Source organism: Paramormyrops kingsleyae, chromosome 14 (genome assembly GCF_048594095.1).
Source record: "Paramormyrops kingsleyae isolate MSU_618 chromosome 14, PKINGS_0.4, whole genome shotgun sequence".
Lineage (NCBI taxonomy): Eukaryota > Metazoa > Chordata > Actinopteri > Osteoglossiformes > Mormyridae > Paramormyrops > Paramormyrops kingsleyae.
Window position 1 is genome coordinate 25761551 of NC_132810.1, and position 107793 is coordinate 25869343.

The window sequence follows — 107793 nt, forward strand, 5'->3', positions numbered from 1 at the left end:
TCCAAGCGGCTTGTTATTACGGCAAATACTTTTTTATTTCGAGTGGTGCCATCCAAATCTCGCTGGATCTGTTCATCCGACCATATGGCGATTAAAGCCTGTGTTTCCTCGTTTGTCCGTCCTTCCATTTTACGTTTTTTTATATTTTTGTTTCTACTGCTTTTCATTTAGTTTCTCGCTGTTTGCTGTGTTTCAAAAGATGGCAGTTGTATTTCGTGTTTCAGCGGCAGGCTATTTGCATAACCAATCGACAGCAAATATGTTTGCAAGTCCCACCCCAAAGTACCGAAGTACCAAAGAAGTACCCTAGCTAGTTTGGGACTTTCAGTACTGGAACTTTCGGTACTGGTACTCGACCAGAAGTCAATGGAAAAGCAAATGTACCGAAAGTACCATACTTTGTGCGGTGGAAAACTGCCAGTAGTTTCACAGGCACACTGGCCCTGGGCTGCTCAGCTTCATTAGGGGCTCTGAGATGCGGTTTCACAAACATACTGGGCTGCGCAGCTTCATTAGCGATTCTGAGATACAACTTCCTTGTGTTTTTTATACACCATGCTTCCAAGAATTACTATTGAGGGATGGGAAATACAGTGATATAGGAAGAAAAATCCTTAGGCACGATTCATGAGGGTTTAAAAATCAACAAACACCAGCACTCCCCCCACCCTCAGCCTGCCTTCTCCATCACTGCAGGAACCATTCAGTTAGTGCCTTTACCTTTCTGTAAAAGCACTTTTTAAAAGGTCTGAGTAGCTCAAACAGCTTCATAGAGGAATGTAGATGCCTGATTTGTAGAAATAGATTCCATTTTCTCAGCTTCTGTTGGAAAGCATCAATGAACCATTGCTGTAATATGAAAGAAAGAGTGGAGTGCTGAATAGGGACAGGGGTGTAGAAACTGGGGACCCCCCCCCCCCCCAATATTTAATTTGGCTTCATTTATCCTCCAACAAACAGACATTTATATTTAAAATATTAAGTTGTGTCTCCCCAATATCAAACTCTCTCCTACGCCATTGGACAGGGGCTCCTCAGGCTACCATAACAATGGTGACAGAACAGGTGTCCCTGGGTCAGGTTCAGCCCCACCCTGTCCTACTGCAGTTACATATACAGGTAGGACCGTGAATTGCGTCATTCAGTAAACAAGAAAATTATGTAACTGCAATTACACCATAAAGGATACTATATATGTAATTAAACATTATGTAAAACCGTAAATGACTGGAAATGTTTAACTTATTAGTATTTATTTATCGATACATGATTTGGACTCTATCCTATTACTGTACTATGCATCAGTAAAAATCGCAAATTTAACTGAACCGCACACTTCGGTCACAGGCCGAGCACAGGGGTCCCTCTCCCCAATCGCCAGTTATCGAATTTTCCGTTGCATGACTGGCTAAGCAGAGCGGTAAGCCCCGCCCTCTGGCCGGACTGCGCACGACGATTGGCTGAATCGGAGTTCAAAGCGCAGTCCCCGTTACGGCATCCAGACGCCTGTGCCGACGCTCCGTGCCTCAGTCCGGAGGTAAAATGGCGCTGACTCAAGGAACAAAGAAGAAAGTTTGTTATTATTATGATGGTAAGCTCCGGCACGCTATGCACCACCGCTCGGTTTGAGGTTATTGGGATGTGGATTGCGCTATGATCTGGAGGGAGAGGGAAGTCGTTTGTGTGTTTTTGGCGGCCGAGGCGCCACGGGCTGCAGGGGCGGGCCGCCGTCAATTCGCGGGGGCCGCTCGCCGGGCTGCATGTCACCAAGGACGTAGCCGCTGGGTGCCTGGTGCCCGCTGCTCCGCGTCTTTCTCTGAAGAGCCGCTGTTTATGCAGTTAGACATGTAAAGCTGACACGGAACTACTTGCAGCGGGGTGAGCGCGCTCTCCGGACCGTCACGGCGGCATCTCCCCGGTGGCCGGTATATGTCCGTCCGGAGCTATTCGCGAACGGGTTCTTCAGCAGTCACCCTCAGGGCCATATTTATGTACTATCAATATTTTGGCTTTGAGGGGGCTGCATGCTTGTGCGCTGTGGTTAATGCTGCTCCTCGTTTTGATAGTGTGAGCTCAGGTCTTCTCCCTGCCCCCCCTCTAGGTGACGTCGGTAACTATTACTACGGCCAGGGGCACCCCATGAAGCCGCACCGCATCCGCATGACCCACAACCTGCTGCTCAACTACGGTCTATACCGCAAGATGGAGATCTACGTATGTACGCAGTGCCCTAATGCAAGGGCTCTGGCCATAAGCACTTCTGTGTGGTCATGTATGTGATCTGCCTATCCCCTCCACAGCGCCCCCATAAGGCCAATGCAGAGGAGATGACCAAATACCACAGTGACGACTACATCAAGTTCCTGCGCTCCATCCGCCCAGACAATATGTCTGAGTACAGCAAGCAGATGCAGAGATGTGAGTGGATGATGGGGGCAGGCGGGAAGGCCCACACCTCTAGCTTCACCTCCTCCTGCAGCTCCTCTGTTTAAACATCGTTTTTCTCTCTGCATAGTTAATGTGGGTGAGGACTGTCCAGTGTTCGATGGCCTGTTTGAGTTCTGCCAGCTCTCCACTGGGGGCTCTGTTGGTGAGTAGGGGTGCTGTTACTAAGGGGCGGGGGCGGGGGTGTCTGCGAGTCTTATCGTCTCCTGCAAACACCCTCCACAGCTGGAGCAGTCAAGCTGAACAAGCAGCAGACGGACATCGCCATCAACTGGGCGGGAGGGCTGCATCACGCCAAGAAGTCCGAGGCCTCCGGCTTCTGCTACGTCAACGACATCGTCCTGGCCATTCTGGAGCTGCTGAAGTAAGCGGGACTGAGCGGCATGTGGAGGGATGTCCGGGGTGCTGCCAACACGGGGTAACCTCCAGCTGTGTCGCTGGATACCTGGCAGGTACCACCAGAGGGTGCTGTACATCGACATTGACATTCACCACGGTGATGGCGTGGAGGAGGCCTTCTACACCACTGACCGCGTCATGACTGTATCTTTCCACAAGTACGGAGAGTACTTTCCGGGCACCGGGGACCTCAGGGTGCGTGTCCCGCCCACCGGAGTGCTGAGCTCTGCACAGGCCCCTCCCTCATTGTGGTCACTTAACAATACTGGCTTTTTTTTTGTGTGTTGGTTTTTTTGTTTTACTCCTTCCTCCTCTTGTCCCGTATGAAGCTATGCTCCTCAGTCTGTTCAGGTTCGGATAGCTCCCCCTATGGTTTGTGGGTGTCTTTCTGTGTTTGTCGTATTGTGTAGCTCTTGGATTACTGCTCTTTTAGTGTAAGCTCAGCCTAGCTGCGTTTATGCCCAATAGGCTCCTTAACGGCTGTATGCTTGTAATGTCTCTTCTATGTCACTTTGTACAAAACTGCCTACTAAATGGCTGTAATGTCTGATGCAGTCAGCAGGGGGCGCACGGCCTTGCTCATCTGTTCCTGTTTTGGTTATGCTTCCTTGTCGCTACTTTAGTTTGTGAGGCTGAAAAGAATGAACTTTTCTATTGATGTGCTTTTTTTTTTTTTTTTTTTTTTTTTTTTTTCTTACTGTAAGGAACTAGCTGTGTCTGAGAGCCTGACTGTTTCTCCCCCCACCAGGACATTGGTGCGGGGAAGGGCAAGTACTATGCTGTGAACTACCCCCTCCGAGACGGAATTGATGACGAGTCGTATGAAGCCATCTTCAAACCTGTAGGTTGCTTCTCCCTGGCTTTGGCTTTAGTGTTACGATACCAAAATTGCTTTGCTATCGAATTTCAGCTTCAGTCACTTTTCTTCTCCCCTAGAAAAGGGAAATGCTCTCAAATGTTGTCCTGGGCTCTGTAGTGGAGTTGAAATTGGCACTTACTAGTCAACAAAAATGTTTGTGCCCAGGGAGCTGGGGGTTAAGGGCCTTGCCCAAGGACCCACGGACATGCTGAGGCTGGGTTTGAACTGGCAACCTTGTGATTACAGGCAACACAGGCTTAGCCCACTGAGCCACACGCTGTTATATCCATAATTGAGTAATTCTATTACTAATCTGATGTTTCTTTAAGTAATATTGATACATTGCATTTGGTACAAGGCAGGAACCAACTAACCCTTTCAGGGTCATACGTATGGTTAATTTTAAGTTGTGTCTGGACAGCGGAAGGAAATGGAGACCCTGCAGCAAAGCCCTGCCCACATGGGGTGAAGGTGTGAGCAGTGATGGGCTTGCACCACACAGTGGCAGTGTTAATATCGATGTTGCAATTGCAACATCACAAGGACCACGATAGTATGCTGGGTTCAGGCCATCAATATGTTGTGCTAAAATGTTTTTGGTCAGTCAGGGAATAAAATTAACAATTTTTAACAAAGGTTACTTTTCAAAATCGTGTGTGTGTGAGATCATTCTCGACATTGCTGTTTGACTTTCTTTGCCCCGAGCCTGCCAGTTGGTGACCGCGGCTGTACATTATGTATATTACTGTTGTGGATGGCCATCAGTCCCCCCCCCCCCCCCAAAATAATGTACTAGTACAGTGGTACCACAGCACTGGAACTTAATCCGTTCAGAACTCCAGATCGCATCCTAATAAGTTCGTGTTCTGATTGAATTTTCCCCATAAGTAATGGAAAACCAATAAATTGGTTCCGGACCCCAAAAAAAACAGTAATTTGTAAAGTAAGAAAATGTATCCAAACAATGTGTCCTGCTCAGATCATCCACTCCTTCCGTCTGCCACGCCCCCTCGTTGACCCTGTGTGGAATTCCCTTGTGATCAGCTGTTTCTGGTTGTTGTCACGAGTCCTCTGTAACTTCGTCCGTGTTTGTTTCCCCAGTTCGGTTATTGTATTGTCCGTCTGCGTTTTGCCTGCCTTACCTGTAATTAAACCCCGTATTCCCCGATACCCTGACGTCTGTGCCTTTGTCTCCGTTCTGTCCCCGCTCGGCACAACAATATTATTATAATTATTAAAATAAGATCTATTTAAAAATGTTTTATTGTATAATTGCTGTTACATTTAGACAATGAGACAGTATTTTTACTGTCTCTATTCAGCTAGTGTAAACATGCATGATACTCACTCACATCGAATGCGAGGCTGAAACTGAAGCGTTACCCTTTGTTTCCGCTGAGAGACGTGCCGCGTGACTCATTTCCCTGCGCGTAAATTGTCTTAGGTCAGCGTTCACAGTTTCTCTTCTGAGATTCTGATCGATCTCTAGGTCATTTTTTTCGAACTGGTTGGTTCGACTTTTAAGAAATTCGAGTTCTAATGAGTTCAAGAACTGAGGTACCACTGTATTTCGAAAACTCTACTGCCTTTTTTTTCTGGCGGCGGTTCACTTTGTAGCCCTATTCGGCTCAGTCTCTGACCTGCTCCCCCTCCAGATCATGGCCAAGGTGATGGAGACCTACCAACCAAGCGCAGTGGTGCTCCAGTGTGGGGCCGATTCCCTATCAGGGGACAGACTGGGCTGCTTCAACCTCACAATCAAAGGTGAGCCCCCCCCCCCATGCCCCATCCTGCATATCTGTGTCACCACCCTTCATCCTGCATCTGTGCACCATTCTGTCCACCTAAGATGTCTCTACATCTAGGGCACGCCAAATGCGTGGAGTATATCAAGAGCTTCAACCTGCCGCTGCTGATGCTGGGGGGGGGGGGCTACACCATCCGCAATGTGGCTCGCTGCTGGACCTATGAGACCGCTGTGGCTCTGGACACCGCCATCCCCAACGGTATTGGCCCCCGCCTGGCCTGCCTTTGTGCTCCAGGTCTGCCCCCTACAGGGCTTCCCTGTCATGACTGCGTCCTCCATGTCTGCCCCCTACAGAGCTTCCCTATAACGACTACTTTGAGTACTTTGGACCTGACTTTAAGCTACACATCAGTCCCTCCAACATGACCAACCAGAACACCAACGACTACCTGGAGAAGATCAAGTGAGCAGAGCCTCTCTGTGCATTTGCCCTGATTTGTGGTCAGATGTGGTTTATATACTTGGGGAATTGTCAGCCAAGGGTCAAAGGTCAGACTCCCCTTTCACTAAAGAGATGCTCAATTAGGCATATGACGCAGCCTAATCCAAGAATGACCTCTGTGCTCCGGTGCGCCCCCTGCAGGCAGCGTCTGTTTGAGAACCTCCGCATGCTGCCTCATGCTCCCGGTGTGCAGGCTCAGGCCATCCCAGAGGACACCGTGCAGGAGGACAGCGGGGATGAGGACGAGGATGACCCCGACAAGCGAATCTCCAGTGAGTGGAGACTATAGTGCCCCCCCCTGCCTGGGTTAGAGTAGGTGCTGCCGGGCTTGCAGGGGGGTCACAGGAAAGGCACTGGTAAGGCCTCCAGTATCTGGTCTGTATTACCGGAGCTTTTCCTTTGACCCTGTTCCCTCACACTGCAGAGAGTGTGTGTGTGTGTGTGTGTGTGTGTGTGTGTGTGTGTGTGTGTGTGTGTGACTGTGGAAGGTGACCCCTGTAACTCAGTCCCCTCTTCGTAACACAGATTCGATTACCCCCCCCCCCCCCCCGTATCATGTTCACAGTCCTCGCCCACGACAAACGGATTGCTTGTGATGAGGAGTTCTCAGACTCTGAGGATGAGGGGCAGGGCGGCCGCCGGAACACCACCAGTTACAAGAAGGCTAAGCGGGCGAAGACCGACGAGGAGAAGGATGGGGAGGAGAAGGGTGAGTGGGGGCCTTGAGGGGGGCATGGGGTCCCTGTAACAAGGCATGACTGTCTCTTCATGTCCTGCAGAGGTGAAAGAGGAGGACAAGGGGGCAGTTGAGGAAAAAATGGACACAAAGAGGTGAGTGTAACTCCTGGTGGCTGAAGAGGGAGCTACGTTGACAGTCGCTCTGCACAGCCTCCTGCACCCTGACTCTGGATGTTTACTTCTCTTTCTGTAACACCAGTACAAAAGAGGAGCTGAAAACGGTGTGAGCCCTGCCCCCCCCACCACCCTCCCTCCCCCAAAGGCACTGGCCCACCCGCATGCAGAAGACAAGCCATTTCACCTTAATGACCTTTCAAAGCGAACTGAGATTTGTTGGTTTTTACATCGCAGACAGGATGTGGACGTCTCCCATGTGACACTCCTTTGTTCTGTCCAGCAGTGCTTGTGTCCAGGAGCGTGGCTTTTCCTTAACATCAGTATGAGTAGGTCGGTGGTCGGTACCGCGTCTCATCTAAACCCCCCGACACCCTCCTCCCTGTTACTTTGTATTTTTATTTTTTATTTTTTTTTTTTATTGAAATTTTCTTGTAAAGACCCTCCGCCCCCCATGGGTATGAATTGGAATGGCTGATTTTCACTGTGACTTTTCTTTGAGTCATGATCAGACTTCTTTCAGGTTACCATGCGGTTCCTTGCTTTTACTCTGGTTTTACCATACTTCCTCAAGTAGTAGTGGGGCCTTTATTTAACAAAGTTGCAGAAGTAGTGAGCCTTTTAATTCAGGCCTGCCCAAAATAGAGGCAGGCCTGTATTTACCAACGCTGCAGAAGTAACAGGACTTCCTGCCATCTGCAGACCTTAATTTCTAATTCCTTCTGTTACTGCATTCTGCTGTTTAGTATAGATTCTGTATATGGATGAATGAAACGCCACCATTGTGTCAGTTCAAACCCTGTAAAACAAAGTGGATATATTTACTCGAAATATGCTCTTAAGAGTGTATAATGGTAGATTAGTGTAGCAGGGCCACCTAAGTTTTAAGAGCTGGCTAACGGTACCAGTGATTGCCTTCTAAATGTGTTTTATGGTCGAAATTAACTTCAATGCCATTTAAATCATACAGGCGATTAACTTATGTGCAGTATGCCTAGACATGTATGAGAATTTATTGTAAGTATGCCTAGGTGTCACAAAATATGACCAAAACCTTACTTGAACTGTGAGTGTTAGGTATTCCTTATCTACGACACAATCAAATGTCTTATAACGATCATATTTAACTGCAAGCAAAATCTGAACTGGGAAAAACTAGGATCTTACCTAAGTACAAATATTGCAGCTTACCTTTTGAGAAATGAAACCTGGAAAGATTTTAATTTAAAACAGAACAAGTGCTGAATGTGCATTGTGGGATATAAGGATGTCTCAATATTTATTAACGCATATTTCATGAAGCGCTAAAACTGACTAAATGCAGTTTAGATGCACATTTCTCTCTGAACTCCAGACTGCTTTGAATGTTTGTAAATGTGCAAACTTTTTCATCTTTTATTTTGTAAGTCCCGTAGTCTTCGTAGAGATGCATATTCAATTTTTATATAGCGCCTTTCACAACAGTCTTCCGAAGGTGCTTTACATGGATGTGGTGTGATACATTTAATAACATCAGAGAGCGAGACAGAACGGGAAAAAGGAAGGGAAAATTAAATAAAGCCAGATGACAAGCCGGGGATATGAACCAAAAGACCCCAAGTAAGGAGAAAAAAAACCTCTGGTGGTCCAAGTCAACTAGCTACCCCCCCCCCCCAGGCAGACTAACGACTGAAAACAGGGAAGAGTGGACATGCTTGCTGAAGGCCAGGTGTGAACTGTGATTAAGGATCAAGACAAAGTCCATCAATAAATCTGTTCTCCACGCTGGCCTGTGTAGGTGGCACTGAAGGCTGCACCCACGATCATACAATTTCTAGGTCCCTTTCATGATGTCACACCTCCATGGGACTAAAGCAGGCCCACCCAGGGCTCCACCCGGCCATGTGGAAGGCATACGGATGTTTTTCATTTTTTTTCTGCGAAGCCTTTAGAGATGAGTTTCCATGAGTTGATCCAGTCCTGCCTTTGCCCCTGGCCTGTACTTCCTCATGTTGACCACACACCCCTAGTCATTATTTAACACCTGGCTTTTAATTGAATCCTGTTTTTTTTATTTGAGTAAATATGGTATTTGGACTCTGTTTCTCATTTTGGTCCTGGCATTCCAAGTAACCTTGTAGGGGTGGAACTGGATCAGAGTGTGGGTGCGCATGCAGGCGAGTGTGTTTGTGTGAGAGTCCATGGGTTCATGTGTTTCTACAAGTGTGCCTGACTGTGTTTGCGTGCACATGTGCATGTTAGTGCTCTTTGTGGGTATGTCTGTACTTTTACACTTGTATGAGTGTACACTATTTGTGTTCATGGGCCTGTTAATGTCCACAAGTGTTAGTATGCAAGTATGAGGATGCGTGTCTGTGGGTTTGTGTGCGAAGGAGAGTGGATGAGCAAGTGGGTGTCTGCATTTGTTAGTGTGCAAGTATGAACAGGAGTGTGTTTGTGTTAATGATCCTCTGCGCGGAACAACTTGACATCAGAGACCTGCTTATTTTGTGATGCTACTGTGGGGCCTCGGCCTGGTTTTTGTTTTCAGTTTTTTATTCTGATATGAAGTGCAAATTGCATTCAATCGCCAGCAGGTCATTTTCTCTTATTTTCCGCGAATGTAATGTAGCTTGGGTTCAGACGTGACGCGAGAGCCCCAGCCGTTGGTGTAGGTCCCCTGTGCTGTGATGTGCAGCACCATCGCTGTTAATCACATGGTTTTTGAGGTGTTTGTATCAAAGAGAAATCTTGTCCACCCAGCTGTACTTGGGTCTGTATTTTAAATAAAGTCTTTTAGTCTGATTTAACACCGTTCTGAGTTCTATTTCTGAGGATTTGTGGATTTTGATGCATTTGTAACAGCCCTAATTTTTTACCAGGCAACTTTAAGGATGCATGACTCAGCGGTAAATCCTGTGGAGGCGATATACGCATTTATATTAACAACAGATGGTGCAACGATGCAGCAGTGATCTCAAGTCAGTGCTCTCCTGCTTACTGTAAAATGCGGACCGTTTCATCTGCCCAGGGAATTTACCATTATTATCCTCATGGCTGTGTACATCCCCCCCCCCAGTGTGGACACAAAGGAGGCCCTGAATATTCTTTATCAGACCATGACTGAGTTGCATGCCACGCATCCAGAGGGCGTTTTCACTGTAGCAGGAGATTTCAATCAGGCTAGCATGAAAACAGTTCTCCCCCATTTCCACCAATATGGGGACTTTGCAACAAGGGGAATCAACACACTGGATTTAGCCTATACAAACCTAAAGAATGCTTTCAGAGCTGTCCCACCCCCACCTTGGCTCCTTAGACCATCTCTCCGTTATGCTAATACCTGCATACAGGCCCCTGCTGACCAGAGGACAACCCGTTGTAAGGTAGGTGAGGGTTTGTCCTGAGGGAGTAATGGAAGCCTTACAGGACTGTTTTGAGCGCACGGACTGGGACATGTTCAGAGCTGCTGCCACTGATAATCAGCACATTAATGTGGAGGAGTATGCTGAATCTGTGTCTGCCTACATCCAAAGGCACAGAGGACATCTATGTCATGAAGAACACCACCACCAGGGCCAATGAGAAGCCATGGATGACGCAAGAGGTACGTGAGAAGCTAAAAGTACGGAATATCGCTTTCAAGTAGGGTGATGAGACTGCACTCAGAATAGTGAGAGCTAACCTCAACCATGCTATAAGAACAGCAAAGCGTACCCATGCCGGAAAGATCCAAAGTCTCTTTCGTGACCCCAGTAACACCAGGCGGATGTGGCAGGGGATTCAGGCGATAATAGATTACAAGGCTGTTCCTCCACTGTGTGACAACAACCCACATCTGCTGAATAAACTCAACAGTCTTTTCAGTAGATTTGCAAGAAATGACAACAGCCCTGCAATAAAAGCTAATCCTCACCCGGATGAAAAAGCACAGCCTCAACGTGACTGATGTCCAGAAAACCCTGAGGAAGGTGAACACACGGAAGGCAGCAGGCCCTCCGTGAGCGTGCTGACCAGCTGGCACGCGTCCTTACAGGCATCTTCAATACCTCACTGGTGCAGGCTGTCGTGCCATCATGTTTCAAGTCTGCTACTATCATTCCAGTGCCCAAAAAATCCACCATCACCTGTCTTAACGACGTCCGCCCTGTTGCACTTACTCCCATAAAGATGAAGTGCTTCGAGAGGCTGGTAAATGACGACACCATTTCAGTTTGCTTACCGGCCAAACCGCTCCACAGAAGATGCCCTTTCCTCTGCTCTTCACCTGAGGACAAGAACACTCATGTACGAATGCTGATTGTTGATTTTAGTTCAGTGTGTGCAGATAACTGGAAACCTGGACTGGTCACGAAACACTGGTGAAATGGGCTCAGCAGCGGTTGCATTTCCTGCACAGGATGCAGAGAGCATACCTTCCCTCTCCCATCCTCACCACTTTCTACCGAGGCACCATAGAGAGCGTGCTGACCAGCGGTATCTCCATCTGGTTTGGCAGCTCAAAAGCCTCAGACAGGAAATCGCTGCAGAGAGTGGTGAGGACTGCAGAGAGGATCATCGGGACTTCTCTTCCATCCATCCAGGACATTGCACTCAAATGCTGTCTGAGGAGAGCCTGTGACATCATCAGGGACTCCACCCACCCCCACCGCGGTCTGTTCTTCCTATACACACACACACACACACACAAAAAGCAGTACTACACTCGCATAATAAAAAATAAAAAATATCTAGGGACCGGTGCCCTTTCAGGTAAACTAGGATACCAAGTTGTAGCGTATCTGTACTGGCTTAGTGGGCTAAGTGTCTGTGCTTGTGATCAGAAGATCATGGGTTCAAGGCCAGCCTTGGCCTGCCTTTGTGTTTACTGGAAAAGATGGGGATAAGGGTTTCATATTATTATTATAAGACTTTATTATAGTTATTTATTATTATAAGTAATTTCCTCACCATTAGTTATGCACTGGTGCTGTTTCAGCTAAAGTAGGAGACTGAGTTGTTGAGTGTCTCTACTGGCTTATGTGGGCTAAGTGTCTGTGCTTGTGATCAGAAGGTCATGGGTTTAAGCCCAGCCTTGGCCTGCCTGTTAGTTTAGGTGGGGGCCCTAAATGTGGCAATCTGCTTTTTTCTAGTTGTATATTTGGGGGGGGGGCTGAGGGTGGTGGTTATCTGTCTTGGCCTCCACATGTTGTTGTGGTGGTGGTTGTGCATGGGGGGGAGGCTTGCACCCTGGTCCTGGGAGTGTGAGGCAACATTGCTAACCACTACCCTACCAAGCCACCCCCCACTTTTTTTTTTTTGTTTTTAAAGATAAGCCTGGATGTCCTTTCCTCACCATTAGTTATGCACCGGTGCCGTTTCAGCTAAAGTAGGAGACAGAGTTGTTGAGTGTCTGTACTGGCTTGTGTGGCTTAGTGAGCTAATGGTGCGGTTCGATTATTTCTCTCCAAGTCGGAACTCGGATGAAAACGTCACTTCCCGTCGGAAACACGCCAGATTTTGTTGCCCGAGTTGCCCCTGTGACGTAATTTCAACATGGCGACTTGGTTTGTTTGTAGTTTGTTTACCGATCGAAAAAAGAATATCGCTATGAATGTACTAAAATATTTTATAAAGCTTTTAATGTGGTTTGACTGGTTCGTGTTTCTTGTTTGTCTCTCGGAAAAATCTCCATTTCTCCATTTTCTCCATTTGGAAAACTCCAAATCTGCTAAAATATAAAGCAACAACACACAGCAACGTGTTCATGGAGGCAGCCATGTTTGTTCCGAGATGTGGGTAGCTCGAACGGGAGATTGTCGGACGTGATGTCACTCAACTCGGAATTTCCGAGTTCCGAGAGAAAAACGAACGCACTATTAGTGTCTGTCACACAGGGGTGGGGTGTGAGAGAGAGAGGGAGGGGTGGGGTGTGTGTCTCTCTGTCTGCCCCCCCCCCCAAAAGAAAACCTTTTAGCTCACAACACGGGGGGGGGGGGGGGCAGGCAGGCTTTACCCCTCTCTCACACACAGGCATGTTTTTCAGACTGTGGGGGGACCCCACACTGCCTTGGGAAGAACATGTAAACTCCCCACAGCACCCTGGCCAAGGCTCGAACGCTGGTCCCAGAGGTGTGAGGCCAGAGTGCTACCACTGCACCACCAAGACACTCATGCTTTCCTACTTTAGGCTTAAAAAATCCAGGTAGACATCATGCGATAAGAACTTTCATTGTCATAAAATTCAGTTTCACAACAGGCAGACCAAGGCTGGGCTTGAACCCATGACCTTCTGATCACAAGCACAGATACTTAGCCCACTAAGCCACACAAGCCAATACCAATACTCAACAACTTGGTCTCCTAGTTTACCTGAAACGGCACCGGTGCATAACTAATGAGGAAGGAACATCCAGGCAAAATCAAAACAAAGGAGGCGGTGGCTAATAATAATACACAACCCTTAAACCCATCTTTTCCTATAAACCAACAGGCAGGCCAATGCTGGGCTTGAACCCATGACCTTCTGATCACAAACACAAACACTTAGCCCACTAAGCGACACAAGCCAGTACAGAAACATCACAACTCGGTCTCCTACTTTAGCTGAAACAGCACCGGTGCATAACTAATGGTGAGTAAAGGACTTATAGTAAGTCCTAATTAGGAAAGGGCCTCAATCTTATTATTAAACAAGTGTGACAGCAGCATTATAATAATAATAACTTAAATTATAATAATAACACACAACCCTTAAGCCCATCTTTTCCTCTAAACCCACAGGCAGGCCAAGGTTGGGCTTGAACCCATGACCTTTAGATCACAAGCACAGACACTTAGCCCACCAAGCCATACAAGCCAGTACAGACACTCAACAACTTGGTCTCCTACTTTAGCTGAAACGGCACCGGTGCATAACTAATGGTGAAGAAAGGACATCCAGGCTTTAAAAAAAGGGTGAAGGGTGGAGGGTGGCTTGGTAGGGTAGTGGTTAACAATGTTGCCTCACACTCCCAGGACCAGGGTTCAAGTCTCCCTCCCATGCCAATTAGGGAAGGGCCTTAATATTAAACAAGTGTGACAGCAGCATAATAATAATAATAATAACTTAAATTGTAATAATAACACACAACCCCTAAGCCCATCTTTTCCTCTAAACCCACAGGCAAGCTAAGGCTGGGCTTGAACACATGACCTTCTGATCACAAGCACAGACAACTAGCCCACTAAGCCACACAAGCCAGTACAGATACTCAACAACTTGGTCTCCTAGTTTACCTGAAATGGTGCATAACTGATGGCAAAAAAAACAGGTTGGTAGGATAGTGGTTAGCAGCATTGCCTCACACTCCCAGGACCAGGGTTCGAGTCCCTCTCATGGCACCATGTGTGGAGTTTGCAGGCTCTGCCTTTATCATCATGGGGTTTCCTCTTTCTCTGGGTAAAAAAATCAAGAATTTTGACCAAATGAAACATCATGTAAAGATCTGAAAATGTGTGAACCTTAAATTTTGTGACAAAAGTTAAGAACAAAGGGCTCTATATATATTAAAAAAAAATTATTGCATGCTTGCTACCTGTTTCTTTTAACGATGGTATTTATCATGATATATTTTTAGTTCAAATGAGCCCAGTGTGGGTGGCATGGTGGGGTAGTGGTTAGTGCTAAGTGCTATTGCCTCCCACCCCTGAGACCAGCGTTCAAGTTTCCACCAGTAATCTGTGTGTGGAGTTTGTGTGTTCTCCCTGTGTTTGAGGGGGGGGGGGTGCTGGTGTAGCAGAGCCTATAAGACAGGAAACAACCTAGGCTGGCAGGGAGGGGACTGAGTCCCTCCCTGCTGTGTGTATGTCTGCCTCTAAGCCCCTCCCTGCTGTGTGTGTCTGCCTCTAAGCCCCTCCCTGCTGTGTGTGTGTGTGTCTGTCTCTAATCTCTGCCCTGCTGTGTGTGTGTGTGCCTCTAAGCCCCTCCCTGCTGTGTGTGTGTGTGTGTCTGCCTATAAGCCCCTCCCTGCTGTGTGTGTGTGTGTCTGCCTCTAAGCCCCTCCCTGCTGTGTGTGTGTGTGTGTCTGCCTCTAAGCCCCTCCCTGGGATGTGTGAGTCTGCCTCTAAGCCCCTCCCTGCTGTGTGTGTGTCTTCCTCTAAGCCCCTCCCTGCTGTGTGTGTCTGCCTCTAAACCCCTCCCTGGCATTTGTGAGTCCATCTCTGAGTCACTCCCAGTGTGTGTGAAGATCACACTCATTCCCATGTGCTTCTGCTAATTCAGAGGAACTGCCCAATAGGCCCTGCTTCCTGATAGGCTGACTTGGAAGTTTTTCATCTGTATAATCCACAGCTCTGGTGCAATCAGCAAACTTCAGACTGTGCTGTGCTGTGACACAGGGAGGAAGCAGCCCACAAGTGTGACACATGATGACTCTTTCCCCCTTGCAGCAACAGCCTTCAAGCTGGGAAAAGAAAGTCCTTTCTGAAAATCATACATCCATATCATTCAGAAAAACATCTTACATTGAGCCATGAACACTTCCCATTTCTCAAATAAGGACTTCCTTTATTCTGAGCCTTGACAAACATGGCAACCCTTGCTCCTTAAAGTCCTCTAGAAAATTATACTGACCCTGAGAGGACAGGAGTATAATTACAAACATCTCGTAACAAACCAGTGTTTGTTACTACCTGACATCTGCAGAACTTTGAGTGTGCCTTTCCATTAGATTCTTTTGGACCAAGAAGGAGCTATAAGATAAAAGGGTGAACAGCTGCCTCATTAAACCAGAACCAAAAGGCAACTTCAACCCATATCATAAGGGTCAAAAGGAACTTCTTGTTATAAATTTTCTACGCCGTACCACTAATAGAGGTGAGGAGGCACTGCCATGGACCTGAGCTAAGGAGCCATTAGGGATGATGGGAAATTAAATGCAGGTGTGTCATCATACCGGGTCACAGGGCACCGCCAGAGGAGCCAGGATAGTGGGGTTGGTCAGCGAGACCACAGCTTGCCTCACCGGTTCAGTGTGAAACACAGTGATGCCTCAGATAGACCCCAAGCTGACCTCTGGGCCCCCCATGTGAAGTAAAATCAGAGTGTGTTTGTCACCTGCTAGCGTGGAGCACGGGCAGTTTCAACACAACATGACCCACAACCTGCGTCCCCCCCCCCTCAAAACACATCTACCTACGCCCCAAATCAAGGCCTCTCTGCACCGACGAGACTGACGCCGACAGACAGGAATCTCCGCGGCTGCTTTACCAGGCTTACTGGCTACGTGATTAAGCTCAACCTTCAAAAGGAGCGCCTTCAAGCCAGCCCACAGGAGACCCCAGCGTCCCTCCCGAAACACGCGGAGCATGCCTCAGCACCTACACACACCAGTCCGGAGAGCCTCGGGCCCCTCTCAGCCTTGTTTGGTCACTGGGGGTGGGGGTATCAGGTATGGCTGGTTTATGTCACCATCACAGCAGACGGGGGACACGATAAAGCCCCCCGCAACACACGTTCACTTAGTGGAGAGCGTTTCTCATGAGGCCTTTCATCTTCTCGAAATCCACGTCACGGTGACATAAACAAGCAGACAGCTGTTTGCAGAGAGCAGCACAGTGGCGAGGGGCAGCTTTTAATGCTGTGAAGGCTTGGAGGCACGCTTCCAAACACGGCCCCCAGTCACCCAGTTGCGGTCCACAGGTCACCTCAGCAGACGCACCTTAACACATGGCCAATGTGCACACCCCACCACGTGAGACTGAGAACAATCTTCCAATGGGAAATGGCTGAGTGCACAGCAGCAGGGGTTCAGAGGATGGATTATGTTTTTTTAAATTTATTTTTATTTTTTTTATGTGTCCTGTCCGGCAGCTTTCGCAAGCAGAATAATGGTCTGAATGCACTGCTGTGTCAGACATATTTGCTTTACCATGAGGGGCTCTATAAACTCTGTATAGGCCCTTCATGTTGGTCAATTTCTTTTTATTCGTATATTTATTGTATTTTATTTAATACATGTAAAATATTCCAGTTGCCGTGCTGCCCGGAAGGGAGTGATAGATTAGGAAAATGAGTGAAGAAAAGGGGTAGGGAGAGAGATTAAAGAGAAGGAAGGAAAGAGAGAGAGAGCGAGAGAGAGAGAGAAAAAAAAAAAACGAACAAAGGCGGAGACAACAGTGGGACAGAGAGGCTAAGAAAGAAAGGAGTAACGTAAAAAGCACATAAGGCAAGAAAAGAAAAAAAAAAAACGCATTTGAAATACAACCAAAAAAGGATAAATACAAAGACACAACCAGAAATAAAGAAAATGGTTTATAACCGGGCCGGCAGACAGGAGCTCATGATGCGCTGGTGCTCGCCGGGCATCCATAGAGGCAGACATCCTCCCGCGATGCACTGGTGCTCGCCGGGCCTCCGTAGAGGCAGACAGCCTCCCGCGATGCGCTGGTGCTCGCCGGGCCTCCGTAGAGGCAGACAGCCTCCCGCGATGCGCTCGTGCTCGCCGGGCCTCCATAGACCCCTCTTTTGTGCCGCCAGCAAGACGGGATCCCAGCATCACACTTTCCGCAATCGCCGCCATCTCTGGATCCTGCGGATTTATCCACAGGTGTTTTTAGTTCATGTCTACCCCCCCCCCCCCTGCTGTCTGAGTGTCCAGCCTGAAAGGATTAACAGGAAACACCCCCACCAGCATCAGCTAGTAACTGACAGTAATTCTGCGAAGGTCATTCAACTTCCATTGTGATCATTAGAGATTCCACTTTGGAGAAAGAGACAGGAAAAAATAAAAATATATATCAGCTTGGGCTCCATACTGGACTCCACTGCCACATCCTCATTCAGCTCCATCCTGCGATACTGGGGATGGTGGGGGGGGGCGCACAGACCCATGAGGATTCGGCTCACAGAACACACTCTCGCAAAACCTTACAAACACTCTCAGTGTGGAATGGCGGCACCGTTCCGGGTCATTTCCTGGCTTGTTCGCGCCGATCTGGGTGGGGTCCTGTTATCCGTGGTGCATCTGAGGCTGCGCGACATCGGGGGCTTTGCCACGGAGACACCTGGAAAGTGAAGGCGTAGCGTTCACCGGCCCGCGGCAGCCTATTAAACACAGCTGGGGTCCCGGCAGCTGCCGTGTGACCTAATGAACAACAGAGCCAAGGGCAAGAGGCTTTTATTGGCTCATCACGAGTCACCTGCTGAAAGCCGCAGATTGACGGGGGGGGGGGGGGGCGGCATTGGGCAGATGTGAGCCTGGCTATCACAAGGACACCCTGTGCTTAAACTGCAAGGCTTTAAAATTACAAATTAACATGGGGAGAGCTCCATTACTGGGGGATAGGATTTGCACATTCCTACCAAAGGTAAGAAGGGATGAATTATCAGCCAACATTTAGATGATGGATGTGCCAAAGGCCCGTAAAGCGGCCCGCTGGATGCAGGGAACGTGCCGGAGGAGCCAGCAGGACCACGGCCAAGTAAAAGGTCGCTGGGACTCGGAAGGTGAACCGGCACCTAATGGTATCGAACCCAGTGGCCATGGAGGAATGACAGCCATAACGCCCTGGCCATTTCTTACTGGGATTGCAGCTCAAACAGGAATTCTCAGACTGACAGAGGCAATGGCACATGCTAGGAGTCCACAGTGTCTCCTGGGGTGGGACTGACAGAACCACAACGCCGTGATACGTTTATTTATGGTGCTTCGCTCACAGCATCCTCTCCCCCATCCTGGTTTCTACTCAGATCACATGTAGAGAAAAACTTTGATTTATCACTAAGATAGAACAATTCGCACAGAAAACATGCAGCACCTCTGGGACTCAGACAGATCCACTGATTTAACAAAGTAATTCCCAGTAGGAACACAAACACGCAAAAATAAACCAGAAGACCTAAATTAGCTCTTAAAAATGACACATCCTTCTCATAAACAAAGCTTTATAGTCTGTCATAACCGACACAAACGGGATGAGCGATGCTGAACTACAGGCTGTGATTGGGATGGTGATTCTTCAGTTATGAAAGCAGGCATCAAGCTGGGCATTTGATAAAAGCAGGAATATGGCTGGATCTGAGGACAGAAATAGCCCCATACTGAGGGAATAATTAATAAAATAAAGGGAATGATTCTATAAGGCTGTAACTAATCAAAACGAGAACTGACTGGCGCGCCGGCAAGGCAAGGCTACCTAATCGGAACAGATAGGGGGGGCGACAGAGAATATCAGCGGCCCATACTTATCTTTTAGCCTTCCAGAAGGACAACTACGAGCCGGCTAACGAGGGCAAGTGTCAAACATGTGGTTGTCACGTACACGGAAGGTACCGAGAAAGGGGGGGGGATGCCCAAAGGGCTTTAAAAAGGATACAGCTGATACATATGGCAGAGCCTCCTCCTGTACATGCTGAATGTATGTCAGACGGCCGCTCCCGGATTGCAATCTGTCAGACAATAAACCGGTGATTTGCAACTTCTCCCCTTGTCAGCTGTGAATCTCTTCTCATCCACGGACCCGGTGGAAACGGCGTGCTCCAACAGTACACAGTGAACATCTGGGCACTAATTGGAGGAGACATGGTCACCTGACAAGTTGCTGCCCAAAGGGATGGATCACTGTCACACAGGACCTCTGGACAGAAAGGCTGCCTGGTCTGAACCGCCGGTTCACGAAAGCCTTGTCCCATCTGTCATTGAGCTGTGCAGGGGGGGGGCGGCGCTCCTAACCATGTGCTGGGGGACGCGGAGATATCCACTCACCTCCAGGGGTAGAAATGCTTAGGGGTCACCGCTATGCTCGACAGACACAGGTGCACCACAGAGGGAAAGCCAACCGCGGAAATCAACCAGGTCGCGGTCGACTCCGAGTCCAGCAGGGAGGCTAAGGTGCCCTCTGGAGTAACCCTGAGAGGCTAAAACACTTAAATCTATCAAACTCTCTGCCCCCAATTCTGCCCAACATGCAAAATCTGAGCACCGCGTTTGCTAAAAATAATGGCACTCCCCGCAATCCTGAGATTAGTCACTAGAGGGCGAATATCATGCATGACGTCTGGCTCTTTCCAGTACAGAAAAAGCAGCACCAAGGCGACCTGCTGTAAACCACAACACAGATTAATACAACTGCTTAACACAACAACATAGGGGTGTAAGGAATCCACTTGCAGAGTCTCCACAGTTTCAGCAAAATGGTGGTTTATTGAACAGTAAAAATTATATAATGTAATAAAGTGTAGACATACACCGGGTACTGAAAGGCAGCTCAGATACAAATTAAGGGCAGTTCTTCACCCCCCTTTATACCCCAAAAGACCGTCCCCGCCAAGGTGCTGTGTGTAGGTGTTGTGAGTGAATTTACATATAAAGAGTGACCCCCCTGGACTTTGAGGAACCTGGGGCAGGACAGGGTGAAGACTTTCTGATCATTGTAATTCAATCATCTTCCTTATCACCCTAGAGGTGCCCACTGGAACCCCCATTCTCTCCCTGGCTTCCCCTTTGATCATTCCCCCTTGATCATTAATAGCTAACACTGTCTGTATTCACATGATCAACCAAGAACATTGGGACATCATTACTACTTTTCCTTACATAATCTCCCCTTAAACCTTGAGCCTCAGTGCAAGAGCAGTGAAAGGTTTACCCAGAGCACAGTACCAGCATCACACTGATCAGTGGTCGACACACAAGGGGCGGATCGGGGAGGTCGTAGCGGTGTGGTTGTTCGTCTCCATAACCTACACCCTACTCTGTGTCATGCACACTTTCCTCTCCACATATCCAAGGTCCCTTCTCCGCTGTTCCCTTAGGAATCTGAGATAGACCATCAATGCCACACCCAGCAGCAGTACCACGACACATGCAGTGATAACTGCTTTGAACTGTACATGTCCTGGTAGTTCTCCTTCAGCATCGACATTCCACTGATATAGTTACTGAGCTGCTCTGTCAGTTCCTCTGTCAGTTCCTCCTCACGCTCATGCATTTTAAGGAGCTGAACCTTCAGTTGCTGCTCAACCTCTTGCAGGTCTTGAAAAGGCAAAGGTTCAGGCTGGAGGAATTAGGCATGGTTGTTGGTGCCAGACGGGCCGGTCTGAGTATTTCACAATCTGCTCAGTTACTGGGATTCTCACGCACAACCATTTCTAGGGTTTACAAAGAATGGTGTGCAAAGGGAAAAACATCCAGTATACGGCAGTCCTGTGGGCGAAAATGCCTTGTTGATGCTAGAGGTCAGAGGAGAATGGGCCGACTGATTCAAGCTGATAGAAGAGCAACTTTGACTGAAATAACCACTCGTTACAACCGAGGTATGCAGCAAAGCATTTGTGAAGCCACAACATGCACATGGATCCATCATGCCTTGTTACCACTGTGCAGGCTGGTGGTGGTGGTGTAATGGTGTGGGGGATGTTTTCTTGGCATAGTTTAGGCCCCTTAGTGCCAATTGGGCATAGTTTAAATGCCACGGCCTACCTGAGCATTGTTTCTGACCATGTCCATCCCTTTATGACCACCATGTACCCATCCTCTGATGGCTACTTCCAGCAGGATAATGCACCATGTCACCAAGCTCGAATCATTTCAAATTGGTTTCTTGAACATGACAATGAGTTCACTGTACTAAAATGGCCCCCACAGTCACCAGATCTCAACCCAATAGAGCATCTTTGGGATGTGGTGGAACGGGAGCTTCGTGCCCTGGATGTGCATCCCACAAATCTCCATCAACTGCAAGATGCTATCCTATCAATATGGGCCAACATTTCTAAAGAATGCTTTCAGCACCTTGTTGAATCAATGCCACGTAGAATTAAGGCAGTTCTGATGTCAAATTATTATTTTTTTACACAAAGATCTCTACAAACTATGTATACCTCCCAAATCCCCAAGAATACTCTCCCTCTGAATCACAATTCCCAACAAAATCAGCTTATAGCATCAATCAATTATGTGTGTAAGTTCTTCAGATCCTATTGCACAATAATATGGCTGTATGTGGTGGTATATACAAATATCTAGAATATAGCACATTCTAAGACACAAACATTTACTTCTGATCCATTCTCAAGCTTTACAGTCACACTTGTAGTTCCCCATATGTGTTAATGCAAATTTGGTTGACGTGCGAGGTGGTTTTCTTCCTCCCATGAGGTCTGCAGAGTCCTTGTGTAGTATAAAAAAAAAGAAAACAGTATTTGTATTTCATTTCCCCAAAATTTGGAGTTTATGTATTTTTGTTGTGTATTTTTATTATGTTTTTGTTTCGGGTAAACCCATCGGGGACTTTTATTTTGAAAAAGGTCGTCACTTCCTGCAGCATTTGCGCTCCTCTCAGTCGGCAGTAAGCCTTGGTTGAGAGAGGTAGGAGAGTGTTAGCGCTCCCATTAAAATACAGTGTTAGTCAAACAAAATTACACCATAAGTATGAATAGTTGAGCTACAATGTATTTTATCATGGTCATATTAATGTACAGAAGAATACACAGGTTTTTCAGCACACCACAGTATCACACTAATTAATGGGGTTTGTAATAGTTCTTTTTTCTGGTTTTTGTCCGTTAAGGGAGTGTGATCGTGTTCCTGTTGTGTTGTGTTGGTTTCCTTTGTGTATTCAGGTACGTGAATGTTTGATTATTGTACTGTGTAATTTCTTTAGTTATAACTACCAGTTTCTTGTTTTATGTATGTATATGTACTGTTTTATCATTTCATGTTTTATAATTTATGGCTGACGGTCGAGATGCGCATAAGATAAATTAGAGAATGTTTAAATATATTTAATTTTATCTGATATGTCAGTATATGTTTGTAAGCGCTCGCCTCAGTCGGCGGGAAGCCTTGGTGGAGAGAGGGAGTGTGATCGCGTCCTGTTGTGTTGTGTTGGTTTCCTTTGTGTATTCAGTCGGCGGGAAGCCTTGGTGGAGAGAGTCGGCGGGAAGCCCTGGTGATTAGGAGAATAAACAACGTCCGTCAGTCAACCGGCAGCACGAGTCTTCGTTCTTTATGTAAAAATAAAAACAATTACACAACGCAGAGAAGTAAAAGGGGATAACCGGCTGCAAGGCAGTCCGGTTACATTGGTGCCGTGACTCGGATTCTGTGCTCCAGATCAGACTCACCCGGATCTCTGCACAGAGGATCAACGCCAGTTTGGTCGCCGACAGTTGCTGCGCTGCATTCCCGGTCTCCACCAAAATTGTTACAGCTAAGTGTCTAGTTCATATGAAGAGAGGACACTGTATAACTCCGGTCTTTTTTTTTAATTTTTCGCAGAAACGTTTTTCTGTGTGATCATTAGTTAGTAGACGTTTGTTAAGATTTGTATTTTCCAATTTTGTTCTTTGGGTAGGTTTGGTGAAGTCGGAAATATGGCATATGAAAAGGGAAGGGAACAAGGTAACATGGTGAATGAGTACAGTATATGTTTGCTCCAGGGACGGGGAGGGGCAGGTATTCTAGTGAAGTGCCTTTCACCCCAGTATCCACGGAGAGAAATGTTATAGTAAATTCTCCCATGATCTGTTCTACTCGTGCACTTGACCAAGTAGTGGAGCAAGTCCCATTGAACCCTGATCTAACCTTATCCGATTCAAATGACCCAGCATTGCGCATTGCGTAAGCGACACTAGGTGTTGTAGGGATGGCGGTTTAAGTGTCCCACAGTCTCCCAAAGAGACAAGTCAGTCAGCTATGGGTATACCCCCATCCAATCTGTCGGGGACCAGGCTAGTTCTCCAGTGCGATGTGAAAGAGCCTCCCATTTTCTGTGGAGAGGATTATGACAAATTTGCCATACATGATTGGGAGGAATTGATGGATACATTCCTACAAAAGCGGTGTATTCCTCTGGCTGATCAGGGACATGAGACTCTCAAGGCTGATGGGAAAGGCTAAAGATGTAGTAAGAATAGTACTTCGCAGTAGCGGAATTACAAATGAAAAGTGAGGACGTGTTACCTGAGCCAAAGCCACTCACTGAGGATATAGTGTTGGTTGGATGTGGAGGGAAACATACTAGAAACTAGAAACTGTAACTTGGCAGACGTATCCCCTTGTCGAGCAGTCGAAGATTTTGAGCTTTTTCAAGGGGTGACTCATGTTGAGGTAGCCTCCCTTAAGGAAGGGCCCATGCCAATCAGTCTAGCAGGCCTCAAACAACGGTTGCAAAATGTCAGTCTTGGTGACCTGGACATTGAGTCTTGCTGTATCGATCTTGCAGCCAAGGAAAGACTAGTCCAGCTCCTTGAGTCTTATCATGATGTCTTTTCCAAGCATGCCCTAGACTGTGGGGAGGCCAAAGGTTTTGTACACCACATCAGGCTTACTGATGAGCGACCCTTCCGGCTTCCTTATCGCCGCGTGCCCCCAGCTCATTATCAGAAGCTCCGGCAAGTACTTTCAGAAATGGAAGAGCAGGGAATCATTCACAAATCAGTGAGTGAGTATGCTTCTCCACGTTAGCATGCCTCTGCTTTTTCTTGGAACATTTCAGGTTCCTTTCCCTGCATGCCTCCTCTAGCCACTCTAGAGGGTCTAACTTATCTGTGAGAGATCCGTACGATCCCTCCTTGCAATGCTTTGCAACATATTCGATGGCCCACTCCATCATTGTAGGTTCTGAGTATAAGTTTAAACTCTCAGTATAAACTTACACAATACACCTACAGTGGTGGTTTACCTCAAGGACACAGGGTTACAGTGTGGGGAACCCTGCTGGTGCTTTCTTACCAAAGCCCATCTGTTTAGGGCAGATTGTCAGATGGTCTCTTTCTATTTCTGTCTTTGGCTTGATGTAACATGGGAATGTTTGGCTTTTGCTTCATCAAAACTGGAAATGAACCAGCTGGTACAGCTGTGGAAGGAAAAGAATGCAGGAAGTGGCCCAATTTGCACAATTAAGAGAAGCCATGTGTCAGGTTAAGAAATTATTGTATTTGAAAATTTGAATAAACATAGTGCCACCTGGTGGTTTCATAAATACATGTAATTATACTGATAAATGATATAAAATGAAATATAAATAAATCTACATTCTCTGGAAGAATAGAGTACAAGTCAAGACACAATTTAGTGACTCAAGCATTTTGAATTTGTATGTTTTTTGATAGTTTACCCACAAACTTTCTGTCTCACCATTATCCTGGCCATTTTCCAAGAATTTAGTCAAATTGAATTTGAATTTTCACCTTGGTAGTAAAACTGCATTTTGAAAATGAAATTGATGTAACCCCAGATCCAGAATCAGCTTGACTTAAAAATGTCTGATAATTATTAAACTTTGTGTAGCAGGCAGAAGATACCATTTTTAGCCAGGGGACAAGTTGATCTCTTTTCAGATTTTGATATAGAAATATAGGACAAATACAGTGGTGTGAAAAAGTGTTTGCCCCCTTCCTGATTTCTTATTTTTTTGTATGTTTGTCACAAGTAAATGTTTCAGATAAAACAAATTTAAATATTAGACAAAGATGACACAAGTAAACACAAAATGCAGTTTTTAAATGAATCCAAACATACATCACCCTGTGTGAAAAAGTGATTGCCCCCTAAACCTAATAACTGGTTGGGTCACCCTTAGCAGCAACAACTGCAATCAAGCCTTTGCAATAACTGGCAATGAGTCTTTTACAGCTCTGTGGTGGAATTTTGGCCCACTCATCGTTGCAGAATTGTTGTAATTCAGCCACATTGGAAGGTCATGCCACAGGATCTCAATCGGATTCAGGTCAGAACTTTGACTAGGCCACTCCAAAGTCCTTATTTTGTTTTTCTTAAGTCATTCAGGGGTGGACTTGCTGGTGTGTTTTGGATCATTGTCCTGCTGCAGAACCCAAGTGCGCTTCAGCGTGAGGGCACGAACAGATTGCCGGACATTCTCCTTCAGGATGTTTTAGTAGACAGTAGAATTCGTGGTTCCATTTACCACAGCAAGTCTTCCAGGTCCTGAGGCAGTAAAACAGCCCCAGAATATCACACTACCACCACCATATTTTACTGTTGGAATGATGTTACTTTTCTGAAATGATGTTACTTTTACACCAAATGTAATGGGACACACACTTTCCAAAAAGTTCAACTTTGTCTCATCAGTCCACAGAGTATTTTCCCAAAAGTCTTGGTGATCATCAAGATGTTTTCTGGTAAAACTGAGATGAGCCTTTATGTTCCTTTTGCTCAGCAGTGGTTTTCGTCTTGGAACATTTTTGCCCAGTCTCTTTCTTAAGGTGGAGTCATGAACACTGACCTTAACTGAGGCAAGTGAGGCCTACGGGTCTTTGATTGTTATTCTGGGGTCTTTTGTGACCTCTTGGATGAGTTGTTGCTGCGCTCTTGGGGTAATTTTGGTTGGCTGGCCACTCCTGGGAAGGTTCACCACTATTCCATGTTTTCGCTATTTGTGGATAATGGCTCTCACTGTGGTTCACTGGAGACCTAAAGCTTTAGAAATGGCTTTATAACCTTTTCCAGACTGATAGATCTCAATTGCTTTGTTTCTCATTTGTTCCTGAATTTCCTTGGATCGCGGCATGATATCTGGCTTTTGAGGATTTTTTTTGTCTACTCCACTTTGTTAGGCAGGCCCTATTTAAGTGATTTCTTCATTGAAAACAGGTGTGGCAGTAATCAGTCCTGGGTGTGGCTAGAGAAATTGAACTCAGCTTTCCAAAGATGTGATACACCACACTTCATTTATGTTTTAACAGGGGGGGGCAATCACTTTTTCACACAGGGCCATGTAGGTTTGGATTTTTTCCCCCTCAGTTTTTCATATAAAAACTGCATTTTGTGTTTACTTGTCATCTTTGTCTAATATTTAAATTTGTTTGTTGATTTGAAACATTTACATGTGACAAACATAAAAAAATAAAAAATCAGGAAGGGGGCAAACACTTTTTCACGCCACTGTATGTAGAAGATATGGATGTTTGTTATAGGATTGTTGCAATATTAACTTTTTGCGCAATCACCTTGCACCACCCTCTTCGTGGTGTTACTTGAGGGATTTCCCTAGTTAATTTGTAGTTATTTAATTATGTTCATTTAGTTCAATCATTTATAGCTTTCATATTTCTTATTTTTATATTTCTTTTTGTCCTTGCTACTTGCTCCTCATGTTCTTTGCCATCTCATACAATTTACTCTCACCAAGGGTGCCTGACCCCCTGGATCCAGGAGTCTGTACGAAGACCATAGATAAAGGGCCTGCTTCCCTCAGTGGGGGCAGAGACAGATACTGAACCGGCCGTGTGAAACATCTTTCTGTAACATCTTCATTCTGACTTAAAAAACTGCTCAACAGAAGACATTCATTTTCACTGTATGGAAGTATTCTGGATTCCACAGAAACAATATTGAATTAAAACAAGTAATTTCTCAGCACAGTGCAATCCCCATTTGCTGAGGCTACCAAAGGCACAGGATTTTAAATGTCATTGTATATTACTGCACTTGAGATATTCAATTTCACTTTTACATTGTCCATGGGGGGGGGGGTGGGGGTGGGATTCAATGTATATTATTTGAAGAATAATATAGAAGAATTCAACTGGTAATTCTGCATGAAATCTACATTTTCGTTTAATGACTGCTTTGGGCCCTATGTTTGACCTGCGCAAAGCACAATGCAAAGTGGTTTTTGATAATTTTGTACCAGTGCATTGCTCATTTTCACACCATGCACGCACGTCGTCAAAATAATAAATGATTTAGCGGCTGCTACATGCTTGTAGGAATGGTGTTTTTTAAAAAGCCGTGGCTGGGCGGATTGTCGGCGTGTTGCTATTTTAAGGCAGCAAAATGACATTGTGCTTTTGACCAAAACATGTCAAAAGTCAGTGGCGCATTGTTAAACGGTATGTAAGCAACATGTTTTAGAAACGTGTGGGTGTACAACGCTTGTTCCAGACACAGGTTATGCCCTCGAGGTGCACTAATGGTTTTTGTTATTTTATTTATATATGTTTTATTATAGAGTACATTGGGTCCTTTCACGTAATCTTACTGTTTAATGTAACACCAAAAGAAAAAATATATATATTAAGTAAAGAACAAACTAGGATTAAACAATCTTTTGAGTTCATTATCAGAATTAAACACGCACTGTAATTGAAAGGACATTTGAATTGCTAAAAATGCGTTTCAGATATTTAGACAAGTCGGCTAGAACATTACAGCCCTCAGAAGGTCACGGCATTCTTTGTGGCATGCTGTATGTTGCGTAACATTGCCATGCGTGATGGATGTCTATTGGATGTCTATTGGACATAAATGAGGAAACATAAGAGGACTTTAGAAGGAGTGATGCTGAACTGCATGTGCTGATGCCAACAAAGCAGTGTACTGCAGCAGTCGAATGAGCAAGGACGGACCAGCTGACAGAGGAGCTGAATCATCTTTAGCATGGTAAGGAATCTAAATTGTTTGTTGTAGAAAAATAACAGCCTTATAATAACAGCAATCCGCCATAGATCATGTACCGCTGCTGTCATGTGCCATTCCGATTGGTTCATTGCATCCATCCATCCATCCATTTTCTCCCGCTTATCCGAGGTCGGGTCGCGGGGGCAGCAGTCTCAGCAGGGAAACCCAGACTTCCCTCTCCCCGGCCACTTCCTCCAGCTCCTCTGGGGGAATCCCGAGGCGCTCCCAGGCCAGCCGAGAGACATAGTCCCTCCAGCGTGTCCTGGGTCTTCCCCGGGGCCTCCTCCCAGTGGGACATGCCCGGAACACCTCACCAGGGAGGCGCCCAGGAGGCATCCTAATCAGATGCCCGAGCCACCTCATCTGACTCCTCTCAATGCGGAGGAGCAGCGGCTCTACTCTGAGTCCCTCCCGAATGACCGAGCTCCTCACCCTATCTCTAAGGGAGAGCCCAGCCACCCTGCGGAGGAAACTCATTTCGGCCGCTTGCACTCGCGATCTCGTTCTTTCGGTCACTACCCACAGCTCGTGACCATAGGTGAGGGTAGGAACGTAGATCGACTGGTAAATCGAGAGCTTCGCCTTTTGGCTCAGCTCCTTCTTCACCATGACAGACCGATGCAGCGCCCGCATCACTGCGGACGCCGCACCGATCCGCCTGTCGACCTCCCGCTCCATCGTCCCCCCACTCGTGAACAAGACCCCAAGATACTTAAACTCCTCCACTTGGGGAAGGATCCCATCCCCGACCCGGAGAGAGCATTCTACCCTTTTCCGGCTGAGGACCATGGTCTCGGATTTGGAGGTGCTGATTCTCATCCCAGCCGCTTCACACTCGGCTGCGAACTGTCCCAGCGAGAGCCGAAGGTCAAGGTCTGATGAGGCCAACAGGACCACATCATCTGCAAAAAGCAGAGACCTAATCCTGAGGTCACCAAACCGGACACCCTCAACGCCCTGGCTGCGCCTAGAAATTCTGTCCATAAAAGTTATGAACAGAATCGGTGACAAAGGACAGCCCTGACGGAGTCCAACCCTCACCGGAAACAAGTCCGACTTATTGCCGCTCATGCGGACCAGACTCTGGCACCGGTCATACAGGGACCGAACAGCCCTTAAAAGGAAGCCCGGCACCCCATACTCCCGGAGCACCCCCCACAGGACTGCCCGAGGGACACGGTCGAATGCCTTCTCCAAGTCCACAAAACACATGTAGACTGGTTGGGCAAACTCCCATGAACCCTCCAGAACCCTGCGGAGAGTATAGAGCTGGTCCACTGTTCCACGGCCGGGGCGAAAACCACACTGCTCCTCCTGAATCCGAGGTTCGACAATCCGGCGGACCCTCCTCTCCAGAACCCCCGAATAGACCTTACCAGGGAGGCTGAGGAGTGTGATCCCCCTATAGTTGGAGCACACCCTCTGGTCCCCTTTCTTGAAGAGGGGGACCACCACCCCGGTCTGCCAGTCCAGAGGCACTGCCCCCGATGTCCACGCGATGCTGCAGATGCGTGTCAACCAAGACTGCCCTACAGCATCCAGAGCCTTCAGGAACTCTGGGCGGATCTCATCCACCCCCGGGGCTCGGCCACCGAGGAGCTTTTTAACCACCTCAGCGACCTCCGCCCCCGAGATAGGGGAGTCCACACCCAAGTCCCCATACTCTGCTTCCACATTGGAAGGTGTGTCGGTGGGATTGAGGAGGTCTTCGAAGTATTCCTTCCACCGACCCAAAACGTCCCGGGTTGAGGTCAGCAGCACCCCATCCCCACCATAAACAGTGTTGATGTTGCACCGCTTTCCCACCCGGAGCCGCCGGATGGTGGACCAGAATCGCCTCGAAGCCGTCCGGAAGTTGTTTTCCATGGCCTCACCAAACTCCTCCCAAACCCGAGTTTTTGCCTCAGCGACCGCCGAAGCCGCATCCCGCTTGGCCTGCCGGTACCCGTCAGCTGCCTCTGGAGTCCCACAGGCTAAATAGGCCCGATAGGACTCCTTCTTCAGCTTGACGGCATCCCTCACCACTGGTGTCCACCAGCGGGTTCGCGGATTGCCGCCGCGACAGGCACCGACTACCTTACGGCCACAGCTCCGGTCAGCCGCCTCCACAATGGAGGCACGGAACATGGCCCATTCGGACTCAATGTCCCCCGCCTCCCCCGGGACATGGGAAAAGTTCTGCCGGAGGTAGGAGTTGAAACTCCTCCTGACAGGGGATTCAGCCAGACGTTCCCAGCAGACCCTCACTATACGCTTGGGCCTGCCAGGCCTGGCCGGCTTCCTCCCCCACCAGCGGAGCCAACCCACCACCAGGTAGTGATCAGTTGACAGCTCCGCCCCTCTCTTCACCCGAGTGTCCAAGACATGCGGCCGCAAGTCCGACGACACGACTACAAAGTCGATCATCGAACTGCGGCCTAGGGTGTCCTGGTGCCAAGTGCACATATGAACACCCTTATGCCTGAACATGGTGTTCATTATGGACAATCCGTGACGAGCACAGAAGTCCAACAACAGAACACCACTCGGGTTCAGATCGGGGGGGCCGTTCCTCCCAATCACGCCACTCCAGGTCTCACTGTCATTGCCCACGTGAGCATTGAAGTCCCCTAGCAGAACAAGAGAGTCCCCAGAAGGAATGCTCTCCAACACCCCTTCCAGAGACTCTAAAAAGGGTGGGTACTCTGAACTGCCGCTCGGCGCATAAGCGCAAACAACAGTCAGAACCCGTCCCCCCACCCGAAGGCGAAGGGAGGCTACCCTCTTGTCCACCGCGGTAAACCCCAATGTACAGGCGCCCAGCCAGGGGGCAATAAGTATGCCCACCCCCGCTCGGCGCCTCTCCCCGCAGGCAACTCCAGAGTCGAAAAGGGTCCAACCCCCTTCAAGGAGACTGGTTCCAGAGCCCAAGCCGTGCGTCGAGGTGAGCCCGACTATATCTAGCCGGAATTTCACAACCTCGCGCACCAGCTCAGGCTCCTTCCCCATCAGAGAGGTGACATTCCATGTCCCAAGAGCTAGCTTCTGCAGCCGAGGATCGGACCGCCAAGGTCCCCGCCTTTGGCCACTGCCCAGCTCACAATGCACCCGACCCCTATGGCCCCTCCTACGGGTGGTGAGCCCATTGGAAGGGGGACCCACGTGCCTTGTTCGGGCTGTGCCCGACCAGGCCCCATGGGTATAGGCCTGGCCACCAGGCGCTCGCCATCGAGCCCCAACCCCAGGCCTGGCTCCAGGGGGGGGCCCCGGTGACCCGCGTCCGGGCAAGGGAAAACGTGTTTCCAAAATCTTTTTCATCATATGGGGTCTTTTGAGCCGAACTTTGTCTGGTTCCTCACCCCGGACCTGTTTGCCTTGGGTGACCCTACCAGGGGCATAAAGCCCCGGGCAACTTAGCTCCTGGGATCACTGGAACACGCAAACCCCTCCACCACGATAAGGTGTCGGCTCCAGGAGGGGGGTTCATTGCATGTTACACCTAAAACACCTTTGAATAATTAAGAGAGTTAGCTAGCTCCATATTCTGGTGCAAAGTCTGTTTTTTCCACCATCAATATAGCAAAATGGATTTGGACACGCCCATAAGTGTTAGTTGCGCTTTACCCTTTGCATCAGATCGTCAAAATACAGTCCTTTGAGTCATCAGAGAGGTATCAGAGGAAAAACATTTACATGGCTACAAATGTTAATAAACATGTTTTTTACCTGAATGCTCAGAGTCATTATTGTGACATGTACATACCTAGTGATACAAATGAGGGAATTAGCAACATTTTTATTGCTGCTTATCTAAATTCAAAGTTACTTTAACATGAATAGATGTATTTTAATCATATTTCATCAATAAAAATGATCCCACATCACAAAAAAAAGCTTAAACAGAAACTAAAAGGTTTGCAATCAAAATTTCAATTTTATTGCAGAAGAAGCCTGCAAATGAATATTGTCAATTTTTTTGACGCTTACAACTTTCAGAAATTAATAGGAAGCAAATAGGCCCTTGCTTTCAATGAATGGGGAAGCTAGCGAACAAAAATCAGTATAAACTTTATTACAGAGTATTCAGAAAATCATCTTGTGCCCTGCAGTTTTAGAATGACTGACCTGTACAATGTTTCTGGAAAGTTTGCTAAAGGATCCACAGAACAAGTATAGATGGAAAATGGCTGTTTTCCCAAGATACCGTCCGCAGGCTCCATTTTCATTCTTCACTGCCCTATTGTTGCAGTTACAACTTTGACGTGATTTCGAATCTTATCAAGTAGGCCTGTACATTTTTAGGTGTTGATTTTCATCTATACATTTTTTAAGTGGTCATCATAAGATCCATCAAAGATCAAATAGATTAAATAACAAAAAGATGGATCCTGTTAAAATGGATTAGCCTCCAATCATCTAATCCTCTTTGCTATCACTAAACACCATTGCTTCAATTCTGGTACAATTTGTCTCAAACAGGACCAGATCTTTACCCTTACAATGTGCCTGCGAAGTTTAGAAAATATCAGCCAAATACTTTTTGAGTTATCATACTGACAAGATTAAGTGTCTGAGCTGGTCTTCTCTTGGCTATCACTATGCAGTGCTGTTTCAATTTTGGTGCCATTTGTCTCAAAATCTGATCAGGTCCAAAAGCTTACAACATGTCAGCAAAGGTTGAAAAAGAGTTATCACTCTAAATCGGTGAAGTATCTGAAACTACCCTCTTTTTAAATTTCACTGTGCAGCTCTGCTTCAGTTTTGGAGAGATCAGTTTCAAAATTTCCACTTCCAGTTTGTCACCCCTACAATGTGTCTGCAAAGTTTGAAAAATATCTGTACAATACTTTTAGAGTCACTCAACACCAAGAGTGTTCTACAGTTGCCATTTCCTTCCTTTGCAGCCACACAGCGCTGCTGCTTCTTTTTTTGAGCAGTTTGTTTGAAAATGAACTCAGCTGTAGATCATTATCCATACAATGTTCTTGTGAAGCAGTAGTAAGATCTATCAAATACTTTTTGATTTCACAAGGTCAAATGTCATCTGCTTTCACCCTTTCCTTTTCTGCCATTACTTTAAAAGGGGTGTTTGGTCTTAAAAATGAATCAGTTCCAGTTCAGCCCTCATAAAATGCCTCTGCAAAGTTTGAAAAAGATCCTTTAAAACATTTTTAAGTTATTGTTATTATGAGATCAAATGTCATAATTGCCCATTTTTTTTATCACTATGCAGCACTGCTTCCGTTTTGGGATGATCAGTTCCAGTTCCAGTTGTGAATTCTTCTGCAGTGGCAGACCAGTGCTAAAAGGGTACATATTCCATGAAGTCCAGGAAATTACAAATAAACACTTACTTTTACAAATAACTACATTTTTTTAATTGAATTTCATACTTGAACATTTGTGACATTCCTTTAAAAATCTCAATGCATTTAATAGTGCATAAACATTCATTCACACCATAATCATTGTGCTTAAACACTCAGCATAGAAAAATTCACTGCATTTAATAGTGCATAAACTTCACTACAGTAGTAATGGTTTAAGAACTGGTTCAGGGTGACATGGTGGTGTTGTGGTTAGCACTGTTACCTCACACCTCTGGGACTTGGGTTTGAGTCTCTGCCTGGGTCATGTGTGTGGTGTTTGGCTGGCCCCCCATCCTGGGTTGTTCCCTGCCTTGTGCTGGTAGCTTCCAGGATAGGCTCTGGACCCCCTATCCCAAAAGGATAAGTGGTTTGGAAAATGGATGGATGGGGTTTAGGAAATAGGAGCACTTGCTGAAGCTCCTGATTAAAAACATATTTACTCTTCAAGATTAGTTTGTGAGATTCACAACGCGGATTAACATCCTTATCTCTTTCATATGTTTTTTCTTGGCAGCTGGAAATGCCTTAAGGCTTCGTCCACACTGCCTGGGAGTATAAGCAACCAATTGGGGTTGACAGCTGTAGGAAGCAATAGAGGGTGTTGCTGTTGTCTGATTGGTGATTTGATGTGTGTGATAGTGGCACTATGTCTGCTGCTCATTAAAACTTTTTAAATGGGCAGCATGTTAGTCAGGACATGTTGTTATATTTCGGTTATTCCTCAGTTTTGCCCATGCCTCAAGGCCACCACCATGCTGAAGCTTTTTATGTGATTCTAACAGTGTTAACTAGCAGAGTGCACACACACATCCTATCCATGCAATTCGAGGCCGTGTGTGGTTCAGCAGGTTAGGACTCTGTGCCCATGGCTAGAACGTAACTGGTTCAAATCCTGTGACTGGCAGAGGGATGTTACCATTTAGCAAGATTCTTAACCCCAACTGGACTACTGTAATGCCCTTCTGTCTGGTTGCCCATCTGGATCATTATATAAACTTCAGCTGGTATACAGAATGCAGCAGCCAGAGTTCTCACAAACACTAAAAAAATTGATTACATTACACCAGTCTTATCCTCCCTTCACTGGTTACCAGTTAAGTCTCGGATTGACTATAAAATACTGCTATTAACCTATAAAGCACTGAATGGCCTTGCACCAGAATACCTTAGTGATCTGCTGACATCGTACAACCCCCCGCACTTGCTTCGTTCTCAAGGCGCGGGATATCTGTTAGTACCTAGTGTAGAAAGAGCTACGGCAGGCTGCAGAGCTTTCTCCTATAGAGCTCCTCAGCTGTGGAACGGTCTTCCACCAGATGTGCGGGCTTCAGGCTCACTCTCAATATTCAAGCCTAGACTAAAAACACACCTGTTTAGTTTAGCTTATAGGGACACTAGTTCTAGCTCTAGCTAACTCCTCACTCCCAGTTAGACCTATAGTGTGAGGTGTAAAAGCTGGGTGGGGATCGGTGCTATTGGCTTTGGATAAACTGAATTGACAGTGCTGTCACTCTAGCTTCACAATCACTTGTGGGATTGGAGTGCTGACATTTCAGGGACTCCCCATGCCTGCATTCCCACTTGCCTCTCCCTCCTACTTATGCTGCCATAGCCATATCTGCCGGAGCTTACACATTGCACTTCATATTGCATTCATCTAACTTTTAGTACTGCCTATAGTCTCCCCTACTTTGACTAATTGCATATTTTATTTCCCCTCCTCCTGGGGTGTGCTGCCTGGAGACCTCAATCTATCAAGATGTCCAGCACACACTGCAACATGTGACGTCGCCACTACCAATGACGTCCGTGCATCCAGCTCACCATTCTGCCTGTGTCATCTTCCATGTATGACCCGCTGCCTGCCTTCTGGTTGCCTGGCGATTGGAGGGAGCATTGGCACTGGCTGTCATCTCCCCCCTGCTCCCCGTTTGTGTCTGAAATTTTACTTTATTTGACTCTCCCTGCCGGCCCCTGGAGGATGGGCTCCCGCTTTGAGTCTGGTCCCTCCCAAGGTTTCTTCCTTCTCTGGAGTTTTTCCTTGCAACTGTTGCCTATGGTTTACTCACTGGAGGCTTTGGGTGGGGATGCTGTAAAGCGCTTTGAGACGATGTAATGTTGTGATAATGCGCTATACAAAAATAAATGTTGTTGTTGTTGTTGGTCCCAGGGCTGGCTAATCCTGCTCACTGATCCACGCTTTGGATAAAAGCAATGAATGAGTAAATGTTATGTTCCAGTGTCTTGTGCCCTGTGCATCCTGGGATAGGCTCCAGACTCACAGCGACTGGATAAGCAATTGGAATATGGATGAAGGGATGGTTATATAGGAGCACAATGGATTCATAATTCAAAACAGTGAAATAATGAATAGGGAAAAAAACAAGGGCTCAGTGGAGAACAGAAGAAGGATCTGCTATAGTCCTATTAGCAAAATATTACCTTACAAGGCATATTTTATGTCCCATGGCACACTATACTTAGCATTCAGCATGGTGATTAAAGGAATGGAGTTATTTCCCAAAGGCCAATACTGCTGGTTAATTGAACAAAGTATGTAACCTCAAGTAATACAGTCATCTTATTTTATAATTGATTCAATACAAAATTCAACTGTGTAAATAGGCTGGATAAGGCAATGGAAAATAATTCATAATACTAGAATAATAATAATAATAATACTTTGTAGTTTTTTTCTTTCATATATCACAAAAACAGAAAAAATACATAACCTGGGACATGAACCATAGTTGTTGAAATATAAATGATTGCTTCATGGCATTTAATAGACAGGCTGGAATGTGAAGCAATGTCAATGTCCTCACAACAAAGATTCTTTTGCTGATTAGTGTTCAATTGCTGTGTTACGTCTGCTAGTCTGAGTCTTGCAAGTCAGGCACCCTGCCCTGCCCACTTTCAATCAGTCCATCTGTCATGCTCAGCTGGAATGCTCTGACAGGCGACGCACCACTGCAGATGCAATCTTTCGGTAGGCTTCAGCCTGGAACACACACAGGAAGAAACATCAATATACAGTCACTGTATTTTCTAATTCTGTCTGAGAACAAGTATGCTTCAGTCTGGTTAATACAGTGATAGACATCAGAAGACCTATGTCTGGAATGAAGACACATATTTGTTAATCTGGATCTTATAGCTGCATTCAGGCGCACAAAGACAAATGATCAGAAGGCATTGATATAAGTTTAGAAGCCTTAAGCAGTCTATTTTGAAAAACATTTTCTTCCACATTAAATATTCACATTTTTAATTAAAAAAAGCAAAAAAAAAATCATTATACAGACATTTGACTGAACATGAACAATAAACCCCCTCTGAGGATCATTACCTACACAATACGGATAAAAATATTGAGACAAACCTCTTAATCATTGACTTCAGGTGTTCCACTTAGACCCTTTGCCACAGGCATATAAAATCAAGCACCTAGCCATGCATTTATGAAAGAATGGGTTGTTCTGAATAGCTCAGTGAGTTCAAGTGTGGTACTATCACACCTTTGCAGTAAGTCAGTTTCTTTCCCCAGATATTCCCCAGGTAACTGTAAGTGGTATTATTACAAAGGAAAAGCATTTAGGACAACAGAAACTCAGCCATAAAGTGGCACGTAAAGTAACACTTGCTTAATACATCAGATGATGCCACACATACAGTCGCTCTTTAGAACGCCTGTGGCCTTCGCCTGGAGCCGATGTCGTCAGACGGTGCCCAACCTTCTCAGGGTGTTTCGACCCTTATCCGCTACACCCTCCAGTTGGCGGGTCGGCAGTGGTGGCCAGGTCACTGCCCATCAGCTCCAGGCCTCCAGCCCCCCTCCTCCCTTTTAAACCACAACCAACAAGAGGCTCTTTCTGTTGCCTCTCCATTTCTGCGCACAGCTGCCTTGCGGTCCCTGCCTGATACGCCGAGTGTAGTGAGCACCGACCATACAGACTGTGCCGGAAACCCTCTACAGCCCACCTCCACTGGAAACAGCCACGTTTGCCATCCTTCCTCTCTGCACTCCATGATGAGGTCCTGGTACTACAGATACTTCCTCTCATGGGCCTCATCACAGCCTTCTTTCCATGGGACAGTCAGTTCTACCAGGATGATCTTCTTTGCCTGCTCTGACCAGATGACTATGTCAGGTCTCAAGGTGGTGTGGACAATGGGGGCGAAAATGAGCTTCCTACCCAGGTCAGCAAGGCCGTGCAGAGACGTTTAAAGGGGCAGGTGCTCAAAGTTAAAAAAGATAGAACAGGCTGAATAACAACAACTCACATTCATGACGAATCTAATATGGAATTATGTGGATATCCATATTAGATTGTTTTTAGTGAAATAAAAGCCCTCCAGAAAAGAAGGGAAAAGTCCTGTAACTTACTTTAAAACAAAACATGTTCTCTAACATGGTGGACAGAGCTACAGACCCCCTTGTAACACCCTTACCCAGTTAGCTAGCAGTTAATGACCACCACTACTGTACTTGTGCAGTTCATAAAAGGACAGGTAATGTTTGTCGCGCTGTTGCACAAACAGCACGCTCATTTATTTCAATTCATTTGTTGTTATAGACCAGGGTTTCTCAACCCGGTCCTCGGGGACCACCAGACGGTCCATGTTTTTGCTCTCTCCCAATTCCCTGCCAATTGGGAGAGAGCAAAAACGTGGACCGTCTGGTGGTCCCCGAGGACTGGGTTGAGAAACCTTGTTATAGACTATAGTGTGCGCTGTACACCCTATTTACTGTTTTGTTGCAGTCTGCACCTTCCAATTAATTTGCCTGCTTCTCCTCCAGCTCCGCACCACCCAGCCTGCAGAAAATACGCGTGCACTTTGCGAGCTCGTACCCGGCTCGTAACAAGCGCGCTCTGTCCTCAAGGGCGAGCATTGGTTAATGGCAGTCATGTGACTGATGCAAGCCAGATCCTTTTATTTAGCAAAATTGAGATTAATAGTTACATTTTATTGTCGAGGGGCAAAGACAGGGCTCCATATACACATACACATTAAAAAAAAAAACAAAAAAAAACCCCAAGAAAAAGGGCACTTGAGGCATCCTGGAGGAAAGGGGCGGGTGCTCAAGCACCCTCCGCCCCCCCCTCTGCACGTGCCTGCAGGAGTTTAAGTCAAGGGAGGTGATGTTACACTTATATAATTCCTTGGTAAGACCCCACCTAGAATACTGTGTGCAGGTTTGGTCACCATACCTCAAGAAGGACATTGCTGCTTTAGAAAAGGTGCAACGAAGAGCTATGAGAATGATTCCTGGTCTTAGAGGAATGTCTTATGAGGAGAGGTTAGCGGAACTGAATCTGTTTAGCCTTGAGCAAAGGAGACTAAGGGGGGATATGATTCAGGTCTATAAGATTCTAACGGGTCTGGATGCTGTTCAGCCAAATGACTATTTCAATATTAGTCTAAATACTAGAACTCGTGGCCATAAGTGGAAATTAGTGGGAGAACATTTTAAAACAAATTTGAGGAAGCACTTCTTTACACAGCGTGTAGTTAGAGTATGGAATAGTCTTCCTGCTAGTGTAGTGGAAGCTAAAACCATGTTTCCTTTAAATCAGAGCTAGATAAGATTTTAACAACTCTGAGCTATTAGTTAAGTTCTCCCCAAACGAGCTTGATGGGCCGAATGCTGAGCACCTGATCATGCCGCCACCTGTATCTCCCCTGGGCCAGAGCTGTTTGACACCCTGCTAGAATGTGGGAGAGTGTGCCATTCTTCCCACACAATTTGCAGAGTGGATCCTCCCTCAGGCCCCACCTTGCCAGGTTTGCAGGTGACGGGAGTGTGTCATATACAGACCTCAAGAGGAAACTCACGCGGAACGGCTCCAGCCTCCAGATTTCAGTCCATGTGACCCTCCTTTTTGGGAGGTCCCATCTGGTCCAAGTTCCTTGGGATGCTAGATCGACAGCCTTCGCCTTCCGTGTCTCTTCCATTTGGTGCCGCACTTCGACTTGCACCATCTGTCTCCTCTGCTGCACAGTTCCCTTCCCCCACTGGATCAAACGGGAGGTTCCAAGTCCCTGCCAGCCAGTGCAGACATTGCCAATGATATCCCTCAACTCCATGGAGCTTTCAGCTTGCCTAACTGCGGTATCTCCTACCCACTTGCGGCCTGTTCTTGTTATGATCCCCGCATTGCTGTCACGCTTGTCTTTAGAGTCTCTGAGTATCATTGCCACCCTGCACTTAGCCACCTTGAACTTCTCCACCACAGATGAGAATGGAAGCTGAAGCTGGCCAGACCGAATATAGAGCCCCACTGCTGTGAAGCTGGGAGGGATACCAAGCCACTGCCTCAGATGTTTGTTTGTTCTCTTCTCCAACTTCTCCACTGCAGTCACTGGAATCTCATATACTGTCAATGGCCACATCAGCCTTGGTAGAAGCCCATGCTGGTAAATCCAGGAATTGAACTTGCCAGGAAGTCCCGACCCGTCAATCCTCCTCAGCCACTCATCTGCCTGTTTTCCAGTGTCAGAGATGTTGTTCCTGTCGCTGAGGGTGTCATCGTACCACTTTCCCAGGCATTTGATGGGATTCTCCCTGATTGTTGGAATCTGTTCACCTTGGACGTAGAGTTTGAACGCATTTGTCAGCTTCCCCCGCCTAATCACCAAACTCCGTGACTTCCTGGGCTTGAAAACCATCCTCACCCATGATGCCAAAGCCCCAAGAGTCTTCAGGATCCACCTTGCCTGCACATGTGTTGTTGTTGTTATAGTCAGGTTGTCCATGAATCCTCTTAGTGGGGGTTGCCTGCTCCCTGCTGCAGTCACTGGTCCTTTGGCCTCTGCTGCTGCTGCTGTAATAAGAAGGTTAATCCCCATGATGAACAGGATGGGGGAGACTGTGCATCCTGTTACAATCCCCTTCTCCAGTATCTGCCATGCAGTGGTGAATTTAGCAGTCTGAAACCGTAGCTTGAATGACCCCAGGTAACTGTTAATCATCTGCCTAATCTTGTCTGGGATGTGGTACTGCTCCATGGCCTTGTTAATGAGGATATGGGACATAGACCCATACGCATTGGCAAGGTCCAGCCAGACTACTGTTAGGTTGCCCTTATTGCCCTTGGCCTCCTGGATCAGATGGCTAAGGATAGCAGTAGGCTCCAGGCACCCAGAAAATCCTGGAATCCCCCCCTTCTGGATTGAGGTGTCCACATAACCATTTTCTGTTATGTAGGTTGTCATTCGCCTTGCCAAGACTGAGAAGAATATCTTAGCTTAGGGTCGCTGAGTGCTGAGGCGCATAGTGCATAAAAAAGTCGGCAATGTTCTGTTGACAACAGTAACTGCAGAGTTCCAAATTTCCTCTGCCATTAACCCCAGCACAAAAACTGTGCACCAACAGCTTCACAGAATGGGCTTTCATGGCTGAGAAGCTGCATGCAAGCCTCACATCACCAAGTGCAATCCCAAACGTCAAAGCATGCTACCACTGGACTCTGGAGCAGTGGGAATGGGTTCTGTGGAGTTACAATCAGGCTTCTCTGTCTAGCAGTCTGATGAACGAGTCTGGGTTCGGCGAATGTCAAAATATTACTTGCCTGACTGCATGGTGCCAACTATAAAGTTTGGTGGAGGAGGTTTGGGGTTGTTTTTCAGGGGTTGAGATAGGCCCCTTAATTCCAGTGAAGGGAAGTCCCAATGCTTCAGCTTACCAAGACATTTTGGACAATTCTATGCTTCCAATTTTGTGGAAACAGTTTGGGAAGGCCCTTTTCTGTTCGAACATGACTGTGCCACAGTACACAAAGCAAGGTCCATAGAGACATGGTTGGGTGAATTTGGTGTGGAAGAACTTGACTGACCTGCAGTCCTGAACTCAACCCCATCAAATATCTTTGGGATAAATGAACAGAGAACAGACTGCAAGCCAGGCCAACACATTAGTGACTGATCTCACAAATGCTCTTAGGATGCGTGGCCAAAATTTCCCACAGATACACTCCAAAATCTTGTGGAAAGACTTTCCAGGAAAGTGGCAGCTGTTATAGCTGCAAAGGGGGGACTACTGTAACTCCATATGGATGCCTATGGATTTATAATGGCATAAAAGTTCCTGTTAGTGTAATGGCTAGGTGTCCCAATACTTTTGGGTGTCCCTATAGTGTATCTCATCTGGAGATTGAGCCCTGGAAGGGCCACACTTGGTGGCCAACTCTTTGAAGAGAGGTCAGACAAACTATGATCAAACAAACATCCCCCAATGAAAGGTAGCAAGAATAAGTGCACCCTGCCTGGAATAGTGTGAACAGGATGCAATACTGCTGCAAGGCCTGAGGATGGTGCTTGCTGGCTAGGGCTTGGTGGCTGGGCCACACATGTAACCTGACTGGGCTTATTATGAGGACTACCTGGCAAGTTCAAATCCTGGATTTACCAGTATGAGCTTATTATGAGGGCATGCACAAGACAAAAGATAGTGGTCAGGCACAGCACCATTTGTACAGCAGGCAAGAGTGGGAAGGACTCAGAATAAGACCATGGCAATGGACCCTGGTTTTGGGAATGTGAAATGCTACCTCTCTAGCAGGGAAGAAGCCCAAGCTAGTATGGGAAATAGAAAAGTATTGGCTTGAGACAGTCAGCACTGGGGATCTGGAACCAGACCAGTTAATCAGTGGTGGAGTTTCTCCTATTCTGGAATTCTACAGGATGAAAGACCTCAGGCAGATGTGGGCATATTTACAAGACCTTGGCTGGAATGTGGAGAGCAAGCACCATATTAGAACACAAGGGTATTAATAAATATACAATGCACCACAAAACCAGAGGCCAAAGGTTGGGGATTAATAGAGAGGCAGAGCTATCAACCAATCGTCACTTGGTGGTAAGCTGGATTCGGTGCATGGAGTGGCGGCCAGACTCTTAATTTACAAGTCCATTTATGCCAATATCATCACCTGTGGTCATGGGCTATGAGGAAAGACTGACAGAACAAGGTCACAAGTACAAATGGCTAAAATGGGTTGTTGGCATTTTTCACATGCAATGCGCTACACAGTTTTAAAAAAATAAATAAAAAACATATAATATGTTAACAAAAGTAAAGTAGTCATAAGATCATGAAGGCAGTCAAGCAATATAGTAACCCCTGAAGGAGTAAAATATAAGTAATAGCAAGAAAAATGTAACAACAACATAAAGGCAAATAAACACAAAATATAATCAAACATTAAGACTTTTCTTAAAGACTAGGTGCAGCTTTTCTTTATCAGCAAGGTAGTGGTATGTCAGTGAAGATCAGCGAGTACAGGAGAGAGATATTGATGAAAAGGAGTGTGTGTGAGGACATGGGCAATAGTGTTATGGAATGCAAAACTGAAATAAAGGCCATTACAGTACACCAGTCCAAGACATGGACCAGTTGTTCAGCAACAGGTAGTGACAGAAATGACTAGCAATATTACAGAGGTGGAAATTTTTTTTTGTTTTTGTGCACATAAAAGGTAAGTTGTTCATCAAGCAGGATTCAAGATTGTATGATTGCATCAGAATATGGATGTACTTGAATATTGTCAAATGTAAGGTTAAGGTTTACAGCATTACCGATAGATGAACTAATGTCTATCAATATCACATCTGGTTTTGCAGAGCTAAATTTAAGAAAGCTCTGCTGCATCCAGGATTTGATGGCCGCCAGTCAGTAATTTATTAATGTAGAGCAGTCATGTCAGACTTGGAAGAAACATACAGCTGAGTATCGTCAGCATAGCCTGTGTCTCCTAACCAGTGATGGGAATAACGGCGCTATAAATAAATGGCGTTACTAACGGCGATACTTTTTTCAGTAACAAGTAATCAAACGAATTACTGTTTCCCCCGTTACAACGCCGTTACCGTTACTGACAATAAAATGCGCGTTACTATAACTGAGAACACTGAAGCGGTTTTCATGCGAGCAGTGTCTCTCTCAGCCATAGGACTTCTCTTTCTCTGGGGTGTGTGTGTTTGTGTGTGTTCGGGGCCGGGGCGGGACACATAACCAGTGATGATGATTGGTGTGTCTGCACACGTGGTGTAACTGAGAACGCGATGATTGGCTTAGATTGAGTAAATTTCCATTGTTTGCCAATCAGAGGCAGAGTAGTGCGGGTGATCACACAAAAGGACATGCACGGTCAGTCGCACACACCAACATCCAGGAATCACAACGATGGCAAGTCCAACAAATTCAAAGGTAGCTTTTGCAAACTGGAAATATAAGCACTACTTTTCCCTCGCTGAGGTGAAAGGCAAAAATATTTATGTAACGTGCAACTTATGCCCAGGAAAAAAGAGTCTCTCTGTGTCGGTAACAAGTAATTCTAATCTACTGAAGCACCTCACATCGTCACATGCCGCCACAAAATTAGTGGCTAAGAACGCAGGTGATAACGTGAGCTCTGCTACCAAAGGACATTTCTACATTTCTTCAGAAGCATAATTTATATTTAGACTTATTTGTTGACAAGTTGTGGTCTGTGCAATAAATATTTAAAGTTCTAAACCATCTATTGTGCTTTACTGTTCCACTAAAGTAATGATAATATTTATAATATGTTGAATTTGATAGTTGTCTCTCACGTTGTCCCACAACAACATTAAAATAGTGTAGATTAGTGTACAATGTTTTATATTTATTTATAGTTATATTAAATTAGATTTTTTTTTTAAGTAACGCAATAGTTACTTTGCCTGGTAATTAGTTACTTTTATAATGATGTAACTCAGTTACTAACTCAGTTACTATTTGTGAGAAGTAACTAGTAACTATAACTAATTACTTTTTTAAAGGTACATGCCCAACACTGCTCCTAACAATCTGTCCAAGTAGGAGCATATAAATGCTAACCAATAACGGCCTACAATGACTTACAATCAAACAGTTAGGTAAAGGAAGATGAGACTCCTGATTCAAGGAAGAAGGAAGACTCTTGAGTCAGCTGCCATGAGCAGATCATTAGTTACGTGACCTAGGGCAGTTTCAGTGCTACAGTGTACTCTACAATTATTTGCACCCCTTATAAAGATTTGTAAAAAGGGTTAGAAAAAAAATCCACCTTTTGGGGAAGTGGCTTCATGTTACACTGAAAAAATTAGAATAATCCAACCTTTCATTGAAATAAATTTAATCAAAGAAAAAGAAATCCGTCATCGAGAAATAATTATTTTCAACAAAAACACATGTGCCACAATTATCGGCACCCCAGCATTTAATATTTTGTACAACCTCCCTTTGCCAGTATAACAGCAGAGACTTCTCCTAGGCCTTTTCTTGTGCACTTTGCTCTTCAGCTCAGCCCACAGGTTTTCAATGGGGTTAAGGTCAGGGGACTGTGACAACCATGGCAGAAGCTTGATTCTGTGGTCAGCTAACCATTTTTGTGTTGATTTGGACATGTGCTTAGGATCATTGTCCTGTTGGAGGAATCAGTGATGGTCCAGTTTTAGTTTCCTGGAAGAGGCAGCCACATTTTGATTTAAAATGTCTTGGTACTTCATGGAGTCTATAATGCCATGTACCCTAACAAGGTTTCCAGGGCCTTTGGAGGAAAAACAGCCTCACAACATCACTGAACCTCCACTGTATTTTACAATTGGGTTCTTTCCTGAAAGGTCCGCGTCTCCTCACGGACTGTATGGGTCACAGTTACACACCAGTTGGAGAAGTTTGTTCGCCGCTAAAAGGATTCTGTAAGATCCTTGGATAACACTTTCTTTGTCTCGAAAATTGGAGAAAGAACATGGCAAAGTATCTGTCAAATTAACTTGTCCGTTACTGCATCCGATCGTCCTAGAAAGTGTTTTTGAATATTTGATGCTAGGCTAGGTGAGGGCACTGCAGCGCTCTACTGGCAGAAAATGTTGCCTTCCCGGGAAGAACTGTAACTCTAGAGTCTAGACTAGGGACTGAGTCCCGGCCTTGTTTTCAGTCGACAAGCTAGTCGACTCATTTTATTTTATTTTTATTTATTTATACATACCTATTTAATTCATGCCTACCCAGTCTTCTATGATGGAATTTCCGGAATCCCCAGCAGGTTGCAATTGTCCATTTATTGGAAAAAATATCGGACTTGGAAAATAGGATATCCACTCTTAGAAAAATTCGCGAAGATGAGGTTCTGCTTGATTCTATGCTGGCCATGGTTAATGGTACACCCAGCATTCCTGCAGACGCCTTATCACTGGAGCCTAATACTGGTTCTAATCAGTCATCTAATCCCTGGTTTAATCTAGGCGCGCGACCGAAAATGACAGTCTGCTCTACTCCTCGTCAGTCAGGAGTGTGGATTGCAGCTCGTGGGGGTAAGCGGAGAGGTAGACGCTCTGACCGGCATCCTCTGTCTCAAATGCAACATCACGAGATTGCTCTCCAAAACAGATTCTCTATTCTGGAAGAGCATGAAGAAGGCCAACTCTCTACTTCCCCCGCTGAGAAAACACACGGCGGTGGTTCGCTCTGTTCATCACCTCCAGCGCACCCGCTTATGGTCGCGCCGGACGCCCCAGCCGATAATACGGCGCTCGCACTCATACCACTGAAATCAATAACTTGACAAGTAACAATTATTTATCCACCCCAGATGATCTTGTATCATATTACAATGACAGTCTTTATAACATTCTCGATACGCTGGCACCTGTGAAGACCCGAACTGTAAGTTTCCTTGGTACACCTCTGAATTACGATTGTTAAAATCTCAGGGATGTCGCCATCTCTTTCTCCTTCCCCCGAGGTTAAGAGCCTTGGGGTTATTTTTGATAGTACTCTCTCTTTTGTTCCACATATTAATAATATCACTTGGGCTGCTTACTTTCACCTTCATAACATTAACCGTCTATGTTCGTCACTCTCTCTTAATAATACAGCTATTTTGGTTAACGCTCTTGTTACATCTCATCTCGATAACTGCAATGCTCTCCTCTCTGGTTTACCTTACAAATCTCTTGGTAAACTTCAATTGGCTCAGAATTCAGCAGCTCGAGTTATCACCAGATCTAAGCGTTTTTCTTCTATTACTCCAGTTCTCAAGCAACTTCACTGGCTTCCAATCTGATTTCGTATAGAATTTAAAATTCTTCTCTTAACCTTTAAAGCTTTATACAATTTGGGCACGCCATACCTCTCTGATCTCCTTGAGTCATACTTACCGTCTCGCTCTCTCCGTTCTTCCTCTGCTACTTTTCTCTCTATACCTTCTGCATCACTATCCACTAGGGATGGCACGGTTAATGAAAAAAAACCGAACCGTTCGGTTCGCTTGTCTCGGTTCGGAGCATGCATGCGTCACACGGTTCGACGGTTCATGACATGCGCAATGTAGCCTCGTGCCCCGTATGTGACGTCAGTGTGTTTCCCTTTCGCGCGAAAGAATAGGCTATATGGTGCGTTCGATTATTTCTCTCCAAGTCGGAACTCGGATGAAAACGTCACGATACGTCACGAAAAACATCACTTCCCGTCGGAAACACGCCCCTTTTATGACGTTGAAGTCGGATAAGATTTTGTTGCCCGAGTTGCCCTTGTGACGTAATTTCAACATGGCGACTTGGTTTGTTTGTAGTTTATTTACTGTTCGAAAAAAGAATATCGCTATGAATGTACTAAAATATTTTATAAAGCTTTTAATGTGGTTTGACTAGTTCGTGTTTCTTGTTTGTCTCTCGGAAAAATCTAAATTTCTCCATTTTCTTCATTTGGAAAACTCCAAATCTGCTAAAATATAAAGCAACAACACACAGCAACGTGTTCATGGAGGCAGCCATGTTTGTTCCGAGATGTGGGTAGCTCGAACGGGAGATTGTCGGACGTGATGTCACTCAACTCGGAATTTCCGAGTTCCGAGAGAAAAACGAACGCACCAATATGCACAGAGCGGTGTGACGTAGTTCCGGTAAAAGTTCAGCCAGCTAAGTAATTTCCGGTAGCCTTTCGTTTGCTGCGTTTAGCTCGTGTTTTCGGCGTTACCACCCAGTCTCTGAAGAAAACGTTTACATTTCAGCCGACCGATAGCACAACATCTGAACACTGTTGTGCGCCTTTGTTGTGTGACTTTATTTAATGTGCGGTTAGGCACTTTGTTAAAGAAAATTAAGTTATCTGTGACAAAGCACTCCAGTGAGTGTCATGCCTCGATCGTCTGCTCTTTCCGTGTGCCACGCCCCCTTGTTAACCCTGTGTAGATTCCCCATGTTTACCAGCTGTTCCTGACTGTTGTCAAATTTGTCATTACTCCATTGTATTTAGTCCGCGTTTCCGTTTCTTTGTCCAGTCCGGTCATTATATTGTAATTCTGCTTTACTGCTCGTCTGTGTTCCTTTTGCTCATTAAACCCCGCATTCCCCCGATCCTAGGTCTCCTCGCCTCTGCTTCCCCGGTCAGCGTTGTAACAGTGAGCCTGCTTCCATGCTGCAATGTGAACATTTGCCATGTTCCTAAAAATTCTGTTTATTGCACAGTGTCTGACCACACAGACCTACAGGCTATTGCCAGATGATCATACTAGACATATCAACTGGACATATTTTGCACTATTACAGATTGATGTCTTGTACATACACAGAAACTGATTTTATCGATTACTCAAGAACATTCAATATAATTAATACCAATTTTTTTTCACGTATTTTTTTCAATATATATATATATAACGAACCGAATCAGGCTTAATCAAGATAGGTGATCTATCATTTTAACGATCCCCAATTAAATTAACCCCGTGGACTGGACAAATACAAAACGAATGATTAAACATTATATGCGTCTCTTTTTGTATGTTTTCTAAATAAGACTGCGTTCCCATACCCAACTGTAATAGCGATTAAAGCAATTGTTTGTTTCATCTATTTTATCATATTGTTTGTTTTGTTTATTTTGTTTTATCTATTTTGTTTCTTTTAATTATTTGTTATTCTATTGTTTTATCTTTTGATCTCTATGTTTTTATCTTGTAAGGTGACCTTGAGAGTTTTGAAAGGCGCTCACAAATAAAATGTATTATTACTTTTATAGCCATCTTTTTTTTTTGCCAAAACCACCTTGAATATTTCTTGGCAAAAAGTTCCATTTTCATCAGACCATAGAATTTAGTTCCAGTTAAAGTTGTAGTAGCACTTCACAAACTCCAGGCGCTTATATTTGTGGTTAACTGACACAAAAGGCTTTTTTCTGGAATGCCTTCCAAATAATCTGTTAGCATGAAGGTGGTATCAGATGGTGGTTTTGGAGACGTGGTAATGCCAAGATTTTACTTTGTCTTGTAATTCACCAATAGTAATCCTTGGGGATTTTTTTGCCTCTCTTGTGATCCTCCTCACTGTGCATGGGGGCAAAATAAACTTGGATCCCCTTCCAGGCAGGTTTGTAACAGTTCCAGTTGATGTCCACTTCCTTATGTCCAGGTTCTTTTGCCATAAGAGTAGAAAAAGGCATTTTCAGGCGAGTATTTTTTTTTATACCCATTCCCTGACTTATGAAGGTCAACACACTTCTCCCTCATTTGGTTTGTGTGTTCTCTTATCATTCCCATGTTGATGGATGACTAAGGTAATTTAGACTCTGTTATCTCAGATTTGTACTCCAGTTAATAAGGAAGTCATGGATTACAGCTTGAAGGTTCCTACACACTCCAATCAACTCAAAGATGTGCAATTTACATGGGGGAACATGCTTCAGTTACAATGTGTTCACTATAATTTTGTGTGGTGCCAATAATTGTTGCACGTTTTAAAAATAATTATTTCTTGATGAAAGTTTTGTTTTTCTTCTAATACATTTATTTCAATGAAAGGTTGGATTTTTCTCATTCTTCAGTGTGAGATGTAGGTACTTCACCAAAAGGTGGATTTTTTCTAACCCGTTTTACAAATCTTTACAAGGGGGGGGGGGCAATAATAAGTTTTAAATGATCTATTAGTTGCAACTGATACTGATGCCATAAGCCTCCGTCTTTTGCTCAATTTAAGTGCAGCCTTTGATACAGTCTCACATGCCATTCTTATCCAGAGACTCCAAAATCTAGGAGTTTGTGGGGCAGCGCTTAACTGGTTTATTTCCTATCTCACCAACAGAAAACATTTTATTAGCCTATCCGGTCAGACATCAGACATATCAGCTGTCACGCGTGGTGTTCCCCAGAGCTCTGTCCTGGGGCCACTGCTCTTCATCATTTACATTCACCCTCTAGGTCAGATCATTTGCCGCTTTAATCTAAATTTGCATCTTTACGCCGACGACACCCAGATTTATGTTAGCTCCAGCTCCATACATACCCTCCCACTTGCACATATAGAAACCTGCCTCTCTGAAATCAAAGTATGGATGAGCCATAATTTTTAAAAACTTAATAGTGATAAGACTGAACTAATTGTCTTTGGGACAAAATCCACACTTAGCAAAATTAGCCCGATAACCCTCAAATTGGACCATACTACCATTTTCCATCTACTCTGGTCCGAAATCTTGGTATCATCTTGGTATCATCTTGGTATCAACCCGGTCATTTGATGCACACCTTCGTGCCATAGTAAAAACAGCTTACTTTCACCTCCGTAATATCGCCCATATTAGGCTATACCTTTCAAATTCTGCTGCCGAATCCCTCATTCATGCCTTTATCTCTAGACGTCTTGACTACTACAATTCACTACTCGCTGGTATCTCTGCTAAATCTCTCCATAAACTTCAGATAGTTCAGAATTCTGCTGCCTGCCTCCTTACTCACACCTGTTCTGCAGAGCCTGCACTGGCTCCCTATAAAAGATCACATTCATTTCAAAATGCTGCTTCTGACATTTAAAGCTTTAATAATGAATGTCGAAAGGAATATCGCATTGGAGGCTAAGGATGACGTTAAAAGTTTCTTCCAGTATTTTAACTCTAAAAGAGCTCTAAAAGCTGAAATTACTAATCTGCAGGCTAGTAAGGGTCTTATAATTGAAAACGACATTGATATAGTAAATGAGTTCAATGGTAGTTTTGCACGGGTATTCACTGTTGAGGACACTAGTAACTTATCAGTTCTTATTACTAATCCAGCATCCTCTATAACTAATATACTGTATATATAACTGAAGTTGATGTTTTGCAAAGCCTAGCTAAGCTCAAAATAAATAAATCTCAGGGCCCTGATGGCATCTTACCTATAGTGTTAAAAGAGATGAGGGATATTATTTGCCGACCCTTAACTTTACTGTTTCAAAAATCCTTATCTGAAGGTGTGGTACCTTCTGATTGGAAGCATGCCAACATAACGCCTATTTTCAAAAAAGGGGATAGAAGTAATTTGTCAAACTATAGGCCAATCAGTCTAACTTGTATAACTGGTAAAGTTATGGAGGTTATAATCAAAGAGAAAATGGTAGATTACCTGGACTCAAATAACATTTTCAGGGATAGCCAGCATGGATTTAGGAGACGTAGATCCTGTTTAACAAATCTGTTGGAGTTTTTTGAGGAAGCTACTCAGGAAGTTGATGATAAGGCAGCCTATGATGTCATCTACTTAGATTTCCAAAAGGCTTTTGATGTTGTCCCCCACAAGAGGCTCTTACTTAAACTCAAAGCGACAGGTATTTTAGGAACTGTAGCAACCTGGATTGATAACTGGTTAACAGATAGGAAGCAGCGAGTAGTTATAAGAGGCACAATGTCACAGTGGGCCTGCGTTCATAGTGGGGTACCGCAGGGTTCAATTTTAGGACCACTATTGTTCCTAATTTACATAAATGATATAGACACCAATATATACAGTAAACTGGTGAAATTTGCAGATGACACCAAGGTGTGTATGTTGATGCTTCCATGTCTCATTCTGGCCAGTGCGGAGAAAAAAAAGGCCAATAGGATGTTGTGGTATATCTCCAGGTGTGTGGAGTTTAAGGGAGGTAATGCTAAGATTATACAATTCCTTGGTGAGACCTCACCTAGAATATTGTGCGCAGGTTTGGTCACCATATCTTAAAAAGGACATTGCGGCCTTAGAAAAGGTGCAGCGTAGGGCCACAAGAATGATTTCTGGTCTTAGAGGAATGTCATACGAGGAAAGGTTAGTTGAGCTAAATCTGTTCAGCCTCAAGCAAAGGAGACTGAGGGGGGACATGATCCAGGTCTATAAGATTATAACAGGTTTGGATGCTGTTCAACCGAATAGTTACTTCAGCATTAGTTCAAATACAAGAACTCATAGCCATAGGTGGAAATTGGCGGGAGAACATTTCAAACTGGATTTAAGGAAGCACTTCTTTACACAGCGTGTAGTCAGAGTATGGAATAGTCTTCCTGATAACGTAGTGCAAGCTGAATCCTTGGGTTCCTTTAAATCAGAGCTAGATAAGATTTTAACAACTCTGAGCTATTAGTTAAGTTCTCCCCAAGCGAGCTTGATGGGCCGAATGGCCTCCTCTCGTTTGTATAGTTCTTATGTTCTTAAGAATGATAATGATGACCAAAGTACATCAAATGATCTGAAATTTGAATCTAACCTTTCAGCATTTCAAAAACAATCTGCTTTGGCAAAAAAAATCAGCAGTCCTTTCCTGAGAGTGAGTGGATGTATGCTGGCTCTAAGGCTTGCTCCACTGTGCACAATCTGGACACAAAGAGTGTACATTGATTCCAGGTCAACAGAAAGAAAGTATCAGTGAAGGATACCATGGTAACAGTAATTTAGCCCTAATGCCACTGCTACACTTGTGATGCATACTCTGTAAATTACTGGTGATATCTTTAAGCTCCTCAGCAAAAAACTTTCAAAGTGTTAAGTGGTTGTGGGTTACATTACCTTAATGGCACAGGTCAACCATGCCAGGGTGATGCCAACACTGGTCAGCTGCCATTACAAGCTGGCTAATGTGCAGTGAGAGAATTGCCATCCAAAGGCCTATTACTGTGAGAGGAATGGAGGACAAGGAACTAATGCCTTGGTATTGCATTCCATTCTCCTTTTTATGCACGGAGAACAGTTTTTCCCTGAAATAATACCTTCTGACTGGTAAAATGCCATTCTTGTCTTAGTAGCCTGGTGGAAAAACTGTGGGATGCATTTTCCATCACAAATTTCTACTTGGCCAAGGTGAATAAAACATATTAATAAATAACTTCACAGCTTGCACCTTTTATTACTTCAATTTGCATAAAGCTAGGCAACCAATGAAATTTAGAGATAAAAGAAAAACCCACTCTTTTTAATGCAAATCCTGGCTATTTGGGGAACACTTTAAGAATGTCTTTTTTTAATTAAGAGATCATTTTCTCCTATACATTTAGGGGTGAATTATTTTCCTAAATTTAAAAAAAATTGTAACAGCAATTTTTAAAACATGCTCATTGTAATACTAATGTATGAAAAAAATGCAATGATTCCTCAAAATGTTTGTCGAGAAAGTTTATATCAATTCATCTACTTTCCTCACACCTCTGAAAATCGCTCCAAACCATGAATAATCATTTGCATGGCAACTGGTTACCAGCCCATTGCAATAAGGCAATATCCTTAATAAAACTGATAAAACTGGCAGATGAGTTATTAAGTGCTGCTTCATGCTCTAACACTACCACTAAGGTTTGTTTGCAGGATTAAATGGGATACTGCACTTCACTGAGAAAAGGAATTCCATGATGCAGTTCCATCAGGCTGAAAAACTGAAAAAGTGTGTTAGCAATGCATGTGTAATAATATAAGCAAAAATATATATGCAATTTGTGCATGTGTGGCACCTTTCCACATCAATGTTGGGGGCCATTTCAATGTAATTTAATTTAACATGAACTGGTCTAATAACTATCGGTTGCTCGTACATACTGATGTCATACATATCCATCCATCCATTATCTATACCGCTTTACCCATCTGGGTCGTGGGGAAGCTGGAGCCAATCCCAGCATCATCGGGCGAGAGGCAGGGTACACCCTGGGCAGGCCGCCAGTCCACCACAGGGCCGATGTCATACATATTTCCTTTGTATTCATATTCTGTCAGAATTAAGAGGGGTGGCACAGTGGTTAGCACTGTTGCTTTATTCCTCTAGGACCAGGGTTTGAGTCTCTGCTATGGCGCCATGTGTGTGGAGTTTGCATGTTCTCCCCATGTCATCATGGGGTTTCCTCCGGGTACTCAGGTTTCCCCCCCACAGTCCAAAAACATGCTGAGGTTGATTAGGGTATGCATGTGAATGAATGGTGTGTGAGTGTGCCCTGCGATTGGCTGATACCCTATCTGGGGTTGATTCCTGCCCTGCACCCATAGCCTCAGAGATAGGCTCCAGGCTCCAGACCCCCCTCCCCCGGCAAGCAAAATGGATCAATGGATGAGAATTAGCATCGTTCAAGCATTTGATACCAACTGTGAGGAAAACAACGCTGCAGGCCCATTAGTGAACAAACCTCAGGGCTGTCAGGGGACGACAAAACCACGGGCTGGCCCAGGTCAGACATCTTCATAATGTTGATGTGGAGGGGGATGTCCCCTGCAAGGGAGAGGAATACATGGCAGTGGTGGTCATGATATGCTCATATTTTAAATGTTTTAACATTTAGCAAACTTGACATTTAAACTATTTAATCTGTTTTACAGTAACCATTTAAACTACTCTTCCAAAAGTTATTTATATTACTGTCATTTATACCCTACAAAGCAACTTACTGTAATTAATTATTTGTTTCATTTCAAAATGTCTGTGATAAGGCTGCATAGTATGTTAAAGATTGGCATTATAGGTACTGGTGAGTGATATGAGGATAAGTTATCGTGACACTTTACAATTATATCCATGGTAAGGGTTTCAGAGATATCACAAGAATCACGATACAGCAATACATTTATATTTACTCTTATTTGGCAGATTCTTTTGTCCAAAGCAATGGACAAGTGAGGCAAATAGCCCATTACAACCATATGTGCTGTCAAGGAGGCGACTAGGCATAAATGCAGCTAGGCTGAGCTTCCAGTATGTGGCCAGTAGACATGCACTACTTAACATTTTTACTGTAATGAACATCATTATAATAACAACAAATCAAGCACCTATCTCAACCCCGCCCCCAATAAAATGCTTATTACTCTTGAACTACATTCATGAACATGGTTTGAATCATTACAGTCATAAAATGTTAAGAGAATACAAAATGATTGCTAAAAGTGTTAGTTACACAAATAAGTACTTGGGAAAGCATTGGGGGTCATTAGATTGCTGAAAAGGGGTGTGGCACTCCTGATATCTTTGTAAGAGGACGAAAGTCTTCAGAGTTCTTGTGCTCCCTGTCTTGCTGCATGGCTGCAAGACATGGATGCTACACAGTGACCTGAGATGAAGACTGGAGTCCTTTGGTACTGTCTCTCTTTGGATGATCCTTGGGTATTGCTGGTTTGACTTTGTGTCAAATGAGTGGTTGGTCTGGGAGTCCCAAATGAGGCACATTACCTTCATTGTAAGGGAGCATCAGTTACAGCACTTTGGCCATATAGAGCGATTCCCTGAGGGTGGTCCAGCTCACAGGGTCCTCGATGCTGAGCACCCGAGGGGTTGGGCCATCCCAAGTGGATGCCACGTCCACTGACTAAAGTGCTTTTAAATACATTTTTCACTACCCGGTATGGGGGGTTGTATTAAGTCATGCCAAAGACAATACTGCTGTGTTTAGAAAGCAGAACAAATGTAACAAAATGAGAATCATATTGAAATAATTGTTACCATCTAAAATGCATGAGAATAATTCATATATTACATAATAATTATATAACCCAATAGAATACTGAAATATATTACAAATATATTACCATTAGGCTAGATTCAAATGACATCTGCCTTATCAACAAGCCTAGTAGACAAATCAATTAGGTTAAGGGACCTGTGGATTAAAAAATATTTGTTTCAATTAAAACAATTTTACAACCCTGTTTCCAAAAGAGTTGGGATGCTGTGTAAAATGTAAACAACAGCAGAATGCAATAATTTTAATTATAAACACATATTTACTTGACAATAGAACAAAGACAACATATTAAATGTTGAATCTAAAAAAGTGTTATTGTTTTATGTTCAATTTGAATTTACTCAATTTGAATTTCATGCCAGCAACGCAAGTTGGAAGAGGGGCATATTGACCACTGTGTTGCATCACTACTTCTTCTAACACTACTCTGTAAACATTTGGGAACTGAGAAGACCAGTTGCTAGAGTTTTGAAAGTGAAATGTTGTCCCATTCTTGCCTGATATAGGATTTCAGCTGCTCAACAGTTCGAGGTCTTCTTTGTCATATTTTTCATTTCCTGATGCACCAAATGTTTCCAATGGGTGACAGGTCTGGACTGCAGGCAGGCCAGTCTAGCACCTGGACTCTTCTACTAAAGAGCCATGCTGTTGTAATACGCGTATAATGCGGTTTGGCATTCTCTTGCTGAAATATACAAGGTCTCTAAAAAGATGTCTGGATAGCAGTATATGGTGCTCCAAAATCTATATACAGTCGAACTTCGTTACAACGTACCTCGAGGGAATTAAGAATTTGTACGTTATAACCATAGTACGTTGTAACCAAGTCCCTCAAAATGAATGATAGAACACAAAATGTATATAAAAAAAACTTTTAGAAAACACCCCTCAAGTAGACACTATGACATACAGCTTGTGTAGTTTGAAGAATATAATAGGAACTATATTCTTCAAACTAGGTTAATATCAGTTACTCATAGACAGCCGACATAATGCAAAATCCACTGCCGGCTTATCGTTCAAATCGCCTTACTGTAACCTAATGTCAAACCGAAATTATGCACCTGTATATGATTCAATTGGCTGAAATAAATTTCGATACATGTGTTAGACATCTGTCTTTTGTTAATTTCTTTCACTATATGTCACACAATTACCCCAATAACCACACAGTTTCAGAACTTAGTTCGCGTCGGCAGTATAAGGCTGCCATGTATAATTCTGAATTATTTCCACCTTGTCGGTCAGCGAAATCCGTTTCCTTTTAGCAGGCATCTTGCTTGATATGCGGCAGCATGACACCATGCAAAACCATGAAAAAACGGGGGCTGCATGCAAGGAGTCCGGCCGGCATGGAATGCTTCGTGAGGATAGGTTCATACAGTTAGGCGTTGCTAAGCGATGTAGATGGCCGGCAACAGCCGATTCTGAATTGTGCGCGCGCTCGGAAGATGAGGCTGTACGTTGTAACGAAGGTCAATTTGCCTATTTTCCTCTGAAAATCATACGTTATATCGAAGTTTACGCTGTAAAGGTGTACGTTCTAAGCGATACTGGCAAATGGAATAATGCATTACGCGAATTCGGGACATCGAAATTTGAACGTTGTATTGGTGTAAACGTTATAAACGGGGTACGTTGTAACGAGGTTCGACTGTATAATGCCGAAGATTACGGTTATCCAATGCTGGTTTTTGGCCCTGTCCCTTGTGTACAGAGATTTCTCCAGATTCTCTGAATCTTTATTTTTTTTTCTTTCTACTTTTATTTTTATTAAACACAAAACAAGTAGTCATGTGCATTACAAAGTCAAAACAATACAATTTTCATACATTCTTTAGGGTACAGTATAACACCCAACCTCAATGGTTTGTGTACGTAATCCACTTATCCCAATACTTGAAATATTTATCCAAAAGAAGACTAATTGTAAATGTAAGTCTCTCCATACAATAGATTTCATTTACAATTCCCAACCACTGGTCTCTTGTTGGAGGGTCAGCCTGACACCATTTGCGTGTTATGGCTTTTCGGCTGCTTGCCAGAAGTATTTTTAATAAATACTTATCCCTGCCTAGAATTGTTTTAGGGATTTTTCCTAGGTACAATGAAATAAATGAAAAATCCAGCTGTTCCCCTAATATTTTCCCAATTTCAGCTGCCACTTCATGCCAATAAGTTTGTATCTTTGGACATGCCCAAAAAATATGGAAATGATTAGCCATTGGGGTTCCGCATTGCCTCCAACAAAGGCCCAGACTCTGATCACCTGTGCGTATTGCTGTTAATTTAGGAGTTATAAAGAATCGTATTAAATTCTTCCAACCAAACTCCCTCCAGGATCTCGAGTTTGTTGTATCTGCCTGTGTAACACATATATCTGTCCAGTCTTCCTCTGTTATTTGAGAGTCTGATTCTTTCTCCCATTTGTTTTACATAGTATGACGTATGTTTTTTTACTGGTTTGTATACTGTATATCCATACAGTTTTGATACTAGTCTCTTACTATCTTCCTTTAAGTATGCATTTATTATGTTGTGATCAAATTTTCATCACTTGTTACTAGGGGTGGCACGGTTCACAAAACCCACGGTTCGGTTTGTATCACGGTTTTAGGGTCACGGTTTTCGGTTCTGTACGGTTCTTGTTATTTTTTCTTTTAATCTTTAACACTCCAGAAATGTACTTCAGCATATGATATATAGCTTAATTATCCACAATTTAGGATACAGTATTAAAAAAGTTATATCATGTAGGCTAATCATGCATAAACTGAATTTGACTTGACTTAAAGCACATTATTAAAATTATTAAACATTATTAATCCCAGAACAGTAATAAAATAAAAGTCTTGCCTTAACATAAATGCTAAAAGAATAGATCGCTGTAATCGCTATTACAGTTGGGTATGGGCACGCGGTCTTATTTAGAAAACATACAAAAAGAGACGCATATAATGTTTAATCATTCGTTTTGTATTTGTCCGGTCCACAGGGTTTAATTTAATTGGGGATAGTTAAAATGATAGATCACCTATCTTGATTAAGCCTGATTCTGTTCGTTTTATATATATATATAAAACGTGAAAAAAATTGGTATTAATTATATTGAATGTTCTTGAGTAATCGATAAAATCAATTTCTGTGTATGTACAAGACATCAATCTGTAATAGTGCAAAATATGTCCAGTTGATATGTCTAGTATGATCATCTGGCAATAGCCTGTAGGTCTGTGTGGTCAGACACTGTGCAATAAACAGAATTTTTAGGAACATGGCAAATGTTCACATTGCAGCATGGAAGCAGGCTCACTGTTACAACGCTGACCGGGGAAGCAGAGGCGAGGAGACCTAGGATCGGGGGAATGCGGGGTTTAATGAGCAAAAGGAACACAGACGAGCGGTAAAGCAGAATTACAATATAATGACCGGACTGAAGAAAGAAACGGAAACGCGGACTAAATACAATGGAGTAATGACAAATTTGACAACAATAAGGAACAGCTGGTAAACACGGGGAATCCACACAGGGTTGACGAGGGGGCGTGGCACACGGAAAGAACGGACGATCGAGGCATGACACTCACTGGAGTGCTTTGTCACAGATAACTTAATTTTCTTTAACAAAGTGCCTAACCGCACATTAAATAAAGTCACACAACAAAGACGCACAACAGTTTTTAGATGTTGTGCTATCGGTTGGCTGAAATTTAAACGTTTTCTTCAGAGACAGGGTGGTAACGCCGAAAACGCCGAAAAGCTAAACGCAGCAAACGAAAGGCTACCGGAAATTACTTAGCTGGCTGAACTTTTACCGGAACTACGTCACACCGCTCTGTGCATATAGCCTATTCTTCGCGCGAAAGGGAAACACACTGACGTCACATACGGGGCACGAGGCTACATTGCGCATGTCATGAACCGTCGAACCGTGCGACGCATGCATGCTCCGAACCGAGACAAGCGAACCGAACGGTTCGGTTTTTTTTCATGAACCGTGCCATCCGTACTTGTTACTATACCTTTTATTTTTTTATTAAAGTAATCTCTGACTTGTAAGTATCTATAAAAATCCTGCTTTTCTAATCCAAATGTTTCAGACATGGCCTGGAAGCTCGATAAATTCCCATTAGAGATGAGTAAGCAATAAGATGTAATACCTCTCCAGGCCCACTGTTTAAATCTCTCATCCAACTTGGCAGGTTCAAAGTCTGGATCATACGCTATCCAGTTTAGTATTCTAGCCTGTTTTTCTAAATGTAGTTTCTTCAAAATTCTAAACCATGACTTTATTGAAAATACAGTCCAGTTATTTAATTCCTTGTAATTTCTTTCAGCTAGATTTTTATTCCCAAGTAATGATTGTAAAGGTGTATCTATCTGTGAAATTTCCAGAGTTTTCCATCTAGACTCGTAGCTCGGTATACACCAACATATTAAAGACTTCAATTGTGCAGCATAAAAATAATCCTGAAAACAAGGTAGGGCCCTCCCACCCTTGTCTTTTGCCAACTGCAATGTCTTAAATCTTATCCTAGGTATTCCACCATTCCAAACAAATCTCGAAATCACCCCATCCCATTCATTAAACTGGTTTTGTGATATGTCCAGAGGCAATGATTGGAAAAGGTAAAGCAACCTTGGTAGCACATTCATTTTAATAATTTCAATTCAATTCAATTTCAAGAGTATACAGTATGGCAGGCTGAGTAAAAAGTAAATTGCTTTTCCAATGGATGAAACTCTCTCCATGTATCTATCATACCCAATTCCTTAAGTAACCTTTGAACCATCTCAGCATTTCGATTCCGTGTTTTAAATGGGCTAGTTGTATCAAGCCTGGGTTGGAGTTGAACATTTAAGTCCCCACCGCATATGAGAATTCCATGTGATTCTGTAGCTATTAAATTAAATATTGTTTTGAAAAATGTTTTAGCACTTCCTGGCGGAGCATATACATTGAACAACGTTACTTCTTTATCATCTATTTTGCCCCTCACCAAAATATACCTACCCTCTTTATCTTTGATTTCGGATACAAGTTCAAAATTAACTGCATTGGGAATCAAAATAGCTACTCCTCTCCTGTGTCCAGATTTATGGGACGAGTAATAAGTATGTTGGAAACCTAGTTTCTTCAGTTTCTCATGCTCCAATGCAGGTAGGTGAGTCTCCTGCCAATAAATTACCTGTATTCTCTCTCATTTGATTTTGTCAATAATTTTGCTCCTCTTAATCGGATTATGTAGCCCATTGACATTAAGCGTAATTACTTTATACTCCTGACTATGCATTTGTGTGTTTCAAACCACATAGCTTTTTGCACCTTTTTCCATGACAACCCACTAAACATCCTAAACCATATGTGAACATTCTTAAAACAAGAAAAATACATAACAAAAGATAACAGACTTCCAAGTCCAAGGTTTAACATAAAACCTTCAATTTGAGAGGAAATCCTCATGTTCGTTAAGGGCCTCTCACCAGTGCAAAAAAAAAAACACACAAGTGTCAATGCACTAGTCTAACCATTTCTGAACTATTCCCATTCAATCGGTTTCAAGTCTCAACTTTAACAGGCTCGTAATTAGTCTAGTATATCCTTTACATAAATTACTATGACAACTACTACATTCCCTCATCACATTTATGCTGATGAGAGATGAGAGGGGGGTGCTTCATTTATCTTAATGAGTATTCGGATTGTCCATTTTGTCCTCAAACTTCAAATCCATGTAAGATTAAGACCGCCGTCACTCACCCCATGTAATTCTAGGAGCAGATGCGGTTCAGTTTTACTTATCACAACCCGAAGATTCCCTTGTGACATGTTGAAAACTCCGTAACTTCTCCCGAATCCGGTCTTGATCCACTGATGCGCGGCGTCGATCTGTTCCTGCCCTCTTCCACGATGCTGTGTTCTGCTGTTTCCAGTATGAGTCCCGTTCTTTGACATTTTCCACCGAAAATCCTCTTTTCTTCAAGTCTTTAGCTGCATCAGCCGCACTCTCGTAGATTTGGATGCCGTTTACAAAAAACACTTTTAACTTGGCTGGGTGTGGGGTTTGGAACCGAATCCCCTTGGTCTTGAGCTCCTTCAGTATCCCCGCGTATGCCTTTCTTCTCATCAAAATCTCAGAGGGATAGTCGTGGTCAAAATAGATCCGCTTTCCTTCGAGTCTTACCTCCTTCTTTCTCCATGCCGTATACAGCACCTGCTCTTTCATTCTGTGCTCTAAAAAACAGAGCACCAATGACCTGGGTGGTGCATCGCGGGGAGGCTTTGGAGCGAGCGCTCTATGACAGCGCTGGATACCCAGCCCTGTGTCCGTTAGTGGCAGTCCCAACTCCCATTTTATTAAATTTGTCACAAACTCCTGTAGGTTACTTCCCTCAGATCCCTCCGGGATTCCGTATATGCGGAGGTTGTTCCGTCTCGAGCGGGCTTCCAGGTCAGTTAACTTTTCTTGCATCTCCCTTTGTTTCTCCAGAACGTCAAGCAGTGCATCACTCGCCGCTCCGTTCCATTCCTCGATATCGGCTGTGCGTTGTTCTACTTCAGACACTCTAACTGTGGTAGCTTGTAGGTCACTTGTAAGGTCTTTGAATTTCTGGTTAATTTCTTCTCTGAACTCGTTCAACTCTTTCCGCATGTCTTCCCGAAGAGCGAGGCGAAATTCGTCCATATCATTTTTAAAATCCACTCTGAACGCCCTAACCTCGTCTCTGAAGGCCCGTATGCCAGAGTTAGCTACTTCACCGCTTGCCTTTCCCTGCTCGCCATCTTTTTCGCAGCCCTCTTCGCCCCCGTGTTCACTCTCTGCAAATATCAATTTTCTGTATGTAATTTCTAGGGGAGATTAAATCCACTGATCACGAGAGGTACTATCAAGCAGCCATCTGCTTTGACGTCACACCGGAAGTCATTCTCTGAATCTTTTAATGATTTTATGTATTGTAGATGATAAAATTCTCAAATTCTTTAGAATATTATATTGAGGAACATTATTCTTAAGTTACAATAAACACACAAACAATCCTGATCTATATCACGGATTGTGACTAACCAAAAATATTGTGACACGACATTCTGGCCAGATCGCCCATCCTTAGTTATAGGTCTCACCGAGAACCTCCACGCCAAGAGTGGAAGCCAACTCTTTCACTCCATCTTCTCCAAAAATGTGGGTTTGGTGAAGGCATTTTGGGCACTGGAACACACTCATGTTCTGAACCAGGCCCAAGACCTGCAGCAGAAAACATTACAGACAAAACATAGAATACAAAATAATTAAAACACACACACAGAGATTGGGCTCTCAGATTCCTGATGGAAATATCTGTAAAGCTGTTATTATGGATTATAGCATGGCATTAAGATTGAAAATGAAGCCTTTAAGGACAAAGATTTTACAGTCATAAAAGACACATTGCACTAATTTTAAAATGGCTTTAGATGAATTTTATCTATCATTAAACAATATTATCTATCATTCAAACACACTAGAACAACACCACTACCAGTATTTGTTTCTATTCATTTCAGAAAAGCACTTTGTTTATTGCATTTTTACCAGTTATTGCTATTGCACACAATTGTTACTGAGGCTTGTTTTATTTTGTATTAAACGTAAGACTTATCTGTCAGTACATTTATCTTTACCTAAAGCTGACTGTAGCAGACATAATGGCAAAACAACATGGTTTACTTGAGTGCATGGTTTACATGCTTGAAGCCAATTAGATCAACTTCGTCCAAATACAGGTAGTTCTTGGCTTTATGAGATAATTTGTTCCAAATTATTGATCATTAATCAAGAACTCGTAAAGCAGGTATTTTTCCATAGAAATATTATAAAAAATGACGACTTTGGTTCCAGCCAAATAATTTTTATCATACATTTTTGTCAAATCAACAAAGAAAACAAACATATTATTAGAATTAACATTTAATCAAAAATATATGCACATTTAAACAAAAAAATCCTTGGAGAAAAACAAAAAATAACACTTTTTTCTAAAACTGTAACATTCACAGTCAATTTTGGTCACTTTGATATTCAGCAGATGGGGTAGTTTTTCCTCTTCATGTGTCCCATTTTGAACCTGGTGTAAACGGGATCAGGCTGGGTTGTGAAATTAAGTGGTACAAATTGGGCATATTCATAAAATATGCCATAAAGTGTAACGATGTACATGTGCAGACATGCAAGGTACAAATCTGGCATGCAGATTCAGGTATTTCACAAATCAAAGTTATCTGAAAACTTTGTCGGGCCACAGACAGAATTTCTGGCAGTGCGTGTTGAGTTACTTGCAAATTTGAAGAAAAAAAAAAAAGAGAAATGAAATGTTTATTTTTGCCGAAAAAATTTTCGTAAAGATAAACTACCAGTCAAAAGTTTTTGCACCACAGGTTTTTTTTTTTTTACCACTTTTCCATTCATTTCATAAACTGCAGATTATTTATTCTTGTTAAACATTGGAAAGTTGAGTGAACAACTATAAATGAAAAAATGTCAAATAAAACAAATTTCCTTTATAACACAGAAAGAGTATGTAACTGCATATCTGTGCATGTCTATGAACTGGTCCTGTGGTGATGAAATAGTCAAATTGTAGGCTGTCTAACTTTAAATGCACGAGTTGTTTCATCCCATGAAACAGCAGTATTTAATGTCCCTTGTAGAATGAATGCCTCAAATTTTCTCTGTTGTTGTAACTGCTAGAGAAGGTTACTTTCATGAGTCAAATATAAGACTTTTTCTTGCTAATAAAGGTACTCAGTTAGTGAACATACTGTAAATTTATATGTCAGCAAAGAAAATTCATTGTATTTTTAGTAAATGTTAAGTGAGTAACATACAAATGTAGAAAATATTAATGTGTGCAAAAACTTTTGACTGGTAATGTATAAACTCGTAATTCAGGAGCTTGGAAAGCGAGAACTACCTGTATGTGTATGTGTAACTACAATCAACACTAAAGATACTACTTCTGATAGGTCGGACCTCAAATATGTCGCTTTCTGACATTTTTGTCTCATTTTTATTTATTGATGAAAGCATCAGTACATTACTAGTTTTCATCAATGAAAAAATCACACATGCTACAGGTGGGAACTTCTTTAGGACTTCATTGTGTTCAAAGAAAGATGTTCTGAGCAAAGCATTATCAACCATTCACAACCCTGTGGGAGCTCAGCTGAAACAACATTTGTTTCTTTTCTTATTTTACAAAAGTTACTTACAAGGAAACAGGTCCTTTGCTATGAGTAACAGAAAACTGATTGATAGCCTGAGAAGCAATTAGTATTCATTAACTTTACACCTGCAAACAAATAGTAAGCACATCATGATGTTATGCACACAATGACATGAATAAGCTTCTCGTTCACCTAATCTATATCTCATATCTATTCCTATACACATCTATTCAAAATCTACAGAATGAGTCTCCAGTATATTCCTGTTGTTCACCCAAGACACAACTCTTGTTTTATTCACAAAAGAAAAATATGTCTATGGATGCTCTACATGTCCCCCCCCCCCCCTGGGCTTTGACCCAAAACTAACAGAAGAAGCCCGTACACAGAAGAAGCATAGCAGAGGTCACATTGTTGGTACCATGTGCTTCACGAAGGTACCAAAAGTACAGTAGCTGTCATAGTGTATTATACAAAATATATTATTTCTCGTTATGCTATACTGGTCTTGTATCTGATCTTCTGACAAGATTGCAATTAAAGCTTGTGTCACTTAATTTGTGCACGCATCCATTATTATTCATTTTATGATTTTTTTTTACATCTGTGATGTAATAGGTTAACTGGAAAAAGCCCAATACTAACAAGCTGAAAGGATCCATGTCACTACATATTGTAGTGGAGTCGGACATAGTTCCGTCAATAAATCGATTACCCTCCAATGCATGTATACTAGGACATGGACAGTAATCTTTTTAAATGGTGTAGTCGAGCTATAACTGTAGCTTGACTTAACTGTGCATGTTAACGTACTGACTGATGTCTCCAGGTTGATCACAAATGGACCCAATAGCAGCCCAGGGACCCTATGTTCTGCTTGACTTAACTGTGCATGTTAACGTACTGACTGATGTCTCCAGGTTGATCACAAATGGACCCTTCTGTCCTACTGTCAAAACATTGCTCCTGACTTTTGCCATTTTTAGTTTTTTGATTGCATTCAACATCTGTATGTTCCCCACCTTCTCATTCAATGGCTTTTCTTTTATTTTTATTGTTTTCTACATAGTAGATTAATATTGAAGACTTAAAAACAATGAAGAAACATGGAATTATGCAGTAAATAAATAAGTGTTAAACCAGAATGTTTTATATTTTAGATTCTTATGACAGCCTTGCACAATCTTGGCATTCTCTCAATCAGATTTATGAGGTATTGACCAGGAATGGTTTTTCAACAGTCTTGAAGGAGTTCCCAGAGGTGCTGAGCACTTGTTGACTGCTTTACCTTTACTCTGCCGTCCAACTCATCCTAAATCATCTCAATTGGGTTTAGGTCAGGTGATTGTGGAGGCTAGGTTATCTGACACAGCACTCCATCACTCTCCTTCTTGGTCAGATACTGTAGCCCTTACATCCCCTTGGAGTTGTGTTTAGGGTCATTGTCCTGTTAAAAAACAAATGATGGTCCCACTAAACACAAACCAGATGGGATGGTATGTTGCTGCAGAATGCTGTGGTAGCCGAATTGGGTAAGTGTGCCTTGAATTTTGAATAAATCACCAACAGTGTCACCAGCAAAGCACCCCACACCATCACACCACCTCTTCCATGCTTCACAGTGGGAACCTCACATGTAGAAACCATCCGCCCACCGTTTCAGCATCTCACAAAGACATGGCAGGTAAGTGCAAAAATCTCAAATTTGCACTCATCAGACCAAAGTACAGGTTTCCACTAGTCCGTTGTCCATTCCTTGTGTTTCTTGGCCCAAGTAAGTCTCTTCATTTTGTTGTTCTATCTCAGTAGTGGTTTCTTTGCAGCGATTTGACCATGCTGCTTCACATAGTCTCCTCTGAACAGTTGATGTTGAGATGTGCCTGCTACTTGAACTCTGTGAAGCATTTATGTGGGCTCTAATCTGAGGTTCTGTTAATGTGTAGTTTCTGAGGCTGGTAACTGTAATGAACTTATCCTCTGTAGCAGAGGTAACTCTTGGTCTTTCTTTGCTAGGGCGGTCCTCATGAGAACCAGTTTCATAATAGTGTTTGATGGTTTTCGCAACTGTACTTGAGGATACATTCAAAGTCCTGACTGTTGTTTGCGCTTTTGCGCCAAACGGCAGTTCAGAATACCCACCATTTTTGGAGTTCTTGGAAGGGGTGTTGGAGAGCACTCCTCCCGGGGACTCTCTCATTCTCTCGTACGTGCCACTCACGTGGGCAATGACAGTGAGACCTGGAGGGGCGTGATTGGGAGGAACGCCCCCCCCGATCTGAACCCGAGTGGTGTTTTGTTGTTGGATTTCTGTGCTCGTCACGGATTGTCCATAATGAACACCATGTTCAAGCATAAGGGTGTCCATATGTGCACTTGGCACCAGGACACCCTAGGCCGCAGTTCGATGATCGACTTTGTGGTCGTGTCATCGGACTTGCGGCCGCATGTATTGGACACTCGGGTGAGGAGAGGGGCGGAGCTGTCAACCGATCACCACCAGGTGGTGGGTTGGCTCCGCTGGTGGGGGAGGAAGCCGGTCAGACCTGGCAGACCCAAGCATATAGTGCGGGTCTGCTGGGAACGTCTGGCGGAATCCCCTGTCAGGGGGAGTTTCAACTCCTACCTCCGGCAGAACTTTGCCCATGTCCCGGGGGAGGCGGGGGACATCGAGTCCGAATGGGCCATGTTTCGTGCCTCCATTGTGGAGGCGGCTGACCGGAGCTGTGGCCGTAAGGTGGTCGGTGCTTGTCGCGGCGGCAATCCCCGAACCCGCTGGTGGACACCGGCGGTGAGGGATGGCGTCAAGATGAAGAAGGAGTCCTATTGGGCCTTTTTAGCCTGTGGGACTCCGGAAGCAGCTGATGAGTACCGGCGGGCCAAGCGGAACGCGGCTTAGGCGGTCGCTGAGGCAAAAACTCAGGTATGGGAGGAGTTTGGCAAGGCCATGGAGAACGACTTCCGGACGGCTTCAAGGAGATTCTGGTCCACCATCTGGCGTCTCAGGGCGGGAAAGCGGTGCAGCATCAACACTGTTTATGGTGGGGATGGTGCGCTGCTGACCTCAGCTCGGGACGTTGTGGGTCGGTGGAAGGAATACTTCGAAGACCTCCTCAATCCCACCGACACGCCTTCCAATGAGGAAGCAGAGTCTGGGGACTTGGGGGTGGACTCGCCTATCTCTGGGGCAGAGGTTGCTGAGGTGGTTAAAAAGCTCCTTGGTGGCTGGGCCCCGGGGGTGGATGAGATCCGCCCCGAGTTCCTCAAGGCTCTGGATGTTGCGGGGCTGTCTTGGTTGACACGCATCTGCGGCATCGCATGGACATCGGGGGTGGTGCCTCTGGATTGGCAGACCGAGATACTGGTCCCCATCTTCAAGAAGGGGGACCGGAGGGTGTGTTCCAACTATATCGGGATCACACTCCTCAGCCTCCCTGGTAAGGTCTATTGGGGGGTGCTGGAGAGGAGGGTCCGTTGGATAGTCGAACTTCGGATTCAGGAGGAGCAGTGTGGTTTTCGCCCTGGCTGTGGAACAGTGGACCAGCTCTATACTCTCGGCAGGGTCCTGAGGGTGCGTGGGAGTTTGCTGAACCAGTCTACATGTGCTTTGTGGACTTGGAGAAGGCATTCGACTGCGTCCCTCGGGGAGTCCTTTGTGGAGTGCTCCGGGAGTATGGGGACCTGGACTGCCTTATAAGGACTGTTCAGTCCCTGTACAACCGATGTCAGAGCTTGGTCCACATTGCCGGCAGTAAGTCGGACTCGTTCCCGGTGAGGGTTGGACTCCGCCAGGGCTGCCCTTTATCACCGATTCTGTTCATAACCTTTATGGACAGAATTTCTAGGCGCAGCCAGGGCATTGAGGGTGTCCGGTTTGGTGACCTCAGAATTAGGTCTCTGCTTTTTGCAGATGATGTGGTTCTGTTGGCCTCATCGGACCATGACCTTCGGCTGTCACTGGAACAGTTCGCAGCCGAGTGTGAAGCGGCTGGAATGAAAATCAGCACCTCCAAATCCGAGAACATGGTCCTCAGCTGGAAAAGGGTGGAGTGCTCTCTCCGGGTCGGGGAGGGGGTCCTTCCCCAAGTGGAGGAGTTTAAGTATCTCGGGGTCTTGTTCACGAGTGAGGGAAGGATGGAGTGCCTCGCCATCCATCCTGCGGCTGTGTGTCTATTAATCCTGCCATCGTGCATCAAGCACCACGTGCCTGCACCGGTTGGCCGCTGCATTGAGACATATATTTCAACCCCTGTATTAGCTTAGTCATTTCATCTTGTTTGTTTGACTCATCTGCCGGCCCCTGGAGGATGGGCTCCCCCTTTGGGTCTGGTTCCTCCCAAGGTTTCTTCCTCTTAGGGAGTTTTTCCTTGCCACCGTTGCCTTTGGCTTACTCAATGGGGGGTCCTTACGAGGCAGAAATGTAAAGTGCATTGAGACAATGTAATGTTGTGATAATGCGCTATATAAATAAAATTGAATTTAAAAAAATTGAATCGACAGGCGGATCGGTGCGGCGTCAGCAGTGATGCGGGCGCTGCATCGGTCTGTCATGGTGAAGAAAGAGCTGAGCCAAAAGGCAAAGCTCTCGATTTACCAGTCGATCTACGTTCCTACCCTCACCTATGGTCACGAGCTGTGGGTAGTGACCGAAAGAACGAGATCGCGAGTCCAAGCGGCTGAAATGAGTTTTCTCCGCAGAGTGGCTGGGCTCTCCCTTAGAGATAAGGTGAGGAGCTCAGTCATTCGGGAGAAACTCAGAGTAGAGCCGCTGCTCCTCCGCATTGAGAGGAGCCAGATGAGGTGGCTCGGGCATCTGCTTAGGATGCCTCCTGGACGCCTCCAGGCATGTCCCACTGGGAGAAGGCCTCGGGGAAGACCCAGGACACGCTGGAGGGACTCTGTCTCTCGGCTGGCCTGGGAACACCTCGGGATTCCCCCAGAGGAGCTGGAGGAAGTGGCCGGGGAGAGGGAAGTCTGTGTTTCCCTGCTGAGACTGCTGCCCCCGCAACCCGACCTCGGATAAGCAGAAGTAAATGGATGGATGGATGGATGGATGGATGGATGACAATGCAATGTGATTTTTTTTTTACATTAGAAACAAGAGTTTAGGAAAGGCTGTAAAGTTTTTACTGCACACAAAATTGCAATTTAAATACATTTTTAATTGAGTTACATTATATACTGTGTTGGGAATCAAAAATGGTATTGAATTTCATTACTTTTCTTCGTAGAGTACTGAAGTTCGAAATTTTGGTATCATAACAACACTGTCATTCTAGTTATGCAATAAGCAGTTTTTCTTGTGAAATTCAGTGAGGGGAAAAAGCCATTAGAAATTGTCTTTTTGTCTATAAACAAGATATTTACCATGCTGATGTTCTGATCAAAATGTGAGTTGGAATTTAGTTCTGTTCATACCGGCACATTGACCTTGCGGAACATCTCAGCCCCTCTGCGGGCATCCAGCAAAGCAATATCTTGTGGTGTAGAGACAATGACAGCTCCTGGAAACCAGAAACAGAATGAGTGGGACTCAATGGGGGCTCAATGAAGCTTATAAACACAATAATGTAAAACCTCAAATTGCCAATGAAGTTACTCCAAGGAAATTTTTATAGAGGAAAAAATATTGTCAAAAACACTCCCTTCCAAAGTCATGAAAAAATGTCAAACCATAAAAGTCATATGGTCGTTAAGTATGTTATGGCTTGATCAAAGGAGATCAATATGTATAGCCAAAGCAATAACTGTTTGTTGACACATGCACGGGCCAGTCCTGTTTTGAAGACACAAACTTTATATTAGCAGATAAGATTTTAAAGTACAAAAAAGTGAAGTCAAAAAGCAACAAAATAAAGAAAGCGAACATATAACTCGTAAATCAGATATACAGGGTGTCTGCAGAAACCCTGATGTAGACTTAAGACCTAATGCACACTAAGCCAAAATTAAGACCAAACTGAAAGCAGAAATATGCTTTATCAGAATCAAAACCCATACATTTACACTACATTGACTAAACCCACTGTTCATTTAAATTTCTATTAAAAGATGGTCTAACAATTAATGTGTGAATAATAATTCATAATAATAAAAAAAAAAACAAATAAAGACTGTTACTTGCACACAAGCACTGTCATGCCGCAATGCCGTATCTGATAACCGAGACAGCTACTAAGGCAGTTTTTTTTCCCCATCCATTCATTAATAACATCATTTTCAGAGTGATATCTTTTGATTTGTACTGTCTGCACTGAATCTTCTTTTGAATGCAAATGCATTACTGACGGACTACCGTTATTTGGCAGTACTGTAACCTTCTTTATTGGAACAAATTTGTTTTTCAGAAACTCTTCACTGTCTCACCTTAAAGTGCAATCAAATTTGTTGTGTTGAAACGTTTATTAGTAGATCCTTCTTGTGAAATTTTAGCAGAGCAATGTTTGCAAAACGCATTTCTAGCGTTGTTTTTCGTTAACATTAATGTCACAGAGCAGACATTTTTCTAACTATTTAGTACGTGGGTGTTCAAAGCAATAAGCATCACCATTGTAAAGGGAATTATTGGTTAAATATGAGCTGATTTTTAACCATAGGTCAATACAATTGGTGCATCTCTAATGATAATGACACTTCATTGATTCCCACACGGAAATTCTTTTTGCCTACCCCATCTTGCTCTCCATGACATATGTACAGTACATGAGAGCAAGCTTGGTAGTAAAGGACACGCAGACATGTGACTTTTTCGCCAAGGTCAGGTTCAAACCGGCTACCTTCCGATCACAGGCACAGAAAATTAACCCAGTGAGCCATACACTGTCCCAGATAAGCAGCAGATAATGGATGGATGGAAAAAAATATATACAGTTGCATAGTTAATGAACATATAATGTAAAAAGCTGTACGTAGTTATGTATGGTGTCAAGGCATGGTGGCATGCATCAGGTATCATAGTACAGTATAGTGTTCTGACGGCTTCTTAGCACACTATGGTGGGATGAGCCTCTAGGCGTTTTCCACACCACCAAAACTTTTTTTCTGGAACCAGAATCTTTCCCCAGAACCAGGGACTTTTGTCCCTGTGTGTTAGACAGCTCACACCCAAGAATAAGCTAAAGAGAATTAAGAGTTAACTTCAGAATTATAAACATGTATTAGAACTTTGTGCTTCTTAGATTTTGCAATAAGCAGGCTGGAGAACAAAGGTGTGAGTCTGAGTCTGGAGTGCACTTAACAGAAAGGACAGGAAAACCACAAAGAAGATACGGAAGGGTGGGGGGCTGCAAGCAGGCAGACGACCCTAAGAGATAGAAGTCGTGCAAAGTGCAGATGCTCCAGGCCTGCAGCATACAGATTATATGAAGTATATACATGCTTGCAAGGTGCAAACTGCATAAAGCATATGTGTTGCAAGGTGCATGCCCCACCCTGACCGGTTTGATCTGTGTACCCCTATAAAAGGTATGTTAACCAGAAAGTTCTTTGAGCATAACTACAGAACTGACAGCGAAGTGGCTGCTCCCTGAATTCAGTAATAAAGCGACATCATATTCTGAAGCGCAGGCTAAGTGTCATAAATTTCTACCATACTAGGTATTTTTCATTCAAACACAAACTCCTGGCGAGACATTTGCAGTGATAGCTTGCTAACTTACTGACCACAACCACCAGCGCTTACTTGGAAGTTACACAGAAGTTTAGGAAAAGAGATGTAGCAGAGCAAAAATTGAGCAGACGAATTAGTTCTGTACACCAATTACATTTAATGCATCAATTAATCTATTTTTTTGCTTGCATCTCCATATTTCTCCATCGGAAAGTTCAATCAATAACCAATATACTTTTGTCTAATATCATTTAGTGGTGAAACTTGCCAGTGCGTATTAGCAGGATAAAGTTTTATTCTGTGGAAAACAGAAGATTGATCCGCTGATCAGATTTAATAAGAATCATTAACATGGACAGGTAGAAGTAAAATATAAATAAAAGGCCATGCCCAGTTTTTTATTTATTTATTTTACCCCTGTCGTGTCCGGCAGTTTAGCAAGCAGGATGTTAGTCTGGGTGCTTTATTGTGGCAACACTTTTATTTTGTCAAGTGGAGCTTCGGATTAAGCTCCTCTTGTTACTTGAGATATACTATTTATTCACCATTTTAGATTATTGCGCCATTAAGCCGACAGGGAAAGTTAACTGAAATAAGAGAGATAAAGAGAGGAATAGAGGAGGAAGAGAAAGAGGAGATGGAAAAAGAGAGAAAGAGAGAAAAAAAGGGGGGGTCAGATAGAGAGAGAAAAACAGGGAAAGAAAAATAATACATGACAACTTAAGAAAAAGTAGAGCCAAAGGAAAGAGTAACAAAAGGACAGCTTCTGCATCTTAGTACTGGACATTGTATCATCACACCAGCTGCTGTATCTGAAAAACAAGATCCAGGTGCACACACAAAAAGTATACATACAAAGAAACCAATGGTACCATTATGACAAATAAGCTTGTGCCAGTATCTGCTCCTGGAATTAAATACAGTAATATCAAAGAAAAAAATACATAAGCAAACCAACCGGAATACGGTCTGGATATTGCCGCACCAGTGTCTGTATCTGAGAAGAAAGGATGGAAGCCACACACACACCCAGACAAGAAGGAGAGAGAGGGATAAAATAGGGCAAGAAATCTTGTATGTGCACGTGTGTGTGTGCGTGTGAATGTGTGTGCGCATTCTATGTGTATGTGGGTGGGAGGGTGTGAATGTGTGTGTATGCGTGTGAGTGTGCATATGCAGGGTTCTTGCAGGTTTCAGCAAGTTAAATTTAAGACCTTTTAAGACCATTATGAGTAAAATTTAAGACCAACACGATGCATTACTAGAAACATTCGAATGATACCAGAAATTCTCATATTTTATGTCACTCATATCCTTAGCCCAACATCCACATATCATATGTGTTTACAAAATGCGTTTTAATGAGTTCACATGTGTTTAAAGCATGTGGGAGTGATATTTTAAGGCTTAAACTATAAAAAAGTTTATGTATATGGTCTTTCTATATCGCGGATTTTCACCTATCACTGATGGGTCTGGAACGTAACTTCCGCGATAGGCGGGGGATCCAGACCCATCAGCCATAGGTGAAAATCCGCGATATAGAAAGACCATATACATAAACTTTTTATAGTTTAAGCCTTAAAATATATAGTGATCCCCCGCCTATCGCATAAGTTACATTCCAGATCCATCAGTGATAATGAAAACAACTGGAAACAGCTGATAAACACAGGGAATCCACACGGGGTTAACAAGGGGGCATGACACACCGGGGAGGAGTGGATGAGCGGGGCAGGACTTTTAATCTGATTTTTTAGATTTCCTAAGCAAGTTTTTTTTCATCTCTATTTTGCTTTTTTTGTCTTGGTTTAACTTTTTAAAATCTTGTTTTTATAAAGCACATTAAATAATCCCTGTGTATGATAATAAAAACTTGCCTTGCCTTACCATAAGGAGACCGAGAAACGTTCTCCTCAAGACCACACGAACAACTAAAAACTATATGCTGGAAACTAAGATATTCACAAGGTAACTCCATGAAGCTCTGTAAAAGTAGAAATGTGTTTATTTTATGATAAGATAACGTGACCCAACTGGCTAGTAGTTGCCTTTTAACTGAAAAAATTCACTCCAGTCATCAGAGAAAAAAGTTACTAACGCACTACATCGAAACATTTACATTGCAATAATGTATGGCATGAAATAAACTATATCATTCAGTAATACAAATAATAAAACAACATACCGTTCACATTGGCCTCAAGAACTAAGTTAGCGCTTGATTTCCCTGCACTTCCTGTTGTGGCTGAGCGTGCACCTGACGTCAGTGGCTGAAAGTGCACGTTCTGTAGCCAGACCCTTCTCAAACTGTTGTTTGTTTGCCTAGCTGCAGTGATCACGCAACGGGATTTGTAGTTTTATTACCACGCAGACACCGGTGCAGACCAGAAAACACAACCAACGGATTAGTTTTACAGCGTTTTAATATTTTATTTTCTGCGGACAATGCTTTTTGGGAATGAACAGAGGTAAAAATTTTAAGACTTGGGTAAATAAAATTTCAGACCTAGGATGAAAATCTAAATTTTAGACTTTTTAAGACCCCGCAGGAACCCTGATATGTACGTGTGTGTTTGTGTGCACGCGCGCGAATGTGTGTATGTTTGAGTGCTGTGAGTGTATGTATGAGTGTGCAGGTTAACATGGAATGATTCCCAGTGAAGAACATGCCCAGTTATGATCACGAATGATCCCCCCAATAACAACTAATAAAATGACTTGTTGATTCTGATGACTTTGGTAAGGCATTTAGCATCACCTGAACACAAAGGGATATAATCCATTTTATCCAAGAATAATACAGTACTTTCTATAAGCATAACCAGTCTCAAATTTGGTTGTAACTCGGTAGAGTGTATAAAGTATCACATATACAAAAAACTCAAGTGAAAGATTTATAACAAGGGATATATAAACTACTACTACTCAGTTACAACAATGGTTCTTCCATTCTGACAGGCCAGAGTGTTGATGACATAGCAGTTTTCTGTGCTGACCTATGGTGAAGCTCACAGAAGGGCTACCAACCTGCAATAGGAATATTCTGGGTGATGGATAGCTGGACATCGCCAGTGCCTGGTGGCATGTCAATAACCAGGTAGTCCAAGTTACCCCAGTGCACCTTTAAGAAAAAAAGAAAAAAAAGCATTCATTATAATTTGTAAAAATCATTAAAGAAATATGTTTCATGACCAATATTGGGTGATTATTAGGGATGGCACGGTTCATGAAAAAAAACCGAACCGTTCGGTTCGCTTGTCTCGGTTCGGAGCATGCATGCGTCGCACGGTTCGACGGTTCATGACATGAGCAATGTAGCCTCGTGCCCCGTATGTGACGTCAGTGTGTTTCCCTTTCGCGCGAAGAATAGGCTATATGCACAGAGCGGTGTGACGTAGTTCCGGTAAAAGTTCAGCCAGCTAAGTAATTTCCGGTAGCCTTTCGTTTGCTGCGTTTAGCTTTTCGGCGTTTTCGGCGTTACCACCCTGTCTCTGAAGAAAACGTTTAAATTTCAGCCAACCGATAGCACAACATCTAAAAACTGTTGTGCGTCTTTGTTGTGTGACTTTATTTAATGTGCGGTTAGGCACTTTGTTAAAGAAAATTAAGTTATCTGTGACAAAGCACTCCAGTGAGTGTCATGCCTCGATCGTCCGTTCTTTCCGTGTGCCACGCCCCCTCGTCAACCCTGTGTGGATTCCCCGTGTTTACCAGCTGTTCCTTATTGTTGTCAAATTTGTCATTACTCCATTGTATTTAGTCCGCGTTTCCGTTTCTTTCTTCAGTCCGGTCATTACTGTATATTGTAATTCTGCTTTACCGCTCGTCTGTGTTCCTTTTGCTCATTAAACCCCGCATTCCCCCGATCCTAGGTCTCCTCGCCTCTGCTTCCCCGGTCAGCGTTGTAACAGTGAGCCTGCTTCCATGCTGCAATGTGAACATTTGCCATGTTCCTAAAAATTCTGTTTATTGCACAGTGTCTGACCACACAGACCTACAGGCTATTGCCAGATGATCATACTAGACATATCAACTGGACATATTTTGCACTATTACAGATTGATGTCTTGTACATACACAGAAATTGATTTTATCGATTACTCAAGAACATTCAATATAATTAATACCAATTTTTTTCACGTTTTATATATATATATAAAACGAACAGAATCAGGCTTAATCAAGATAGGTGATCTATCATTTTAACGATCCCCAATTAAATTAAACCCCGTGGACCGGACAAATACAAAACGAATGATTAAACATTATATGCGTCTCTTTTTGTATGTTTTCTAAATAAGACCGCGTGCCCATACCCAACTGTAATAGCGATTACAGCGATCTATTCTTTTAGCATTTATGTTAAGGCAAGACTTTTATTTTATTACTGTTCTGGGATTAATAATGTTTAATAATTTTAATAATGTGCTTTAAGTCAAGTCAAATTCAGTTTATGCATGATTAGCCTACATGATATAACTTTTTTAATACTGTATCCTAAATTGTGGATAATTAAGCTATATATCATATGCTGAAGTACATTTCTGGAGTGTTAAAGATTAAAAGAAAAAATAACAAGAACCGTACAGAACCGAAAACCGTGACCCTAAAACCGTGATACAAACCGAACCGTGGGTTTTGTGAACCGTGCCACCCCTAGTGATTATACAAAACTTTTCATTCAGCTTATTGTATTGTGATCTCCTTGAGGTAATTTCTTAATCTACTGTATGGCTCTCATTTAAATATCCCATAGACCGAAGTTAACAACCCAAATAGGTCAGAATACTACCAGTCCTTCGGGACGGATATTTCATTGTTAAAATACAACAATAATCTGATCATCTTCTAGTGTGCAATTAAATAAATTAGAATAAATCCATAGTGCTTAACTATTTTCGTAACAGACATCACTATAATAAAACTTCATACCAAACCCCTCCTTTCCTCATTTCTTCATAAAAAACAGCTTCAAGAAAAGCTTTACAAAAAACAGTCAGCCCCATGTTTGTCTGGAATATTACTGCAATGCTCCAATATATGACAAAAAAATATGTTTTGAGAAACTCATACAGCAATCCATGTTCTCACCTGCCTCAGCAGCTTCTCTATGGCTGACATTACCATCAAACCCCTCCAGACAATAGGCGCCGTTTCATCTACCAGAAATCCCATTGACATGCTGTGGAAATAGTGATAATGTGTTCAGGACAGGCTGTCTCCTATGCATCAGTTCCTTTTCACTGCACTGTAAAACCATATGCTCACCACGGAATTCCAAAATTCACCAACGGTCTCATTAGATTATCTGAAATCAAGGAGGGAGAATTTTACATCCACAGATGGAAGAAACTGACCAAGTCAAGATTTCTATTAGGTGAGGTATTTTCTCTATGTAAGTAAACACTGTTAGAAATAAGAAGCCTCTAACTTTCAAGAAAAAAGGACACCTACTCTCTGTGAGCTCAGGGCTCCCCTTCAGGTTCATCAGCTTGGGAACTGAAGGGCCATAAACATCAGCATCCAGAATCCCCACTTTTTTACTCTGTTTAATTCATAAAGTGACAGAGTGAGTCTCTTAATAACAGTGCAACAATTTATTCAAGTGCTTTATTGAATTTCAAGGGGAAACTGAATAGACAGAAAATATGGATTTTCATACCGGATCATTAACTACAAGTCCAAGTGCCAGATTCACTGTTAACAACAAAGAAACCAGATTAAACAGACATTCAGTATTCCTTTCCGTAACTCATGTACAGTGCCTTTCAAGCAGGACTGCCCATGAAAATTATATCTGCTTATGGACAATTTTAGTAACCCCAATTAGCCTTAGCATGTCTTTGGACTGTGGGGGGAAACTGGAGTACCCAGAGGAAGCCCCACGACGACATGGGGAGAACATGAAACTCCACACACATGGAACCCAGGTGAAGACTTGATCCCTGGTCCCAGAGGTGTGAGGCAACAGTGCTAACCACTGCACCACCATAAAGTGCAGGTTAAAATATTTAATTTTTACTTTTATCAGGAAATTCCTACAACAAATTCCAGTGGTATAAATATTTGTTTTTAAAAATACTTAGAATTCAAGACTATATGAAAAATGTGCCAAAATTTCACAACTCAAACATGCAACTCTTCATGTTTTCCAGAAATCTACACATTTATTTTTCATTATGTTTATTTTTAAATGTTAAATTAAAAAGGTCGGTATTTCAGTGAGCAAGTTTTAAGCGTGTGGCTCAGTGGGCTAAGCCATGTGCCTGTAATCACAAGGTCACCGGTTCAAGCCCAGCCTCAGCACGTCTGCGGGTCCTTGAGCAAGACCCTCAACCCCCAGCTCCCTGGGCGCCGCTACAGGTGGCTGCAATTCGCGGACAGCTTGCTCTACAAAGAGCAAGTTGAGGGAGGCGAAAAAAGAATTTCCCCATGGGGATTAATAAAAGTGTCAATTATTATTAAAGTTCAGCATACCTGCAGTGGTCGACTTGCCCACTCCACCTTTCCCAGAAGCAACCACAATGGTCTGCTTCACCCCTGCTACTGGCTTCAGCTTAGGCAGACCTCTAGCCACGTGTTGCCGCTGCCTTTCCTGCACTGAAGAATGATCTAATGACTGAAAGAGTGTATGAACAGCCATCAACAACAACCGTGCACCTTGTTTTCAGAAGATATAAAGCGTCTTCAGTATAATGATGGTTCGCAAACTTTTCGTCGGGAAACCCACACACCCGCAACGATTTTAAAATTCGCGGTGGGTGGCCTTGGGTTCATGAGAAGTCGCAACCCACAGTTCAAGAATCACTGCTTTATGACAATAGCAAGTTTTTCTACCCTCTTAGTTTATCTAGCAAACTACAGACACATTACTTCTAATACATGACTGTATATAGCTTTCAGGAGGTTATCCAATATATTATAGTAGGTTCATTAAAAATTACCACTATTACTGCTGTTACAATGTTATTTTCATTATAATTATTATCATTATTATTATTATGTCATCTTTTTGGTTTCATCGAACTGGCTACATGAAAAGTTTATTGAAGCCAATTCTGAAATGACGCTTATTATACCAAAAAGAACATCACACAAATTCTCTTATGAAATATCACCTTAAAAAAATCTTACAGTGCTATTCGAATATATGTTTTGCAGCCATCTTAACATCGGCGTTTACGCGGGTTCTCACTCACCTTAAAACGAACCGAGTTTTTCAAACACTCCGACAAAAGTTGGACACCTGCTCCAAATCGAAATAAACTGTCACAACTCCAGGTAAGTTTGTAAACAGTTAACAACCGACTGTAGCTGGCCAGTGCCATCTTGCTTAAAGAAGCTAGCTAGTTATGTCGATAGCACCGAGAAGGAGCAGTATATCATAGATAATTTCTGTTAGCACACATACGACTCCTACATAGCACAATATACAGTAGGGCATACAGACAGTATGAAGCTGGCAACAAAATCTGATCCGGTTCATTATAGTCTACAAGTGCACATGCATGCCCGGTCCACGTAAACTTTCCGATTAGTACCGCGCATGCGCTCACAGTTGACGCATACATGCGTACTCTGAATTTTACGACTGGAGGCGAGCAGTGTTTGCTTTTTTGACAACCGCCGCTAGATGGTGGTGCGGTAGCGTGGCCGCCATTTTGGACTAAAACCGCCAAAGGGATCAGCACAGAACACTAAAAATGTATTAATTTAAATGAAAAAGGTTTATATTCATAATTGTTAACCATTGTTATAATTACAAAATAAGAATAAACGAACATACATACATAAACTGTATAGCCCCACCAGAAAAATAGAAAAAAAAATAGTTAAATGTTTTTCCTCAGGATCAATCCTAACACTTGATAATGTCTTCACAGCTTTCTTTTTTTTTTTTTTGCCCACCCCTCTTCGGAGGACAACTTTATGTTTAATTACAACATAAAAAAAGAAAAGGAAAAAAAAATGTTTACATTCACTTTTTTTTTTCTTTTCACGTAGATGGGGGGGCTCATTTATAACACACAAAAACCCGAAATACAACATAAAACAAAATAAAACAAATAACAAGCATACAGGAGGCAAAATAGTGCCACAAGATCCGACAATGATGACAAAGCAAAAAGACAGACAGGCAAGAGACAATACGAGACAATACGAAGTGACTTACAAGAGACTGGGACACGGCAGATAAGCAGTTACAGTTAGAGATGCTGAAGTTGATCAGATGTATGTGTATGTGCGGGGTTTGTACTAAAAGTTTATAAAAGTAAGTGTGTATATGTGTACAGAGAAGGAGGGGGGAAAAGGGTTAACTCTGGAGATATACATGTTTTTTGTTTTTTTTTTCCTCTCCTTTGCTCTGAGGCTATATGTTAGTAAAGTTATTGTGATGGAATATTAAGAAATGTTATAAATGGGTTCCAGGTGTCCTTAAAGGCTGACACATGCTTCCACTGGACAGCATTATTTTTTTCCATTGAAATGTATTCTACAATTAAGTTGGTCCAGTGAGTAATATGACATGAGCTCTTAGATTTCCAGTTTTGGAGAACTACTTTCTTGGCGACAGAAAGAGAAATGAGCAAAGGGTTTTTATATTTAGAGGGAAGATGTATATTAGATGTATCACCAAGAAGACAGAGTGACGCTGATGCTGGGATTCTGCATCTCAGAATAGTGGAGAGTGTTTCAGTAACCCTTAGCCAAAGGGAGTGAACTGGTTCACAAAGCCAGACAGCATGAAAATAATTATCTATGCTCCCCAAAGTACACTGTGAGCAGATATCTGTGTTAGTCAATTTCATTTTAAACATTTTATTTTGTGTAATATGAGTTCTGTGTATGACTTTATATTGGATAAGCTGCAAGTTGGAGTTGGTGGTCATGCATGTTTTTGCAAATCTGCTTCCAGTAATCGGGGTTAGGGGAACAGCCCAAATCTTTTTCCCATTTAGCTGTTGGGAGTGGTATTACACTATTTAAGGTAGAGATAAGTAAATACAGTTTAGATACTAATTTTTTTGGGCTGCTGATTTGAATGAGTTCTTCAGTTAGTTGAGATGGCTGTAGTGTGTTATTGGTTAAATTAACTTTCCCTTTAATTCTTAATTTAAGCTGTTGATATTGAAGAAATTGATCTCTCCCAGCCCCATATGTCTGCATAAGAGCATCGAATGACATAAATTGGTTATTATGGAATAAGTGGTGGAGGTGTGTAATTCCCTTTTGTTCCCAAGTGGGAAAATAAACAGATTTATTTTGTAGAGTAAATGTTGGGTTGTGCCACAATGGGGTGAATTTATTCAGAGTCAATGATGACTTAGTGATTCGGTTTGTTTTCCACCAGGCTGTCAGAGTTGTAGAGATGGTGTTGATCTTACCGATGTTTGATTTAATGATTGACTGTGGAAGGAAGGGGAGATCTACAACTAGGATATTTTTACACTGATATTGTTCCAATTCAAGCCAGAGGTAACTATAGTCCTGTTTGTGAATCCATTTAACTAAGTACTGTAACTGATTTGTGAGGAAATAGTGGAGAAAATTTGGTGCCTCGAGTCCACCAAGTGATTTTTTATTTTGCAATGTTGTAAGTGAAATTCTAGGCTTTTTATTTTTCCAATAGAATTGCGTTGTTAGTGAATTAAGTTTTCTAAACCAATTATCTGTGGGTGTAACGGGAACCATAGAGAATAAATAGTTAATCTGAGGTAAGGTTTTCATTTTTACTGCTGCAATTCGACCCATACAGTAAGTGTAAGTGGGAGCTTTGACCAGCGATTATAGTCGTCTTTGATTTTCCTAAGGAGGGGAGTATAGTTAAGGTTAAACAGCTCTGACAACCTGGAGGAAATGTTGACACCCAAATATTTTATGTTACCAATATGAAGGGGGAGAGGGAAACTACAGCTTTCTTATTACATTTCAAAGTTAATAATAAGACATAAAAATTTTAAGTCAATGTAGAATAACCTAAAACTGGGCCTGGTTTATACAATATTTAATTTATGTATATGGAATTTTGCTAAAAGAGTTATTACCGTAATGACAGAACAATCAGTATCACAAGCCACATTGCCAAAGATATCTCTTTCCACAGTTCCCTTGAAAATATACAGCTGCAAAATAAATGAGTAATTGTTTCCAGTTCCAGATTACAAAACAAACACTTCACATAGATATCACATTTAAATTTATTAAGTTGGGTGCGGCAAGGATAGCAATGATATATTATTTTAAGATGTATTCATTTAATTTGATTAGGAATTACAAATTTAAGTCTGACCAAATTTTGTTTGAAGATATCATCATATTTCTATTTCTATTCTATTTCTGTTACGTCACGGTACGAAGGTGAGCAGGGAAGCAGGGAAAAGGAGCCAGGAAGTCAAAAATAACGGGGTTTAACTTGGGAAACAGGGGAAAGCATACAGACGAACGTCAATGACCGATCTGGGAAACAGTGGGAGACGCGGACTAATATGGACAAGACTAGGCAAACGGAACAGGCAACAGGTGAGAACAATCAGGGAGAAACAGGAGGTAACGAGTTGGGCGTGGCACACATTAGGATCGGACGGAGCGGGGCGTGACATAACCCCCCCCCAAAGGCGCGCACACCGGGTGAGAGGAGGCGACGGACGAGACGAGACCGGGGAACAGGACCTGGAAGACAAAAACCAAGACATTAACGAGGGACCGGGAACAGGACAGAGACACAAAACAGGAACAAGGACGAAAAGAAAGATAGGACCCGACAAAGAACAGGGAAGGCGGACAGACAGACAGAGAAGGGAGACACAGAAGGCACAGAAGGAACACCCACAGGCGACAAGAAGGGGCCAGGAGTGAACAGAGGACCCACAGGAGGAGGAGGAGCAGAGACAGGAGGGAGAAAGGCGAAGGGAGGAGGAAGAAGGGTAGCCCGAAGGAAACCAGACGGGCGACGGGCAGTGGCCGGAGGGGCCGCAGGCGAGAGGGAGGAGGGAGCAGGAGGGGACCACCCAGGGGCCAAGGGCCGGGGAAGGCGCCGTCCGATGCCAAGTCGGAGCAGGGGGGCCTGGAGGCGGCCAACACAGAGGCGGGACCGTGGACCGGCACCGAGGAACCAGGGGAGGGCCCGGAGGCGACCGAGGACCCGCAGCGAGGCGAGCAGGGAAGCAGGGAAAAGGAGCCAGGAAGTCAAAAATAACGGGGTTTAATCGGGGAAACAGGACCGGGGAAAGCATACAGACGAACGTCAATGACCGATCTGGGAAACAGTGGGAGACGCGGACTAATATGGACAAGACTAGGCAAACGGAACAGGCAACAGGTGAGAACAATCAGGGAGAAACAGGAGGTAACGAGGTGGGCGTGGCACACATTAGGATCGGACGGAGCGGGGCATGACAATTTCTATTGAAAAATTGCCTTGGGAAAAAGACATTTCTTAATATGCAAATAATTACACCTGTCATCAAGAAGCTCTTTGACTCCAATACATAATTCTAATATTTGTTGGGGGAGACACGTCCCCCAATTATTCAGATGTGCTCACTATGCCCCCCCAATATATCGTTCTGGTGACCCTACCCGCGATGCTAGTGAATGCTGGGGACGCTCTCTGACGTAGACAGATTGGGCAGGGACAAGGTCTTTCAAAATGCTGGGCCTTGAAAACTTTTTAAAGGGGACCCAAAGCAAAAAAAATTTTTAAAACATGTATCTTATCTTTCTGCCATCTGCAAATATGGTATGATTTGTCAAAGCACATGAAATTATGTTAAGACAAACACTAATGCAAGAAATAAGTAATGCTAATGATACCATGGATGCACATTGTTTTGCATGCTATGGCTTCAAATTTAGTATTTCATTTCCTTTCTTTTTTCACAAAAATATATTGTGCACTTCACTAACTCACCTCAAGCACCAATAATTTCAGACACCTTGATCCATGCAAACAGGAACACATTGTAAATAACTGGGAACCCCTGTACGGCAATGATCCGTTTTAGGGAATGCCGTCGCGGTATAATCTGAGACAGAATACAGCTGGACAAGGCATTTTTTTGCCCTCTAGATACTGCATTTTCCCCCTTTCTCCCTACAACACCAAAAATCAGTTTGAATCCTGAGAGCAGCACTCATATGATGGGTTCCTTTAAATCAGAGCTAGATAAGATTTTAACAACTCTGAGCTATTAGTTAAGTTCTCCCCAAATGAGCTTGATGGGCCGAATGGCCTCCTCTCGTTTGTAAATTTCTTATGTTATATCTTGAGTTAGTGTTAGAACCACTGGGAAGTTGGTTCAATATTGGACTGTCATGGCACATTTGCATGGAAACATTGTAAATGTGAAGATTATTAATGTTCCCCGCAAATTCTGCACCATAGATACCTTTAAGAATAAGAATTACAGATGCTGTGTACTGCATTATGAATGTATCTATGGTGCATTATAGATGAGAGCTTCATTGGAGCTTACGAGGTATTATCATCCACATTATAATGTCTTATGACTGTCAATAGCAGATGCTATAATGCTTCATTAATTCTGATACCAACCATTTTTTTTAATTTAACCTTTATTTTATTTATTTATTTAACCTTTATTTAACCAGGTTTGTCCCATTGAGATCACAGATCTCTTTTTCAAGGGAGACCTGGCCAAGGTAGCAGCAACACAGTGTTAGTGCAGAGTCTTACATAATAACTTTATAATTACATTATAATGGAATATATAATACGAGCTGAGAATAATGAGCTGAGAAGATCATTGCAGATCCCTTTCATGCTGGCCATGAGCTGAAAAGATTACTGTAGATTCCTTTCATGCTTGCCATGAGCTGAGAAGATCATTGGAGATCCCTTTTATGCTGGTCATAAGCTGACATCATTGCCAATCCTTTTCCTGCTGGCCATGAGCTGAGAAAATCATTGCCAATCCCTTTCATGCTGGCCATGAGCTGAGAAAAGCATTGCAGACCCCTTTTATGGTTCCCATGAGCTGAAAAGATCACTGCAGATCCCTTCATGCTGGCCATGAGCTGAGAAGATCATTGCCGATCCCTTTCATGCTAGCCATGAACTGCAAGATCATTGCATATTCTTTTCAAGCTTGCCACGAGCTGAGAAGATCATTGCAGATCCCTTTCATGTTGGCCATGAGCTGAGAAGAACATTGCAATTCCCTTTCATGCTGGCCATGAAGTGAAATCATTGTAGATCCCTTTCCTGCTAGCCATGAACTAAGAAGATTACTGCAGATCCCATGATCTGATCACAGGCACAGCCCACTGAGCCATATGCTGCTATGATCTGAGAAGGTCATTACAGATCCTTTTCATGCTGGCCACCAGCTATTCCAAACACTCCCTTCTGTTAAATGCTAAAGGTTCATAAAATTGAACTCTACCCAAGGATTCTCCGAAGAGACACAGTACTGAAGGAGTTCAGTCTTCATCTCAGCTCACTGGATAGCGTCCATGTCTCACAGCCATACAGCAAGACGGGGAGCACCAGGACTCTTAAGACTTGGACCTTCGTCCTCTTGCAAAGATATCAGGAGCGCCACACACCCCTTTTCACATCTCTTTCCTCATGACCTCCCATCCTCTTCCAAACCGTCTGCTGGCTTCATAGGAAGAATCACCAGAGACATGAATGTTGCTGCCAAGGTAGGTAAATCTCTCGACAAGGTCGACACTCCCCGCAGGCAGACACACTACTGATTGCTGTGCCTAAGAAGTCATTAAATGCTTGGATCTTGGTCTTTATCCAGGACACCTGCAATCCCAGACACTCAGACTCCTCGCTCAGTCTCTCGAGAGCCCCTATCAGAGCCTCCATTGACTCTGCTAAGCTCACAGCATCATCGGCAAAGTCAAGATCAGTAAATCTTTCTTCACCAACGGACCCCATAACCCGGCCCAATACCCAGACCATACAAGCATTGAACAGAGTAGGAGAAAGAACACACCTCTGGCAAACCCCAGAATCAAATGAGAAGAATGCAGAGGTTCTCCCTCCACTCTGCACAGTACTCACAGTACCAGTGTAAATGGCCGGCCATGATGTCCAGCAACTTCGAGGGGATCCCGCGAAGTCTCAGGATGTCCCACAGGGCAACTCGATCAACTGAGTCGAACGGTTTACGAAAATCGACAAAGGCTGCAAAGAACCTCTGCTGATATTCGCGCTTGTACTCGATGAGAACCCTCAGTGCAAGGATAAGGTCGATGGTAGACTTCTTAGGCGTAAAACCAGACTGCTCCAGTCGCTGACAGACAAACAAGTGACCCTTTAGCCAGTGACTAAATTTATCACATACAGCCCATTTGAGCGCCAAAAATTCGAGTCTATGTGCCGGGTAATTCCTCTGAGACCGAGTCAGGGATTTGCTGGCAAACGCTATTGGTCTGGCTATCGTCTCCCCCACCTGGACCTGCGATAATACGGCACCCAGTCCATCAAGGGAAGCATCCGTAGATAATACAAACGGGCGTGATCAGGGTGAGCCAACACTACTGCATTTACAAGAGCTGCCTTCAAATTGTCGACCGCTTGATCATGTTCAACTGTCCAGTTCAACTGTCCAGTCACAGGAACTAAGTTTTCTGGCCATCAGAGCTCGCCTGGGGACTCTGGTACCTCTAGGTCTACCACCATGACCCGACAAAAGCGAAAACAGAGGTTTGCTAAGACAGAATACCTAGGGATGAAATGTTGGTAGTAATTAAGCATCTCCAAGAAGGGTTTTACCATCTGCTTCCATCAGATCCCCTTTTGACATACTAGCGAAGCTCTCAACCTTGCTTGGATCTGTGGATATCCCATTTTTGTCGATGTAATGACCAAGAAACTTCACTGAACTCCTAAGAAAGTCACATTTCTTAGGTGCCAATTTCAGATTATGGTCCTGAAGCCTACCAAAGACCATCTCAAGGCGTTCCAAAGGCGTCTTCTCATCCGGTGCAAAGACCAAAAGTTCATCCAGGTAACACAACAAACTGAGAAAGTTTTGATCTCCAAAAATTGACGTCATCATCCGCATAAAACTCCCTGGGCTATTACAAAGACCCTGTGGAAGTCAATTATATTCATATAACCCCATAGGCGTAGTAAATGCTGAAAACTTCCTATCATCCTCGTGCAAGGGCATGTTATAGAATCCTGAGGTTAAATCCATAGTACTAAACAGTGAATTACCTCCCAGTGCAGCCAAACAATCTGCTTGATGGGGAAGAGGGTAAGCGTCCTTAAAAGTTCTTTTGTTAAGCCATCGAAAATCGGTACACACCCTGAGATCACCATTCCTTTTCCACACAAGCACAAGAGGCGAAGCGTACTCACTGGTGGATTTACTTATGATTTCCTTCTCTTCCATTTCACTTAGGACCTGGCGCAATTTCTGATATTCACTGGGGGGGACTCTCCTAAAAGGCAGTCTAAACGGTTTGCAGTCGGTCAAATGAATTCTATGAACAAACTTGTCAGCTTTTCCACAATCAAGATGGTGACGTGAAAATACATCCTGGTACTTCACAATCAAATCGGCCAACTCACCTTTGCATCCCTCTGAGACATTACAACCGTCGATGTCAAGGTTGTCTAGAAGATAATTTCTCTTTGGCTGAAGGACCACTGGCCAAGGTCTGATCTGTCACAACAGGTAAAGTACATTGAGTACTGCTGACTAAATCAAAGTCTTCCATCGCCATACATGTATACAGGTCCGCAAGTTTAGCATTGCGCCTCAGTACTACCGGTTTATCAGATACATTCATAAGTTTCAACGGAACCAATGCATCAGCTCTCAATGAGGAAACCACACGTGCGACCATGACACCCCTAGGAGCTGAGCGAGCAGACGTCTGCTCCGTGACAACTGTACTGCCAGGTGAAAGGCGCACCGACTCTGGCAGCTTGCCCCAAACGAGGTACTCCCGACCAGACTCGAGGTAAATAGCTGTAAATAGCTGACACCTTACTGTCCCAGTCTTATCTGGAACATAATTACCTTTCCAGCGATCAAGACCAGCAAGCATAGACAAAAAGTGTTCTGTGTCACCATCTGTTGAAAATGGCACAGAAATCGCTTTCCAGTAATTAGCACATTTCTTTGATTCCTTAATAATGTGCTGAATCACGTTTGTACCAAGGATGAACTCGTCATGTTGGCCTTCAACTACTAAAGTGGGGACTATCATTTTGCAACCATAAACCTCCATCTCAATGTTGAATGTAGATTTCGGGGACACCCTGCGACCACCTACACCCACTAGCGTAACATTCGAAGAAAAGCGGTCCACTTCGCACAACACTGGCACTGAATGTTCTGGCAAAGACGGTCAGACTTGCAGTGCTGCAAAGTAGTATGACCACTGTTGTGACACACTTTACAAGGAACCGAATTTAACCCAAAAGAATGTCTCCGATTGCTTTTTGGAACAGAGTCGCGTTGCTCCACTCTAACTAGGGATGGCTCGGTTCATGAAAAAAAACCGAACCATTCGGTTCGCTTGTCTTGGTTCGGAGCATGCACGGTTCGACGGTTCATGACATGCGCAATATAGCCTCGTGCCCCGTATGTGACGTCAGTGTGTTTCCCTTTCGCGCGAAAGAATAGGCTATATGCACAGAGCGGTGTGACATAGTTCCGGTAAAAGTTCAGCCAGCTAAGTAATTTCTGGTAGCCTTTCGTTTGCTGCGTTTAGCTCGTGTTTTCGGCGTTACCACCCAGTCTCTGAAGAAAACGTTTAAATTTCAGCCGACCGATAGCACAACATCTGAACGCTGTTGTGCGCCTTTGTTGTGTGACTTTATTTAATGTGCGGTTAGGCACTTTGTTAAAGAAAATTAAATTATCTGTGACAAAGCACTCCAGGGAGTGTCATGCCTCGATCGTCCGCTCTTTCCGTGTGCCACGCCCCCTCGTTAACCCTGTGTGTTTACCAGCTGTTCCTGATTGTTGTCAAATTTGTCATTACTCCATTGTATTTAGTGCGCGTTTCCGTTTCTTTCTCCAGTCCGGTGATTATATTGTAATTCTGCTTTACCGCTCGTCTGTGTTCCTTTTGCTCATTAAACCCCGCATTCCCCCGATCCTAGGTCTCCTCGCCTCTGCTTCCCCGGTCAGCGTTGTAACAGTGAGCCTGCTTCCATGCTGCAATGTGAACATTTGCCATGTTCCTAAAAATTCTGTTTATTGCACAGTGTCTGACCACACAGACCTACAGACTATTGCCAGATGATCATGCTAGACATATCAACTGGACATATTTTGCACTATTACAGATTGATGTCTTGTACATACAGAGAAACTGATTTTATCGATTACTCAAGAACATTCAATATAATTAATACCAATTTTTTTTCACGTATTTTTTTCAATATATATATATAACGAACCGAATCAGGCTTAATCAAGATAGGTGATCTATCATTTTAACGATCCCCAATTAAATTAACCCTGTGGACCTGACAAATACAAAACGAATGATTAAACATTATATGCGTATCTTTTTGTATGTTTTCTAAATAAGACCGCGTGCCCATACCCAACTGTAATAGCGATTAAAGCGATCTATTCTTTTAGCATTTATGTTAAGGCAAGACTTTTATTTTATTACTGTTCTGGGATTAATAATGTTTAATAATTTTAATAATGTGCTTTAAGTCAAGTCAAATTCAGTTTATGCATGATTACATGATATAACTTTTTTAATACTGTATCCTAAATTGTGGATAATTAAGCTATATATCATATGCTGAAGTACATTTCTGAAGTGTTAAAGATTAAAAGAAAAAATAACAAGAACCGTACAGAACCGAAAACCGTGACCCTAAAACCGTGATACAAACCGAACCGTGGGTTTTGTGAACCGTGCCACCCCTAACTCTAACTAGTACTTGTTCCAATATGTTCATCATTCGACCAAGAACGCCATCATCTGAACGCAAGATATTTTGCGTCAAGGGCTCTGCTGAACTGTACTGCTGGTACTGACCACTCTGAGGAGTTGAGCAGGAGGATGAACCAAGTAACAAGGGAGAAGGACACTGAAATGTAGATTGCTGATGCCCAGAGGCGGGGCTAGCGAGCACGCTATGAGAAGAATTCAATTGACAGCAAGATTCATTTTCTGTCACAGTAGCAGTATGACTCTTAACACTAGAAAGACTGACTGGGTCAATTGACCCAAATCAAACAAAATCACTGCTATTTCTCATTGAAGTTCTTGCTACAAAAATCTGAAAAAAGTTAGCTTCAGTTAGCTTTCGTTTGACAGCTCATGCATATTTTGGCCAAGCATTTGCCGCAAACAGGACGCTTGCACGTGTCACAGGTAGTGACAGTTTTGTTGCGTTTACAAGCGACCGTGACTTGACAGCTGACTCTTCTCTCAAGTTGCCCTGTCGGTGATGGTGTTATGACTATTATGTTATTGTTATTATGACTTGGTTATCTAATTCATTTGCATGACATTACGTCAATTGACCCAGTCAGTCTTTCTAGTGTTAATATGAACAAAATTTTTAGGCCTCACAGTCGTTCTCGCCTCCCTCTGGTAATCATCAATTCTGATCTGCACATCCTTTGAAGTCCATTCGCTGACTGGTCTACATTTAAAGACGCAAGCCAGCTCCGGATCAGGGCAATGCTTTACAAACATGCGAGCCACTTCACCGCTGACATCCTCCATCCTACGACCCTGGCGCCTTAGCCCATTATCAGCTGTATCAGCCGCTTTGTTAATTCTGATCCAATAAGCAACAGGACCCTCATTTGGCCTAGGCAGCGTGGTGTAGAAATCCGCGAGAGGAAGGCAAGACGAAGCCTCACTAAAATAACGGACTAAGACATCATAAATAATTTCAGGATTAACCTTCACATCCAGAGATTCATCACTCCGCAAAGCTATTCTCACTATGTCTTTGGCTCTACCCAATAATCTGCTCATGATTTCCTCTGCCTGGTCACCCCGCTCATAACATTGCTTTTTTAGGCTTGTCTTAGTCATTTCGACCCACTCCTGAACGGTGTACCTGTCAGAGTCATCACCCCTAAACATTCTAGGCTCAACATCAGTCTTAAGATGAACTGCTACCTGAGGAGTGTCTGTCCTTGTGGGAACCACTGAATTAGTCGCCGGAACATTAGAGGATGTCACACTATTACTGTCAGTATTTACATCCCTAGGCATGGATAACATCAATCTAGCTGCAATAGAGTCACCAATGTGTACTCCTAATCGGCCAATTATATCAGTTAAACTATTAATAGAGATATTGTCATTCATGGGAGAAGAAGCCTGCTGGCGATCCCTTAAAACTTCCCCCATAGGAGACCAATCTGGACCTAAGCCACGCCCTCCTCCTCTCACCCTATCAGACAACGTGTGGAAATCCCTCACGATTCAGCTGTCAGACTCCACTCTCACACGCAGCACCCATGGTGATCTGCTCCCGCTGATCCGACGATCTTGATCCGGGTCACGGCACCAGTGTGACGGTCTCACCTCGATCAGCTTCTGCGGTCCGTGTCTCGTGTTCTGCACACTGCACACATATAAATGTTCACTGTCTGTCAACACTGCACACGTTTTCCTTTCTCCAGCATCAAATATTTCTGCTCAGTGATCGTAATTTTTTTTTTTTCATTCCGTATATATTCAAATACTGTACATATACACTCACCTAAAGGATTATTAGGAACACCATACTAATACGGTGTTTGACCCCCTTTCGCCTTCAGCACTGCCTTAATTCTACGTGGCATTGATTCAACAAGGTGCTGAAAGCATTCTTTAGAAATGTTGGCCCATATTAATAGGATAGCATCTTGCAGTTGATGGAGATTTGTGGGATGCACATCCAGGGCACGAAGCTCCCGTTCCACCACATCCCAAAGATGCTCTATTGGGTTGAGATCTGGTGACTGTGGGGGGCATTTTAGTACAGTGAACTCATTGTCATGTTCAAGAAACCAATTTGAAATGATTCGAGCTTTGTGACATGGTGCATTATGCTGCTGGAAGTAGCCATCACAGGATGGGTACATGGTGGTCATAAAGGGATGGACATGGTCAGAAACAATGCTCAGGTAGGTCGTGGCATTTAAACGATGCCCAATTGGCACTAAGGGGCCTAAAGTGTGCCAAGAAAACATCCCCCACACCATTACACCACCACCACCAGTGGTAACAAGGCATGATGGATCCATGTTCTCATTCTGTTTACGCCAAATTCTGACTCTACCATTTGAATGTCTCAACAGAAATCGAGACTCATCAGACCAAGCAACATTTTTCCAGTCTTCAACTGTCCAATTTTGGTGAGCTCGTGCAAATTGTAGCCTCTTTTTCCTATTTGTAGTGGAGATGAGTGGTATCCGGGTCTTCTGCTGTTGTAGCCCATCCGCCTCAAGGTTGTGTGTGTTGTGGCTTCAAAAATGCTTTGCTGCATACCTCGGTTGTAACGAGTGGTTATTTCAGTCAAAGTTGCTCTTCTATCAGCTTGAATCAGTCGGCCCATTCTCCTCTGACCTCTAGCATCAACAAGGCATTTTTGCCCACAGGACTGCCGCATACTGGATGTTTTTCCCTTTGCACACCATTCTTTGTAAACCCTAGAAATGGTTGTGCGTGAAAATCCCAGTAACTGAGCAGATTGTGAAATACTCAGGGGTGCGTTTCTCGAAACCATCGTTGCTACCTACGTTAGCAACTTGCGTGGTTCAAACTATGTAAGTACGACGCAGGTGTTTCTCGAAACCATAGTTCAAACTACATAGGTAACGATACTGCGGACTTACGTGGTGCGATGTATCGTTGAACGACGCAGGTGTTTCTCGAAACCATAGTTCGAACGAACGTTCGCAAACACTGTCGTTAAGTTGTGTAGTTCGAACTACAGCTCACGAGCTGTAGTTAGAAGCGTAGTTATATGTAAATTCGTCAGCGATGGTGGAAAATACAGTGCAATAAGGGTATAGTCACCGTGTAAGTAAGAAATTTAATAATCTTTAATACCTAATAAGAAATAATTTAGCTCTACGATCACATATAATGTGAAGTTGTCTGAAAATGTAGTTTGAAACGTAATTGTTGTGTGGGTCTCTGGTCATAAGTACGGTAACTGTCTGTAGTGAGCAAATCTCAGACTGCAAAGTATTAATTAGCACAGGGGTGGGTAATGTTAGCAGAATGACACTACAGCGGCCAGATACGAATCCATGCCTTTGTTCTCGGGAAATTACGTCTGTAATGTTTGGTTATTACACACACCTGTGTATTCCAGTCAGCCAGTATAACAATATTCTGTAAGCGACAACGTCGGAATAAAAGTTATTCTGTTTATCACTCCAAGGAGCGTCGCATTATTTTTCCGCGATTGCTAATTTTCATTTTATTGGCGTTATGTGACTGACAAAAATTGATGTCACAAATAAATATACATGTGTGTGTGTGATTATTATATATTTTACACAGTTCGCGAGTGTTTGTACGCGACCGGCTGTGAAAGTGCGTTGTTAGTTGTTGCGCACGACTTGCCGTGAGTCTGACCAATCAGCGCTGGAACCATTGTGGTTTAAACTACGGTAGGTTAGCCGTGAGTCTGACCAATCAGCGCTGGAACCACTGTAGTTCCAACTACATAAGTCCTAACTAACTAACTAACTAACGTGGTTCGAACAACTGTGGTACGACGGTTTCGAGAAACAGTCGTTGGTCGGATGTTGGTTAGTTTGAACTACCATAGTACGATGCATCGTTAATGCTAACTTCCGTCGTTGTTCGAGAAACGCACCCCAGACCGGCCCGTCTGGCACCAACAACCATGCCACGCTCAAAATAGCTTAAATCACCTTTCTTTCCCATTCTGACATTCAGTTTGGAGTTCAGGAGATTGTCTTGACCAGGACCACACCCCTAAATGCATTGAAGCAACTGCCATGTGATTGGTTTATTAGATAATTGCATTAATGAGAAATTGAACAGGTGTTCCTAATAATCCTTTAGGTGAGTGAATATATATATTCTTTTTTTTTCTTTATTTTTTAAAGAATGCAATTTTAAAACATTCGATTTCATTTTGAATTTCTTGGCAATGTTTAAGGAATGTAAAAATATAAAGTATTAATGCATAAAATATAAAACTTCAGAAAGCCTTTCTTTCTTTGCTGCTTATTATGTTATGGATGGCTTTTTCTCAAGTCTTTAATAATTAAGCCAAATTGAGTGCTGTTTTCTCATATGATTAGGATTGCTACTATAATTTTACTTTATGTATGGTATAAAAAGATTAACACATCTTATTTATACTATATGTTGTAGTGTTTTGCTACAAACACTAAACAGAGACATTAAAACAACATTCAGATTTTGGAGATTTACGTTGTGTGCGTATATAATGTTTCTCGCACTATTCTATACTCGGGTCAGATCGCCAGTGCTTTGTTATCAAATGCTGTCAAATGCTTTGCTATCTTTATGCAGCCCTATTATTCTTTGTGATTTAATTATTTTATTTTTCAGAGCCCTAGGAATTTGTTTAGTTGAGTCTGTGGCTGTTGATTTTAGGGACATCTACAAAAATCTGTCCATCCTTAATAATCTGTCTTCCATCATCTATTTTGTACCACTTGAAATATCCTCAACCTACATGGCATTAAATATCAGCCATTAAACTTAAAACTATTAAAATATAATTCTATAACGTAATCAGCAAGCAGTGCTGACGAGTGAGCGTAAGTGGACTGAACTGAAAAACAACCTGAAGACGAGCTGATTTTCAAAACCTGGAACAAGCTTCCTGTAGCGAGTTAGTATACATGTTTGGCCCCATGTATGCTTGCGAGTAGCCTTTCTCACATCTGAAGAACATAAAAATTAATCTAAGGATACGTTTAACTAATGGGAGCTTCAATGCGTGCATGAAGCTTTACCTCACCACATATGAACTCTACTACAAGGCCATCAGCAAAACCATGCAACACCAGAAGTCGCATTAATGGGAAGAAGGGTTCAGTTCAGTGTTAATTTTGACAGTAAATTTTGATTTAGTTTTAGTCATAGTCTTTTGACGAAAACGTCATTTAGTTTTAGTCATAATTTAGTCATCTAAATTGTTTTTGTTTTAGTCTAGTTTTAGTCGACTAAAAATCATAGGATTTTAGTCGACTAAATCTACAATAGTTTTAGTCGGCTAAAATATAAAGTGTAAACAGTAATCCATGTTTTAGTTTGCCTTGTATTTCTGAAGATGAAATAAAAACGTTATCAATTTGTAATAGAATGGTATTAAGGTTTAAATGTGCAATACACATTGGCATAGATTTTACTCATTCTGTTTGAACCAGCAGCATATGACTTTCCTTGTGAAAATGAAATAGCAAATGAAAGCAGCAGTGCAGAGCTAAAGCAATGCAAAAATTAGAGAGATAAAATAAGAAAAACAAGTAATAAATACATTTTTATCTTTATTTCAACTGTTGAAACTCAGTTTCAAAGAAAAAGTGCAAAGAAAATGGCATCAGGGATCACGCTCTGTCTAAACATTTACAATTGACAGACAGACAGACAGACAGACAGATAGACAGATAGATAGATAGATAGATAGATAGATAGATATTACCCAGTGAACACGCTGAGCTACAGCTCGTTAAACTAACCAGAGTTGCTGATTGTTGCACCTGACCAAAGGTAGTCATGACATGGATTTTATTTTTACATTCTGCTGGAATTTTAGTGCTAACGTGACTTTAGCAAGCTTACATCCGCGTGGATTTCAGGATGACTCGTTTGCAAGTGTCGCTTCAAGTGCGTTGTGTTTTTACCGGTGATGGTGGCTCCACATGGCTTACAAAGCATCTTGTTTTCTGTAATATTAAACTGGAAATGTGTCCATATGTCTTCTCTTCGCTTCGCTTTCTTCCTGGCACTGACATATTGTCGTGTAGGTTTCATGAAAAACAGCCTGTTTCAAACCGGGGACTTATGATGATCGTCTATCAATCGCCTACAATTATGTGCACCTGAGCGTATTACCGCTCTCGGGAGTTCTGATTGGATGTCTTTTCAAGTCGTCCCGCTTCAACAAAGTTCTGATTGGATCACGTCTTTGGCAAATATTTTAGTCTCCGTTTTTATTCGTTGACAAAAATGTCAATAACTTTCGTCATAGTTCTAGTCTTTGAGCATATTTTTTTATTTAGTTATCGTCTCGTTTTTGTCAGAGAAAAAAGGTCGTTAACTAAAACTATGACGAAAATTTTTCGTCAACGAAATTAACACTGGTTCAGTTAATTGGTTGTGACAACAATAATGCTTAGTCATAATCTCTGATATAGCATAGTAATTAAAATGTAGGCTTAACATCAAAAATAGACTAATTAAATTGTATTAATCATGTCATGGTTCTGAAAGAAAACAAAACAAAAAATAGCCGGTATTTATGGCTCTTGTAGATAAAAAGGTTCCCTATTCCTGGCTTAAAGTAAAGTCAATTTGTATCTCTTATGGAAAATAATACGCAAGGGAGAAGAAAGCCCAAGTTACCATAATAACAAGAGAAATCATTGACCTCACCTGTACTGATGATCTAAGCACTGAAAGGAAAAATGTATCGCACAATTTCCAAAATAAACTTAATAAAATTTATGAAGAGAAAGCTAGAGGGGCATTTTTATGGTCCAGATCACAATGGATGGAACATTCTGAACAATTTAGAGAAAAGGGGGAGCAGAATACGTAAAGAAAATTGATTATTGATAGAATAAAAAAATATCAAAATTATTTCTGACTTCACAGGCCAGTTTTATAGAAAGATTCATTTGTTAGATGTTTTGAGTGATCCAACACAGTTTGTCCCTGTCCAAAAAGTTAGTAAAGAGTTTAATGATTTATGTTGCAAAAACTTGTTCACAAACAATTGAAGAGTTGGTGTGAGATTCTATTTCTCAAATTGTGTGTGTGTTTTTTTTTTTTTTACCAAATATGACATCTAGAATTGTGCCCAAACAATTCCACCTTTGATTCATCTGCCCAGAGAACACAGTTCCAGAAGTATTTTCCCTCATGCTAATTTGCAAGATGACAAATTTAATTCTTGAGTTGATATATGGTTCAAAACTGCATACCCATTCACATTTCTGAGGTGGATTCTGGGAATGGGTACTACATATCAGTACACAAAACACCTAAAATCCACATAAAGGAACAATCTTCAGCTTTATGAGGTTTATATTTGAATGGTGACTTGATGCTTGTAAACATGGGGGAGAAATTAAATGTGGATCATACAGGTCATGATGTGATGGTTTTGTAGGGGAACCGTCCACTGGCCCAATGGCGGAATCCAATTGGACAGCCGAAGGCTTGAAATGCGTGTGGATCCTTCCGAGCGCTTCTGTAAAGTTACTTACCCGTTTTAGGTAAAGACCGAATTATATCTGACTCCAATTTAATTAAAGATCTTTATGGCAATTTTAGTCATGACATTTCTGTTATTTAGATTACTTCTGGGCTGTGCCTTCTATTGCTGAACTCCCACTAATCCCGGACGATGGGGCGCATCGGATTCCCCTCGGCCGATAAGGCGATCCGTGGATCTGCTATGTAGGTTTAGAAGTTGGGAAATCACTACAATGTAATACAGTGCTAGCCTAGATACCCATCAGGACTAAACTAGGGACTGGGGGGGCAGGGAGGTCAGTTAAGAATTTATGTGGGGAGAGACGGAAAGCCCAAATAAATATTAAAAGTAGACACTGTAAAAGGCCTACCATTAGTGGTCTGTATTTGAATGCTAGGAGTATTAGAAACAAAATTAATGACTTAGAGGCTTTAATTTCTTCAGACAATTACGACATTATAGGAATAACTGAAACATGGATGAGTGACAATGATGGTGATGAATATAATATGGATGGTTATACGTTGTTCCGTAGAGACCGGATAGGCAAGAACGGAGGTGGTGTTGCAGTATACGTAAAAGAAAACTTGCAGGCAAGGGATCTCACTGATAAAAATAAAAATTCAGAAGCTGTATGGATCAAACTTGATGCTAAAGATTCAAATGACCTAATTGTCGGGGTTTGTTATAGGGCACCTAATGTAGCTGTAGAGGAAAGCAGAATATTATATGATGATATCAGGATTATGAGTAATAAAAATGATGTGGTGGTTATGGGTGATTTTAATTTACCTGGGATACAGTGGGACACAGTCTCTGGCTCTTCTGTAAATTAACTTGAGATGGTGGAATTAGTACAGGATTGTTTTTTTACTCAGTTTGTTAATACTCCTACCAGGGGAGAAGCCCTTCTTGATCTCGTTTTTTGTAATAACCAGGATAGGATTGGAAAATTAGAGGTTTTAGACCCATTGTACGGTAGTGATCATAACATGGTTAAATTCGAGGTTAATTTTAGTGTCCGAAGAGCAAAGTCTAAATTAAAAGTATACAATGTTAGGAAGGCTAACTTTAATGGTATGAGACGGAAATTAGAAACTGTAAACTGGACAGAGTTAAATAGCAAAACAGTTGAAAAGGCATGGGAATTTTTCAAAAGCACATTGTTGCAAGTGCAAGAGGACTTCATACCTGTTTCCAGCAAAACTAAATCTAGGAAACGACAACCAAGGTGGTTTACTAAGGAAATTAAGAATAAAGTCAGGAGGAAAAGGGCTCTGTTCCACAACTGGAAAATAACTAATGCTTTCAAAATCAAGCAGGAATATCTAAGTCTACAGGCAGAGTTAAAAAATGACATTAGGCTATCAAAGAGGGATGTAGAAAGAAAAATTGCATTGGAGGCTAAGCATGACAGTAAAGGTTTCTTCCAATATTTTAACTCCAAGAGAGCACTAAAAGCTGAAATCACTAATTTGCAGGATAGTAAGGGCCTTATAATTGATAACGAAATTGATATGGTAAACGAGTTTAATGATTATTTTTCAAGGGTGTTCACAATAGAGAACACAAGTAACTTACCACCAATTAATACGAATACAGCATCGTCTATGACCAATATATGTATAACTGAGGTTGATGTGATACTAAGCCTAGCTAAACTCAAAATAAATAAATCACAGGGGCCTGATGGCATCTTACCTTTAGTCTTGAAAGAGATGAGGGATATTATTAGCCAACCTTTGACTTTAATATTCCAGAAATCGTTATCTGCGGGTGTGGTACCATCAGATTGGAAGCATGCTAATATAACACCCATATTCAAAAAAGGGGATAGAAGTAATCCAGCAAACTATAGGCCAATCAGTTTAACTAGCATTACTGGAAAAATAATGGAAGCTATTATTCAAGTGAAAATGGTAGATTACCTAGATGCAAATAACATTATAAAGGATAGCCAAAATGGATTTAGGAGAGGTAGATCCTGCTTAACGAATCTGCTTGAGTTCTTTGAGGAAGCTACAAGTGAAATTGATCACAAAAAGGCCTATGATGTGATTTACTTAGATTTCCAGAAAGCCTTTGATGTTGTCCCCCACAAACAGCTCTTGTTAAAGCTTAAAGCTGCAGGAATTTTAGGAACTGTGGCAGCTTGGATCAAAAACTGGCTAACTGATAGGAAGCAGCGAGTAGTTATTAGAGGCACTATGTCACAGTGGGCCTCCGTTTATAGTGGGGTACCGCAGGGTTCAATTTTAGGACCACTATTGTTCCTAATTTACATTAATGATATTGACACGAATACATACAGTAAACTGGTTAAATTTGCAGACGACACTAAGGTGGGCGGGGTAGCAGATACTAATCTAGCAGCAGAGAGGCTTCAACGGGATCTGGATTTAATTAGCGAATGGGCTGATACTTGGCAGATGAAATTTAACACAGATAAATGTAAGGTAATCCATGCAGGGAGCAGAAATATACAGTACAGATATTTTATGGGTTCCACTGAAATAAAGGTAGCTGATTACGAGAAAGATCTCGGTATGTATGTTGATGCTTCCATGTCCCACTCTCGCCAATGTGGGGAAGCAATAAAAAAGGCGAACAGAATGTTGGGTTATATCTCTAGATGTGTGGAGTTTAAGTCAAGGGAGGTGATGTTACACTTATATAATTCCTTGGTAAGACCCCACCTAGCTTTTATAGGTGGCTAATCGTCTGTTGATGCATCGCACCTGTCCGGTCTCGCCCCTGTGGGCGTGACAGTAAGCAATTTTGTTTAGTAATTACAATATGTGTCATTATATTACATTTTTAACAAAGAAAGTTTCCACTTCCAGTTTAATTTATGCAATAACATTCAAGGAGGAGTGTGGTTGAACTCCAGTATATCACAGGTATGTTTTTATACAACAGTTCATTAAGTAGTATTTATAGGTTAACAGCAACAGGCCACAACAGACAATACTTTTTAAAAATTTATGGCCTTAAAAAAATTTTTTTTTTTAAAACTGTTCCCTTAAGCCAACTGTTGACTGTTGCCAAGCAACACAAATATTCCAATGCAACACAGCTCGCCCGCTCTCAATAACTTTGCATCGTATAATAATTTGCAAAATTCGTATTTTGTAATTGAACTGGGGCACATTTTCCAAAAGCTCCAATTAGCAACTTAGACAGTTGAAACTATTCAGTTGCATGGTTCCAAATGTGTAAGTCCAGGGTGGCTAATCTTATCCGCAAAGGGCCAGCGTGTGTACGGGTTTTCGCTGCAACTCCCTAATTAGTTTATTAATTAGAGGACTGATTGAATGAAAAGTCCTCACACCTGGGTTTGAACAGCTGACAGCTTATTCCAAAAACCTGCATACAAAACCTTTGCGGATAAGATTGGCCACCCCTGGTGTAAGTAATATAATGAGCAACTCTGCTTTTGTTTTTTTTATTTTGCATCGCAACTTCACTTCCTCCAAAGGTACAGAGAACACGTAAGCTGCATCATTTATGTAAATTCTACAAGTGTTTTTAGTGCAAAAGTTAATATTTTACGTAAAATATCTTATTTTCAGAAACATCATAAGTTAAATAAAATGATTGCTTTGTAGTCTTATAATTGCAAAAAAGTCTCATAAAAGTAGTGAAAAATGCTAAAAGAACGATCCTGTTACCAAGAGCTCACATTTATTTATAAAGACAAGTTTTTACAGTAGCAACCAAAATTAGAAAACAAGTGACATTTGTAGTTTACTGCTTATTCAAATTCTCAGTTATCCATGAACTGAAGAGATATATTTTTATCGTATTTCCTCAGTGAAAACTCTATCACATCACATCTCAGACACCAATGGTTAAGTTTAAGCAACAGTTCTTAGATTCACCTGCAGAGTCCCCCCGAGTGGAGTGGGTGATACCTCAGCACAACACTAGTTCAAATAGAATGGATCCTGCCACCAACCCCCAAATTTTCCCTGGAAGTTAGAGCACCTGCTTGCAGGGTTAGATGTAGATTAATGTCATATCCAGGACAAAGCAATTTTAGTTTAAGGGCCTTGCTCAAGGGCCCAACAGAGTATAAACAGTCTGGGCATTCACGAAATTCAACGCGGCAACCTTCCAATTGCCAGTCCACATTGCTAACCTCAGAGTAATCACTGCTTCGCTTTGGTGGTTTTGAAATGATCTATTGTGGTCACCTTTTTTTACATGACCTGGCATTTTAACAGGGGTAGGTACACTTTTTATATCCACTGTAACTGTTATAAATGTATAAAATTTAATCATTTGCACATAACTTTACATGCAATACGTACGTTATTACATTATGCACTAACCATTCTTATTACATTATTGGCAGATTGTTGCATGTTTTTCAGCAGGATTTAATGGTTAAATTAGGACATTCAGATGACACTCTTAAAATCTATACAGCGCAATGTTTTCAAACTCAAGGTATAGTAAGGGTAATAACTAGCGGTGGCACGGTTCACAAAAGGTTCGGTTTCTATCACGGTTTTAGGGTCACTGTTTTCGGTTCCGTAAGGTTCTTGTTATTTTTTCTTTTAATCTTTAACACTTCAGAAATGTACTTCAGCATATAATATATAGCTTAATTATCCACAATTTAGGATACAGTATTAAAAAAGTTATATCATGTAATCATGCATAAACTGAATTTGACTTGACTTAAAGCACATTATTAAAATTATTAAACATTACTAATCCCAGAAAATAAAAGTCTTGCCTTAACATAAATGCTAAAAGAATAGATCGCTTTAATCGCTATTACAGTTGGGTATGGTTAAGTTACGGTCTTATTTAGAAAACATACAAAAAGAGACGCATATAATGTTTAATCATTCGTTTTGTATTTGTCCGGTCCATGGGGTTAATTTAATTGGGGATCGTTAAAATGATAGAATATATATATATATATATTGAAAGAGACTGGGTGGTAACGCCGAAAACACGAGCTAAACGCAGCAAACGAAAGGCTACCGGAAATTACTTAGCTGGCTGAACTTTTACCGGAACTACGTCACACCGCTCTGTGCATATAGCCTATTCTTTCACGCGAAAGGGAAACACACTGACGTCACATACAGGGCACGAGGCTACATTGCGCATGTCATGAACCGTCGAACCGTGTGACGCATGCATGCTCCGAACCGAGACAAGCGAACCGAACGGTTCGGTTTTTTTTCATGAACCGTGCCATCCCTAGTAATAACTAGTCAACTAGTCTATCACATGGTATTGAGTTTTCTAACAGACATTTTTACATTGACAAGATAAATTGCTGTCAATATGGCAGAACATGCATTGTTTTTCAATAAGTCCTAATGGAAAATACCAATTTTAGAGGGCATTATTTTAAAAAATGTACAGTAAAATACCTTCAAGCTCAGGATATTGTATGAGTAATCATTGGTGTATTAAATGGTACTTAGATTTCAAACAGACGTTTTGACATTGACCTTGACCCATTTTCACAAAACATTTTGTCTTATCACTAGGAGCACTCCTATGTCAGATTAAAAGTTTCTAGCGAAAAGTATTCTTCTAAATGCTATTCACAAAGTGGCTCAGACCACTTTTACTAAGGCAAAGCGAGAACTCTTAAGCTAAAAGTAATACTCCATTGCTATGGCTGATGTTAGTCCTCATGCACAATCTTGGCTGCAATAACCACCGGATCTTTCCCAACCTGAAACCGTGGGTCAACAGATCTGTACGGGTAGCATTAAACACACGTACTGCTGCCTACAACGAAGGTATTAGCACCGGCGATATGGGACGGTACAAGGCAGAGTCATACAATGTCCAGCGTGTAGTCAGAGAGGCAAAATGCAGGTACCAAGAGCGGGTGGAGTCCCACTTCCAGCTCAATGACTCCCGCCGCTTGTGGCACAGTCTGCGTACCATCACGGACTTTAAAGGTAAAAACTCCACTGCTCCGAGCGCTGTCTCCGTGTCTGCTGACGAACTTAACTTGTTCTATGCGCAGTTCGATACAAACAGCAAGCCGTCCACTGGGCTGACTAGGGTTGAAGCTATCAGTGAACTCCCAGTGTCTGTGACAGCACGCGAAGTGCACACGGCCCTGTGGAGAGTAAACACCAGGAAAGCTGTGGGACCGGATGGCATCTCTGGACATGTACTGTGGAGCTGCGCTGACCAGCTAGCCAACATGTTGACCCATATTTTCAACGAGTCTCTGGCTCAGTCTGTTTTAAAAAATCCACAATCGTCCCGATTCCAAGGAGTAACAAGCCCTCAAGCCTCAATGACTATCGCCCTATGGCCTTAACATCCCTTGTCATGAAGGTGTTCAACAGACTTGTTAAGAACTTCATCTGTTCTACCATCTTCAAATCCATCGATCCACTGCAGCTTGCATACCGCACCAATAGATCCACTGAGGACGCCATCGCTCATGTCCTACACACTACCCTCACTCATGTGGATGGAAAGAGAGGGAATTATGTAAGAATGCTGTTTATAGACTACAGCTCAGCATTCAATACCATAGTCCCCCTCAGACTGTTCACCAAGCTGTGGGATCTAGGACTGAGTGACCAGCTGAACAGATGGATTCTGGATTTTCTTACAGGAAGACCCCAGGTGGAAATGGAGAACCTGGAAAGCTGGAGCCAGCATAACACTCTTCAGCTGAACGTCAGCAAAACAAAGGAGCTGATTGTGGACTACAGGAGGCAGCAGGGCTCTTACACACCTGTCCAAATTAATGGTGCTACAGTGGAGAGGGTGAGCACCTTCAAATACCTCAGACAGGGGCGTAGATTTAGGGTGGACGGAGGGGATGTGTCCCCACCAATATCCTCCGACCATTGAAATGTCCCCACCAATAATTTAATCCACTTAAAAAAAAAAACAATCGTGCTGTCAACATTAACCTAGACACGCAGAAACGGATAAATCACGTTCTCTCCTTGAGTCCTCCCGCCCCCAAAACACATATGAACATTTTGATTGGCTGTGCATTTCCCTGCTATCATGTGAGAGGCTGTGGCTGCGTTCAGATACAAGCAGCGCCAAATGCAGTGGATTTTTTTCCCCGTGCAAGAAAGTGTGTTGGGTGACACATGTGAGGATGGCGGCAGCAAAAAAAAAAGAAGCTGGACATAAGGAGCTTTTTTTCAAAGAAAAGTGTAAGTCACTTCAAGTTCGCTAATGAATCCATCAAAGTAACGACAACAGTTAACGTTAATGCTAGTAGGGTTTTTTTTTTTTTTACCGCTTTGACGCACATTCATTATAGCAGGGCAGGCTATAGTCTGTGAATACGGACTTAAAACTAACAGCAGATTAAACAGCTAAATGTAAAAGTATAAATATGATCCCTGTCAGTTCTCCTAATCTAATGACGACTATTTGTCAGAAATCAGTCTTGTGAAAGAAATTGATATGCTACATACTAATATTGCCATGGCTAGAATTTTATTGACAGTTCACCAATAGACAATCCACTTCGCACAAATAGTTTTTAAAATGCATTCACTGACTTGGCAAACATTAATGATTTGATTCGAGATTTGCACACAAAGACTCAAAAAATGTGAAATAAAATGATTGCTGTTTAAATGGCATGTGTTTATCCTGTTTTGTCAGGTGACAGAACCTAAACAACTGTGCTGTGCATCAGACAGTGATGGAGAGAAGGGGTCACAGGTGATGTTGAACTTGATATTATTATACCTAGTTGTCCTGAGATTTAACAATGTTACCAATAATAAGCTGAGGCGTTCTCTGTCAATGCTCATAAGGAATCCCTCAATGTTTTTTTATTAGGGGACAGAAGCAGATCAGCCATGTTGTAGTTTAGGTGAAGAGGCAAGGTCACAGGAGGTGAATCTGAATGTTGATTATATATAACATTATAATATGTGTGTGTGTATTATACATGTTGATTATACTAATATTTAACATTATGAGGAGTGATAGGCTGAGGATGTAAGTGATTCATTAGTGTTTTTGGCAAAAGTTTTGAACTCACGTCTCACTTTTTTGTCACGCTATTTCATCAGGTGGCAATCCTGTCAGGTACTAGTGCAGTCAGAGGGGAAGAGTTAGGGTCAAAGGTGAGGCCTATTAAAGGCATTGTCCAGCCCCCAAAAAAACTTTACTCACTATTTACTCCTTAAGTGGTTCCATTCCTTTGACATTACACTATTCCTTAATTTAACTTAATGAATTGCATTTCAAGTGGATTAATATCAATCGAAGCATTGCTAGTATTAATGTAAAGTGATTTTGCATTTTGCAGCATATTAAAAAAACATGCATTCCGTGGACGGAGTTGGGGTGGTGGGGTTGGTGGGTGGGGAAGGGGATGGGGGGGGGGGGTGTAGTCATAGGTCCTCACCAATGTCGAGAGCAAATCTACGCCCTTGACCTCAGAGTCCACCTACAGGAGGACCTCACATGGTCCACACACGCACACACTCTGGTCAGCAAGGCAAGGCAGAGGCTCTACCATCTGAGGCAGGAGGTTTAAGGTCTCTCCAGTGCTTGAAGGCATAGGCGCTCGATCGCTCTCGCGCGCCATTGAGCACCTAAATTGCCATTTAGGAGAGTGAAAAATCAGTGACAACGGAGGCTCCAGCACAGCACAAAACAACCCAGTAGTAAATGTCAAGGGTGCAACATCATTCCTCAATAATATCATCATCAGACTCCAGTACCAGTGACATAGAGGATGAGAAGCAGCAGCTGAATCAAACAGTGCAGAAGCAAGTCTTCATGTATTTCAGAGAACATCCCCTGTCCAAGAAGGGGACTTCATGGTGGAAAACAAATGCAGCGCAATATCCAACCCTGGCAAAGCTACACCATCAGAATGCCTGTTTTCTGCAGCAGGAAACGCTGCATCATAGCAGAGGGCAATCCTCAGTTCTGAGCATGTTGATATTCTCACTTTTTTTTTTTCATTACAACTACCACATGCTCCTTTGAAGGCTTACACCCACACACACATACATTCATTCACTAAGACACTAAAACACACTCTCACTCACATGCACAAAGAAGCACACACATTCACTTACACACACATGAACACGCACACACCATGTCTACCTCATCCAAGAGATTCAACCCTGTTATAACATTTTCTTTGCATCCTACAAATGTAAGAATACAAAAAATTACAAGAATGCAACAAGTAAAGGCTATTTTAATTTATGCCTTAAAGTAGTTTTTAAGTAATTTTAGTTGACATTACTGTATATTTTATTTAATAGCCTGCCAAATAGGTTCAGTTAGGTAGCATATGACTAGGGCTGAAGCTATCAGTAATTTAAGTAATTGAATACTGTATTGATTATTCCATCGATTAATTGAATAAAGGGCAGGTCTTCTAAAATTAACAACTCATTGACTTCCTTTTTAGAAACATTTTGAATGGATAAACTGCATACAATATCTGTCAGAAGAACTAAACCCTTTTAGTGCATTTATGTACATATTTGGAGTTTTTGTACGCGCCAGAAAATGAGTCATACTACAATGCAATTCTTACTTGAATGCCTTCTACACAGACTGGACGATTAACCAAATAAAGCAGCGCAACATTACAGTAACCAACAATAAATAAACCACTAACTTACGTGTACTATTAGAGCATTTATGCCATTTATTTAAACTTTATTTTACCAGGTAAATTAACTGAAAACCAGTTCTTACCGCTTTACGTGATATTCGGGAGAAATAGCAGATTACGTATCGGAACTGCCTGGGATACAAACGTCATGCGTGTAACTAAACTCTTCAGCCAATAAGGGCAAAGGTGTGTCGTCACGGAGGCGGTTCCAGTTTGTGCAGCTGGGTGAGAGGTCGCAATGCATCTAACCGTAATGCATTGCGTCAGGATCAGAAATTTCAGAATGCGTTGCTTGCTGTAAAGAAGTCGAACGCACCCAATGACCGGACTGGGGTATGGAAGGCCAACGGGGCCAAAACGTCTTAAAACTTTACGCCTAAAGACATCAAATATTAATGGCCAAAGACGTCAAATTTGCACACCTTTAGAAGTAAAAAATCAACACGTCGATTTTTCACGCCTAAAGACGTAGTTTTTTTTACACCTTCAGACGTCAAAAACAGGTAGAATTTCTCAATTTTTAAATGAGGTGGTAAACAGGATGCACCTGAGCTCAATTTTGAGCTTCATGGCAAAGGCTGTAAATACTTATGTACATGTGATTTCTCAGTTTTTTAAATTTTTTTATAAATTTGCAAAAATCTCAAACTTTTTTCACATTGTCATTATGGGGTGTTGTGTGTAGAATTTTGAGGAAAAAAA

At 42.9% G+C, this 107793-nt stretch overlaps 2 protein-coding genes and 1 long non-coding RNA gene across 13 annotated transcripts; 2 read left to right on the forward strand and 1 right to left on the reverse strand.

The window, feature by feature from the left end:
• The first annotated feature begins 1460 nt into the window (after nucleotides 1–1460).
• LOC111833046 (probable histone deacetylase 1-B) lies at nucleotides 1461–9593 on the forward strand. Its single transcript, XM_023790954.2, has 14 exons — nucleotides 1461–1591; nucleotides 2102–2214; nucleotides 2301–2418; nucleotides 2516–2590; nucleotides 2671–2809; nucleotides 2898–3039; nucleotides 3593–3685; nucleotides 5359–5467; nucleotides 5569–5709; nucleotides 5805–5913; nucleotides 6094–6224; nucleotides 6518–6661; nucleotides 6732–6783; nucleotides 6890–9593. The coding sequence occupies exons 1-14, from the start codon at nucleotides 1543–1545 to the stop codon at nucleotides 6915–6917; spliced, it is 1443 nt and encodes a 480-aa protein (XP_023646722.1). The 5' UTR covers nucleotides 1461–1542; the 3' UTR covers nucleotides 6918–9593.
• Nucleotides 9594–22107: 12514 nt separating this feature from the next.
• LOC111833047 (uncharacterized) lies at nucleotides 22108–22735 on the forward strand. Its single transcript, XR_011982516.1, has 2 exons — nucleotides 22108–22366; nucleotides 22654–22735. It is a non-coding gene; the product is annotated as an uncharacterized lncRNA (long non-coding RNA).
• Nucleotides 22736–33505: 10770 nt separating this feature from the next.
• On the reverse strand, nucleotides 33506–79632 carry nubpl (nucleotide binding protein-like). 11 transcript variants are annotated; one of them, XR_002835658.2, is made up of 12 exons: nucleotides 79261–79628; nucleotides 78539–78680; nucleotides 77724–77758; nucleotides 77516–77606; nucleotides 77330–77369; nucleotides 77153–77243; nucleotides 75089–75182; nucleotides 69868–69953; nucleotides 62374–62494; nucleotides 53919–54001; nucleotides 39342–40347; nucleotides 36439–36521 (listed from the first exon to the last, which is right to left on the reverse strand). XR_002835658.2 is itself a non-coding variant. In XM_023790953.2 (11 exons), the coding sequence occupies exons 1-11, from the start codon at nucleotides 79387–79389 to the stop codon at nucleotides 36459–36461; spliced, it is 975 nt and encodes a 324-aa protein (XP_023646721.1). In that variant the 5' UTR covers nucleotides 79390–79628; the 3' UTR covers nucleotides 33506–36458. The 11 variants fall into 11 exon arrangements, 9 of the variants coding, with proteins under 9 accessions (XP_023646721.1, XP_023646720.2, XP_072554987.1 ...); XM_023790953.2 differs by lacking the exon at nucleotides 39342–40347 and having other exon boundaries at nucleotides 33506–36521; XM_072698886.1 differs by lacking the exons at nucleotides 36439–36521; nucleotides 39342–40347 and having other exon boundaries at nucleotides 62315–62494.
• Between the last annotated feature and the right edge of the window lie 28161 nt (nucleotides 79633–107793).

Bases quoted from the DNA above. Each gene is read 5' to 3' on its own strand.
- LOC111833046 (XM_023790954.2), top strand. From the start codon at position 1,543: ATGGCGCTGACTCAAGGAACAAAGAAGAAAGTTTGTTATTATTATGAT. The intron at 2,591-2,670 runs GTGAGTAGGGGT...CACCCTCCACAG, and splicing joins CTCCACTGGGGGCTCTGTTG to CTGGAGCAGTCAAGCTGAAC. The intron at 5,914-6,093 runs GTGAGCAGAGCC...CGCCCCCTGCAG, and splicing joins GACTACCTGGAGAAGATCAA to GCAGCGTCTGTTTGAGAACC.
- nubpl (XM_023790945.2), bottom strand. From the start codon at position 79,389: ATGGCACTGGCCAGCTACAGTCGGTTGTTAACTGTTTACAAACTTACC. The intron at 77,759-78,538 runs GTATGCTGAACT...TGTTGTTAACAG, and splicing joins GGGCAAGTCGACCACTGCAG to TGAATCTGGCACTTGGACTT. The intron at 77,244-77,329 runs GTGAGCATATGG...CTATTTCCACAG, and splicing joins GTGAATTTTGGAATTCCGTG to CATGTCAATGGGATTTCTGG.